Genomic DNA, 143,935 nt, shown 5'->3' on the forward strand with positions numbered 1-143,935 from the left:
ATTCATCAACAGTGATACTCACAGTCTAAAAAAAAAAAAAAAAAAAAGAAAAGAAATAGAAACCTCTGAGGCAAGATCAAGCAACACAATAAACAGTTCTCACGTCCAGTGAGCAGGTGTGCCGTATGTCGCGTGCGCAAAGACCCGAAAAAACGACTAAGCCACGAAATTCAATCATGGTCGACTTCGGTAGCGTCAGGGTCATGGAAAGGATCGTCGAAGGTTAGAGGTTAGGATTAAGGTTTGGGGTTGATCACGACATGGAGACAGAAAAAAACCAGTTTGCGCATGTGTGGGCCATCTGGGTAGGAAAAATTAATTCGGAGCCATTTCTCAGAGAATGTGCATGTAGATGGTCGACCTCCTCCCGAACCATCCATTACCTGAGGAAACGATTTTTATGTTTAAAATCTTTTATTTAACCGGAGGCTTGATATTATGGTCAAATGTCGTCAGACCAAGTGGGTTTATACCTTTTTTCAAGCCAGAAAATAGTATTCCAATTTTTGGGCGCGGGGGAAAATATCTTAATCTGCAACGTTCTCCATTACAGCACGATTCCTGACAGCCTTAACGATGTTTTTTTCTCCCCACACGAATCCACTCAGATAATGTCAGCAATCTCCATCCGCCTTGTTGTGATGCCTAGTCGTGAATGCAACAGTCATAAAATGTACAACGTGGCTTAGTTACATAGAAGCATCTCAGTGACATCTTGTCCACAGCCCATTCAGGAACTGTAAGCCTGGGCAGGTGACATCCGTTTGCCTGTGAGGGTATCTGGGAGTCGTCAATCTGTGTGCACTTGATATTTTTTTAAAATCTAGGGAAAGTCACTAGTATACTAGCCTCCCATCTCTTCCATGATCACTGACTAAAACCCATTATTGCCACCTGCCGATGTACAAAAAACAAATTGGGTTTACAACAAAGATTTAGAAGGATCAGTACCTGAGCTAAGCCACGAAGATTGTTACACAGACCCATTTTGTTTCCCTAATAAAAGTTACTCGGTAACCCTGTCGACTGTCAGTTTTATTAACTGAATATAAACCTATTTTGTATTTATTTGCTCGCTTGTTCAATCAGTCATCGTTAGTTCGTTGCTTTGTTCCTCCACACAAGTTGTCTATCTGCTATGCTTCAATAAGTGCAGCGCGTTCTGGACTGTTACAAAGCGGCTAAGATAATGATAGAAACGGGTAAAAAAAATACTCCTCACATATATAGGATTGTTTGACAGTCACGTACATCCTGTGACGTGCAAACCCCCGAAAATAACGGCCCACAAACATCGCCTTTCGTCTCCAGCACAGCTTTACCATTCAAACCCAATCTTTGCAATCTGCAGGTTTCCGATTTTTACGCTGCTAACCTGCCGCCGCCACAGGAGACAGTGGCTTCATTATTTCGCACGCAGACGGCGGCGAATATTTAAACACTTTATTGTTTCCGGAAAGAGAAGACTTACCTTCCTTGTTGATGTTGGGGAAGCTGCGCACAATGTCGGCACTGAGATCGTCCTCGGCGATATCGTCTTCCGGCGCGGCAGACGTTGTCTTCAGGCCTGCAGGCGCGGCGTGGGCCCTCGAGAATCGGTCGTAGAGATCGAGCATGTACTCTGGTGGATGGCGGCGTGGCCGTCTTATCAACTTGAGTTTGGCGATTTTGTTGGTCTCTGATGATGGATGTCTCCTTGTCGTGTGGTTATCCGGCGATGCACCCGTATCTGCGTACCCGTAATCCATCTCTTGGTAGTAGTAGTAATCAACGTAATCGTCGGACATGGGGGCTGGGAAAGCCTCTGGGGTAGCTGGAGTCCTGGCTGCAAGAGGCGGAGGGTGGTCACTTGCCGCTTGTGACAGAGAAGCGGCAGTGGTAGACAGCGGAGCAGACGTCTGGTGGTCCAGTAGAAGCGGATGTCTGTTGACCGAGTCGTCCAGAAGGTCCACGGACTGTCCGTGGACAGAGGCGTTGAGGTTGGGGTGCACGTCCACCGGGTCACCCAGTTCCACTTCCTGCCTCTGACCTTCCAGGCTGGTGGCGATGGTGGTGGTGACGAGGTCGATGATGGTGGCGGTGGTAGTGGAGTTGCAACAGATGTCGCCGGTGACCAGGACCGTCTCCTCGGCAGGCCGCGAGGAGGAGAGGCGAGCCATGATCCAGGCCAGGAGCAGAACAACAAGTGCAGGGGTCGAAGGCAGACGACACTTCATTGCACTCGAACTTTGAAGTAAAAAAATGGCGACTTTCCCGTGCAGCTTCAAAAAAAAAATTTCGCGCGCCCCCTACTGAGTTACGCGTGCCGCCCCATGTCGGGGGGACCTTGATGCGTAAAAAAAGTCCTCCTCCCTTTCCTCTCCAAGCGCTATCGGTCTAAATCCAGGCGAGGGTCACTGATTATCTGCCCCTTCCTCTTGAAATTCCGTGAACATCCGAGAACGGGGTAGAGGGGGGGAGCCAACGTTTCGCCGGCTATCGTGTAGGTTTTTCGTTTCACACTACTGAAGACAGCGCCTGCCCTGTGTGGAATCTGTACATATCTCCACGCAGGAGGAAGAAGAGAGAGAGAGAGAGTGAAAAAATGAAAACACAGCCTCAGTTTTTTCAAATTGTTTATAACCTCAGTGTTTCACTCGCGTGTTGGCAGTGGGTAGAAAAAAGTCAATCATGTTTACAGCATTCCTGCCGAATCTGACACTGGTTTCCTCTCCGTCTGATGACGCAACTACGATGGCAAGGCACTATCGCAAGACAAGCGTCTGTAAGAAGACACACATGATGGCCAGAGATCGCAAGCTTTGACCTTCGACCCCGCGCATGTCTTCCTTCTTCCACCTCCTCTCTCGAGCGCCTAAGGTTGCAGCTTTCAAAGAGCCACAGCAGCTGGCATCCGCGAGGAAGACGGATATTCCTGGTTGGCGAAATGCTTGTCGTGGCGTTGGCTCTTCCCCATCGCCATCCAACCAAGGGCAACAAAATCGTCTTGCAATGGCGGTTTCCTCTGTTTTTCACTTCCAAACAATCGTGACGAGAAGCAGCAAGAAACAGCAGACACTCTGTTTCAGAAACAGTACATCATGTCATTAAAACGTGAAAAGGGGGACAAAAATGCTCCTTCCACATAGTCTTCTCCTCCAGAAATAGGATATCTATCTCCAGAGCTGGCTTTTCAGTGCTGGCAGCGGCTGTTCTCGTCTTCGATGATAAGGGGAGATAATCCTTTGTACTCGCTCTCGCTCATGGCTGAGGAAAGCTGGTTTGGCAAGGGACGTGCACCACTTGTCTAGATCTGCCGCTCATCTGATCGGAAGACTTGAATGGGCGCGTGCTTGGGTGGCGAGCTTCTCTCGCGCTCCTCCTGTCCCTGCGAGTTGATTGGCTGACCACGCTCGCACGTGCTGCTGGTCCGTAGTTTGATACCGCGCCACTCTACCTTCTTTACCTCACCGGCAAGGAAGTGTCACGCATGGCTGTTGGTCAGCGATGCCAAGTTCTTACTGGGGGGCCCTGGAGCTGTTGCTAGGACTGTTACAACTTACACGTTCGTGACGTCAAACACTCTTCTCCTCCTCCACTTTTCTTATTTCTCACCTGTTAGCTTCGGCAAGTGACAGTTTTGGTTCATACCCCGTGAATCGACCACAGACCAACTGATATAATTCCTTTGATGAATTTGTTTTTTGGTTTTGTAGCGATTGGGAAACAAATTCTTCCAGAAAAACTAGACTGTGTGATCGATGACTGAATGTGCGCAACCAACCGTAGTCGTCGGTAACCGGAACCCGTGGTATGCGCGTGGTTCGTCTTACTCTCTTGTGTTGCTCCGCGCTGAACCGGCACACACCAGGTGGCGCTCCAAACGTTACCTTAGACTCCTGGCTAACTTATCGCTGACTGTTCTGGCCTTCGCTAAATGAAACCTGAACAAGTTTGCACGGGCTTAGCATTCACAGTAGCTGACTACCATAGTTGTGCAGACAACAAAAGCAACAATTTGCTGTCGCAACATTCAGGACTACGAGTCCTGAAACACGGAACAGAAGAATTCTTTTTTGCTAAAACACTTTGATAAAGATGTAGACTTTTGCGAGTTTCTCGTTTTTCCTTCTTTTTTGAAATCTTTTTTTCTTCCTTTTTTTAGAATGATATTTTTTTCCTGCTTGTTTAATGTCACTTCGGTAAACACGAACTTTGACACCTGAACAGCTTCAGGCTGAGAGCATTGTTCTAGCTGTATACACACCTGGAAAAACGCAGGTAAAGGTGAGTCCTCCTTCCTTTGAGCGTACTACGGAATGTACGAAGGCTATCAAACACTTGTTCTTTCCATCAAGGACTAGCAAGCAAAGGCGTTGTTGCCTGCAGGTAGAGCCGTAGCACCGTGATACCAGGCCAGGCTGGGTCACGTGGCAAAGCCCGCAATGTCACGTTCGATAAGCCGGCAGGAATCCCGGTATGGGTTGTCTCATCTTGCGCGGACGGCACCTCGATACAGAACAGTTCTCCCTGGCATTTATAATACTGGGCCAGGTGTATCGGGAATGTAATATTTTTCTTCCTTGCTACTTCGTTTCTGGCATCAGAATAACGCAGATTTCTGCCTCTGCGACTGAAATATTAGGAAGTCAGATGAGGAGAAACAAACACCTGCACAGCAAGTTCTAGATGAGAGCTTTATCGGGAGACTGTTCCCTACGATCAACGTGAACGGTTTGATACTAACCAGGTAATTTATACCTTCTAAGGTCCTACTTCTTTCTCAGTCACTTCTCAAAAATGTTGTAGGCGCGAAACAATGCAAATTATTTCTAAGAATACTTCGAAGAATTTGTTTGAAGGGGGAAGGGTAGTGAGAAGAGGGCATGGCAAGGACTTCCGCACGGCGTGTCATTAGACAGGTGTGTCATCTTTTTTAAACACTCCCGAAAATTGATCTTGTTGACTGAGAAGGTGAAGGTTGAAATCCTGACTGTGCAGAAGGAAAAACTAAACTTTCCTGGCAAGATTACTTGTGTAGTGTAATGTACGCAAGACAGTTTTTCAAAAAACAAAATTACTTGGACAGTTGGAGACAAGCATACCTGCGCTCCTCACGTGACTTCGGCTACATTAAAAGGTCGTAAAGACAGGCACGCTCGCACGCACACACACACACGTTATCTCCCTCTCTCACACAAACAAAGAGGAAGCAAGAGAGGGAGAGAGGAGGGGAGAGAAAAAAATTCGGCGTGGGCGTGGGAAGTGAACAAGGGGTTGCAAAACATTGATAGGTGTGCGGGACAAATTCAGTGTCTCGTAGAAAGACAGTGACTGAAGTCTGACTCAGGTTCTTACTCATCAATTTAATTGCCGTGGATTTACCAGAATCTTAAGCTATCAACATCATGTAGGTGGCTGACTCACATCCAGCTATAAAAATAATCATTCAATAATACAATCATTTTAGGACAGAAACAACTATTGACATGACAATCTAAGATGTCGTTAAACAACAACGTAAATAAGAGCGGCAAAGAAGCCTTTCTTTACCCCCGTAAAATAAAGGCTATGTTGACAATGTCGCCTCCCTTCACAGTCACAAGAGATCAAAAAAGAACTCAGGTGAGAGCATTGACACGAGCTGATGAGGACACGGCGCAAATCGTGTCGAGTAAGGTCACGAATTTTGTTGACAGTAGTATCGGTTGTTTGAGCACACATCCTGTTGTGTCTCCACTGGGTCAAGTCTGTGTGTGTGAGAGAGAGAGAAAGAGAAAAGGGAGGGTGTCGCGGTTGGACAGAATGGAAGCTCTCCGTGTGAATGTGTATTGCGCTACTGGGTACAACGAACTTCGAAAACTAGATGAATATTTCTTGTTCTTTTCTTTTTGTGGGGATGAAGTAAGAAGGACCAGACTGTAATACAGATACAGGTGATGGAGGTAAGAAGGACCAGACTGTAATACAGATACAGGTGATGGAGGTAAGAAGGACCCAGACTGTAATACAGATACAAGTGATGGAGGTAAGAAGGACTCCAGACTGTAATACAGATACAGGTGATGGAGGTAAGAAGGACTCCAGACTGTAATACAGATACAGGTGATGGAGGTAAGAAGGACTCAGACTGTAATACAGATACAAGCGACAGCAGACACATTAACCCTTACTGTACGCCTACTTTTATCGCCTGACTTGAGTGATGATTGTCGCTAATGTACAAGCACGATATATCTAGACGACTACCACCAGCACCTGCCTGTGAAGTTCAGGTATTATCATTCGGATACGGAGACTTCAGCCACGTGCGTCGGTCAGTGGAACCTGTGTAGTTAGGTCCCTCAGAGGTAATTACCGTAAGAAGTCAAGCAGAGGTTTGAAGTAGATAGTTTTTTTTCTAGATTGTTATAAAGTGTTGTCACGTGTGTTTTACGGCTCCACGTTGGAATCTGAGGAATTTGAAACACTATCAGATCCGTCTTGAAACTCAGTATGATTCATTTCTGTGATACAAGTGGACACTAAAAGTAAGTTTAAGACCTTCTTAACGGAAGTCAACAAATGTATATCCGGTAAAAGCTGGGACTGATTTATTTTAAAAAGCATGTTTTGTATATGCGTTTTACACAGACTAGAAAGTCGTATTTCAGATATGCCGTAGTAAATTCAATGGTGGCACAAGGTGTACAATCCTGGATGGCTCCCAACAACAGGAAATCGAATAAGAATAATCAAATGAATTAAAGTTTAGAAATAAACAGCGCAGAGCTTGCTTGCTTTTGTTAGTCATTCTACTATCGTCGCATCACATTTTAAAAAGTTTTTCACACTTGAAATAAACTACAATTATCACAAAGCAATTATAACTTGCAGAATGTAATTAATTGCACAATAAAATCATACACTAGTAGATTGCATTTATACAGATTTTTACTTTTTTTAAAAATAGAAATGTTTTGGTGCAGTCCTGAATTGTAAAAAATGTAAAGCTAAGGTTTGAAGTAACTTCTTTCTACATTGTTATAAACTGTCGTGAAGTGTTTTGTACTGCCCCCCGTTGGAATCTGATGAATTTGAAACAGTGAAAGTTCCGCCTTGAAACCCCTTGTGATTCATTCCTATGATACACGTGGACACTAAAAGTAAGTTTATTTTTCGTTTGGAATGTGTTGCACAAACCACCGGTAGTTTCAGTCAAAAAAACAAGTGTATTCAAACTTGGCCGGAGTATTACCTACTAAATACTAACCTACTAAGTTTCTTCCTCCGTTTAAGCATTTCTTCCAGCTATCAGCCAAAGTACAGAAAAAGTCACTACAACAGTTCGGTTAAAATCACCTTTTAGGGTAACAACACCAGCCAATGGCTTGCACATACCTGTACCAGTTCTCTTTTCATCTCTAATTGTTTAGAGGTGTGTTTTCGAGCGAGGAGCGGCTGAGACTCACTAATGATGTTTTAAAGTAAAAGAGAGCATTTCATTAAAGTTTATGAAGCCTAACAGGATGTACATTTCAGGTATTTTAAAAAAGTTCGTATCAAGTCACGACACAGATGGCAGGTGTAAGCGAAACTACCTGTTGATTGCTTGAGAAGGTGCAATGTTCCTGAAGGTGAGCAGTGGAGTGCTGTGACAAAACAAACCTGTCACCTTTTGTTTCAGAAGGGTAATCAGAGCCTGTAAGGATATCCCTACCAGTTTCGAATGTGGGTCTCTTTGGCAGTAACCGGAGTGTAGACGACACAGGTGCGTTGTTTTATTGTATTCTCGTTCAAAAGAGATATGTAGCGTCATTTCCGGGACTTTGGCTAAATTTAGACCACTTTATCTCCCCAGAATCACAAACGCAACATATTAATTGAAGACGACACTTTCTCTGTTCCATTTCATCGCGGCTGAACTAAGGTGAGAATAAAAAAAAGATAATGTTAATAGAAAGAAGGAAGAATAAAAAAAAATAGAGCAGGAGGACAACTAGAAAGAAAAGACAGAAGACGGAGAGAGCAGTAAAGGGAAAGAAGCGATAAGCCAGAAGATGGTAGTAAGAAAGGGTGAGACGCAGCTGGAGAAGGGAAGGTGCGCAGAAGAAGAAGATGCTATAGATGACAATGAGGATGATTACGACGACGACGATGTTGACGATGAAAGTGGTTGCTGACGATGTCAAGGAAGGCAATGACAACAAAAATTCCAGAAAAACAGTTTTTGTACATTTTCATTCCTGCAATATCGCCTTATCCCCATCAAGTTTTTCTTCTCTTTCAAGTGTTTATATCGCGTTGCATTGTAATCTCCACCAACAGGTAGGTTGGTCCTGCATCAAGCATATATCCGCCGCAACTCGACTGACACTTATTGCCCCTGCTTTGTCTTGTTGGCTCGCCGAGTCTCATACACACTTTTCATCCTCCCACAGCCACTCGTGTCCCTGGCGATCTCCCAGCGCTATATGGCGACCGATAAGTAACGATCTAAGCCACATTTAATAGTGCCACATTGCTGAGTTATCTTTCCTGGCCTACCGCGTGGCGGCGATGTTTCTCTCAACGTGTGGGAAAACGCGCATAAACAGGGGGAGCACTCCTGTAAGTGGAGGGAGACAACTCGCATCTCGCGCAAAGACAAACATGGGCAGCCGGACTGACATCTTGCGAGTGCTCTGATGTCTTCCACAAACACTCGCGGAATGTCAATGCTCTCCGATATTTCCATATCTCCTCTTCCTGTCGCGATATTCGTTTGTGGTTTCAAAATAACCGTATTGCTGTGATACGCCAAATCTTAGCAATTTTTGCTTTCATTTCCTGCAGAGTTACCGACAGCAATTTGTGCAATAAAGTGCGGTTTATGGCTTGGGTCTGCTAACCTCCGACTGTAGGGGCTTCCATTATTATAAGCAAACGCGTCTGTCGAATGTCTCGCAGGGAAGAGAAAAACTTTTGAAAGAAGTGGCTGCTGCATTTTCTCTGTCAAGTGGAGACTTATACGCTAAAAAAATAAATCCGTTCTAAAAAGAATCGTTTCCAGAACAGTACCGGATGTTAGCAAGAGTTTTTAGCTAAAAATTCTTAGTCAGATCTATTCAGAATATACTGAACTAGACTACCTATATCTACTGAAGAGTATTTTTACTGGTCTCACTCTTTAATAAGCACAGGTTCTTCAAGATCTGAAACAAATTAAAACTTGATTTTTTAAGTAACACAAGATAACTAAAATCAAAACCAAACTCAAATAACAAAAACAAAAACAAAAAACCAAACAAAAACAAACAAAAACAACAACCAAAAAACCCCACAAAAAACAACAACAACAAACAAAACAAAAACAAAAAACAAACAAACAAACAAAAAAAAACACACACACGAAAAAACCACAACTGCTCACCAAAGTATGATTATTTTTTCCTTACATTCTGTTTTTCTGTCAATGAGAAAAGCGAATGGTAGCATAAGAATATAATCGAAAAGTAATTTTATTATTTTAACATACAAGTCTGTACGTGTTTCAACGCTCTCTTCTTCACATTAAAAAAACTTCCTAAGAATGCCTCTTTATCGTGGCATTAGCTGCACAACTGTGATCAGAAATAGAGCGAAGACCGCCACACCCGCACAGCAACAGCTATTTTCCCGGAAATATCATCTTCACGATATCCTCCCCTTCTTGAATCTTTGCACCTTCTGCTCCCGGAAGAGGTAATTGAGATATGACGTGTGCTTTCTATCTTTAGCCTCCGAGAATACTCTATTATCACCTGAAATATCGGTTGCCTTATCGTAATTCATCCCAGCGGAAGCAGTATTGAATAAATTTGACCGCGGTGCGGGGGTACAGCTCGCGGTCTGGAACTCAACTCAGCAAGCCGGTGCCAGATGAATGGCGTCCAAGGGGAGGACAGGGAGGGAGGGGCAGGTTGAGGAGGCTGTGGCGCCGGGACATCCAGAGTGGCGCCACTCCTGTGGAGATCGTTTGATCATTCGTGCCACAAGCGTGGGAAGGGGAAGGAGGAGCTTGTTTTCAGCAAGCTGTCCCATAACTCCCTGCTGCACTGTCGGCGATGACGTCTGAGTGGTGTTTCCTGTCAAGAAGAGTAAGACGACTACCAGTGCACGCACGTGGAGAACCCATTTCTATTTTTAGTGCTCATGAACTTTCTAAAGAACTGATTATTCTGACTTTTAAATGTTTTTAAATGTGAGTGTCATGCGACATGTCATATTTAAACATGTCTTTCTGTACTCATAGCATCGATAATGGATGTTGAAGTCTCTAAACGTGGACATTCTCACGATATTGTGAGGAAGTGGTGAGTTCTATCGCTCAAAACACAGGTCAGGGCTCAAAACACGTGCTCAATAAAAGACAGAGCTGTTCTTAACATGGTAGTCTCTCCTCTTGTACCTATCTAATCTGTTCTCTCTTTTATCCATTTACCCTTGACCTTTTATCATAAATCTTTATTCAATGCAAAATCTAACTTACTCCTCTTAGCATAAACAACAACTCAGCTTGATTGGCTGTTTCAAACCACTGCTCGGGTTTAAAAAAAATTACATCCGTGTCCCTTATATCTCCACTGTAATCCGTATTTTGCTTTTGTATCTGTGAATTTCATTTAAAAAAACTCCAATGCAAATGAAATATCTTGCTTTTATAAGTGCTACAGCTTAATAAGGCACGAGAAAACAGGAAAATTGACCAAAAAAATCACATAGTCAAGTTTGTGAGGATGCCTATGTATTTAACATGTTTCATTATCTTAACACAGAAGACCAACTCTCAAAGTTCAATTTGTTTGTTTGTGCGTGTGTGTGGGGCGAGTTAGAGCAAATTCGAAACAAGAAAAACTGGGGCGTCAAACTGACGTTGATGATTAATAAAAGACTGCCACATCTTGTAATAAATCAGCGGAAAAAAACAAAACTTGATAAAAACGGAGACATCTGCTCCCCAGCACGTACTGCCGGTCTTAAACAAGGGAGATAGCCAATTCCAGACACTGTTACGAAAGGGAGAAAACCTGGCAGGCTGGCAGGTAGCTGCGTCGTCACGAAGCGAGTAGGATGCGCTTCCATGGCAACACCCACGTGCATGTTGATGAAAGATTTAGGCCAGATAGCGTTATGTATGTACAAACGGTAATGTAAGATCGTACACACCCAGCATGTCTTCCCTATTTGGGCGCAGCCCACAAGGCCCATTATTTCCCCGTAATTTGACGGTTTATCTTTCCTCTATCCATCATCATTTCTAACTGCAGATCTCGCTGTAAGCAGACCTGGGGTTTCTTCGGGAGGTATCAACAATGACGAAGAGCTTGTCCAGCTCCGTTTCCATAAATTTTACTGAACACATCTTACACGCATAAACAGAACCCCGCAGGGCGAGTAATGTATGGGGTTGAATGATGACGTTCTTTCCTTGGGAGGACGAGTCACCCCATAAAGTCTCAGACTGCCATGATTAAGTTCCTCCCCAAATCATCACACCTATTAAAATAACAGTATTTCTTCTTTGCCGGATGTGGAAGATTTCTTCCTGCTATTTGAGATATTGTACTGACTACGCAGTCTTTATATCTCGGGGAAGAGGTCCGTAACATGTCACATTATTGGCATACTTCGCATATAATTAGAAAGGTACCCGGCTGTCAGCATTCAATGCGCCCTCGGACCAGATCAAAAACAGCGATGGGACGCCGCCAACTGTTTCTAGTTAACTGCCGTTATGCGGAGGACATCTGCGGAACGTAAAATGTATTTCTTCTTACCCAATGATACTTCTCAAGAAAATACTAGACTACAAAAGTAGTAACTTGTTTTCTTTCGGAACCAAAATGATCATAGAAAAGATACAATGGAGCGCAGACGAGATAAACACGCCAATGGGACCTGTCTTGCGCCAGCGAGAGAAAGTCCTACCCTCTCCTTCCCCAGTGAACAGCCAGTCCACTCCTTCACGCTTGTCCATCAATGTCGAAGCAAAGAGGAAGCTACTGAGTGATCCCCCATCCGCGATCGACACGGAGGCCTGATGGCCCTAGAGTGTATCGAGCATGATTTTCTCTAGGGGTAATCCGTATTTCGGTGTAGAGGTAAAATTCTTGAATCATCGCAAGATGAAGAACTGCGAAAGCATTTGTCAAGGTATTGTTTTGACAACTCAAAATCAAAATCAAAATCAAATCAAAACAGACTTTATTGTCTGCCCAGGAGGACAGAAATTTGTCTTTGCTCACATACCCATACAGACATTTAACAAACAGTTAGGAGTAAAAGTGAGGAGTAAATAAGTGTTGATTGCACCAGTCCATCAAGGCAGTGTATGTTTATCCTAACAACAAACCTTGGGTGACCAAGGGCCTAAAGCACTGCTGAACAAAAAGAAACATTTGTTCATCACGGGCAGAAGCCCACGACAGAAGATTAGTACATAGAGAGGACCATGATGCTATCCGTTGGGTGGGCAGAGGCTCTACGAGCATACTAGTTAGTCCGCTTTCAGTAGTTTGCCGGTGGACCAACGAGTGTCGACGAGATTGAAACAGAGGTCGAGTTAGCTCTCGCCATAAACCCGATGTGTCAGAATGCGGCTCGTGGTTACATCTTGAGCTCGCTGGAGGGACCTGCCAGACGTCGAGTTATGATGCTTCCGCATGACGCAAGAGATACGCCGAGAAAGATCTTGGGTGTCCTAGTGGAGGCGTACGGCGAACGGAAAGACGTACGGCGAACGGAAAGAAAAACAGTGCCACAGCAACGTGAGGAGGTGGTCGACGAATACGCCGCGAAGCTCCAGAATTTAAGCAGGCGAGGTAGAAGGCGGCGCAGAGCGTCGAAGTGGCGGCGATTGACACCATCTCGAGGACTGCTCAGGGAAAGTGACTGCCCCCGTCGTCCGTACAGGATGACAGGGAAATAAAGTGTAGCTGGCCTGACTGGAAAGTGTCCGGCGGCGGAGGGTTGTCATTTATGGCAGTTGTGGGCTTGATGGTCAAGGACCTGTGGTGGCAGATGGTCGTCCGACATAATGTCGTGTTCATGCCATGGCAATATGAATACGGCATGGATATTTTTTAGTGCGTGATCGGTGACACGTAGATGACACGTTCAGTTGTTTATTTTGCTATAGAAAATGTCGTGATCAGCACTCACTCTTCTTCAGTCTCTGTTTGATTTCCTCCTGAGTCCCTTGTCTGCCCTTTATTTAGGATGGTGATGGCTGCTGGCACGAAGGACCTAGGCAGCTTTCCTTACGTGTACCTTATAGCTGCCTGAGGGCATAAGCTAGTGTGGAGAGGGTGTTTCAGGTCGAAATATGTGCCCATGTGCAATGAAGGTACAAGTCAGAAAGTGGGCAGTGTGCTTGACCAATAATTTTAATTTTGCTGTGGATGATTCTGGCCAGCTTGCCTTTTTACCTAGTAAGTGACCAGGCAGCGATGTTGAATGAGAGGATGCTGAACCTGTACACAGTCTCCAGCACCCCAGAGCTGACGTCGAAGCTGCGAAGTCTCCTCATCAGCCTCTGCTGGGCCTTTTTGTACACTTGGTTCACGTGATCATGAGAGCCTCCCGTCGATCACTGTACCAAGGTACCTAAACACAGCAGCCCTCTGCACCTGCTGTCCTTGAAGAGAGGGGTTGTGCCATCTCTTCCTTCGCTCTTCCAAAGGCCATCTCCTCCGTTTTGTCAACGTTCAGATCAGAAAGCTGCGGTCAAACACTCCTCCAGCTCCCCCACACAGGCCAGGTACTGTGACAGGGACTGCTCGTCTTTCAGGCAGCCCACAAGTGTCATCTGCATATTTAACAAGTTGAGAATAGCACTGTTAATACTAATCCATTTGTATATACAGAGAACAGGATGGGGGAAAGCACACATCCCTGAGGGGTACCCGTGTTGAGATCTGCTCATCTGACAGAATCATTCCATCCACTGACAAATAAACTCCGTCAGACGAGCTGCTGGACCCTATAGTACCTGTCGGTGGAACTCTGAAACCCACCCTCTTGGTCGGTCCTTCAGGAATGATCTGATCCATAGAACTAGGCCAGTGTTACATCCAGGTAGTAGGCGCTGTACAAGAAGGTGTGGCTGGACCGTGTTGAAGGCGCTGGAAAAGTCCATGAACAGGACCCGAACATAGGTGCCAGAAGTGTCCAAGTGTTGTAGGATAGTTGTGGGAAGCTTCCTGGAAACCGGGTTCCGGGGAAAGTAGAAGACTGCAAAGTTCAAATTTAAAGGAAGTGACGGAAGGGCACCACCAGGAGGGGAACCTGCGGCTTAATTTAACTCAACAAGGGAAAAGTCATCCTCTCCAGACACTGTAAAGATTGACATATCTTTCTTGATTCGGTGGGTGGTGGTACATGTCGGTGGAGCGACTTGTCTGGTTGATTTTCATAACGAACGAGACTATACCCTCTAATATCTTAATAACAACTGCTTCATATCAAATACTAAATATAGACTGCTAAATAGCAGGTGCTGAAACACAAAAGTCTTAATATCTTTTGCTAAATATCAAGTGTAAATATCAGATGGAGACCCGGAGGTTCAAAAGGCCAATCTATTTACAGAAGCAGTTTCAGACTGAATCCCTTGTCTCATACCAAGTGTTCAGAAACTTCGAAACCGGAAATTAGGTACATCCCTAATTTCCCATGTTGAACACGCTGCACAACGATTGGCACGGGAAAAGTTGGAGAAAAAGGGGAGGTAAGCATTGACTGCAAGGGAGGGAACTCTGAGGGATGGCGGATGAGAAGGAGGCAGCATGAGGCTCATTGTGGTTCTCAGTCGCCAGAAAAGCACAAGAGCTGATAGCCTTTGACTGGTGCAGCAGTGATGTGAATCTGCAAGCCAAGAGAGTATTTGTAGCTGGTGAAGGAGTGCATTTAGCGCCTGCTGCCACACAAGGCCTCATGGCGGCGAAACTGTTGCTAATTTTAATCACATTTTAGTGCGCGCTTGCGTGAGCACGCCTTTATCTTTTTTTTCAGAAGTTTTTTTTTCTGCCTGGTTCTTAAACAAGGCCATTATATTATTGTTTTTTTTTTTTAAACGGAGCAGACTCTTCCGCCTAGTAAAGAGGTAAATGACGTTAATTGGGGAAGAAATCCCTGTTTGTCAAGCGGCTGGTCAAAGAAAACAATGTGTAAGTGGCTTCATAACGGACGGAAAGAGGGAGTGTGGGTGTATACCGATGGTTGTCAGCGACTTTATGGCGACAGGATGGAACATCAGTTGCATAACGACCTTAGCTTTCAGGCTCCCTTTTCCATCAGAGAGAGAGAGAGGGAGACGGAGAAACAATCTTATATCTCGTCTCGACGTCCGGTCGCGCGCAGGCTGGAACTCGCTACGAGGGCCCACCTGTCTATGTGCTAACACACTGGGGTGTTCTCTTAAATTCGCCTTTAAAAAAATGTTCGTTTAACAAACGGGCGATTTGCTGTGTGATTATGACCATTATTACTTTAATGGACAGTGATCAAAGGTCCGACGACTAGAGCCATCTTAGCATCCTTCCACACAACAGTATAAACCACACCAAGACTGTTTATTTATTGTTGTTGCACTCGCAGACTCTGCTGACATGGAGATTGGGGTCGTTCGCTAAACCAGAAGCTGTTCTAGGAGTTAATTGAAAAAAAAAATCGTCTTCGAGCCATCCATGATTTACAGATTCATGGTGTGTATGAACAGTGTATGTATTCTTCCTTATGTTACTGGATGATGCTGTGTGTTGTTTGGGTTTGTTACATGTGGGAGGTGTTTTGTGGATATTTTGTGAGACTTTCAAGCCTATTTCGTTAGTTGAAGTGCTTGGTTCGTTACACCCATCTTCATAACTTTATTATTGTATTGTCTGTAACCTGTTCATAAAGAGTCTTTTAATTTAATGGCGCTAAAAAAGAAACGTGTTACAAAAGATGATAAACGAATTAATCGGACGTATTAAGGCTAATCAGAAAACTTCTAGGAAGCCCACTGACATATCTGTGTTTTATTAAACAAAAAAGCACGTGCTGTCGAAGGCACGTGTCTAAGGGTAACATGAGGTTGAGATATTTATATGGCTTTTATTAATGCCGAGTTCTGGTGGTGTACAATTTCCACTAGGATAAATGCAATATTGTCACTTCAAGAAATTGTAAGGAGGGCGATATCTCAGGTAATCATACAGACAAATACACATTCAGGTACCTTCAACCACTTCCTTTAAGGAACAGAAAGGAGAGACCGGGGGCGCAGAGAAAACTCTCAAGGGAGCTGACCCCGATGATGACATCGCTTGAAAGATTATTTATAAAGTGACAAATAAAACACTGAAATTTACCATGAAAGAATAAAGGACACCTATCTTCTTCCTGTTTTTTTTTTCCATTGTCGTCTGTATCTTTCTCTTGTATTTTGTCTTTTGTCCATCTCCTACATCTTTGTCTTTATCGTTTAGACATTTGCCAACATCATATGGGAGGTAATAAACATTATTTACAGATATACAAACACATATTAATATAAATAATGTTATCATATGCCATCCCATACAGTTACTATCTATGAAACATTTTAAAGTAAATGCCGCCTAGTGCAGTGCAAGCTATTTGCAGCAAATAAAAGATAGATGAGTCTTAAAATTTCGTTGATGTATATTTTTCTCTTGATAATTAGCGTATATGTAGATGATAAATATAAAGAGAAGATTTGTTTCATCCACGAGCAAAATGGACGGCGGATGTCAAATAGTGACGTTTTATGTATGAACGTTGCATTATGACGTGCAGAAAGATAAAGGGAAGTAACTGTATATTTTTGCATTAAGATCCGATGCATAGTTAGGTCCCTTGAACCTCCAAGCCTGCTGCTCCTTTCGTTTAGCCAAACGTGTACTTAGATTGACCTGAGCAAGTATTATCTGTCTCAAGGTTTGCCTGAGCAAAAATGACAACACCAACAGAAGAAAAGTAACAGGTTTATGGCAAAACAATAAAATTCAGTATTGGTAATGTTAAGTACACAAATGCACATACAAAAGTACAATTATAAAAGTTAATTTTCCTTCATTATAAAGTACATTATTTGTGTAATCTCTGTAAGCAAAAGGTCACTTTAAAGGCACCGAGTAATTACTAAAATGAAAGCACAAAAGGCGTTTTCTAATAACGATATATGCCACAAATAAAGATTCTCTCTTTTTACTTCTCTTTCCCATCTTCCGTTACATGCAGAAAAACACATAGACATACCCTCGACTATCATATACCACACCACAACCACACCATCGTCGAACCACAATACAATTCAGAAAAGCGGTGGGATCTGAAACACAAACCTAAAATGATTGTTTTTGGATTAATTAAGATCAGTACAACTCTGTTTGTAACGAAACAATTGTTAGGATGCTACAGCAGTCAAGTCATCGGGACTTCAACTATAGACATCTGCTGTCCATGATCAAATCACATACATCTTCAGAGAGAAATAGCTATCGTCTACGAACATTATCTACTTAGCACCTGTAAATTAAGACACTCATAGACTGAACACCACGAGAGCGCTTTCTGGATCCACAAGGAGGAGTGGGAGATGGGTAGGGTCACTTCATCTCTCATTCCCAACTCCCCACTTGGCGGCAGACGGTCTTGTCTAAAGTAGAGTCATCTGCAACACAGTGTTTCTCAAAGGTTTCTCAACTGTTTACATTTACGTCTCCTTGGTGTCATACAGCTAGACGATGACCACGTGATTAAGCCTGGGCTTCGTCATCCGATTCAGAGCTCTCTGGTCCGAACATGAGCTCCATGGTGAAGGATGTTCGGCGGGGCGGGGCCCACAAAATGTCTCGCACGTCTGGCTTGACCTCCTGGCGGCTTTGCTGTGACACGATGGACATGAGAGCTTCGTTCTCCTCGCTGTCGTCGCTGTCCTCGTCACTTATGTCCGTCCCCAGGTACGTGTCTGTCACACTCCGACGGTGGCGGTACAGGTTTAGAGCGTCGCCGAAAGACAGCGGTCGCTGGAACTTGCCGTGCTTCCATGGCGAACGGCGGGGCAAGTACTCCGCCCTTTTAGACACGGTGGGGCTGTCTTTCTCTTCTTCCTTTTCCATCGCCCACAACAGGTTCGCTGCTGACAGAGGTGATGTCGACGCGGGGCCTACGTCGTCTTCGCAAGTCTCTGCAGGCATAAAGACGTCGTCGTTGTCGTCGTCTCCGCCCTCGTCTCCGCCGTCATCTCCGTCGTCGTTGTCTTTGCTGTCGACGTCTTCATCCTCCAGATCGGGAGCACCAAACAGCTCGCGGTTCTGCAACTCCTGGGCACTGCAGGATGGCATGCAGGTAGGTGTCATGTCGTGAAAGTGCGTGAAGTCGACCACGTAACCATCGGTCTTGGAATCGTTGTGCCTGACCTCCAGACGATGGAACTTCTGGCCCCACATGATTTCCCACGAGTAGTACGACTTCCGGGCCTGCATAAAGCACCCAAAATTCTCACATAATACTTTGTTATCTATATGTACGTACAAAAATTGAGAAAGACAAAGTGTTTCATCACCTTGTTTCGTGAGTTATAAGCTTCCTTGTGTGTAAGATACGAAAGCCGTAGCCTTATCCACACACCGCTTTTCTTATGTTACCTTATAAGGACAGGTAGAGATTGGTAGTCCTGTTCAGGCATATCTCGAACCAGCGACTTTCTTGTTTGTTTCTCTTTCTTTTTTCTTTCTTTCTTTCGTTTTTTTAAAATCTTTCTTGTTCTATTTTTGCTTTGATTCACTCTTTCTTTTTCTTTTTTATGTTCCCTGTCACCGGCAAAAACATTCCCTTCTCCACAAATAAAAGCCATTCACTTAATTTATGATTTATTTGGTGAAATCCACGCATTCGAAGTATATATTTTATAATGTTACGATTTCCTTTTTACTGTTAAAAAAGCCAAGGATTATGGAACAGGTCAACTCCAGATTCAAAAGACCTATGATGACACATTTTCATCAAGATCATAAACATAAAGAAGGAAACACAAACACAAAGACGACCTGAAATAGCTTGCTGGTAGTGGCCGAGACCCCGCTGAGGACCACAAGAAGTTCGTATTGTCCTAGGAGAAGCTGGTCACGTGACAAGCTCCAGAACGGCGAATTTTCATCCACAACATGGATCAGCAGAGATGGCCAGTACAAAAATAAGTTCTGATGACTTCCTTCTCCCTCCAAACTCACCGTGAACATTCTGGAACACACGAAAAACAAACGGATAATGATGGCTGCTGGCTTGGTGGAATGTATTAACAAAATATTTAAGCGTATCTTCTGTACGTTCTGTATCTTCGTCTGTTTGCACACTGAAATATAACGAGGACTAGCTTCACTTTTTTCGCTAAGCTCAAAGTCCTAACTGGCGAAGTTGAAAAGCGTACCTGACAGGTACTTTATGCCCTTGTCTTGCTGTTGTCTTCTTTATCAACATGGCCGTTGCGTGTGCGCCAATGACGACGTCTTTGCGCAGGTCCGCAACGCGCACTCCCAGCTTCCGGTGACCGTCCTCCCAAAATATCACAGCCTGTTTACCATCAGCAGTCAGCCAGCCAGCATCCCAGATCCATCCGTAAGCACGGACCCATATACAGAAAGCGAGAAAAACAAGTTTTAGTTCTTTGTGAGCTCTGTATTTTTTCCGACAGACTAGAAAACGTTTTGAGGGTTTCGAATTTATCGGAAAGATTAGTGAAACATTTTTGTAGGAGGTATTGCCATTATAAAAGCGTAAACAGCTTTCGGTTTCTTCAGTTTTTAGGCTTCAGCCTGGGAGGCTGATCCACACTCGCTCAAGCATCCAGGGACTAGTCACTTTAGCACACACAACATATAATAATTCACTCATCCATCCTACACAACTAACCGTGTTGCTGAAGAGGATGGTCTGGGAATGACTTTTAGCGCGTCGCATTTTGGAGACAACGAGCGAGGCCAGAGCGAACTGGACACCCGTACCGACCACTAACTGTATCATAACGAGGATGTAAACCCCCGGACACTCCTCTGTCTCATACCTGGTCCCGTAACCTGATGACCATATGTGAAGGTCCTAAGATTACGAGATTTTGTTGCGCATATATTCTACCACAAATTCAGCAAATATTAAAGAAGCACAGACTTGAGGAAGAAAAAAAAACACTCAGAGGTTTTTCTTAAACATTAACTCAGAAACCATTGTCTGTAGATTGTGCCTAAGATTGGTAAAATTTAAGTTTCTTCTGTAAGTTTAGTAGCAGCGTAGTGAAATACTTAAATACCATCACATTTGATTGTATATTACTAATTAGTCTAACAATCCAACAGCTTGATTTTATTTTCGTTAGGGATGAGAAGAAGGCTCGAGCATTAGTCACTGTCATCATTTCATCGGTCGTGTCACCTATGTTTCGACTAGCACACATAGCAAACCAGTGGTAACCACTACTTTGTATTCCTCACCTGTCTCACCTGCCTCGAGATCCACTCGCACCGGATGTTCGACTTACCTATGGCAGACATGGTCTCGATGGAGAAGAGGAAGGCGCCGGTGAAAGTGGAGACGCCGACAAGGCAAGGTGCCCAGTTCGTGTTATTGAGGTTCCTCGGCTCCAGGTCGCCGTGCACCACCATCATGAAGTAGTACAAGCAGGCGAAGCCAAGCCACCCCAGCACCACGCCCACCGTGAAGAAGAGCAGGTTCCAGCGCCACTCGATGTCGATGAGCGTGGTGTAGAAGTCGGACAGGTAGCGCCTCACACGGTCAGGTACGCCTGTCACCGCTACGTTCTTGCTGCTGTTCCACACCAACCGGTCCACCTTAGGTCTGCGCCGTTTGATTGGCACTCTCATTGTTCCTCTTATTGTTGATACCAGTGACGATGTACTTGGCTCTAGTGCCTTTGGGGTTGATGCTGGTTTTTATTTATTTCATTTTTTTTGGCGGAAGTGGAAACTGTCATAACTGGACTAGTAGACGCTTGCTGGCAATTCAGCATCGATGCTTCCACCTCATCTTCACTTTCATCGTCGGTAGCTGATGATCACGCCAAACACAGTTAGGAGCTGAAAGACACGCAGCGTACAGGATGGAGAAATCGTCAGGACACGTGACTCTTTACAGGAAAAAGCAACAAATGATAAGTTGGACTTAGATGATGACACCTGACCTTCTGAATCATGTCTCGCACGAGACCTCAGTGACGACACTCGACAACACAAGATGGCCTACTCTAACCGTATCAGACCCGTGTTTTAGACGTAACTGTAAGTAAACGATTATTTTTGTTTGTTTGACAACTTTTAATTTGGATTGGACGTGATTCAAACGTAATATCTATTTTTTAAGCTCATCTTACCATTTGAGATACTTTTTCTTTAAGGTCCCATATGTAGATATATCACTTTCTGATCATCTGTTCTGAAAAAAAATTAATATTTTTTTAAATCGAAAAGAAGATTTATGATTTTAGATGGGAAAGAACAAGCGAATTTGAATGTTTACTTTAACTTAAATTACAAAATCCCCATCACTGAAAAACTAAAAGAAATACATTTAAAATTACGCAAAGCAAGAAAAAAAAACCAACAACAACAAACAAACAAAACAAAACAAAACACAAAAAGCGCAAAACGACCGTAACACACCAAAATATTTCTATTATATCAAACATATCAAACGCACTGAATTTTATACTAATCGAGGCTTTTTCTCAAAAAGTTGAGCTCAGTTCACTAGCAGCTCACACTGAAAAACTGCCTGCAATAAAACTTCAGTGACAGTCCTCTCTTCCGGCGGTGAAGGATGTAGATAGTTCTTTACAGAGGAGGTGGATGCACTAGCTGTCGCTAACAGCCTTCAGAAACCAGTATTAGTCGAGGAGTCACGACTTTTAGCGGACTGGTGACCTCTGCTGGGGTCACGTCCTGTAAACCTTGTTTATAGATGGAAATCAGTCAAGCAGGCGGCGCAGGGATTTACACGCCCCCGAAGCGGTAAAACGTCTCCCTATACTGACGACAAGGGCACACAGTGAAACCAGCGGAGATTGAAGATAACAGCAAAGTGGAGAACAAAAAACAGGAAGAGGGGTGTTGCGGGGTGATTGGGTGGTGGTAGAGGTTGTAAGAACGAAGAGCTGAGAGATTTTAAAGAGAAACTTACGTCAGTGAATTTTTCAGAATCGGGATTTGAATGTCTATTGGCGGATGCAAAATCGTGAGTGAGAGAGAGAGAAAGAAAGAGATTCTGTGAGTGAGTGCATGTTTGCGTCTGTGTGTGTGTGTGCACGCATGCATGCCTTAGATCAAGTGTGAAGAAGACCGAGAATGAGTCACGTGGCTCCATTTTCCAAATATTTTCCCACACCCTGGAGCAGCACAGCTTGGTGTAATGGCGGCAAGGACCTTTCCCACCAAAGTCACAGCCGACGGCAAAGACCATTTTTAGACACCACGACATCTGTTAACCTTACAGAGCTCGACCTCAGCTCTAGAATATCTATACAGCAAGTCCCTCTTTGTAATTAAAGAAATCCGTTTCAAGAGGAAAAGAGGAATTGTTTTTTAAAAAAAATAACCGTAATTGATAGGCGTGAGAGGAGCTCCGTGCTTCAGTTGCTGTAGTCACCTTTGTCCATCCATTAACACCGTGGAGAGTTAATCAGTAAACTATCGTGGATGAGGGAGCGACGGGGATTAGAAGTGGTCTCAGTGAACCCAGTATCAGTGTTTGAACCATTGTTTAAACTGTTCTTACTGAGTATTTTACTGCGAACTAAAGTAGGGGACTGTCAGTGTTTCAGTGATCTACCTTTCCTTGGGGATGGGTAAGGTGCAGATAAAAATGAATCATGATATCTGAAAATAATAAGGAAGCAGGAGACCCTTTTACGACCTCATAAAGGGTCAGGGATGCCGCTACTGAGCATCTGATGTCAAGTCTCTAGCTTGTTGTAGTGTTAAAATAGCTACTTTTAATGCATGGACTGCTAATAGATATTGCTGTTGACCTGTTACATACTTTCTACTCTCAGTTTCAACTGATTCTCCCTACCCCCATATAAAGACTATAGATTTTAACAACAACACCACCAACAGCAACAATAATAATTCTTACCCTTGCCTATATAACAAGTATAAAAATTTAGATACGAACGGAACATAAAATTAATCTTACAAATTTAAATGAAGGTTTTCTGTTCGGAAAACATTTCTGAAGAAATTAATGTACTTTGAAAATGTGCGACGGCAATATATATATAAGTGCTCTGAGTTTTGTTCTTAAATGTTTGTAGGTAAAACTCTAGCTGTAACGTCACCAGCCACCTGCACTTGATGGTTCCGATATACTTCATGAAATTATGTTTTGGAAGTGCACGGAGTGCGTCCGCCCCACAGGATCCTTGCCGATATCGTCGACAGACAAGTCCTTTCTTTCCGTGAAGGCACCGGAAGCTGAACTAGGGGCGGGACCAGATCGCCACAACCTCAGCTTTGGTCTCAGTGTCTCACGATCTTCTGGTGTCCAACTTCTAACTTGTCTAAGGTCCTGGGAGCTACGCATGGTTTGACTGTGAAGCATAACCGTGAAATGAAAGTCTTCCAACAATTTTCTGTCAGTTATATAGTCGACTCCTAAAAGAAGAAATCGCTCTGCGATGTTTTTCTCCCCCTTGCTGTGTGAGGACAACACCAGTCTTTGTTACAGATGGCGCCACTCTGTCTCCATGTTGTCCAATTTAGATAGCAAAATTAGAACGACCATAAGATGTTAAATTAGATATTGAATGTTTATCAATGAAAGTCATAGGCGTTTTAGCTGAATATATTTTCTATGCTGTAAAAGTCAAACTACAAATAAATCCGATTGTTGATGTTACTGGTGTAATAAATTAAATCAAGAAATAATATCAACCAAGCACATTTCTAATTGGTTTTTCATTTACTTACAGTTTCTGTATTTCGGATGGAAGGTTGTATATATACAAGGATAAAATGTTCTACTTTAAAAAATGTTTTTTGCCACAGAGTTCACCTTTAAATAGGGGTGGAAAACCTCCTCCTCGCGAAAGCATGTGATCCGGCACGCTAATGCAGCTGGAGATTTAAGTAAATCTATATGATTTTTTTATATGAACATCAATGTATATTAAGTAAATAATAATAATAATAATAATGACGATATAAATTTTGAGGGACAAGCAAGGAACGAGATAAGACACATACGAGTACATGACGAGACTGATAGTATACTTCTCACCGGCTTCCTGCGGCCTACATGGATGTATTTGAAGAATTGTGCATCTACGTCACCTTCATTAGAAGACCAGGGTGGACCACTTCCGGTTTAAAATCGGCCGTTGGGACACGTAGCGTTCTTCGACTACGTCGATTCAAACAATTAAAAAAAACAAAAGTTCGTCGACATTGCTGTACAGTGTACAGTTTAGGCCTGCAAGCGTCCAAACTAATCCCTAAATGGATTTCCAAAGGATGAGCATAATTATGGCTGGCAAACAAATTTATTTGGCTTTATGAGCTTATTTCTGCACGTGCAAGTATGTCTGAGTGTGTAGCACGTGTGTAAAAAATGTGTCAAAGCTATGAACTTCTCCATCAGGAGGAGGTATGTGTACACTAGTCATTATAATTATTTTCACTGCACAACCACCACAAATAGAGAATTGGGCATTAAGAAGAATATTTATGGTACTATATAATGTCTCGTCTAGGAACTTTTAAACTTGAAAACACACATTTTACTGACACCAAATATAGCAGGTTAAGTTTTAAGTAGGAAAATTGATATGTCTTGCAAATGATGTTATCAATATCAAAATGGCCCCTTGAGGGAAAAAGGTTCCCTACCCCTGGAGTAGAACATTTAGCAGAAAATATCTCTGCCTAAAAAAGTACTATTAACTAAAACCCTGCGATATGTGATTCCTTTCCATGCGACAACCTCTAAACAGCGCAAAACATAAAGCTTATATTGATCACATGCTTCGTCAAACATAACTTGCTCAATGTTATTTGCAAAAAAAAAAAAATGTGAATGGCATCTTCAAGTAGAGTACTTCAGCCCATGAATTTCTTAACTGCTTTCATATTTACCTTTCTTTTTATTGCTTTTCCTCAAAACTTGTCTCCTTCGTGATATTGCTTTCATTATGCTTCGTTTAATAACTAGGACATCAAAGGGATAAAAGGAAGTTATTCAGTAGGCTTCCCGAGTCCCTTTTAAGTGCACCGGCTCCTCTCTGTCTATTGTTGTTTATTGTCTCAGTCGCAAACCCAAGTAAATAGAAGTCATACTTACAGGAGGGCATACAAGCAAATGAATAAAAGTTTCTCTCTCGCACAACACACACGGGCGCACATATCTGCTCCGTCACACACACATACACACGTTCTCACTAACACACGGTCACCTGTGCGATCTGTCAACAGCAGGTACACAGGTGCGTACACAGTGCACCTGCGGCAACTCAGTCAAACCACTCACCTGACTGCAGCGCGGAGAAACTTAAAAGAGTCCGCTTGATTTCCGCGCTCTCTCTCTCCCCCAAAGTTGAAAGAGTGCGCGACACGCCGCCTTCACTTCACACAGCATCACACGGGGTCAAACAGTCTTGACCTTACAGCAACTCCCTCACCATCCTAACGACGGACCTCACAAAACGTGGGACTTGATTTCGCTCATCTTCTTGTCTTGATGGCGAAAGAGTGTCCCTCGCCATCTCACCTTGCCCTCCACCTTCCCTACCCTGCGGGCGAGGCAGGCGATTGGTTGTCTGTCGGCGTAATTCAACATGGTGTCCCCGGGTTTGACACGAACCGGTTGGATGACAGACTCGCGTACTCCCAACACGTCGTCTCCCCCGGTACCCCTGTGGTATATTTAGCTCCACCGGGGCCTGGCTTCCTCCCCAGCATGTTACTGCGCAGCAGAGCCGCAGTCCCGTACAATTTGCAGAAAAAGATCCTCCCTCCCCTCCAACACCTCATCCCACGTCTCACCCGCTTTTACGCAGTCAAGGAAGTCAAGAACGACCATTTACAGCCCCTTAGTCCACACCGACGATATCATCTTCTGCTCGGTGTAAATGTTAGAGGGAGTGCAGCAATGAACTTGTAATAATAATAAAATTGTAATAATAGCGCCCATGCCTTTATAGATGCAATTAGTCAAGAGCTTGATGAAAAGGGAGAAGATGTACAGTCGCCCAAAGAGAGAGAGAGAAAAAAAAGGGCGGGAGAATACCACCCGTGTCACAAAGTTCGCGATACATTGCTGACACGAGTGGTTAAGCGGATTTTTTTTCTGGATGACGTCAGTAACAAGTTTCTCAAATTTCATACCCTTTCATGTCTACTCCTGGCTTTGGCCTGGGTGGACATAAATTCGCCGATTTGCGGGTTGATTACCAAGAGGACGGCTGCTATTAGCGGCATTTGTTCAGTGTGTAATGAGCATACATTGTGCAGATGTTGCAACCTGCTTCAGCTGTGCAACCTGATAATGTTCATGGAAGTTGAATTCCAAGAATATTCGGTGGTTTTTGTTGTTGTTTTGTTTTTTAAGACTAAAGTTCTCTGCATGGGAGACACACCTGGAAGAAGCTGAATGGGATTCATATTTCGCTGATACCCGACTCCGTCAGCAGGAATCTCATCTAATCTCGTTTTTCAAGTCCTTTCTCTCCCCACAAAAGAACTAAGTCAATAAAGAAAATAACCTAAATAAACAGGAAGACCATTATTTCCTTTAATTGTCGGAGAAGACACTTTCTTTCACCCCAGGCCAAGTTTGTAAAGGGGGCGTCAATAAACTAGGATATGGAGGCTTTGGTAACAACAATAATGCCGGGCTTCGCCTGTAGCTTGACCCTTAACCTCAACACCAGGAGGCAAACAAAAGTTTCCTTTTGGTGGGTGGCCGACACCCTGCACGAGATATTTCCTTTAGATCGGGGGAAAAAACTGCATGGAGGCATTCAATGGGAATTTTTCGGGTGCATGCAAACTAAACAAACTTACGAATATAAATCAGACAGATGACTTCAATACACTTCCGAGGGTTTTCGTCCTGAAAAGATGAAAGGTTTCAGCTCCTTTGTTTTATCCTCAGAGAAATTACAAGAGGAAGAAGAAAAAAGTCTCATACATCCTACTTTCTGTAGACTACTAGACCTATGTTCAACAAACAAGGTTGAAGGCCAAAACACGCATGAGAATTATCAGTTGATGATGAGGGGACTACTCGTCACCGAGAAAGCTGCTAGAGTTACCCAACCTGAGACATGGCGGACTACTGAAGGGATGCAGTCAAGCGTGCAATGAGCAGGTCAGACATCACACGCTGAATGTCTGCTTTAATTGACATACGAAAAGAATATTTTTTTTCTCTCGCACATTTTTCTGTGAGTTGCAAGCTCATTTATTCAGCCAGGAATATTGGGTCTGGTAGCAAGTGTCTGACATCTGTTGTCCCATAAACAGTCCATGGCCTCATTTCTCGCCTTGATGTAGTGATACAGCGCGTGAGCAGACGATCAGTTACGTGGCTCTGGTGTCGCTTACAGAAGCGATAAATAATGATGAGCTGAGAGGAATGCATGGTCAGATTTGGACATACACTGCGTATGGGGCCATTCTTTACAAACATCATTCAGACACAGAAACCGTAGTTGATGTAATATACAACTGGATGCTACAACACTAGTCTTGAGTGAGTGAAAGCCAAGAGCAAATCTCTTGCTACCATGAAAATAAACAAGACATTTTGGAAGTCGTTAATGGATTGATACTTCGAATCAACTACTGACAGTAAAGCGTTTATTTTTTTTTTCTTCTTCTATTTTAACGTGCGACTGTCCAGCTTTGCGTGCGACCTCAGGTTTGAATTTTAAAGAACTCCATGACTTAAAAGGTAAAAATAAAAATGCTGGCATTATCTTCCCCTAGGAATAGTTGTCATGACATAAGCATCACTGTTTTGATGAAGGTTGTCAGACGTAGAACAAATACTTCAGGACTGATTGCTAGAGATTTTTACACCCACTTGCAGGCTCTTCAGATGCGAGGAATCCTGCTCCGACATGCAAGTCTAAGAGCGGACAAGAAAAGGGAAGCTATGCAAATGAAGACGACTCTGGAATCTCAGCCTCTGCTGCTGCAGTTGTTGCTTCCCTTCCGCCATAGATGCTGCACTGGGACTTATTCTTTTGTGTGTGTGTGTGCGCGAACGCGCGTGTGTGTGTGTGTTATGCTAAACAGCTCTTGCTTCCCTGATGCCATTCGTCGTATTTATTACTCGTCATTAATTCATGTGTAACCTCTCAGAAAGTCGATACCCTTGTGGCGAGGAACCATTTCGTGGTGTGAGAGAGATTTTTCAGAATACAAGCCACAGTCTAAAATTGCACACTCTACTCCATGCGCATTTTGTGACCGTCTGTAAAGGCATTCAGTGGGTGGTGATCGTCCAGTGATAAAAATAACACAATAAAATGTGCAGAAACGTCGATATTTATTGTATCCCCTATACCACTGCAGCATATATATAAAACAATAAACGAAACACAACAACAGCGGCACTGAGATAATAAAAAAACCACCATAACAAAAAGAACATCCAAAACTGCGATGGCGATGGCGATAATGATGACGACGACAATGAGAATGAGGACGATATTGATAGTGCTCTTTATTAATCTACTACACTAGCTACAAAGTGCAGGCTGCTCGTGATGCTTGTAATAATAATTCATTGGCACTAGGATGCAATGCAGGCTCATCAATATGCATGCAGACACGGCGGCGACACGTAAGCCACACGTAGCTAAGGCAGACCTAGAAATAAAGACTTGTAGCCGCTGTCATCAGGTCTTCAAGTCTTGCCAGGCTGCTCAGCAGATCCTGTCCAGTAACCCCGCTGATGTTCATTTAACATTGTATAGTGATGTAGCATGCTTCACCTTCAAGTCTTTGGTGGTGGTGTTGTTGTTGTTGTTGTTGTTGTTGTTGTTGTTGTTGCAAAGTATACAGCTCTGGAATCTTCGAGAAACAAAACACTCAGACAGATGACGTTAAATAGTCTGAGGAGAGAGTAAATAATGGCACGACCTTTCAACTCCATAAACTTGTCATTCTCATCCCTCGGCAGGTCTGCCGACAAACCCCTGACCTTTGCCCTCTTGTAGCATTCGACCTTCTTTTGTCGGCAGCCGCTGGTCCTGGGCGGACGTCCCATTCGATTTCGCCTTGGATTTCAAGTTTGGCTGGTGATTCGCGGGTCGATACATCCGTATTGATTCGGTGCAGGGTTAGTTTGCCCTTTCCGTCGCTTGTTTCCGCAGATGCAGCTAGCCATGCTGGGCCCCACACATCAGCAGCTTTTTTCACATTTCGTGTTTATGACAAGAACGGCAGGAGCATTATTGTGTTTCAAAAATCTGGCACTGGCAAATGTTAGCATCTTCATAGCGGCAGCTCGGTTGCGATGATAGGATCATATCGAAAGAATTGAAGAGGGTGGACGCCATGAAATCCTTCTGGGATCTTGATCTGGATGTTAGCGAAATATACATTGTTATTTAAGTATTTAGTGACAAGGTTTTAGAAAGCTGCATGCAGGGTTTTTTAGGTGATGTTTCATCAAGCCTTTACTTGAACGGTTAATTTCTTGTCGTGGTGGCAGTGATCCTTTGACGTCATGATTACCTCGTCTTCCGGGTTGGTTACAAAATGGCCTCCGTCTCTCCAGCTTTTTGGTTAGGTGGTATTTGTTTCAGGACATTGACCCTAAATGTCAAAGCCAGAGGCAAACCGTGTCCTTGGAAGCTAAAGATCCATTGATAGCAGAACAGAGGCGAGCGCGCCTTGTGAGCTTTTCCGACTTGTTTGAAAAATGTCTGACATTCATGTCATGGTTGTTAATGTAAAACCTTACTTTTGTCGTTTTTTGACGCATTTTAAACTTGTGTGACATACAACATACTATTGACATTTGTGACATATAACAGTCCATTTGTGACAGTGTGTGTGACATGACAATTGTATTCCTGACGTTTCTTGACTTGCAGCTCCACCTCAGACTCGGTTCCTTCAATAGTCTGGCGCCGGGAACTTGCTTCAAACATGACTGGGGGAAGACCGCACCGTACTGAAAGGAAATTGGTCGGTCATAAATGGGTTACATCCCTACTTTTCACCAGGATTACCAGGATCTGACTACATGGTAGGGGACTAGAGGAGTTAGACCATCGTTAATCAGAAGAGGACTCGCCCGGAAACTCTTCAACCTTGTCACGACAAACTCACCTGAATCCCTCTTGCCAGCATCGAGCTGGACTTACCTCATGAAGACAAATAATTGCTGAGAAATGTAATGAACCATACTGTTTGCACGGACAAATATTACCTGCAAATATGGCTATATCTTGTAGACACACACATGTCCACACCTAATGATGTCCATCAACACTTGTTTGTCCTGGTTTTTTTTCCCCTTATCTCCCTACCCGCCCAGCATCCTTAACCCTTCCTCTCTTCCCTCTGCAGATGAGTTCACAGCTAGGTTTACTCATCAAAGGCGAACCTTCTTTCGGTGTCTTTGTCGCCAGTATAAGTGCTACTTTCCCGACCAGAGGAGACATTGATTGATGCTAAATACATCTCACGTGTTTGACAAAGGTCAGGAAAAGAGAGTTTTCTGTAAACTTCAAAATAAACAGGATTCACATGAAACAGGATTGCAGTTTCTTTCATCAACAGTAATTGCACTCGTTTGACACACGAAGGAAATTAAACAGGCATTTGAATGGCTTCACCGGCTGGACTCACCCATCAAGAGCATGCAGGTAAGCACCTGACGCCATCGTTTGAACGGTTATCTCGTCTAACGTCATAGGTCAGAGGTAGAGGTCTTCGTGACATGAACACATTCCTTGCTTGCATCCCGAAAAAAATTAAATTCGTTTCACGAAAACAGGAGCTAGGAGGTAAATGCAATAAACAGAGACATTTGTTAGCATGAATCGAGACTTCAAACATACGTGGTGACGTCATATCCGGTCTTGGCAAACAACCTGTTGCCTGTCTTAGTCTGCGATTCCAGCGAAGTGCGACATTTTAGTAATAGCAGGAGTGTTCAAGGCTAGCCAAAATGTATTTTCTCCCAAATAACAAGCTATAAAAATTTATCAGAAATATTTTTTATTTAAAATATTTTATTTAAAAATTTCTGAGACCGAGCAACTAACTCCGTTCAGTTCATAAGATACGACTTATTTCACATTCTCACCTGCCTAGGGAAGGTTAAGCCTGTTGCATCATCGCTGAACTCGACGATCGGGTGTACGTTGCCAGAACCACAACCAATGGGAATAGCAAAAGCTTATGATGTCGTATAAATATACTACGCTGACGTCAGATTACATCCCGGCACCGACTGCCCAAGACAATGGGAAGAGTGCAGCATAAAGATATAGCAAGCAGCACATGCGCATCCAAGTGTGCTCTCACTCACTCTCACACCTTTTTGTGCTCTCACTCACTCTCACACTTTTGTACTCTCATTCACTCTCACACCTTTTTGACACAAAGGAGAGTAAAAACAAGCACACGTGCACTAGACACTTTTGCACAAACGTGTGATATTTTGATTGAAAACGATTTTCTAAGATTTCAATTACCAGCCTCTATTTGCACAGCTCCACCAAAGTTTGTTTAAGTTCAATTGTCTATAGACACTATTAAAACATAAAAGCTAGAAATGTGGGCTAGAAGGTGTTTACGAGAGAGAGAGAGGGTGTGCGTGCATGCGTGCGTGTGTGTATGTGTCGGGGGAGGGGGATAGTGAGAAAGAGGATAAATACATAAACCACAGGACCATAAACAAGTAGTCTGTGTACCTTTCGAAAAAAAAAATGTCTTGTCTAGTCATCTCAATGAGGCCACTTTGCTCCTGCTTCCCAGCATCCACGGAGCAAACACGATCCCTTCTCCTCAGCGCCCTCACAAGCCCAGGCGTGAACACGTTGCAACCTTTTTTTGACCCCCAACTTCTGGTAAGCACATCCACCCTGCTGACGTCAGATGATCGGTAAATTGGAGTGAAGGCCCTTTGGTGGGAACCGAAAATTCCGATAAACAAATGAGGGGAAGTGATTCACCAAAAGAGCAGGAGTTCCTGTCTACTCATTGCAGTGCAGCCAAACAAACTCTGATTAAACATTTGAACTTCAAAATGATTTAATTTCCCCTGAAAAGATAGAAGATGACGTGGATACTTAGAGACAGGTTGTCTCCTTACTGGAAATAAAAAATAGTTCTATTGAGTTGGTAGAATTGATGCTTTTTTCACCTGGAAATCAAAATATTTCGGTTTGTTGAGTCCGGAAACAAGTAAAGGCTTTCTTTATAAACAGAAGAACTCTGTACCTGATCCAGACATAAATACGTTCACGAAGCATCCTGTTAAAAATAAATAGCAAAAACCATGAAGGTTGTTGGGTTCAGTCTCCAATGTTTGAGGGATGGATGTTGTCACGCGCGTGCGTGTGCATGCCTATGCGGTTTTTGTTTGTGTGCACGAGTGCGTGTTTTGTGTTTTTGCTCATACTGTGATTGTTCGGTAGGAGACATTTTCCAGGGTGAGAATGTGTGCGGATCCTTATGCTTTCCAAATTTTATCGGTCGAAATTCATTGAAACAAAGCGCATAATCAGCCATCTCTAATCATCGATGGGTCCTTTGTTTCTGTTAGTGTTAATAAATAATTCCTCGCGGACTTTGCTCCATTTCCTGCCGTCCACGCACACCTCAGTTAGCAGATTGGTAGTGGCGACCTGTCCAAGAGACACCTAGTGCAGGAGGGTTAACTATTCACCCTGTTGTCGGAGGGATGGAGCGGTGAACATCACGTGCACGAAACGCACGCCAGCAAACCACTTCCATTTTTTCCTTTGTCTTGTGACAGGAGGTAGAAGAGACTGGGGTCTGTTCGATTCATTTCCCAGCGACCCACACACAGACTTGCCAAACACACGAGATGTTACACGTGAAGGTAAAAAAGGTTTCGTGGAATCTTCTGTTAGCAATCTTTAAAAACGGAACATACATTTAATATTCTTATATTTTTACACTTTTTTGCACATGGTGCGCAAATTATCCAGTTCCATTCAGTATTAAAGGCAAACTAGAGTAGGATTTTTCTTAAGATACAGAGGCCTTAGTTATAAAGCGAGAGTAAGTCTGGATGTAAACAAAAATGGACAGAATAAGCTCGGTTCCTTCATGCCTTTCAACAATTTCCAGAGCACATTAATCTCTTAATGTGGACACAAAGTGTAGATGGCAATTAGTGTACCCGAGACTTCATTTGAAAAGGACGACTGCAGTCTGGTGACTGAATGTAGCAGTGATGGAACTTGGAGAAAATTCAGTTCGCCATCAGAAACGTTAGCTATGAGTTCCACAGCAGTTAGTAGAGTAGTCTCTGTCAACATTCGTTTCTCATAATGAGAGAAAAACATTTGCAGAGCCGGGGAGCGTAGGTGTAGGGAGGATAATCGACCTGCTACTTCCGCATTTTGCGCACTTCTTTAGGGTTTGGTCACGACAACACCAATGGACATACCACCCGCATGACAAGCAGGACCGAGAGGAAGAGAGGAACAACTCATCCTGGCGCATAATTGTTGGTCTGTTTGTACTTTCGAAGAACCCACGTGTGTGGATGTGTTCGCTCGTGTGTACACGTGCTAGCTACAGTCAAGAGAAGCGCCTTGAAGAAGCAGTAAAATTCCCATCGCACTTGTTCAAACGAAGAAAGCACAACCAACAAAAATTGCGGAGTACAATTGTAAAGCTGTCATGTTTATAAATATGTAGATATAACATGATCCAGAATAATATTGTATAACATATAAAAGGATGGACTAAAGCAAGCTGATAGACCACTGACGGATGGCATAAGTTCTTGCCGACGGGATGGTGAAATGTTTGTCCGTTGTTTCAGAGCTTTGTCTTCTTTCCTCGCTCCTCACTTTTTAATTTTCTATTTCGGCTCTGCAAAAATTTCTTTTTGACCGCTTTCCCGAGAGACACTTTTGGAAACTCTTTCGCTCTTTTTTCTCCAAAGTGCGCAGGTGTGTGCGTGAAATCGATGTAAAGGAGAGGCTTTTAGCATACTTGTCTCGGCGATTCATCTCCAGGTAAACTAAGAGCAATCCTCACACTTTTAGCACAGACCCAACCACTGAGCACAAAACGTTTAGGAGCAGACTGTACCGCGGTTTGGTTTCTAATTCAATTAAAAGGTTTCTTGGCTAGAGAGTTTATGTGAGCACTGGAAAAACCGCCACGTTTGGGAGACACTGAAGAGACAGAAAGGCTAGCGAAGGAAAAAAGACAGTGAGAAAGAGCGAGGGCGAAAAAAAAAAAAAAAAAAGAAAGAAAAGAGTGATAAAAGAGAAAAACAATGCGAAAGAAGTCGTTTTGTCTTTCGGGTAATACAAATTAAAATGAAGTTTTAGTGCAGCACGTGTTATAAATTTGATAAAATACTGTCATGCTCTCACGGCTTACTAAGTGTAATTTTTATTGTAATCATTCGTATTATAATCATTCAGCCCACTGAAAATATGGTAGCATGGTGTAGAAGGGAAACCGTCTACCGTGAAAACATTCGTCTGATTGTCTAAGAGAATCTTCAACGCATGCGCAGTGGTTGATAACGAAATCAATGATTTGAACCGAGTTCTGGGACACAAGAGCACTCCCCAAACTCTTCCTACACAAAACAACAGAGATGGCTTAAAAATAACCTGAAAAATATCTAAAGCCACACACTTCCGCAAGAATTCCAGGCTTTTTATTTTGTTTCAGCCTTTTCTATTGGCAAAACTGCTCAGAAGTAGATAACAAGATAAAAGTCAGAGAAATGCGAACTATTGTGCTGTAAGGGTACAATGACTTAATAAAAACAATTTACATAAGAACTTATTCCGTTTCTAGCAAAAACAAAAAACAAAAACAAAAACAAAAAAAAAAAACCAACAAAAAAAACCCAAGAACAAAAAGGATCAAAGTGATTTTATTTGATAATTGTAGTATCTGTCTCTTGCTTCTAAAACTTAAAACATCCGCCACCTGACAGTTCACAATAGTTTTACAAAAATAGATGTCACGCAATTAATTGATCAAATAATTTTGTTTTCTTAATCTACCATTTTACTCAATTACAGTAATAGTATTGCAAGTCAGTTTCCTTTACTTCTGTGATAATCCCTTTTCAAATGATAATAATAATGATTTAACAATATCTATAATCAAACAGCAAAACTTCACATTGTAGTCTTGAGCATCAATGTTTCTATGTTTAAAAAACAGCAAAACAAAACGCAAACGTCTTACATACCAAACAAAAAACAACATCAACAACAAAGCAACCTGTTTCTAAACCATTCACCATTAATTAATCGCCAATTACCAGTGATTGTTCTTCGACAAACAGCTGTGAATGAAGCGTATTGTGAAAGAGGTTTGTTGCGGAAATGGTGCGAACACCTTTGGAAATCCATTATCCCGGGTGGCATTTGCTGGTTAATGATGCAATTCAGACAAATCGCCAGGCACGAAAAGTGTGGACCTCCAACAGATGATAACCCAGACATGCTCCACAGTGCTTGCGCATCGATAATAGTATTGATTTCATGAGCAAGTTGATGAGAGGTAATTTATCAAACCCGCAGGAAATATTGCTTATTAGTTGATATAAAAGTGAATGTCGTCTTAAACCATCCCGTTTAATAGGACATGGAAATATTGTTTGTTCATTTTTTTTTGTAGAAAACCTTTAGAAAAAGACTTGCATGACGCAGACACTGAAAATAAACCTTTTAATATTAAACATTATTCCTAACATCCTTTCCCATAATGCTCGTCCTGCATCATACCCTGCCTTTAGCAATATCACGTGACTCTCAGCATTCTTGTTGTGGTTATTTGGTCCCTCTTTATGTGTTTTCTGCATTTGATTTTCTTCTTCTTTTAATACGGTTTTTTATTCTTTATAGTTCATATGTTATTTGTTTGTCTTTCTGTCCCTCGTATGCTGTCCATGCTTCGTTCTTGTTCTTAAGCGCTAAGAGCATCCTCCTTGAACTGCTTGAGGAGTTAGAGTAACTGAACTGTCAAGGGTTTAAATCTTGTTTCTGAAGATTGATTGACAGCTGTAACATTACAATCGTCTTCCTACCTTTCCACAAAGTGAAGAAATAGGACAGTTTCTGATATAAATAATGCAGCCTTGCTAGACCGCTCTCAGTCTGAGAACTACATGGACATGAAATGCTTTAAAAAAAGTTTACAGTCTTTGACATTTTAGCAGCTTTGTGACATTTCCGCTTCAGAAAATAGGTCTTTACCTTCAGATGTACCAAGGTCGAGTAAACATAGCAGACTATTAGGCCAGCATTAGAACGATGGAGATGTCAGATGAAAGAAAACTATTGCTGACATTAAATTGCTTAACATCTTTAACTTCTTGCCATAGCAGTAAGTAAAACTAAGTCTTGGACTGAAAAAAAATCCATCTTGAATAGAAACATCTTCTTGCTGTGTTCTTCTTGCTCTTCGGAACACAAAGCAAACCCTGAAGAATTAGCTCGTGTGATCAGTATCGAGACTATCAGACTTGGTGTTACCAGGCCACACCCGACAACCGGCGGGTAGTAATCAGAAACACTTGCGTCATCAACCAACAAGAGGACACGTTGAACTTAAACTAGTTCCGTGTATGCAAAGTAGCAAGATTCGATCCAGCATTTTTCGGCCAGGAAGCGACATGCGTTCAACGAAGCAAGATCGGTAGTGCAGTCCCCTGAGAGGAGACAACTCTCCAAGCTTCCAGCGATTCTCAGCCGAGATTAAAGCCACCATAGACTCGGCGAGCCAGAAAATGTGAACGATTTGCCGCCGGCAGGCTTAATGGCAGCAGAGAGGATTTTAAAGAAGATAGCAGGCAGAACCGACACTATCGAGGCTGAGCAAAATAGCAGTGTTTTCAGAATTTCAGAAACGAATTGGCAGCCCAGAGTTGTCCAGATCATGAGCCAGCGGGGTGTGTGGATCGGTTTATGGTAACAGTTACGACAGGACGGCATGAGCACGATCGCACTGGTTCAACGATGTTTTGACTTTCGCGCTAGAGCATAACTAATGATGCAAACTCATTTTTGCAGTAATACAGATAAAAATAGTTGCATGGTTTTATTAATAAAAATTTTGTCTGTTCTTTTCACACTGCTTCGTCCTACGGACAGTATTGGAACTCGTGCCTGAATACTTCGATGAAACCTTTGTCTTGTTGCAGCCAAGATCACCCCACCCCAAAAAAAAAAAAAAAAAAAAAAACCCTACAAAACAACCCAACAACAACCGAATAATACAAGTTAGCCTAACATCAGTTTCAATTATTAATGTGTTTTTAAAATAATTTTTGTTTAAATGGTAACTCTTGTTAGAAAGTGACAGACGACAATTGCCCATTGCTCTGGAAAGGCGGTCCAATCTCTAAAGTGAATATCATTAAAGATACGGATTCTTCTCAATTCTCAAGACCCCATTTTTCATTCTGATGAGCTTTAAAATAGATGAAACTAAAGGACAGGGCGAAGTGCTAATTCAGAGCTTGGAGGCTGATGACGTAGTTACAGCAACCCACGTGACCTGCCTGTAGAATTAACTCTGTTTGCCGACTGTCCTCTTGCACTCCTTTGCATAATCAGCCAGGTCTGCCAGAGATAATTTAATCACGGGATTGGCTGGCTAGTTTTTTTTAAAACAGTGACAGTAAAAAAAAATAACCATTGGCGATTTTTCAAGCAGTTTATTTTGTTCCTCCGTTCACTCATTTACCCACTTTCCCTTCCATGTTCTCCTTCTCTTCTTCACTCCCTTGCTTACTGTTATGTGTACCCACATTCCATAGTCGTACTATAAATACTTGAGAGAATGACAACAGGAGTGTTTCTAAACCATACACCCACGCCTACACCCACACAGGAAGAAAAAGAAAGGCTGAGATAGAAGAATAATAAAAGAAACATCCGTTATATTAAGGTACTATTGTCTCCTCAGTCAGTCTGCAGACACCATAGATATTGTGACCAACTCAACCTTCGCGAAATTGTGAGCCGGCGTTTCCCACCCTTACTCCTTCCGTCCTGCGATGTCTTGACTCCGCCATCAAGCTGTGCCCACCATGCGACCGCCTGTCCACCCACGATGGACAAGGATGCGAGGCCTGCTAGCCGAACTGCAGGGATGCTAACTCCTAAGCTGGACACTGATTAGTGGTTTGGCTGACGGAAATTTCCTTAAAATTACGAAAGTGGGTGGATGGGCACGCACACGTTTGGGCAGATCAGAAAAACGTCCGCGCAAACATTTCAGCGGACCGTCTGCTCGTGCGGATCACGTGCGCCACGCATGCGCAGTGCAAAGTTGGGCATCTCGTCTGTCAAGGAAGGAGCTGCCTGGATTTATTTTTGGACGAGACAAGATTTTGTTTTCCTTTGAGTCCTGTCCTGTGCTTTGCCCGGGAAGACACGGAGACAGCCTGCAGGAAGCCCAACATGGTTTGGGACCGCCGCTGGTCTGGCATCCACACGAAAGGCAAACGATGGTGAGAGCGGACCGAGAATGACAAGTCTGGGCATCTTCCCCCCTGGTCTTACCCCTCCTGTCCGCCCTCAACCTCGAGTCAGAGACTTGTTTGTATTGCCGGTCAGTGGAAGTGTTCAGCCTCTGAAGTCATTGCCACAGACTGTGGCCATCAGAGAAAAGTTACTGGCCGCCTCCTCCGTCCCGTGCTGTGTGACGGTGGTCGCACCCGGCATAATGTCCAGCATCTCAATCAGCTAGAATTTGTGGGTGTACCTCCCTCCTGTCTCTCTGCCTGTCTGAATGCATACATATTTTTCTGAAGATAGATTACTTGGAGAGTCACGTTTACTTTTCTTTCACTCCTTCGTCTTCTACTTCTCATTCTCGTTCACTCATCCTCTTTTAGTTCTCCTCTTTTTTTCCCTCCCTGCTCTTAATCTCAGTCTTCTACTTCTCACCTTACTATTTACCGACTTCTCCTTTCCTTTTTCATTTTTTCGACTTCTTATCCTCTTTCTTCGCCACTATCTTCTACTCCTCGTCAGTCTTCAACTACACAATCTTGAAATTAATGAGGCAAAACACAGGACCTATGTATCAACTTCAGTATGTTCTATGGTTAAACAGCTATCGCCAAACTTGGTTTGACTCTGCACCAGACCCATCGTTGCCCACCAGGCGTGGGCTCTGCCGAATGATGGAAGAGTACTTCTCTTTTATTAAAACCCATAAATAGCAGCGGGAACGGAACTTCATGACCGCTTCGTATTTTCTGGGATATTTTTGTGCCTTTGTCAGGCCAGTTGTTATCCACACACCAGCAAAGTTTTCTTGTGTTGCTGAATGAGCGGTGCAGTGTGGGAATTGAAAATTGTGGTTCACCCTCGCCATACTTGTGACGACACACTTCCGGTTGACACTGTTTACACCACCACGATGTCCACCATGACCACGATGACGACCTCCGCCTCCGCTGCACTCGAATCGCCAAGTTTGCCGCTGGAACTCGGACAGCACCTGTGAAACAACGAGTAAAAAAATTATTATCGATAACAAACCTTTCACTCTACCTCCTTCAGTCGTTCAGCCATCCAGATCGATTGCTCAACAAACAGACAAACAGTCTGACAGAAAGAGTACTCGATCGACAGAGCAACAGATTATTCAGTTGCACTCCAGTTTGGGAGCGTGGGCGCACTAACATCTGCCCAATAATTGAACAAACAAAAATATTTGGCAGCAATGCCACCTCAATCGATATTCTTTCACTTAATTTGCTTCATTTAGAGAAGAAAATGTTTGAAAGCGAGGCTTTTACACAGGAGCAAGGAAAGGTCAGTCGGTTGATGAATGGTTTGTGACTCGATGCCAACCAGGGGGACTGCAGCTCATCAGAAGGCCAAGGAAACCAGTTGAAACCTTTCTTGTTTAACTGTTCCAGGACCGGAGTGTGTATGCCGACATCCCTGCTAAGATGGACAGTACCTGTGAACTAATCAACAATACCCCTGTTTGTAGATGTCCATGTACAGAAATGTTGCTGCAGAGTCTAGTAAACCAATAAACCAACGAAAACTCAAATTTCGTGAAATCCAGTCACATTTGAAAACAATTAAAAAAACTTCTTAATTTTTCCAGTATTGAAGTCCTAGATTATGAACCACTCCTTGTTGCTGTAATGAAAGGCCATAGTACTCTCGACACGAGTCTTGTAAAACCCGAAAAATAAAATCCTGGATTACTGTTCTGTTATCGTGTTGTGAAGTTGTAAAAGAATTTATAACTGTTCTGGCACCACTGCTACCGAGGTCACATGTGTAATAAATATAATGCTGTGGGTAACAGCTGTTATAATCATGCAAATTGTCCTCTGGCATTTTCTTCAAGGTAGTTCAGACAGCGCCAATAATAAAGAACATCATTCTGCTCTGAGTTGATTCCAGGACAAGTGCACACCAGTCTCTTTCTGTATATTAAGTCATTGAGACCTTTTAATGCGTTTGTTTATTTGAGCATCAGGCCTTTGAAAGTATTTGCTCACTTGACCATTCAACCACTTGGCGTTTATTTTAATATAGAGAAATTTTTAGGTGCTTATTTGAAATTAGGGATATTGAAACTGAGGAATTCTTGCACATTCTTATTTACGGGGTAGAAAAAGCTGGAATATTCTGCAGAATTTGTGTGCATTGATATGCTGGAGTTTAGTGCCATGCTTCACGAAAAAGAATCATCTCAGAAACTGTAAGAACATGAGTTACAAACAATTTACAATTTATTGCATCCGCTCTTCAGTGATGTTGTTTAGACGGCATTTATGGCAGTCATTCCGTGTTAACGAGGCGTTGTTTAAGGCATTTAAGACATAACGATTCAGACAGCATCAACGACTGTGTGCTCTTCGGTGTTAACGATGTTGCTATAAATAGGTACATCAGGCACTCGAGGGAGACACACATTCTCTACAACATCCGCACCCCGGGTGGGCAATGCGCCGGTAAAGGTCATCGAGTGGAGGAAGTCTACGTGCACGAGGGAGGGAAAGCTACATGCAGGGACAATGCCACATCATCATCATCATCATCATCATCATCGATTAGCTGCAACATTACTTGACGACCACTGCCCTTGCCATCTCTCTCGGTTCGCTGCACCACCCTCTCATTCCATCTTTAGAAGCCCCAAAAGTAATAACATTAGAAACAATGACAATAGCGGAAGACGAAGTTTCAGCCGAGGTAGTTCGTTAAGATCACACACTTACCAAGTGGGTTCACAAACCTCGTCTTCAAGTACCCAGACATTACCTCGGCATAGCGTCTTCCCTTCAAGCTTTGACGAGGGCCCACCTGTCGTCGGTAGGGCACTGGGAGAGCGAGCGCGTTTCTCCTCATCTGTGGGAGTCTGTGGTCCAGGAGTGTGAGCAGCGTGCAGTGTGTCGAGCTTGTTTTCTTATTTTCTGTTGTGAAACAAGAAAGAGAAAAACTCTTCCTGAAAACAAAACTGGAAGATCGTTAACAAACGATGCTTGTGGGCCGAGGGCTTCATACTCAACGTGATGTTTGTGATGCACGTCCATGTGTCATTATGTCATGTTTGTTGCAGTAGTCCAAGTGTTCGAAAGTTTTAGAAGAGCTGGCACAAAGGGAACAAGCGCTACACGTGACACATCACACGTGATCAGCAAATGACGTCAGGAAATAAGCAGGAGCTCCCAGTGAAGATATATATCTATATTTATATATGACGTTTGCAAAAGCGCAGATGCTGAAAAAATACTCACATGATTACAATGAAAATGAGCAATAATTAATGTTTGTGGCTTTACATTATTTACGATCAATTCCACCAATTAAGATTCATTATTATTTCAGTTATTTCAATTAAAAGTTTTAAATGGCGTAATTGAGCATGAAAGCCTTTTTAATAAAGCATGGATGTGCAGTCCTCGTGCAATGCAATAATAAATTATGCTCAATTAAAACAAATGTCAATTTGAGGGAGATGTTAAGTAGTATCAAAGTACACCAAAAATAACCCAGCCTAACTAGAGTTACGAAAAAGAAATTACGAGATTGAAGTATATAAAAATAAATAGAATAAAATTCAGAACGGTTTCTCAAAATAAACCATTACGAGCATACGTCTAAATCACATTTACCATACTTAAGAGCTACAAGGTTTCAGTCCTACAAAATGGAATACAAATACAATGAAAATAATGCTGGCTGCGAATTTGTTCACTGGCGACTCCCATGACCTCTCGGGTCACGGATTGTCTAAGGATCAGAGACAACACAGCCAAGATCATCACCCGCTCCCATTCCTCGCCATCAGTCCCTAATCTTCAAAACAACACTCGAGAACCAAGGCAAACGAGCAAGGGCTCGGAGAAAAACTCATGAAAGGGATCACGGTCACTCACTTGTGTGTGAGTGAGAGAGAGAGAAGGAGGGAGAATATATCGAAAACAACATTTGTTCAGGTTTAATCATTGAGGCTTTTCGTTCACAATGTTTAGGGGGCATTGCGATCTAAACCTTTTTTTTTCTATGGTCAAGTCTTTTCTTCCAGTTACCTAGGAAACTCCAGCGCGCGACACGGTATGGAGGCGCCTCGATGGCAAGGGAGAGCATAAAAGAGCGTCGGAAATGAGGGGAGGCAACCCTAGATATCTTTTGTATGGCATTACCATTTTCTTCAATTTCCGCCGAGTGGAATCAATCGTACACTGTTTCTTTTAGAAAAGGACGAGGAGGAAAAGAAAAAAAAGAAGAATAAATAACAACCTTTAAAATTATGTCTCCACTGACAACGGCCTTGCCCCTATCTAAAGTTTTGCATCTTGAGACATGCAAACCACGGGGATATTCTAGAATCGTCGGTTAATTTCGTGTGCACAGAGGAGACATCGGGCAACTCAATTTCTACACATTGTGAGGAAACAGACTGTGAATAGAGTTCTTTGGACTGAGGACTTCATCTCGCTTCTACGAGTGCTCCACTAGCAAGAGGTCTTGTGTATGTGTGTATTGGGTGGGGGAGTGGGAGGGCAATGGTAGGTGTGTGTGTGTGTGTGTGAATGAGTGAAAGAGGGAGTGAGATTTCACATAGTATTATGTGTTATATGTATTGCTCTATCTACATGCACAGCTTATACATATATACCTGAGATAAGTGATTATTCGCATCTGAATCCGTATTGTTTTCAAGTTTATTCCACCATATTGCAATATCATCATCATCATCATCATCATCATTTTTGTGCAAAAGTGCAACGAGTGTAAATTGTGTGGAGTGATTGACAACGAATTTTGGTGGCGTTTAGTTTCATCAAGAATGAGAAAAAGTATTGTCATTGTCATTGTCATCGTTGCCATCGTTACCATCACCATGTTCATCACCAACATCACTGGCCCTCCCAACGCCATAATAAGCACACCCTCCCAATGACCCTCCCAACGCCATAATAAGCACACCCCAGAAATTTCCTGTCTAGGATGGAGACCTGTCAGAACCACAGCAAAGTTTATTTTGAGACTTTTTTATTATTTTGGAGAGCAATTCATGTTTTTGGCAAATAGTTTTTCTTTCCTTGCGTCTGAAGTTACAAATGTTTTAACCTGAAAAAAAGGCAAACAGTTGCTGACAGTTACTGTTTTCACATCCTTCTACATCATCGACCCAGATTTTCTAGCCTGACATTTGACGATTTTCCCGTCTGCTGAAAAGTGACCCGACTTTTCAAAAAAGGGAACATTTTCCTAATCTCGCAGAGTTGAAAGTTTTGGCCTCAAAAGCACGATAAATCTTTTGTGAAAATGATTCTGCCAGTTTCAGTGCAGCTGGTGCCAACTTTGCAGGTTTCTGGCAAAGCAAGGCGAGTTTTGAGTCCTAAAAAGACTTGCTGAGCGAAATTGAAAATCGACTGTTAGGCGGGCTAATGATGCTCCTTTTGCCCTCTGGAAGACTCTTTTTTGGTTTTTCCGATTTCTTTTAGAAAAGTCCGGAACTGACAGCTGATCTCTTCTTACTCCTATGGTAGAGGACTGTTTGGAAGGCTTTCCCCTTCCTTTTGTGTCCCCCGATTGGTCCCCCGTGTTTGCCTCCGTTGAAGAGCAGCGTTGGACAGGAAGACCTTTACCTTGGAGTTGCAAGTATGGATCTTACACGAGATTGGGCAAAAACATTTTTATCCTCCAGTTTATGATTTAATTTGATCAGCATGGTCAAACATGTGCTTGCATTGCTTAAGCCTAAACGAATTCCGAAAACAAATATTGGTGTTAGCAGTAGTAATTAGGTTTTCAAAATATGTTAATCTTTTAATGTGTTTTCTTTCATGTTTATTAATTTGTTCTTGTATGCACCGTAACTTGGTTATTTGCTTATCAATTTATCAATGTAAGTTACTTTTTAAGTAGTTAACTTGTTTCTGTTACTTTGTTCATTCCTCTGGTCTGCTTGTCCCTGGGTTTTATTTCTCTCTGCACCTTTATTTTCATAGCAGTGACCACAGTGAAAAGTGCTTTAGTGTGTTGATAAAAAGATGCATATGTAAAAAACTTAATTCATCATCATCATCATCATCATCATCATCCCCCCCCCCCCCCCTCCTCATCATCATGATGTCTCTCAGCCACGATCTACTATGGTTGAACTCATACCAACACGAAGTTTTGACGAAATGTTTCATATTTTCTTCGATGAACTCCAACTGTAACATTTCTCTTTCTGTAGTGTTATCGAACAAGATATCTTCTCCCCTCACTTCATACGATGGCGAAACACAAACGACAGGAACAGACGACTGAGGTGAGCCTGACCTTTCCACACCTGACTGACATGAGCACTAAGGGATGACACTTTAGCAAGTTTTTTCCCAGGAAATATCTAGAAAGGGTCACAGTAACTGGTTTATGCGGGCTGGAGAAGTGGAGGGGCAGGTGAGGATGTCTAACAATACTGCTCAACTTTCACAAGGACATCTTTTTTTACTGTTTCCTAGCAACCAGCACTTGCTTGCTCGTAGTAAATGAATTTCCTGACAACCAGTAGAGAGGACTGTCTTTTGTGTCAGCCTCTTTCATCTCTTGTTTGCTCGCTGAAAATGGTTTTTTACGGCCAGTAATCCTTATTAATTAAGCTTCGAGTCTCTATTGAGTAAAATCCTTTCTTCAAATGTTAAATATTACTTATAATTTTGATTGTTTAAAATGCATTACCTCTTAAGAAACACTCTGTAGGTGTCGTTTCCCCAAATGTAAGTCAATATAGCCACACTTTCTCCTTCAAACATTTCTATGAAGAAAGAGATTAATATCCATATTCAGCCAAAGAAATGAGTAAACAGCTTGTAAAAAATAAATAAGTAGAAGGATACTCAAATAAACTCAGACCAGCACTACGAAAAAAGAGCTTGACACTTGCTCGTTATTAGACATGGAAAGAGAACATATCCCTGAAAACAAACCATTTATTTTGATGGGTGTCAGACTACATCGACAGGTAAACAGCCAATTCAAAAATAACAAAGAAATTTTTTTTAAAAATCAGAAAGGATTGCTTTCTCGCTTATGGCCTCATCGGAAAAACACCAACAGTAATATGAGGACACTTCTGGATTCTTCTCGAACACTTTACTATCAGAAATCTGATGACCTCCTGGATTGTTCACCAGATGTTAAACAATTTTTGTGCCAGTATTTAGAAGGAAATCAGCTCCTAGAAACACGAATCATATCAAAGCTCACTTGCTGTTTGTTCTTCCGGGTCTTGTACACCTTAATATGTTTCTAAAATAATCTCACCGTTCTTTTGAAGAAGTGATCGCCAAAGTTAGTGACATAAAAGTGTATCTTGCAACAGGAATCTCACAGCAACATTACACGCAGGACGTATTATCGTTATTGCCGTTAATGATAAAAGGATAATTGTCAAAATGAAAAGCGGAACCAAAAATTAAAAAAAAAAATCTTTAGAAAGACGGTATCTGTGATCCGGATTATTAATGTAAAAAATTTACACTTGATTGAACACTTATGTCCTCAGATGAATAAATAAGGACACTTGATGTATATTTGAATAAACTCACACGTATACATTTAAATTTGGACCACTGTTTATCTTTTCAGGCCATCCTTCAACACTCTAGTTCCCAGACTGCGTAGTTGCAACTAGAAACTAATGGAAAGTGACGGGTGCATTACTCGTGTGGCGATAACAGGTAACCGGCAACTAGAAATACAAGGAGAATAAAATAAACTTAATGTAATAAACGCTCCATTGATTTGCATGTGTAATGCGGGTTTTGCACTTCATCTCATCTGTCTTTCGGACCGCTGCCTGTCGATACAGGACCGACAGTGTGCTGCCCTACAAAGCACCGTGAATTATTTATTGAGATGTGCTCACCCTCACGTGAATAAATGTGAAACAAATTCCAGCTTCCGTGAAACAATTCCATAAAAGACTCAAGACAATTACATCAAAGGTGTAACAAAAATACTCAAAGTCTAGAATTACTAATCAGAATTACAATACTGAGTATGAGAAATACATTTTTTTCGAAATTCTACCCTTCTCGAGAAAGGAATTTGATTTGGGGCTGGAAAGTCACCACAGTGCAGAACAACCCAGCTTCTGGACAAATGTAATAATATTTCCCCAGGTTACCTGAATATTGTTTCCTCTTTTTTTATTCATCCCCGTAAAGACACTGTATGGAGATTTTGTCTGGTGAAAGCACTTAAGCACATTAAAACTGCGATGAGATAGTGAGAGATAGCACAAGCCAGGCCAGGGTGAGTCATATTCTCCTGCGATTAAACTTCGGAGCTTGTTGCCAAGCACTTTTTTTTAAATATTGCACTTCATTCTTCACAAACATCGCTCATTTCAGTTTTCGTCGACACGGTTTTCTCTTTTCGTTAAAATTATTTTAGAGGTAAATGAGAGTTTACAATGAGCAAAACGATAAGAGTATTTGATTTTATTGATCCCGAAACAAAGCATGGTTTAACAGGTCATTAAACCTAAATAGAATTAATGTTCTTCCTCCTCGTTAAAGGAGGATTTTTTCCCCTTTAAATCTCTGGAACATGCATGAAAGTTCTTTGTAAGAATATTTTTCTTGTAAGACATGTATAAGATCACAATCATCCGCAAGGAAAATATACAAAGCAAACCATGTGTCCAAATATTCCACGAAGGTTGCCTGCCCTCAGAAAACTCGTAAGTACGAGTGTCTCCCCCTTGTTCCCCACCCCACCACGCGGCGACTATCTGATCCTCCACGATGATCGATCGAGCTTCGATTAGACTCCGCTGCACGTGAGGTCTGGATCAATAGGCACTGCGCAAGTAATGGCAGACCGTGCACATTCCTAGAACAACCGCCCATCTCTACCCCACTCCACCCGACCCCACCACCGTCGCGCGCGCGCCACCCGTTCGCTGTAATTAAGCCTCGACGTTAACCGCGGCTCGCGAGGAATTGTGCTCGGAGAGGTGGTGCGAGGGGTTGGAGCAATTTACTTGATTGCTTGATTACTCGTGCCTGGCCGTCCGCTGAAAACAGTTTGGAGCTTAAAATCGCACCTCAGCTTTCGGTATCGACCTCGGGCTTCGACCCGCGGACCCTAGCCGCTAAGTGACAAAGCTTGCGGGTCACTGATTAGCCCCGCGCCTGCGCGTCTACAATTAGAAGCTGGGAGAGACAGAGAGGCTTGCCACTAATGGCGACATTCATTCGACCTTGTCTCCTGCTTGCAGAGGTGGCACAATTGTTTTCTTTTTTTTTCTTCTCTAAGGACGTTGATGCTGCTGAATGGAGGGTATCAATATTTACAAAATTATTTGTGCTTAAACAAAACTCATTGGTCTTAAGTAGTCATTGAACTCCAATCTGAATTTTTGTAACGAATTATTTATTTATTTTTGTTTACCATTGGCTTTCTGTGTCATTGGGTCGACAGACTAGAAAAATAGTAAACGCTGGCAAAACAGGAATACATCACACATCCAGGGAGGCAAAGCAGGTAAATATAGAGGTTTGAGGACAAACGCACCATCCACTGTTTATATCGTTCTGGGGCATTAGGGCATGCACTGAAGAACCTATATAGAGAGGTCATGAGGAACACGGACAGGGGCGATAAAGATGATGTTTTACAATGACCTGCACTTGCATTTCTGCTTGTTTAGGTACATTGCTTGAATGATGCCTAAAATATATCTCTTAACTGCTTGGCAAACAAATGTTGTTCGCTGTGTTGATTTTTGATTCCTAATGGGGCGATAACTAGGTACCAACAAACGCAGTGAACAAAATGATCATACAATCTCTTTGCTTTTATCATATTACATCCTTGTTTGTCTTGCATCTCGTCAGTAAATTAATTTGTTTTCTAAAATTTGTACTTTTCGCAAATAAAGACACTTTCATTTATAAAGTGACTTTCTCTCCTGAACTGTAAGGCTGTACAGTAGAAAAAATCTGATTGGAAATCAATGTGGTAGGCTATATTCTCTTGTATGAACGAGTTTTTTTCCCCAATTGCTTGAAAACATTCAGGTGATTATTTTGGAGGTTACTGCTGGGGTCCCCGGAATAAGAGAAAGAACTCTTAGCAATCAGACAGATAGAGTTCTGTTGACGGCCGCTAATACGCAGTAAACATCATTGAACTCTACGACCCAAGTAAAACGGATAAAATTTGAGAACAGAAGAGTATTATATAAGGTAGCTCACTCAATCATTCACTCACTCTACTGAGTAACATTCACAAATATGACGGTTACAACGTGGTCCACATATTATCGCCACTCCACTGCACTTGTTTGCCCTCAAGACGCTGACAGAAAAATTCAAAGTACTTATTTCGGCTTGGCTGGATGAAATTGGTCAAAAAATAAATAACTAAAAATAAAAATAAAATAAAAATAAAATAAAATCCTCTTTCTGGTGTGCAGTATAAAGTTTGCACTTTAAAGTTCGTTTTAGGCCAAAAAGTACCCCTTAGGATCATTAAATTGTATTCTTGAATTTCATACTGTTTCGGCTCTGTCTGTCAGTTTGTCTGTCTTTCTCTCTCTCACACACAAAAGCACGTATACATGTAGAAGCACTCATATAGAACATAAGCACATACATAAATGTAGAACACAGCTAATTGTAAACTATGCTATCATCCAGTTCCTAAAATACACCAGCTAATGATGTCTGATGAAAGCGTTTTAACCGAACTTCGGAACGTTTGAAAGCTCCTACAAATAAGTAGAAAAAGAAAGTATCTCATTCCAAAGCAATAAATTTAAAGGACGTGTCATTAAACTATTGCTCGCCTGTACCGGAAGCTAGACATCTGCGCATGCTCGCAGAAGCAACACGTATTTTGAAGCGAGGCTGCTTGCAACACCGGCGATGTCCCTTCCTTTAAGTGACGACTGTGCATTTAAATGTCACTCCTCGCCTCTGAGGCGATCGTCTACCGTTTGTGAGATGCCTCGGAGGTGGAAGTAAATAAATCAGATTCTACTGACGCAAGTCGGCCCCCGGGTAACTCCGACCTTCACTATTCGCGATTTGCGCAGTAACCGCACGGCACACATGCGGTTGGCAAGATTAAATAAACAGTTAGGTTGCGTCTTAACAAACTCGTGCGTCTAGGATGAGAAATAAATTTCTGATTCCTGGGAATCGCAGATGAAACGATTTAGCATCTGCTTGTAAAACGTTAACTCCAGCGACCTTCTGGGGAAATGTTTGTACAAGAAAAACTTAGATCAACATTATCTTAGTCTTGCTTTGTAACAGACTTCTTGTTTTGCTGTCAGCGTTGAATGGTTTTCAGGAAAATGAAAATAGGGAACAAATTTGTATTTGTTGGAGTGGATAGAAGGATCTTTGTACCAGAGAAATAACACCTAACGACATGCAGAATAACGAAAAAAGAAATTATTATAATTTATTTCCTTTACTCTATATGACCATCATTACCCATCTCCACCTTAAAAATATTTTCTTAATTGGACAACAGGAATCTGAAGGTGTACGTGGTTTAGGGGTTCATTATTGGGACAGCTTCGTCTTGAAGCTCCTCAAGGAGTTTAAGAAAAGCAAGATCGTTGCAGGACACTGGGGAAGGGCCTGGTGCTGGCGGAAGTGTGTACGTCACTGGGGGTTAACACGTCATCGGGGAGCGGAGATAAGATATACCACTTGAGACATTGCCCGAATCACCACGTTGCGCACTCGCCTGACGGTCGAGGGAGAAGTGATGGGTAGATGGTGAAAAGGAGAGATAAAACCCAGAAACTCGTTGTCTGCACGGTGGAGCACGTGATGTAGATGTTGGGGAAAGTCTGGTTGAGTGTCTAGACGGGAGTTTGGCTGGAAGTTTGGCCGGGAATCTAGTCTGGGTCCAGCCTGGAGTTTGGCTGGGTGCATGCTTTGGAAGAAGTATCTACAATTTCACATTTCAAAACTTTGAAAACAAGAATGGAAGATTTCCGGATGAAAAAAAAAAAACCCCAGGAAAAGCGAACAGCAGAGATTCCTTTGTAATAACTATTTACCCGATTCAAACTCTTTCACGCACATAGTTTTAAGTTGGATTTTTAAAAATATTTGCGTTTGATGCTTGCTTTACGATCAACCAGCACGAAAGGTTTATACATTATCTGAACAAGAAGCAGAACGAAACGTCAGTGATGGGAAAGAGAATTGTTTTAGCAAGTTCTTTTCCTAGCCTATCAAAGATTTATTTCCAAGAAAAAGCGTAGTTCTAATCCTTCTGGCATGCCCAGTTTGATTAAAAAGCCCGGCAAATAGCCTGCCTACTTCCTCCCTTAACGATTTTCTTCCCAACAGGATGCGAGTGTTCAGCTAAAGAATCGTGGGCATGCTGTCGTCATAGTAACAGACGTCAACCGTCTCGTTTGGAAAAAGAAAAAAAAACAATTAGGAGAAATCAGTGGGAAGCCTCAATTTCTGGAAGGCTGGGTCACATGTGCCTAAACTGGAGAAAAGGGATGAAACAAAAGACGAGATTTTCAAGGACATTAAAATGCTTTGAAAAAATAGACAACAAAAACTTCTACTTCTACTTCGCAGAGCCGACTTGGACAATTACCAAAGGCAGAGACAAGGAGGAAGGGAGAGGGTGAGCGAGCGAGTCGGGTGTCGGATGGCACCACCACTCTCACCTCCTTCCCTCCTTTGATCTGCTCCGCATTTTGCGCCGACAGTCTGTTAGGAGACGAGACATCCTCCGGGGTACACCGGGTAACCCAGCTAGAACGCAATGAAACAAGCATTTGTGAAACATATATTGAAAACCGACTACAAAATTTTGTATCAATTTCAGATTCATTTCCTACCCGTCAATTGTTGATACAATAACAGGATAAGGATTCAGGTCTGTAGGTGATGAATGTCACAAATCAGCGAGTATGATGCATGCTGGGTCTCATCACGAGACATACCAAAAACAAGGTGTGAGTCATGTTCGTCGAATTGGACGGAGAAGATACATGCCTCAAGAAGTCATGTGACCTCACAATCAGAAGTTTGTGTGATGAGGGAGACAAAGAGAGAAAGTTCATCAGCTTCCAAATTTCCCTGTCTGTCGACTTACAAGTCTAGAGGATGAAGTAGAATCCACACTAGCCTCGGCGAGCCTAAACAAAGAATGTGACTAAATGTGAATAAACCGGAAGTTTGTTGTAGCATGCCTCGTTTTAGTAATTAACTGGAAAAAAATCGTCTGTGAGCAGTCCAGTAATACAAGTTAGACCAACATGCCCTCCTTCTCCACTTGTGAACGCATGCCTGGAACTGTCCATGAACTTTACGCACTCGCAAGATGTGGAGGCCAGTCTCTTTCCGTTTGTGTGTGTGTGACAGAGAGAGATAGTGAGTCCCACGGCATGATGCCTTTTCATCTGATGGATGAAGTGGTAACCGGAACTGAGTTCCGAAGTCCATCAAGCCACCGCAAAGATCCTTTTTTCCTCTTTTCAGACTTTGGATGCCAATGGTCCTGCGGAAGACATATTCAGCAATCGATACTTGCTTTATCAGCATAAACCATCACAAGATGTGGCATAAAAAACTGCCCTCCTTTTTCCCTCCTCAGTTTAGGTCAAGGCCAATGTAGATGAGGAATGTAAATGCACAATTTTTTCTTTTTCTCTCTGTGGGTGTCTTCGAGCGTGAATATGGCTGTGTGTTTGAATGTCGTTTACAGACAGACCAGCTGATGGACAGGCAGGAAAAGGTAGGTGGACAAGCAGATACTCTTTCTTTAGAGATCCAGGCAGCAGTAAAGACAGACAGAGACAAAGAAAAGAAGATACAAAACTCTGCAGCTCTGCAGGTGTCTTCGTTCAAAAACAAAAAGTTCTCTGCACTTACCAGCAGTGGCTTCGGAAAAAAAAACCCACGCCAACCTTAGGAGCGCCAGCTCAATGCTTTAATGATTATCCTTCACCCTCCACCTACTCTCCCAGTTCACAAAGCAGCAGGCTGAACAGAAGAAGCCAAGAGGGACCAGACCACCCATCCATCTTTGACAGCAAGCCAAGAGATCGATAACCGGAACACCAAACTCAAACCTAAAAAACACAAACAAGAATTGAACAATCAATAATGGGATAACTGTCCTGTGAAGACTTCCCAGTTTGGATGCTGATATTTTTAACTCACTTCTGTTTTGTTATACAATATGACTATTATCCTAGGCTGATTTCCCCAATTGTTTTTTCTATTTACGATACTTATTCAGAGATATTCATAATGACTTAAAAGAGAAAATATTAAAATTAACGACTAATAATTAATTATTTTTTTATGCAAGATTCGTTTGCGTAAAGGGATATCTATCAGCGCAAAAAATAAAATAAAATAAAATAAAATAAAAATAGGATGCTTGAAGAAGTTATTTGCGTGACAACCAGTGAGTAGCATTGTTGGTCGACCAGCAAACTAGTTCCATATCACAGCTGACAAAAAATAAAGAAAGTTAATTAACTCATTTTCCATACCTACATTTCAAAATCCTTTCTTTTTTTCGTTCACTTGCAATAAGTGATTATTGTAATAAGAGAGGATTGGTGCATATTTACAGATCTGAATAACAATCGCAGAAGGACGGCAAATGCAGCAAACAACATTTTTATGTTATCAAGGAAAGATACAGAAGATTTGCGTCTGCTTCGCCATTAGAAAGCTTCAGCCATACGTCTCCTCGCCACCGCCTCGACGCCTTGGGGTAGTCGCCATGCTTACCTTATCTCGGTGCTCCGTGACCAGGGAGTAAGTTGTCGTCTTACGCAGCAACAAATGCACGAAGAGTGAAGGTCAGTGGATCGAACCCCTTTCTCACGATTTCTCGCTGGTGTAATGTGTAGACGGTCCTCGTACCAGTGGGTGGTCCGTCTGGTGGAGTTACAGCTGTCTGGGCATCAGCACCACACTTTCCCCTGTCTCCTCCTTAAGCTTGCCGACTGGGGGCGCCGTGGTCGTTAATTCGGACCACAACCGATCCAGTATGATGTTTCTTCTGAGTCCATAGTCCAAAGTCCTTTCTATTGGCTTATACACTTAGTGGCGCCCATCTCCCTCGCCTCACAGAGGTGAACTTCACGGATTCTCCGAAACTTGGAAACTAGACACACTGAATAGACATCGGGAATTCTTGAAGAGTTTTATATTTGTGTTACCACATGTCGTATATTATGGTGTATTGGGAAGGGAGTTACCAAGAATTTAATGAGTTTTAATCGGGTGATTCGTGCTTTTAGTTTACGAGTAAGCACTGCATGTAAACTAACATCTAACTTTGATTGTCGAATATTGAAACTGGAGGTTCTAGACTATATTTGGCGGTCCCGAGGATAGAGACCAGTAACCGATGCCCTGATCATACTGGAACCATTCTTACTAAAGGCTCAGGTAGGGAGCTGTCCAGCCTTTGTCGTTGTCAGTCAGATGTATGGATGATGTACCTGTTTAGACAGTTTAATGTCCTGGCCGCTGTGGGGCGCTGTGTGTGGACTGATGCTGAAATTGGGCCGGGCATTGTGATGGGTGTAGGGGTGGTGGATGCAAGCGAGGAGGGGTGGAAAATTGACCATGATGAGAAATTGTCTACTCTACTTAGCCGACTAATAACTTCCAACAGAGTCAAGTTAATTACTTCTGACTTCTGACTTATTCCTCAGCGCGGGAAGGTGAACTCCTGGCTGACCCCCAGTTTGCTGTGTCGCTCTGTGTCGTTGCCAGGCCAAGAGAAACATATGGCGACTTGTCCAAAGGTCGACCAAATGTTTGTGACATACATAATACGCTCAAAATCTTGGAGGCATTCGTTTTTTTCTCTGTTCTCTGTTTGTTCTCTAAATAACAAACTCATGACCTCCTGACATTGGCAGAAAGATGAAATTCAAGAACCTACTCATGTATCCAAAACCACTATACATTCTTCCCGTCTATAAACAACGGGAGTCAGATTCTGTCTCTGTTTACCTTCCTCCGACTGTTTGTCACTTTCTCTTTCAATCCCTTGCCACTTGTCTTTTCTTGTTTTTCACACACGCGTCTCTTCCTCCTTCCTTTCAAACTTATTTTGTTGGAATACCATCGTCGCCATAACCGCTGACACTGAAGATCGATGATGGTACTCCCCGTATTATGGGCGGAGGCACTCCAGGCTAGATGTCCAGCCAGGCAGATAGAGAACAACAACGGTTTTGCAATAGAAGAACCTACTTACCGACGACTGCCAATTTGAGAGGAACATGAGTGTGAATGCGGGGACTTTATTTTTAATAAACTTTCCTCCGCGAGAACGTGTCGAACGGTCGCCAGTGTTTATTGTCAAAGTTAGCCTTGCACTAAAAAAAAACAAAACAACCACCGGACAATCCATAAAATGCCTGTGCATTCAAGGCTAAGCCTTTGGCCTCCAAGACGTGCAACGTCTCGTCTGTTGGGTTATCTCCTCCCCGCGCTTTACGCAGCGGCCGCCAGATGGCGTAATCGATGGAGACATGATCAGGAGGGACTGTAGACTCGTCGCAAGAGTTACACAGGATCACACGACTTCTAGCCACGAGAAGCAATGTTTCCTCTTCTGTCTTCAGGTGTCTGATGTGCACAGACATGCAAGACGGCTGCACGCACTTTGAGCACTCTTCGACATTTCGAGCACGCGGATTGGTCTGTACAACGGTTGAGGACTGGTCCAAATATATTGAAGCTCCGGACTCCTTTTTCTTGTCTAGCACTCTCTTGTTTCTCCTCACGTGATTACAGGGCTGGCTGCTTTGTCGTGATGTAGCCTTGCTTGCTGATTTAGTCTGAAGCATCAATCCCGTCTCTCTCCTCCGTCTGGTGCTTAGAGCCAGGAAAAGGTATAAAGTCACTCGAACCTTCGTTTTCTCGCATTCAGTAAAAGCTGTCCATGCTGTGTTTTAATTTCTGTACAGGCTCCTACCCTGATTATTTATCCGAACTTCTTTCCACCTACGTCCATCTAGACCAACTCCACTCTTCGTCTTATGATCGTATCCTATTTCTCTCACCAGAACAACAACATACGGTCACAAGGGTTTTAGTTACTGTGAAGCAAAACATTGGAACTCTCTTACTTTCCATACCCGTAACCTATCTAATAATGAAAACGTAACTCTTCTTTCAGCATTTCTCCTATTATATTAATACTGACCATATTACTCCTGTACTTCGTGACCTACATTGGCTTCCTGTGGAGAAGCGAATTGAGCATCTCTTCACGACCTTGCGCCTGCCTATCGCAAGAACTCATTCGCTGTTACACACTTCGTTCAGCAGCACACTTCAGACTCAGTAGATCCTTCTCCAATGTAGCCCCGCTTTTGGGAACTCGCTTCTCCTCTCGACCAAGGAGTCTGATAGTATTGGATCTTTCAAGAAAATCTGAAAGACTCACTTGTTTAAACGAAGTTTTCATTTGTGTTTGTGGCTGCTGGATCTGCGGTTCCTGTCATCCGATTCCTCTTTGCGTTTTCCATACTTATCTTTTATTAGTTATCAGTTCTGTTATTTATCCTTCTGTCATTTGTATATTGTCCATGTCCTGTTCTTGTCTCAAGCGCCTTACAAATCACTCGTTATTATTATTACTAGATGACAAGATACCTGCCCTATACCATATAAAATGTCTGTTTTTTTTCTGGGCTATGAAACTGTCCTAGTGTCAGAATTCAAGCTGGTGTGTGAAGAGAGTATTTTTTTCTTTGTTTAGCTTCTCGCTGGCACAATAAGTCTGATGGAGCTGATCCTACACTGAAAATGTTTACCCCGCAAAGCAAAAATCTTAAATATTAAGTACAGCTGGTTTTTAAATCCCTTTCAAAGATGGTTATGCAAGGTTCAAAAGAAGATGCAAATTACATCCTCATTCGGCAGTGGCAAGGAGAAGAGTCACCATTTTTTACTGTTTTATGCAAATCAATTTGTTCGTAAAAATGATAACAATTTTTTTTTACTCCTTGAAGAAATAACGGTTCAAAAATACAAAACAACAGGTGTCAACTGCTAGCCTAATACAGACTAGACATGTGACATTAGCAAAGTATAATAAACATTTATTGCGATGTCAAAATGAACCACAGTTAGTATACAAAAGATAGTGGTCACAGGAGAGATTAAACGGAAAGAATCAGCAGATAAGAGAAGTAAGGGAAGGAACAAAAAAAAAAAAAAAAAAAAAAATCAACGAAAAAGATGAGAAAATGTTTTACCCAGAGAACGGTAATTTTAATTACACTGTATACTCACGCTTCTTGTCTTATCGGTTGTTCATTCATTATCATGTCAAAGAAGATGAAGACCTTTTTTGAACTTTTTTGTACACATTATTAAAATCACTGAACGGGGTATGAGCTCATCAAAACGTAATGGAAACAATTTTTTTTTCGTTTTTGTGCTTCTTTACTGGGCCATGAAATAGTTTACTTGTCTTTAGAATATAAACCTACGAACCTACTTGTGTGATCCATGGTGAAAGCACACGAAGAACGTCCTTTATTTTTTATAAAGCCTCATTGAATAAGTCTTTGTGTAAATGAAAATGAGTTTTGAGAGCAAAGGTTTAAGACCTGAACAAAAATGTTTGTTCCACAAACAAGTTACCATCGCCACAAAAAAAAGATGGCAAAGAATTATTTTGTCCTACAATGTTGAAATGTCCATTTCCTGTTTTCCTGTCTGATGATTAATGTCTTGTGTATTCTGAGAATGCAGCTCATAAATTACATTGAAGTCGTTAGAAGTCGAACTAGCCGTGACAAATATTTTTGTTCTATCTTGAAAACAAAAATTAATTTTGAGGTGAATGTTTTCCTAACTGAAGGTGAACGCCCCAAGAAGGTTGATTTTATACGTGGAAATATGAAATGTATTTAAAACAGAAAGAAAAAAAAAAGAAAAGAAAAGAAAATCTGTTGCAGACACATTCGCTCGACAGATACTCAAGTCCGTAATCAGTTCAGACAAATATCTTTAAACAATATTGCTATGTACACAGTACAGCATTTATCACAATTGTGTGATCGACACTTTAGTTGTGGCAGACACTGCTTGGTACAAATCGTGAGAAACGATTTATGAAAGACTAGTAGGGGAATCAACGCTGCACATTCAGTCTACACCTACTGATTCCTCAGAAGGGATGAACAAATGTCTGTGAAACGGAGTACAGGTGCAGCCGAAAAGAAAATTAAAAAAAAAAGGGCAAGAAAACAAGAGCACAAAATCAGGAGAAGTGCATTTTGGCATCGACTGCAAGCACACCTTCAAAAAATGACTTCTTACAAGAAATCTGTCGAGTTGGAGACACCGAGGAGCGAAGCCCAGCCATCGGCGAGTCACGATTTCACCTTTTTTTAATCTTTTACCAAACCTAGAGGCAACGAGGGCAGTCTGAAGAAACATCTGAAGCGTGTTTTGCGAGCGGGTGGAGGATGAGGGGTGTGGGGTGTGGGGTGGAAACGCTCTACAAACATCACGGCGTTAGTCATAACTGCAGCGCGTGGCACGTTGCCATAGCACACCGGGTAGCTTTGCCAATTAAGATGAAGAGAGAGCTCCTCGGAACGAAGGGAGGGGAGGGGAAAGAGAGGAGGAAATCCATTTAAACTGCTTATTGTCTTCTAGGCAGCGTACAGTAGGCGGCGCAGGTCTCGTCCCATAGACACCTGTCTTGAAACATTTGGACTGACCATGACAGGTTTTGAAATCTTTGCGATCAAATACACAGTACAACTATAGTTTTGAAGATAATGACAGAAAAAAGCCAGGTTCGAGTTTAAGGTTTGGAGACCGCTATATCCATTTTGCTAGTAAAATTATTTTGTCACCTTAACCTATAGTGACATGTTCCAAGAGCTGGTGACAGTGCCTCGGGATGAGTTTGGTCAGATGAATGGGTCAGCGATCTCCATCACACTTCAGTGCAGTGTAACGTTTTGCCGATGTGGTCAGTCGAAACATTTTTTTTTCTTGAAGACAAGCCTACAAACATCACCTTTCACAGAAAGATGTCAAGCTCATGACCGCTTAGTAACATATGATCCTAGCTCTTACAAAAAGTTTTCATGTACAATCCTTGTTTGTCTTGTTGACCTCCTTTTAGGTGATATTTGTACTCGTGGGGCTCGAGAATGGTAGATGGGTTTTCATCCCGATTTGCTGAAAACATTTTCTTGCACCGAGCTTTATCATACGTTTTCTCTTCTTGAAGAAAGGCAGCAAGTACGACATAGCTTTTAAATCCGAACTATGGGCGTGGGGCGCAAAGCACAAAGGTCTCCATTCTGGACAAGAATGCAGTCACCTTTACCAGACTGGCTTTAACTGTCGACTATAACTGTCATGCGATTTCTGTTCACTGCCTGTTTAAGTCCAGTTATTTACCGGACAATTTTATCAAAGATTGAACCTAGGTGGGCAAAGCTGTTTTGTGAAGGCCACGAGGAAACCAATGGTTTTGAGGCTGAATGGTCGGGGCATTGGAAGTTTGGTCAGCATGTTGAACTATGGTTCGATTCGCTTGTCAATATACTGTCAATATATTTGTCAATACCATGACACTTTGAAACACTTTAGTGGTTTGGTGTTTTGGTACTTTTCCCGGTTAGGAAATGATTTTCAAATAACAGCTGTCAGAAAGACGCTGCAATGTCCTGTTTCGAGAGGTCCTTTTACATCTTACTAATTGTCATCACTAACATCACAATGTAGCCAATACGAGTTTTTAAAGAATGATTTTGTTTTGTTCTTTTCCATGTATAAAAATGGTTACATACTCTAATAAAGGAATTTTATTGGTCCATGCATTTCCAGCGTGATTAATTAAAATTTCTTGGCATAGCCTATGCGACAAGTAAATGCTGTTAAATGATATCTATATATGATTTTCTTTATTTTAAAAGCAAGACTTTTTAATCTCCATCAAAGGTCTACAAGTGTGCAAAAATGTCTTTTTTTTAATGTTTCCGCAGATGTGAGCACACACCATTCCTTCCTCTCGAGCGAAAAATCCCGATGATGATGAAATCGTGCGTCGTTAGGTCTAACCACTAGATCGCCTAGGACTAATTGGACAAGCAGCGAGGGGGAATAATTATATACCCTTCTTTGAGTGTTTAATGCGGCTTCTAATTACAATAATTGCATACATGCTGACACCACCGGCGTGTGTAATGTGCATGGGACATAAAATCTCATTGCCTGGCAACAGGACACAGTAAAAAAATCAAGGCAAGCCATAGTTCTTCAGTTTACGACTGTGCTAAGACTGACGTGGATTTAATTTTTTGTTTTGTTTCACCTTTTTCGGTGTTACATTAAAGTTGATAACACCTTTTAATCAATCAAATTCCGCGATACTGTGATTACCCAGGCGTCCAATGTTACCCGATCTCGTTTACCTTTGGAAAAAAACCAAAACTTCCAGAAAAAGCATGCATTTCCTGGGAGAACTGTGCTTTTGTCTGCTTAATCAGCTGGAGAAAAAAAAAACAAGAAAAATGATTTTGCCGTAATTCCTGCAATTTTGAGAATTTTCCGGAAGGGTAAATACGTGGCGTATTATAACGTGGAGTAATTTTTGAGACAAGAAAAAAACCCTGATTTGTGGACTCTTGCGAGACCTGACCTTGCCTTCACGGCCTAATTGAACTTTGAGAGACAGAAGCCACGACGCCTCCTCACCTCCGATACTCCAGTAGCTTGCGAAATATGTCAGGGCTGTTCACGCGCTACCTGACAGGTAAAAAACCCACGCAGGTTCTTTTAAAACTAAACTCTACTGACGTCAGTCCTGCTCCTTGCCTACGTTGGTTACTATCGCAACCAAATAATTGTTCGTCTGGGCGTTCACATGACTGCGGTAATAAATGGCAGATAGCAAACTGGAGTCGGTTGCGATTCGTCTGTAATCTTTCTTTTCTTTTTTTTTTTTCCAAGTCCAGGACGCATTTGCACATCGCTCGTAAGCGTGAATCAAAGACAAGTTAGCCTGAGATGAAATATGTTTCACCATTCAAATGTCCATGAATCATTCGCATACAACTATTTTGGCTTTGAGATACAAATATAAAATCTGATTAATTTTTTTTCTCGCACAAAGTACCTGTGTTTATATATTGCAAATATTGTGTAGACAAAAATACAAATATTTTCCCCAAATCAGATACCTTTTAAAAATGGACAAAGGAAAAACAAACTAAACCGAAACAAAATCGTATAACAACTGATCAGTGGATAAACAAACAATAAAAAAGTAGCTTGTCCTTGGTCGAACTGACGCAGCAGCAACACACGACAGGCTAGATTGGTAACAAAATAGAGCACCCACACGGTCTTCCCCCTCCGCTCAAAGTAAACAAGCGCTTGCATTCAAACCGTTCTTCAGGGTAAACAACAACACTCGAGACGTAACCACACCCAGTGCAGTATTCCCCCTCCAAAAAATCCCCACTCCAACCAGCCCAAACAAAGTTACAAACTGCAGGTGAACATAATTTACTTGCCATGTCGACACGAAAACTGAATTAGTTTGGGGCCTGCAGTCTGCTCGATGTCTTTGCCCACCACATTGTTCAGTAACAAAACAGCCATCTCGCCTTCTGTTGTCCTTCGGTCCAAGTCACTCTTATACAAACTCCTTCCAGGTCAAGGGGCATACGGCACATTGTAGAGAGCTCAGAACGGGCTACTCACACAACTGCCGCCTCTCATCTCAACAAACATCTCCAGATGTTCCTCGTTCACCTCAAGAATGCAACAAAAGTTCATCGCGCCTTGCCAGAGGACATACTACGATGATGTCATCAATCTGCAACTTACCTTGCGAAAGTTTAAGTTTCCACGTTCACATAAACTCACTTTTTGTTTTTACAAAGAATGCTAATCATCAATCATTCTTCCACATTATTGAAAAAACAAACAGAGTTTCGATTAACGAGATTTTTGTTGCCGGTGTCATGTAAGATGACCCGCCCTCCTAGTACAATGGTCATTCACAGTTACTACTTAGATATGTCTTCAAAAACTTTTTCAAACCACAAGAATAACCCATCGTCTTTCCAACGCCTTATCTCAGAAAGCGAGGAAAATTCTAAAAATGGTTTCAAGTCATATTTTAGAAAAAGAAAGGGACATTGCTATGATATACTTTAAATCTCTTCTCTCAGATTATCTCTACCGTCCCCAGTTGGATTTCCAGTTTGGGATGTCCCTTTGCTGAAAAAAATAACACCATCCAGAAACAGTTCAATTTGTGTGTAGATGGATAATGTTCATTTGATGTTGGTTTACAGTTCACTTAGCAACTCTTTTGTGAATGGCATGATTTCACGTGATGTGTAGGTATCTGACAACCAAGCCACAGAGCAATGTCAGCTAGACTTATTATATAAGCACATTTTGTCAAATTTATTATTAGTGTTGATTTTCTTCTCTTTCATCACGTGACGTTGAAGATTGCACAATGACTAGTGGTGTATGACTGGCAACCGAACATTTCATTTGTGTCCCCAAGAAATACAATAATGATGAGTGGTCCTTTTTTTAAATAGACTTCAAACTAAGAGTACTTCTCCCGACTGGGAATGCACTCCAAAATATAGGCCAACTCTGTGTGTTTGTTCGTATTCAAACAAACAAAACAAAATCCCCTTCTTGTGTTGGTGACGGGGAAAGAAGGATGAGGTCGGTTATGTAATATTTATACTACGTGGCTGGTTCCCGCTACGATGTTCAGTGGAATCAAGGAAACGATTGCCAACGCAAATAAATAACGCTTTCAATCACTATCCACTGAATACGCACGTGGTCAAACCAATCGCAATACAATTATGCCTTAACATCAGAGGGGCGGTAACTCTCTTGACGTGACGTCAGTCGTATTCCTCCACGTGAAAGAAGTCCCTCCACTGCGTGCCCACGCTCGCCTTACGGGCGTCCTTCACCGGCCGCTCCAGATCCTCATCTTCGTCAAAGTCGTTGTCGGATTCACAAATCGATCTGAAAAAAAATAAATGAAATAATAAGTATGAGCAAAAATTAAAAAAATAATGAAACACGGGAAAAGTGTTTACTCATTCATGAAAGAGCAATGTGAAATAATACTGACGGCGATTGCTTAATTCTCAATTTCCCTCTGTTTACCACGGTTTCAATAAATAATATTAGTAAAGTCTATGGGACTTGGTAATTTATTGGATAAGACGTTGGAACAAAAAAACAAACAAAAACCAACAAACAACAACATTTGACAAAATCTCGGACTTCAAAGCGAGGTCAGTGAAATGTTTCAAGCATATTCACAATACATTCACACTTTGTTATATACTCTGAATTTGCATACAGTCAGCTGATCATAAGCATACACTTTGAAATTTTAGTCCAACTGATTTTCATTTAAATAATTGCTGCTTTAGTATTACGGATTCTTCAACCCGTAGCTGAATGTTTCTGAACACCTTACCCATCGTTAACTTTCCAGACTACACCACTGCCAATGTCGTTAAGAAAGAATTTGAAACATAAAGATGCAGGGAGGCAGACAGTGGGGACATTCAATACGGTTCAACGCAAATCTTGGGGGAGGAGTATTGCCACTAATGTTCTTCAGAAAAAGTCACTAAACTGAAAACAAACACTTGAAGGCGATCACAAAAAACTAAAAGTAAGAACCCTAACAACATTACCATACAATTAACTCATCTGCATAAACAACAACCAAGAGAAGTGTTCTGTTGCTACACTTAGAAATGAGGTCTACGTAGATAAATATACACACTTGTCAGGCAAAGGGGGCGAGTAGTTGTCAGGGGGGATAAGAGATTTGCATCGAGACAATCCCCTCTATTGTAAGCAATTACCACCTGTCATGAGCCCATGAATACTGCGGCCTGTTCGCGATTGTCACACACTTGAAGGTACTACTTGTTTATGTGCCGCGACTGTCACGCTACACGCGTGAGAAGGTTCCGTCCGTGACGCCGCATAAACGGTTGCTCGCCTTCTCCCTTTCTCATCTCCACAGTCCACAGGCCGTTGTTAAGAACCAGAGGTAAATACATATCCTTGGGGATTACTTTCAGCCCTCTACAGACAGCTGGGGTCATGTCGTATGCATAATGGAGACATAAAGATTATTAGCCGACCTTCTAGTCCCGACTTCTTTCTAATTACGGGGCTTCAAGTAATAACTATCCCGTAGGTAAACATTACCTCCGCTTTGTGACTTCGGCCACAGAAAGTTCTCGACGTGAGACACAACAGATGTTGATATGATGTCGAATAAGTGCACTGAGTGCAGAAAGAAGGGAGGCTATGCGTGCGACAGTTCCCACGAACTCGTGATCAGCGCTCTTTCGAGAGTGAGTGGTGGAAGAAGGAAAGTATATTTTAGTGGACCCTGGATGAGACCTGCTTTGGGCCATGAAAGGATATCTTTGTTGAGTTTGGAAAGTGTGTCGATGCAATCCTCATCATCATCCAACAACAACAGCAGCTGCAAGGTCCTAATTTTTCAAAAAACATCTTTTACCAAATCTCCACCATCGCCTTACACCAGCCGAGACGAGTATTGGAAATTGTTATTACTCTCCGCCACAGGGGTGAGTGCAGGATGCGGGGTTCACAAGATCCAGCTAGTGCAGACACGCCATAAAGAGACTCTCAAAAGAAAACTTTCAATGACCTTCACCCAAACCCCTTCCCCTCAAACCCCTACCCCCTTTAAAAAATAAACCCAACTAAACCGGTTCCTTCTCAATGCCTTCGCTTGTGTCACCATCAATTTCCAGACACAACGCTCGCCACTCATCAAGCCCTACTACAAGATTGCAGTCAGCGTCCTTCACCCACAGCCCCAACCGAGTCCCGCCTCATCGGCCAAGATCATCTGCACTAGGAGGTCAACTGGTTTGAAAGCGAGGCGGTGTCAGACAGGGTGCAGAGTCGCTGGAGGGGAGAAAAATAATCTGATGATGCAATCCTCAGACCGGGGAAATTACAAGTCGCCATAAATGCTAAACGAAAGGCCGAGCACTCCACAACCCTAGGGATACCTTGCCGCACAGAATCCCCCGTCCTCGCGCCTTGCCCGCCAAAAGTGTAGTCGGTCAAGAAGTACATGTTTATGTAAATATTCTCAGCCCTGTCTCCCTTCCTGAACCATTCATTTCCAAGTGTCCATCTCGCTTATCGTCTGCTCCAAACCACCGTAGGAGTGCCTTTCTATGTTTTCATCAATGGTTAGCTGTGAGTGGAGGAATATTGTCTGGTTACCGACAAGGATAAGAAGGGCTTTTACTGCTCTAATGTTAACAAGCCTTTTTTTGATTGGTTTTATCAATGTGTTTAAGTTTCAGGGAAAAGCGAAGTTATTGAAACGCATCAAGAGATCTTTCGAAAAGAAACAGAAGGACATGCTTTTGACATTTTCGCGTTTTACATGATAAAGCCTCAAGTGTATTTCGAGGCACCTAACATTCCTGATTAGTGCGTGGTATGTGAATCGAAAGAATGCTGGTGTTAAGTATGGACAAAGGTGCTTGCAAGCTAAGTTTTCGCATGAAAAGGGTTCAATCAGTACGAGCCAATACGACAAGAGGGATATTATTTGTGAGAGGCTCACCCTGCCACCACATGGCTCTCGCCGCCCTGGAGTCCTAAACCTTTTTACCAAAGTAAGAGTGCGCCATTTTATACTGCTGGATAGAAGATGTAGCCGTGTACACTACAAGTGTGATTACCAACAGGCACCAGCAAACACGCGCTGTCAGGTGATACAAGATGGCGGGCAGACAGATGGACAGTGGGACGGAGATGTGGACACAACGGAAACAACCTCGGGTATTGCGTAAATCATGGCGGCTGCGCAGCAAGGCGTGCTTGATGGACAACAGCGTCGTCTAGCGGCAGGTAGGGCGACGAAGGCAGACAACTCTCTCATCAAACAAGCATGAAGAAATCGATTTCCACATAGCCCCTATAAACGCAGGGAGAAAAAAAAAAAAAAAAAAAAAAGAAAACCCCGAGGCCATCACTCTTTGAGGCTGCAACTATTTCGTGCCAGCGTGCTCCAGGGAGCGAAGGGAGAGAATTCCCAGTAAATGTGCGAGCACTCTACGGTCCACACACTGCTGTTGTTGCAAAGGGGAGCTAATCTCATGCGCAATGCAGCTGATGAGACGACCTTAATCTGGAAAGGTAAAAGGTGAAGTACGCCATACAGGCCAAAGGGCAGTGAATGTAGGTTTACGGTTTATTGAGTCCATGGCATGGCTTGAGGAGGAGAAACCCCAAACCTCTTCTTTCGCTGCCGTTACCTTCCCTGATAAATTTGACACCAAATCTTTCCGCCTGGGTGAGCAGAGACAGTTTTTTCCATCTACAAACCCGATCAGGCCTCGTACCAGCGACTTTCGGCTTCACACATACTAGCTCCGAGGTCGGAGCCTCCCTAACGATAATGAATTATCATTGGAAAACAGTTACAAAATTTATTGCGACAGAAAGGTGCCCCTACCCCCGAGAAAAACAAAAGGTTATGTAAGACAAGTTCACTGCTTTTCCGCTTTTTTGACGGACGAGAAATTTACAAGGGAAAACCAGACTACAAAGATTCTCAATATTTTCTTTCTTTAAGTCAGATGGAATTTGGAAGAAAAAAATTTACATGTTTTAGAATTTTAGATAATATGTATCTGTCTTAACACAAGGTGTGAAGAAATCCCTACCTTGTCTGAAAATTTGGCAATATCCCGCTTGCACAGAACTAACACTTGTGTGAGTTTGTGTATGTATATATATGATGAAGATGCATCGTATTGTAATAACATTCGCCACTAATCGGCTATTAGACAGAAAGACAGTTGTGAGTTTGGAATCTCTTTAAACAATTTTGCAGTGTCTCTATCTTGACTGGACAAAGAATCCCTGATGAAACGCGGCTCTCACTCTCATGATCTCTCTGGTGTGTAGTGGTAGTGGTGGTGGTTGCGGGAGTAGATGTGGGTTGGAGTGAGGTTGGAGGATGTGGGAGATGGGGGTCAAAGTTATGCGTGGGCTATGGGAGGGAGAGAAATGGGTAAAGCAGGAGAAGAAGGAACATCCTGTAAACAAGTAAACAACCACGTGCTTTCCTTAACTACGATAGCATCGCAGGTTACTTGCACGCTATTATCAGGTTGAATCGGCGGCTGCATATGTATGAATGAATGGTCGTATCATCTCCAACACGGTTAATAAGGATGGTGAAAGGCTTCAACTCTCTCTCTCTCTCTCGCACACACAGGCACGCACACACCCACACATATATGCTTTATCGACTAAGCAAGCGACAAGAGGGCGGCGAGAGCGTCTTCACGTGCTTTGGATCCGATCCCTCGATCCCAAGTACGCCTTGCTCACAAGGAGGTGGGCAAGGTTGCAACTACGTGTTCTCCTTCTCTGGTCTTCTGCTGAAAGGACCTCGATGGTGCAATAAGACTTGGGATCAGACTCTCTCTCTCCAACTGCAAGTGTTCACTGTCATGTCTTCATGGAAGTAAAGTAAGACAGCTCGCTTAGCTCTGAAAAGCCTGCCATTCGGCGTCTTGATCCGCCATCAAAGCAAGTCCGAAATTCAAGCTCGGAATTTTATGGCGTAAAAAGTGGCGACGAAACCGTATTGCCTTCTCCATCGCCCACGTCCCTGCAAATAGTCCGGCATGCAAGCACTGGCGCGTGAATTCTGTCGATATCGCCATGGATACGAAGCCTGTGTCCAGGACATCTCCCACTGTTCTTTTTCTAGGTCCCCTTATCGTTTTCATCTTCCTCTCCACTTTGCTGCACGCAGTTGTCTGGACCCCACCAAGAAACATCACCAGAATGATAACATTACTTTATTTCTTACATAATGAAACTCAGAATCTTGCCATCTTATTGTTATTGCAAAGCCTATGTGGACTATGATTATCAGCTATCCAATTTTTCCTTCATTTTATAGCACATGTGTGTGTGTGTGTGAGAGAGTATGTTAAGAGAGAGAGAGAACAGAGTTCTTCAGATTTCTCACTTTGGTAAACATAAATAAAATACAATTTTGTCACATACACTAAGCTGTGGCTAACCTGGATCAGTGACTATTGCTGAAACGATAATTTTTGCCAATATCGAGATCGGAACTCATCTTCTCCCTACTCCAGTAGCCAACAAATATTAAACAAACTTATCCGATAAGCTAAAAATTCATTCTTCCTTTTGGTATTCTACTCCACAGATTGCACAGATTACAGATTTCAAAACAATTGCCAAATTTGGGAAAGGCGGGGACACCCTCGTGCATTCTTACTTCACGAATCTTTTTTTGTGACAAAAGGAGTATAAAGGGGATAAATAAAGGGAGGAGGGAAACAAACTCTGGGTGGAGACATAAAATGCCTCAGCAATTGTTGGCTAAAAAAGCGCCATTTTACGGGATACCCGTGGGTGTTTATGTGTGCACCCTGCCTACACGTCACACCACAAGTGCATCTAAGAGTGCGCATGCAGGAATGTGCGTGTGTGTGTACGTGGCGTGCGTGCGTGGACGTGCTGCTTGCGTCAATGCGTTCCAGGACGTGCAACGATACCCGGAACCTTTCTGAGACTCAGTTCAGAAACAAGGGACGTGTGCATACCTTCTGTAACATCTGGCCTCAACTCCTGGCCTTGTGGCATCTCTGATAAATACTGTCACTCATCTCGTGCGAGGGAAAAAAGTTCTCTATAAATAAGCTGTGTTCTTTATGAACGATAGAAACATTTATTTCCCATCCTCGGTCCTGACTGCACCTTGCAAGACGTCATAGTCTTCACCTTTGCGGTCAAGCTTCCTAGCGATGCCTCCACTAAAATTAGACTTTTGTTTCTTTAAATTGTCAAGACACACAGCGGGCAGTGCTGGAAGGGAAAAATATTCTTTGAGCATTTGCCAGACGATCTTAAACCGAAAGAAAATTCAAGCGCAATGTAAAAAAGTCCAAGCAACACAATCGTAAAATATTCTAGTTTCTTGATATACATCTGTGGCTCGCTGTGGGGGAAAAACCCACATAGAGAGAATGTCGATTTTCTCTCCTCGATAGAAACCATTAAATGTTTTTTTTTAACCAATCAGTAAGGTCCTTGAAAGATAAGAATTTCCCTGTTTATTTTTTTGCACTTTATTGTTCCCACTTAGTTTTTCTTCTCTTCTGGCGTCTTAGGTTGCAAGATGACTCTACCACCCACTCTGCCACCCAAAAAAAACCCACTCAGACCATTGTGCCCAGAATGATTTTAGCTATAAAACGTTTTGGCTTTAAAAAAATCGCTTAAAATAGCGAATGTTTTAATATTCTGGGAATGTGTGAATATCAACCTTTAAGCACAGCACTGGCTGTTCTATTCTCAATCAGTAAATATTTTCAATATTTCATTACAAAAAATGATCACTGATCATATTCAAAACATTTTCCTGTTTTCACCTTCATAGACCAGTGTTTCAGCTTATCCTTAGATGCATTTAATACATTTTAAATACTGTTGACCCACTCACAAGAAATCAGTTCTTTACGTCGCTGGCTCCGCCAACAAGAGTTGGTTAGTAATCAATGATCTCCATGTTCGAGTTCTCTGTTCGTGCTCTTGCTTTTAATTTTTTCTGCTTTATTCAGGGTTATCTGCCCTTTAACGTCTCTTCACGACGGTTGTTAAGTGATATAGATTATACATTCGATCTTCTACTCTGTGACAAATCACTTTCTTTGTGCATGCGAATTATTCACGACGAAACGCTACACCGACAAGGTATTTCAAAAAAAAAAAATTGCAATACTTCACATGCCAAACATTTCTGTCTGTCTAATGAATTCTCTTGTCCCCAAAAGCAAATGGCATGTGTATATTTAGGAGCACTAGCTCATACACACCTGACTATTCCTGTTTACGAACACGTCACCACACTTCTCATCATCTACAGCACTTCCCTCCATTCTCCGACTTCTGAAAGAATGCAGCTTGAGTTGGAAAAAAATATTCATCCATCTACCAATCCATTAATCTGAATCTGTATTACAAGCCAAATGCAACAGTGTATTTATGCCTTTAGCACTTAGAATGACGAAGTTTCTTATCTTCGTTTCGTTGAAACATACTGAATAGTTTTATTATCAAATGAGATAATGTTGTTTAGTTCAGGCCATCAATCACAGACACCCTCCCTACCCTAAGGAAACCTTCTTTCCTAAGACTAGCGGCAGGAAGACGGTTACAAAGATGAAGTTCTGACAAGATGAGCATAAGACAGATTATGACAACATCAAAGACTTACCAATGTGTTTATACATCCCTTGTCCTCTATTTACTGTTCAGGTAACGAGCGGTTTCATGATAAATATTGTTGCGCCCTCAAAGCAAATGAAAGAGCCAATACAAACCTTGAGTAATCGCTTTCTTTAACACAGTCCTTTCTTTGAAGTATTTCTTTGCCCCTGAACGACTCAAAGATGAACAGATGTACGCACGGACTAAGCACGCACAGATGAGGAGGGAGGGTGAAAGAGAAAGAATCATAAATAACAGTTATATCAGCGTGAACACCCGTATCTTCATGCTCTTTCCAACGTAAAGTCTGTATTTTTAATGCCATCACAGCCAAAAATAATCGCTTAACTTGAGATGCATTTGGTTGGAGGGAACTGACATCTTAAAACGATCAACACCACCTTTGTGTCTGACAAGATGGCAGCTATTTTCTTTTTAACCTCGTTCAAACCTAAACATATTTCGCATTGGTATTTTGACAACAATGTCAAACCTTATCTAAATGGATTAAAACTTCTTCACTGGTCTATAAAATCCGTTCAAACCCGATAAATGAATTACTCTCGACAACGGGATTTTAGATAATTAAAGAAAAATTAAGTTGAGGAGCAGAAAAGGGATATAAATCACTGAATTAAAAAAATTAAAGCAAGAAAACTACCGTATTTCATGAAAATTGATGACGCAAAGACAGAAGTTATAAATAGGATTAAACCGCAAGAAACTAGGCAGTGATTAACTCTCCTGATTAGTAACTTGGCGAACACTTAGCAAAGATAATAAACCTAAAAAAATATTTGCAAACTGGGGCTTGGATTTCTCAAATCGAAAGACAATGGCGCAATAAGAGTGATGCAAATTACTGATATTATAGGTCATTAGACGGTAAAGGCTCTTTCGAGAAGCTGAGAGAGCATGACACAAGAGTCTACCTCATGTGTGACATCCACTCCCCAAAGTTACCAATACAGATAATAACAAGGAAAAAAGATGCTTTATCATCTTTGTATATTGTTCCAGTTTAGGCCTGGATCGGATTAAATTAAATTTACATGTGCAGGGTAATTAACCGCCATTACTGCAAGTGTTAACAAATTTGCTACCAGTTTAACCACTGACAGACTATCTATAAAGGTGTGAGCACTGATTGTTTCGAACAGGAAGGAGAAAGGTTTAAACTTATCTATTGTAGGGAACTTGAAAAAAGCTAATTTGCTTCTTTGACCGATATATTAAGGATGAATAAATGTCAGAAAATCAGAAATATGAAAAAAATGTGATAAGTTGGTTCTAGCTATTTTAGTCACGGAAGATGTAAGTCATTCAGTATCAGTGACATCAATAACTCCCATTGTAGCAGGACTGAAACGACACGCCCAGTCTTGTTTGGCCCACGAAAATAAAGGTTCAAACAAAAGCTAAGGCTTTTCTGAAGAATTGAACATTATTACTAAAGGCTGCTTACTTGTTGACCGAATTAGCAGAGCTTGAACAAATTTGATAAAGGAAGAATTAAATGTGGCCAGAAATTAATTTCCACAACGAGTTCGCAAATCTGACAAGTCAAAATCAGGGACAACAGTTCTCTGCACCACATTAGGGTCAAAGGCCATGGGAAGGGGGGAAGGAGTAGAAGAGGAATATTGTGACAGGTCTACTGCCCCGAGGTGTCCCTCCTGCTCGATATAGTCACAAAGATGAATGACACCTAATCAGGGTTCAATCGTCCAGTTTCTTCCTTTCTTGCATTCTGAGTTCTCACCTATTATCTTCTTAATCTCATTGTTTACGTTAAGCCTATCCCTCGAGATTCAATAGAAGAGTATTAAATTGTCAAATATATTATAAAACGTCCTATACTATTTTTCTTTTTATGTTATATCTTAGGTTATTGTCTGTATGGCCTGCCTTTTCCAGTCTTACCAATACCACTGAGCGCTCAAATCTGCGACAATGAAGTTCGGAAAACAAAGTAAATAAAGCCTCACCAGTCTGACAGCAACAGCTGCTGGTGTGTCTAAAATTATCTTTGCCATAGCAGACAGAAATGTACAAAATAATATAAATATAATATAGTATCACGTGACTGTTTCTCTGGTCTATTTCCGTGTTTTTTTTCTGTGATGCGAGCATCCAGTCGATATGGCAGTCTGTCAGATGTGTCATCCTCTAATAAAAGAGGCTGACGTCGCTCTGTCCAAACAAAAGACAAGCAAGATCTGAAGGAAACAAAACTGGTGAAGACATGCTGTATCCTAAGAATCGATTTTTACCAGAAGTTACTGGTTAAATAATAATTTTGACTGCGACAGAGAGAGAAAAATAAAACCATGTAAAGCGGTACCTTGTCCAGAAGCTGCTACGACCGGATCTGGTCAAAACTCTAAAACAACAAGATAGTGAAAAAAGAGACGAATGGAACATGGAATGGAAAAAAAAGGATAAAATCATTGCGCTAATTGGGTTGAGGGTTTATCTGATGAACAACTGACATTTCAGCCGCTGGCGAGAGAGAAAGAGACTGATTATGACTGCCCGTACGCGTGGAACAAATCAGCTACAAGGAGGCCATCACTCAAGCATATATTATTAAATGATGAGTACAGCTCAGGGGGAGGGAGAGAGAAAACTGTGATATAAGCTTAATACCTTACTACAATTCGAGAAGGTCTTTCTTTTAGGATTTAATAAATACCTTGATACTGAAAATCCCTCAAAATAATTTTTTCTGGTAATGCTTCTACATGCTAGCAGAACATCCCTTCCCCATTCCTTTCGATCCGTCTTCAAAGTGTAATCCTTGAAACTGGAATTTTAAATTGCTGTTTCCTCAGGAGGAAGCAAACAAAGGGCAATGGGTCAGACGTCTGGCGCGCAGTCCTGGTCCTCTTCCAGTGGCTTGATAACATCGGCATGGGCTCTCAGTCGCCACACAGAAATTAAGACGCAGACATGTCAAACAGGATTTAGTCTGCACGTCTTCACCAGAAACACCAGGAAGATCAATTAAAGATTTCCTTCAAAGAACCGGAAGAAAAGAAAATTGAGGGAAAAGTGAGTGGAGGCTTGATCCTCGTCACTAATAGTATCAAAGTCGGGTTAGTTATCACATCAGATCGATGATAACATAAGATTCGTATCACTAAAACAATCACAACCGTGTTACTGAAAAATATATTTCAATAATGTCCGAACTCTTGTCAGTAATAACGCCGTTTATAACACTAAAGCCATGTTAATTATAATAATAACAGCATATCCATGTCACTTATATCAGCAGAGCCACGTCATTAACAACACCGGGAATTTGTCATTAATTTCGCCATGATAATGCCAATATAATACCAGGCTCCTGTCACTAATAACACCAGGGCTCTGTCACTAATATTAATAGGCCACTGTCAGTTACGGCACCAGACCCCTGTCGCTGACAACATGCATCGGACCTGGTTGACATCACGCGAGACGCCATCCGTGACCGTTAGGCGTCACCCATCCACGCGTGTCAGGTCCACGTCTCAGTGGCCGACAACCGTCCGCATTAGCTGAGCAGTGTTCAATACACGCTAAAAGAAAACCTGACACAAAATAAAGCACAAAAAATAAAAACAACCATACAAACCCAAAACAAAACATACAACCTAGGCTAACAAGTGGCGACAGCGGTTCCTCGGGATGTCTGGAACACTCAAAGGCTGCAGCAAGAGACTTTTAAACAGACGGTTCTGGCATCCGTTACCCCAACCACCACCACCACCACCACCACCACCACCACAGTCCCAGAGTCCGCAAAGTCATGAATTTTCCTCTTTTTTTCCTCTTTCCCATTTTGTCATCTGCAAAGACCATTCCATTCGGCGCTTGTTGAAGTAACCCCCAGCAACCACCCTCCTCCCCCCCCCCAACCCACCACAATCATCGACCAGCTGATCCTCGACCTATGCCTTGAAGAATGCACAGTCTGCAAGAACGGATGACGGGTGCAAGCAAGGGACGACGGTGGAACCCGACAGACATGGCTCTGGGTAGATGACTCGAGACGCCTACCGTCGTCTCGCGAAGAAAAAAAAAACAAAAAGCAAAAAAAGAAAAAAAATATAGCAAAAACAACCAATACACGAAATACGTACACTTTTGATCAGCAGCGGCAGGAAGTTCATACAAAGTTACATGTAGGCACATCCTCCCATCTTTACCCGAAGACCACAGCCTCAGTGCCGATTGAGACGGCTAATCGAGCCTTGCAATTTTCCATCCTAGGTCACGAGTGGCTCGCCTTCAGAGGCAGTAGCCGAAATTCACAACTAGCTCGGAGCGCCAGTAGAAACCGATTTGGTCGCGAAACTCACGTCAATGATGGCCTCAGCGTGGGAACTCCAAGGGCGCGGGAGCATGGGCAACGGTAAAATGGCGAGAATGATTATGGGTTGCTGCCCGCCACCCGCTTGGAAGGAAACTGCAGAGGGCGCTCGTCCTCGGACCGCTCGCAGGATTGGATGAACAACAGTGCTGCGGCGTGGCAGTGTCACATGCATATGGACTCGCTAGGAGAGCGCACTCATACATAATGACTCATAATGAGCGCCAGTGAAGTCAACACGCACAGAAAGACAGAGAGATGCAGACGTTAGGCAGCGAGAAGGGGGCAGAAAAAAACCAAGATGGTAAATACTGTTCAATTAACGAAATATAAGATGGCGTCTTTTAAAATATGAAAGAGTAATTAAAAGAGGATGTATAAATTCAAGTTGGTCCTGGGGTGGTTGGCACAAACAAATCTTGATCAAAGTTTCATAATGTTTTGGCTCCTGTATAGGTACATACATGAACACAATAAAAGCTCTCGCAACTTTCTACAGACGAGCGACAAGAGTTTAGCACCGCATAACTTTATCGTTTGTGCTGGTATTAGGCAGGCGGTCTCCCACGAACTGTACACACTGGGTCTGGAACTGGTGCGTACTGCTTGCTTTGAGGAAAGAATTCCCCTTGACCCCCACAGCTAAAATGATTGATGGTTGTGTCTGTGGGCTTGTCTGCATCACTACCTCTCTCTATCTATGCTAGAGGCTGGGACGGAAATCCTGGATTTTATAGAACCTCCTTTACATGCATGAGTGTATGAACGAGAGAGACAGAGAGTGCGCATTGTGTGCGCGAAAGAGAGAAGTGGTGTGAGAGACCGAGAAGAGCTGTATCTATTTGAGAGAGAGATAAAGGTGCTCGTGTGTGCAGCGAGAGTGTAGAGGAAAATCCAAACACAAAGAGATGTGAGCTCCCTCTCTCTATACGTCGTCCAGATCGTACGCAGCGCTACGGAGTGCACGATGACAAGCGCCGCCCCACCAACGAGCTTCAGAACATGAAAGTCAAGACCGTGGTGACCTGCTGAAGAATCTGCACGCCACCATGCCCATCACACACATCAAACACACAATCATGCAAATTCACGAGTGCTGCGGAGTGAATATGCTAGGTCATTTTCCATCGGGTGATTGACCTTAGAGGTTAGCTCTCCTCGGCAGAAAAACCTCGATGCTAGAAGATGGAGAGGAAGACTTAAAGTTTACGAGGCACCACATCAATGTCTGACACATCTTATTCTATCCTTAGGTTGGGGTGGAAAAAAGAAGTTAGCACGGGCGAGCTAAACGATTCCTCGATAGTAGTGGTGTTCAAAGCAACGTCGCTGTTGTGTCTGCCCTGCATGTGGGCGAGACTTCGCGGACTGTGGCGCGACATTTGATGTAGCTTCACTAGCTGAACAGCTTAGTTCTGGCACGATTATTTTTTTCTGAAGACCGCAAAAGGAAAAAAATCAAAATGATGGCGGTGATCACTGAAGAGCTAAGATCATATGTTAATTAGGCGTAAGTGTGGACAAGCATGACGTCACGATTTTAGAGACTCTTGTGAATGATTGAAATTTTGGGAGATTTTTTCAGTCACAACAACAATCACACACAACAATACCTGTCCGCGAGCCCGTAAAATCTGTCTCTTGCCCGACGGAGGAAAAGAGAACTGAAAAAGGTTATATACGAGAGAAAGCAGTACTGTGGAGCTAAACGGATATAAATGCTTTTTTAGCTTACAAAAATAAGGAGAGTAAACCATGAAATTCCCTGGGCTAAGAGACAGGAAGACACGTGGTTTGAAATTGCCAGCGGTCACGAGGGACAGACTGTGGAGGTCTCTTAAGTAAAATAGCATCGGTCACGACATTAGTCGTCCATTTGCGGCAAAAAGCTGTCTCCCGCATCCATCAGCGCGTCCAGCACGACATCTGTGTGTCTGTGCCACACGTTTTAGCTGTCCGGTTTTGTGGTCGTTCACTAGCTGACAGGCATGGTCCTTCTCCTACTACCTCTCTCTCTCCTCTTTTCTTTGGCTGCACGCGAAAATTAATTTTTGTTAAACTTTTCAGCTCGTCGCGTGGGCAGATGTTGTTCACACGTGCAGACAAAGATGAGGAAGAAGGCAGGAGTCCATGGCTGTTAGTCCTAAAGAGATTGGCATTTTGAATTTTTAAAGCACACTGAGGTCGACAGATAAAAAAAAAAAAACTTCTTCTATAAAACAAGAGCTCGCCACTCTATCTTCGTACACGTGTGCACGGGTTAGCTCTGCTCTCAAGGGAGATAAAACTGACCAAGTCTCTTAATGATTTTTTTCTCGAAACGAGTGGAGGAGGACGAAGAACCAAGAGACTTCTTCATTTTCCTTAGGGGTCAAGCAACAATAACGACTAGGCATTCAAGTCTGTACTTCTTCAGTAGAAGATCTTTTCCACCCACACATATAAAAATATATTGTCTGGCAATTTTATTTTAGGTAATTTAAATGATATATATTTTTTTCACATATTCCACAAGTTGTGCCCAATAATTAAAAAAACTCTAGCTGACTCGTATGTGAACTGTGTGAAACTACAGCACAAATACCGGATACATTGCCAAATCTCGTGAACCTCTCGCGTTGTAAACCGTCAACTGTAGATGAAAATCCGCAGGTTGCTAGAATGAGTGGTCAAGAAGTATGTAGTCTGGGAAATTATTTCTCTATTTTCTCATCATCATAAAGCTGCAGAATCGCCAGTGTTAGTTGCCGGTTATAAGAGCAGCAGAAAATAAAGTAGGGTAATTGTTAAGCCTTCTTATATGACAACTCTCATAGTTTATCTGAAGGGTCTGAAATAAAAATAGTCAACTAATGATTCAACAATCTAGGGTATGAATGAAAGATTTTAAACATATAAATCTAGATTCAAGATATCGTATAAAACCCTGTGCTTGATAATCAGACCAGCAGGATTGAAGTACCTCTGCGGTCTGGGAATCACACCCGTTGTGTCCGACCCAACAACTCCTAGTATTTTATAGTTCAGTCAAGGCGTGGTGGATTCAAGGCTACTTTGCTTGGGAACAAGTTTTTTTTTCCATTCTGTGATGGCTCCATATTATTACTCAGAAGAAATTGCGACGAAGCCATCTATCAACGCAGAGGCAAGACGTTCGACAGCATGATTTTGACGGGTGATACCTAGAGGTCGGTATCCTTTGTGCCACTGGCACTATACTTCTGCATCCCGACCAACAGAGGAGTAATGAAAGCCTCCTTACTAGCATATCCAGAGGTCACGTGACTGGCCTGGTGGTGAGGGTAACGGAAGCCACGTAGAAAGGGTCTCATAATGCTTTAGTGTTCTGTAAATAATGTTTACAACATCTTACTCGATCATTTACCGATTAATTTAGAAAGCTTTGACGATGAATTAAAATAAGATTATAAGGACCTATCTGAGCAGGCTGTAAGCAACATGATGAGGACAAAACATCGAAACTCGCAACTCGTCATCATCGCAAGAATTTTCATGCGAACAAACACTCGGCTGTTATGTTTTCAATAAACAGGGGCAGCTCGAAACACTGTCATCTTAACACTTCAGAAATACTGTCAATATATTAACTTCATAAACCAGAATTTGTTTACTCAAAACATCTAATTACTTTTTATAACGATGCAAAAAGAAAATATATATTTAACAAGCGTGGGGAAAAACATATTTTTACAGTGTGGAAATAATGCTGACCAGATGATGCTCTCATAATCATGAATCTTTTGTAACAATCAATTTAATTAAATTAGAAGATTTAATGTCCCATAATCTCAAAGAATGAAACAGATCAATAAAAGTCTATTGACACTCAAGATACAGACAGGCAGACAAACACGTAGACATGAAAGATATATAGGAGAGAAAGAGAAGAACGTGCAATAAAAGGAAGAAAAAGAAAAGATATGAGAAGCTGATTGTTAATACGTAGGAGTGGTGAATGCGTAGGAGTAGAGAATGATTAGGTGGGGCTGGAGGGAGCGGGTGGGGAAAACGAGAACAATAGCTGGCGGCAAAAGTTGCTGGGAAAATGGAAGAGGAGGGATGAGCAATCAATATGAGCACAGCAACAGAAGATTGGATGAAGGTTCAGGTTACACGCCTAAAAATAGATACAGGAAGCAATAAAATACACAAAGCGGACATCATACGCACCCAGAACTCTCTTCGAGAACTACGGTTTCCATTTTTTGCATGTTCAAATAAAAGAAATTCGAGATTAATTAGTGATCGTTAATATTTAAGCTGCGCACTGAATTATTAATGAATTATGAATTATATATAACATCATTAGGAGTGCAGGCGATTCAGTGCATCAACTGAACTGTTTCAGTAGCCATCAGGTCCAAACGCTCTTTGGAAGTGAAAGGGTGAGACTGTACGTGTGTTTGTGTGGGCGTAGGTGAATGAGTGGGAGGATGTGGAGGTGACTTTAGGGATGTCTGGTGTAGAGGAAGGAATGTTAATGGCTATCGTTTGGTTTGCTATGAGTATCCAAGCTCTAGTCTACTTCTAACAGGCCAGAAGTATTCCATTTCTGAACACTTTTCTGTTACCAAAAGCAGCACATTATTTACATGCTTGAATGTATTTGTTCTAGATGAAATGTTAAAATCGTTCTAAGATAAGGACATTAAGTAGTTACCCGGATTTAAAGTCACTTTTTAAATGTACATTGATATTGGGACCTAGGTTTGACAGGCACAAACGCATTCAAGCATGGAAAAGGGTTTGCCATTTTGGTACTTTAAAAAAAGTTCACAGAAATGGAACACCTTTAGCTGAGTGAAAGCACTTAGGTGATCGCTATCACTATACTGCAAAACCACATTTAGAGGCATTCTTAATGATAAATTTGCATCCATCCACCGCAACATCAGTTCTACAACCGTGCTGACGTCATGCTTGTACGCAGACTAACAAACAGGGAAACAACCCTTCCGACACGTGATCAACAACGATGGCCTTGGTGGGTTGCCAGGGGAACCCCCCCCCCCCCACTACGGAAGCAGCAGACATTGCGGAGGGCTCACTGCTGTGTGTGAGCAACCAGGACGACAGTTCAGATTACTGGGAGGCAAGGCGTCGAGTCTACATTCGATCTGGCTTCTTGGCTGGATGCGATTTGACCTCGCAGGGACCTAACAGCACCGGATCGTAAAGTTCGCTCTGATGACGTTGATGAACGGCAACCACCTTGCTGATCTTTGTTGCAAAATCGGTACCGGGCATGCGCGCGTAGGTGTCAGTGAATGTCAGCGTGTGTGTTCTGTGGTGTGAAGATAAGACGAAGAAAAGTAAGGAAAGATAACGTGTCGTCACAAGTGAAAGGTCACAGGGGTTAATTAATTGAAGGGCAGGTTGAATTTGCACTGGCTAGAACTATAGACAACATGTTAAAACAATGGGTAGGTAACCTGTCAGAGGCTTCCTATATATATAGGGTATCTCCATCTTCCTATCAAGCTCCGCTTACTCACCCCTGTGCTGGGGGCAGAGAAAGGGTACTCGGGGGGGAGTGGGGAAGCTATGATCACCAAGAAGGACGTATTGCGCGAGGTGTCGGTCCATGAAGTTTTTTGAAATGCAAAACTGCAAAGGAGGAGTGTCGAGCACAGCGCATGTGACATCAACTGAATAGAGCTTTCACATCAAACAGGTGGGCTTTAACATCTCGTGTAGGACACATCAACCGCTAGAGTAATTGCTGTCCGGTTTTGGAATCTTTTTTTTATTATTAGTAAATGATAAAATTATGTGCGGTTACAAAGGACATTCAGTACAAATTTAGCCACTACAACATCAAACAGCTGACGAGCACATCAAAGATTGTCCCAAGGCTGTACAATAAAATGCTTGCTAATTAATGCGTTGATGTATAAGGAAGGGGAAACATGGTTCAAAAACATCACGTTCAAGAATTAAAAAAAAATTATTTCAACCTCCATGATTCATATCAAGTTGTGCTGGCAGTGAGATTGGAACGATGCTAGGCTGGCCAGTGTGATGTAGTACATAATTCACTTCTAGTACAACAAATTTGAAAATGACCATTGTTATAGGGGAAACCTAAATAGCTGAAAGACGCGATATTCTCCTTTTACAAGTCATTGTAAAACATACCAAACTGAAAAATGGGATTTGGTTAGGAGTGGTGTGTTATTCCATGACGTCACAAAACGATGGCACGCACACAATCTGTCATGTTGAACAACTGTCTGTCATGTCGTCCTCGAAGAAACAGATTTATTCCGTTCCATTAGTCAATGTAACGAGTTGGGTGGAAAGCCTCCGACATTCGACGTCCACGCCACCCTTGCCGCCTGCACACTCAGCTCGAGAGAAAATCACTTGCATCGACGCGAATCCGCCATGACGTATTCGATATTTATGGTGCGAATGTGGGACGCGCGGGCAAAATAGTCGCAAGTCAGATCATGCTTTTCAATTTTTGATACCCATGATGATTAGAATACGAGAGAACTGATCGTTTTCGTTCTAGTCATGTTGTCAGCAAATAATCTGCTGGTATACAACCTCACCATCGTCTAAGTTGGATCTTCTGCTGCTGCTGCAACCATTTCTTCTACACCACCACTGCTGCATCGGTAATGGAGTTATTGTTGGAGTCTGCTCCTTGAAAATGGCCGCCAGTCTCCTCTGGTTTACGTTTAAGATGTAATATCCGTCCATTAGTGTCCTAGGACAGGAGTCCTTCAGTTCCCTTTGACTTTGGTCGTTCGGGAAGGAGGGAAGGAAAGAAGAGGACGTAGCAGTTCCCAACGATTCTATTTTCTGCAACACTTGTCAGGCCGTTGTCTTGATGAAAATGTCACAAAAGCTGAATCGTGTCTTACTGGGATTTTTCCACACTGTAGTACAGCTCACTGAGTTGACTTTCAGGTCAAACCGTCTACAGTGTGATGACAGTTATTCTGCTTTTACATTCAGGTCAATCTGATTACAGACAGGATGACAGCTGTGTCCCATTTTATCCAGCCGGTCATCAGGTCAAAGTAACGACAAATAAAAGCTTGGGCGAAGCTTACTACAGTGTCATGGCAAGTGTATTTCGCTTCATCAGCACCTTGCTTCATCCACGAAGATAGACCAAAATACAGTTCTTCAATTAAAAAAATTATGTGTTTATGGAAAAACGATGCAACACCATGCCTCCTCTCCATATATTATGCGCGGTATTGAAGTCCTCAAACGATTCTTGAACACGTGGACATAGGGTACAATGTTCTCAATAAGTGGTCTGTGAGAAGACAGACTAGTCTCGTGTACTTAGGAACTGATGTTTGAACACCTGCTTCAGTAACAAGACTATTCTAGAAATATACACGATAGAAGTGAACTATTATCCCATTTGACTCTCCCCTTCCAACTCCCACACAGAAATTTTTGTCTCTTTCTTCCTCTCTCTTCAACTTCAATGACCGTGCCGACAACACGATTAATTCCTGGGATTCCCGTGCCCTAGCCGATAAACACGATTCCTAGCTTTTCTTCTGTGAAAAGAATAATCAGCAGTCAGCGATACGGGTGTCGAAACAAGTGAGCTGTGTCGGTCCAGGCACAAGGAGGTCAAAATCGTGACCCCACCTTTGTGCACATATACCCCGAATTAACATGCGGTTCTTGTTCTCTCATTGGCTGAATCTCACCTACCGTAAGTTTATCCATAAACAATCCAGACCATTTGTTGCTGACCTATTTCAATATACAGTGATGTTTGTAAACGCATATCACAAGAACGGAACAGGGGACTTAACCAGATTTTGTAGAAATTGTAACCTGCACTTTGCTTTACTCGCCCTCCCCTACCCACACCTCCAAACAAAAATACACCCCTTTCAACAGATGGTGATTGTGCTGTTTACGAAAACAGGATAAAGTTTTCCTTTTATAAAAACACGAAAACAAGTTTCAAGTTAACACAGCAAACCTGGGTTAAAAAAAGTATAATAAAAATTCTTCTAGTGAATATTTAGGGAGGAGTTGCGACTGTCCTCACCTGCCATAGACCGGAAGTCTTTAATATACCCGACATTCGTCTCGTGCGTGAGAACTATCTAGCACGACAACCACTTTATGGCGCCGTCTTCCTGTCGGGAGGGAAAAGAAAGGTTTAGCATTGGTTTCAGATTGATATCGGGGGAGCAAAGGGGAACAGGTAAGACGACACTAGACATTGCTGATGGACGGTAGGTTCCTTTTGTACGCCAGTCACGTTTATCTCAGCAGCCACACACACACCACCACATGTAGACAATCCAACCACCTGCGGTCAAACAGGTGCAACTGCTAAGGATATGGAATGACAGACTGTAATGTGTTAATCGGTCAGACCGTCTAAATTATCCGCAACACCTCCGTTTTATGGTTTATAAGGACAGACCCACCCGGTACCAAAACAGCTGTTAAATTTAAGCACACACTTGATTAGGCCAAAGCACACAGAATCCAAGATAACAAAACATAATGACTGTAATTATTACCGGCGTGGTTTTTTTGAAAGTTTGAGGATTATTGGGTTCGCTAATAGGAAATTTAAAAAATCTGTTAAAAAGTTCTTCCCCCACCCCCCAACGTGCATTTCTACAAACTCGGAAGTGGAAAACAAAAACCCCAAAAAACAAAAAGTGAAGCTTAGTGCATTAAATTTTTACACGAGTCTTAAACGGGTAGCTCCGCTTGGTTTATCAGCTGGCCCCTTGCCCAGTCCTGCTTACGTCATCTTCCGGTTATCGACCCCGCCATTGGACCCGCCGACTCTTGATACGAGCGCCAGCATCAACGGCCAGCTCTCCCCCTCCTCCTCCTCCTCCTCTCCCTCAGCCACCACCACCACCACCATGGCTGGCCTCAAAACTCGGCTCCACGTCCTCAGGCTGTAAGCTCGCCACTTACTTTCATTCTGGGATGTCTGGCCGGCCTTTGGGGGAAGCTTTGACGACGACTTAATTGAGGAGAAGACTTGAGACATGGACGAGCAATGTTGTGATGGCTCCGGGTTAAATCCTCAAACTCAAATGACTTCTACTACCATACATGATTTCTTTTTCCTACTCTGCTTTCACCCCCACACCCTTCCCCACCACCACCACAGACGAATATACCTCCGTCTTTCTCCTCCATGAGGATATGAACTTTGACATGAAGCCCTTCGAGGTGGGAAGATAACCAGGATGTGGTAAATGGCGATCATCATGTTGATACCACGTCAGCTCTTTAATCAGATAATAACCGCCGCGGTTGGTTTTCCTATCTTTCTCGCTGATGTTCACTCGTTTGAACTTTTTATTTACAAGCAAGAAGTCAATTCTTAGCCTCATGCACCTACATACATATCTGATTATATATCCGCCTGAGAAGCTTGTGTACACTTACACAACATAATCACTGGGTAGTCCACCCAGACCTTATCGCAGGTGATTATACAAACTTCTCAGGAAAGTATAGTTTCCATTTACTCTCACCGATCTCCTTTCCAAATACTTGTCGTGTTCTCTGCAATTCCTCCAGCCTCTCATTCTTTTTAACATTAAATAAACAAAAATTTATAACATATAAAAGATAGGAATAAAGATAAAAAAAACCTGCTTTACCGAATGACCATGAAAGCACATAATACTTAAAATATATTCACGGATGTCGACTTTCAAACTGTGAAATGCTGAAAAGCTAATGATGAGCATGAACTCTGGCACAGTTCTCTGATTAATCAAGGTGAAAATAAATAAATATTAAACAAAAGGGATAACAAACAATGAATGTGACAGGTGTGCATTAGCAAGAGTGCCATCTAATTCACGAACAAACAGCTAATGGTCTTGTAGAACTCATCATACTACATTCATTAGGATTATAAGACATTCACAGACAAATATTGAAATAACACAAAAACACTCAGTTCAACATGCAAGCACTCAACACGAAAAGAAAGCATGCACCAAACTACTTCATTCTCTAAAACAAAATCTCATGCAACTTGTTTGTATTAACGCTTTTGTTTCTTTTCGTATAAAATTTATTTTCCTTCTCTGTTATGTAAAACGTAAAATGCTCGTATTGCAACTTCAACAAAGCCAGTCATTGTGTAATATTCTTCAGTACTAACTCTTGAGTAATTATGTCGAGCGGAAACAATCGGTTACACTTTTTATTTTATTTTGCTTTGAGCATGTTTCCTGTCAAATAAAAACTTCGAACAACAAAGCTTGCTTTCAAGATAAACGCCGTTAACAGTGGTCTCGTCAACAGTAAAATACGAGTGAAACAAATATACAACTGGAAGGAAGTCTAGATGAATGAAATCTTCAGGGAAATAAAATTGAAAAGGGGTTGAGGGACATATAAAACACGTGCAGAATTTTTTTTTTAATATGCTGGAGAGAACATAATAGTAAAAAAACAAATAAATTTCTTCAAGGCAAAACTGAAGAACGAACACACAAAGCCAGAAAGAGAGAGAGAGAAAAAAAAATCCCACCCAGCAAACGAACGAGGAATGCCATGATGATACACAACTGATTCTGGCTTTTTTTTTTCTTTCTTTCTTTCTTGTCTGATTAAATGCGCGATATCTGTGTGCAATCCGAAACGAATGATAAACTATTTTTGAGGCTTTTTCTCTCTATCCCGTGGACAAAAAGCCTTTCAATCGATCAGCGCACAGCAGTCACTGAATTTCTGTTAATAAGTAAAGCACGCCTGCTCACACTTAGGAATGACTGGCTGCCAACAGGTCTCAGTGAAACATCTTTAGATGAGATGTCTGATCAAAGCGACAATTAAAAATGGAAACAAAAACAAAGCCATTAAAAAATACGAGCGGCGACGAGCGAATGACCGTCAATGCTGTGCATATCGTATGTACAATGGACTGGTAGAACATCCCCTGAAATCACTCTCATATCCATAGAGAGCTGGCTAGTTTTAGCTTCGCATTAGGAAAACATGGCGGAGGCGAAGTGCGTTGGCGGCACACACTCGAAAAAAAAAAAATTCAAAACCATTTATGGCAGTGTCAGTGCTAACCGGGCACTTACCTGACACTGTCAAAGGAGTGTCTCAGATTCTTCCCGCGAACCTAAGTCTGTGCTAGTGCTTTGCTTGCTTCGCAACGAATCAAAATCATCATCATCATCAAAATCAGTTTGTGCAGCACCATGACGCTTGACAACATAGGGGCTCGGATACCTTTCAGACTTGGATGCAATGGAGGTGTTTTCGTCATCGTCAACAAACCCCCCCGTTGACTCAGGCATCCTCCCGGCAGCTGTCATTTCAGCCAACTCCTTAGCGCTACAGTTTGGAGTATCCACTGGAATGGTGTTGTGGAACCGCGAGAAATCTATCTGGTACTGGCCGTTTTCCTTCTGGAAGGTGACCAGGCGCTCAAAGCGGTGGCCCCAAAGGACCTCCCCGGGCAGGTAGGAGCTCCGCGCTTGCGTGGTCATGCCGGTACTCTCGACGATGCCCTCGAGGACCACGATAAGCTCGAACTGCTCGCGGTGGAGGTCCTCCGGCGTCAGTTCCCAGAAAGGACTGGCTTGATCTATCTTGTGCACGATTATCACAGGCCAAACCAAAAACAAACGGTCCCTGCCCTCGTTGAAGCCCAGGTCCACGTCGAACTGGTACAGGGGCAGGACGTCCCCCTCCTTCGTCACCTTCTTCTTGATCAGGACGGCGCGGATGTGGGCCTCGACGATCTGCGACTTGCGCATGTCTCCCACGCGCAAGAGCAGACACAGGTCGCCATCCTGCTTGCAGATGCAGGCGCTCTTGCTAAACATGAGCGTCTCTGCGCGCTTCTTGGGGCGGGACAGCTTGGCGAACACGATGCCGGTCATGAGGGCCTGGCAGATGACCCCGAAGCAGGACTGGAACATCATCAGCACGATGGCCTCCGGGCACTCCTCCGTGGTGTGCCGGTAGCCGTAGCCGATGGTGTGCTGCGTCTCGATCGAGAAGAGGAGGGCGGATGTGAAAGAGCGGATCTCCATCACGCACGGCTTCCAGTTCTGGTCGTTGAGGTGGTCCAAGTCGCCGTGCGAGAAGCAGACGAGCCACCAGATGAGGGCGAAGATGACCCAGCTGACGATGAAGGCCAGGGCGAAGAGCATGAGATTGTAGCGCCATTTGATGTCCACCAGCGTGGTGAAGATATCGGCCAGGTAACGCCGACGCCGCTTCCGGATGTTGGTCTGCGTGATGTTGACCTCGCCGTTCTTGTACACCAGGCGACGGCGCATGCGCTTAGAGTAGTGGCGGTCGGCGCGGCGGTTGAAGGCCGGGTGCACGTTCTGGCGGGCCGCACGCGCCGCGTATTCGGCGAAGGAGTCCTGGGAGTTGCGGCGGCCCAAGCTCTCCGTGGGCACGATGGCCACCTTGCCATTTTCAAGCAGGTCCTGCTCTGTCATGGGAAGGCTGCCTGCCGGCCCGTTGATTGGCCCGTAGCTGGTTTCCATGACCACCGTCTGCATGGGGGGCATACACATCCGCTTTGCACACAGACCACTAACACCCGCAAAAGGAGTGGAGGTGGTGGGTAGAGGGGGTGGTTGGGTGGGTGGGTTGGTGGCTGACGTTAGCAGAAACACGTGCGTGTGCGCGTCAGATGACGTACATGGGGAGGGCGTGGCCTCCAGACCCGTCACCAGCACCGCGACGCGCACGATTCAGTCCCGCCGGGTGTGACGGTGCCTCCTCCTCCGCCAGTCCGCAGTTGCATGGAGGAGCACACAGCAGCACCGTCCTATTCACAAGCTGCAAAACCACTGCATTTTTGTTTGTATTTTGCTGAACAGCGCAGGCGCAGACGAGGATTTTTTTGCCCGTTTCCGCGCAGGACTGTCTCAAGGCGGCAAAAGGCAGCGAGGGTTGTCCGAAGAACGGACAGCTCAAGGCAGGACTGACAAACTCCAGGAATCTTTCATTCTCTCTTTCTTCTCTGTTACGCCTGCAATCAGAAAGTAAAGCATTAAGAATGACTTCATCTCTCTCTCTTACACTTTCTGTGTGAGGAATTTCGTTTCTCCCTCGTCTGCTTTGTGGGTTTACCACAACTTTAAGCTCTCGCACTTTTGCTGCCAAGATTTTTTTACCTGAAAATTTATGGCTACTCGATAATTATTGGATAATTTATGGTCACCCGCTGTAAAGAAACAGGATACAAATACATTGTCAGGAGCTATTAGCCGTTTGTTCGGCAGTAACGAGAAGTAAACAGACACATTTCATACAGTAAACAACCCCAACCAGTGTTTGGTTTTCTAGTCTATGTGCTGTAACGGACACAATGGTGGCATGCTAATTATCATCATTATCATAGCTTTACAAAGCGACAAATTTTAGCACATTATTGCCTAAACTCTCATCATTTTCACAGTTTTTAATGTACAAACATTTAGCACAGGGTGACAAAATCGACAGTTTTCCGACCCAAAAGGTGAGCTCGGTGCGCTGAACATAAAACTGAATTAATGAATCGCAAGTAAAACAGAGAGAACAGAGGTGTCAACCTCAGTCAATTAAGCAAAGGAACAACACTCTACTTTAAGTACAGGTAAAGCGTAAAAACGACAGGTTTATTGCGTTACCCTGGCAACCAAAGCGCAGGATTTGCTAACGACACAAGCACATCGCCTTTTGTTGACAAGTGCCTCATGAATCTGTTGTCTTTCGACGAGCCCAGCCCACCCACGCCATCTTCTCTGCCATGCAACTAGTGGTGAGATAGTCGGCAAAACAGTTGATGACCACTAACAATCAACAACAGCGTCCACACCTTGCGGATAATTCAAGACTCTGCATATCGGATAATTCAATAAAAAAAAATAACAATACAAGACGAACAGAGACACGGTTGATGTAGACGATACAGACAGGTCTATAATAATTTGCATCAATATGTGGTAAAGAAGAGAAATTCCCGCAATCTTCGCCCACGTTGGCTGGAAACCTCTGGCCTACTACTAAACCCACATGGCATTTCAAATTTTTCAATTTGTGAGATGTAGCAACAATATCAATGTTTTAGGTTAAACAGGATCTCGAAGTGATAACCTTTCAACTGTCCAATATCATTACAAAAGTCAAACAAATGAAGTTAGTTTACCGTGCAATACAGACGAGGCGAGTTTCATCAACAGTTACTTTCACTGCACACGGTTCCTTATTCACACTTCTCTCTTCACACAATCCCTTAATCCTGTGGCAAGTGTCGCATTAGTCATCTGGATAAGAATTGTCTCACCTACACCGGTGGAGCTGTCGCTGATGGTAATATCGCTAGCCTCTCCGGCATTTCCCTCGTCAAACACCTGCGAGGAGAAGGCAATAGCGACTCAGCCCACGTAATTCGTCTTCTCACACCTACACTCACAGTCCGCCTTTTCAAGGCGGCAGCAGACTAGCCTTTCCTTTCCTTTTTTTTTCTTCATTTTTCTAGAACCAGTGCCGGAAGAGATCATTGTTTTAACGCCACATACCGATTCAAAAAAAAAAAAAAAAAAAAGTGGATGGGAATTTAAAAAAACGAGCTGGAATTTTAGGAGGAGGGATAGACTGGTAAGTCACATTTTCAGCCATTCCCACAGCCACACCTGTGTCATAATGACACACGGCCATGAGCAATATTGAACTCAACCGTAGTGCACGGTGTTGTGACAGGAGGGAACCGAACCTGACTCAGAGCATCCTCTGTGAGGCTGGCGATTGGCATGGCGGCTGGCAAATTAGATCAACTGGCTGGAGGGACAAAGGGGTTAGAGGGGAATTGAAATGCAGTTTGCGAACTTTTGGCTTTTTCACCCACTGGCCTTCCCTCCCATTGCCCATGCGCAGAATTCCTAACGAGCAGCACTTTGTACTGGAAGAAGAAAAGTGTTCACCTCTGCGTCCAGCGAAGTTGGATTTTCTGTAGCAAAACATCCGTTAGTATCTTGCGTATCTTGTTGAAAGAAAAAGAAATACCAAACTCTTGCACTTCCGGGTCTTCGGTCATGTGACCTCGACCTGAAGGCGTCCTTGACCTATGAAGATCATTCAACCCGAGCCGACAGCTTGCATCTTTTCCAAGCCAGGGTCCAACAAATCGCATCTTTTGACAGAAGCGACCGACAAGAGTGATCGCTGCCAGTAAATAAACACTAAGTGTCCCGTCTTGAGCTGGTCTTTGAAGTTCTTTCAAGATAATATGAAAGGCTATTTTAACTGCATTAGGCTTGAGCTTTCTTCTCCCTCCCCACGAAAAACCCAACTAGAGTTAAACATAATTTATGCTATTCACCCCATTAGTTCTCATCTGTAAACACGATATGCGAAAGAACTAATGTTAGACCTACCAACGGGAAGTGTAGTCTTTATATTCAGGTATGAATTATTAAGTGAGCTCTTCGCTAAACACCAACAGTGATAGTTATTAGCTATATCCATGAAATTCACTTAGCTTCTTTGTATGAGGAGATAAAGTGGTAATAACATTCACCATGAACTCGATTAAGCTATCCGAATGTAAACAGTCAACAAAATAATGAAGATATAAGCAAGCAACCGTTTTAGAAACTAAGATTGGAGACCAGCGAAATATGAACAAGATGCACTTTAGACACAGGCACGGACACACAAACACATCGTGACAAAAACTTGCGAGCGTGGAAGTGGAGGTATAAAAGAAGACTCTCAAGCGGGGGTTGGGAGGGAGGGAGGGAGATTGAGATTTTGTTTCTCTTTTACTGGCTACCTCGCCTCTCCAGCTGGGTTCAGATGGGGGCAAACGGTCACAAGCAGCCACACTATCCCCGCCAAGCCCGCGGAGCTTTGTGGATGTCTAAGAGGCAGCAGCTTCCTTCTACGCGTGCGGTTCCTCCGACTTCAAGGAGGGGCGGGGGCGGGGTGGCGGGGTGGCGGGGCACGCAGCCAAAGGTGAGGCAGGAAAGTGTTTGGTTCTATTCTTAGCATTTCCCCCTTCACCCCTTTTCTTTTCTAGTGACTCATGCTTTCCGAAGATACACGACGCACTCGCTGCCTTGGGTAGTAATGAGCCTCGCAACCTTTTCTCTCTTTTTTTTTCTACCTGGGCTGTTTCCACCAGCTTTTCCCACTTGCTCCGTAGGCCTTGTCTGCAAACCGCCGGGAATCATCACTTACTCCGTATCAGATAACAACATGGCGTCTTCCGACTTTCCGTTTCGCTTCAATACTTGTTTATTTTTCTTCCGGTCACTTTTCCCCTCCCTCACTCTCTCTCTATCTCTTCTTCTTCCCTCTTCGGAACACCAGCGTTGTCTGTGAAGGTACTTTTTGTTAAAGTGGTGCTTCTGACTGCGAGGAGGAGTGAGAGAAGAAAAAAAAGTGGCTCCTAAAAATAGAAAACTCACGCGAACCAGTGAGCAAAGATGAGAAATCAACGAGGGACACAACTCTCGAGCACTACGCCAGAAGCTCATCTGTGTTTCTCGTCGAGACCTTATCGGTCACGTACAACATCTTGTTACGATGTTCCTCACAATCAACACGATTGGCTGATTTTATAACAGACAAGTACAGACCGTCCTGCCAAGCAAGTCTTTTTCTGGTCCAACCTCTCTGCAAGAAGGTTAGCTTAGAGATTACATCATCACGTGTCAGCTTAGTGCATTATAACAACATAACGGTTTACATGAAAACTAATCTTGATTTAAAAAAAACAAAAACAAACTTAGATGCATTAAATTTAAAAAAGCAAATGTATACTGGTAAAGTGCGCAGGTCACAAAACAAGTCCTGCAGCGACCTTGTTAAGTAATTAAGTTGCACTGAACGAAATTGTTGAACCATAAAAACAGAGCTATTTAAAGAACTATAAAATGCCACTAAAAGGTTGTCAAGGTGAAAAGGAACCAAGACACTGCCAGTGAACATTTCCCTGCACTAGCCTGGCAGCAGCAAAGTGTTAATGTGAACTTTTAGTGCTGGTATTTTTTTCCCCAAGGCCGGAGCTAGAGGTGCAAATGTGGGTATACCAATCAGATAGCACTTTATAATGACCTGGACAACACTTATATAGACCTAGGTATATATTTTACAATGGTCTCCTCGTTAAGGCAGCCGTAAATGTTCATTTAGATGTTCGGAGTTGGGTGTACATAAAAGAAGGCACACTTTTAAAGCATATTTCAGCAGGTGACTAGACAGCGCATAAATTAATTCGCAAATGCACACGCTACCTGGACATCTACCCAGCGACCCTACCACGCTCGAGCGGACGCTAGAATACACAGATCTTTCTAAATGTAAGAAAGAATTAATTAACAAAAGAAACAAAAATTTAAAAAATGAAGAAAGAACCTTTAGCAAGAATGACGACGGAAAAAGCGCTTCAAGATCAGGACGTACTTTACCATCAGACAACATTTCTCCCGGTGGGCTTTCAGAACCTTAACGGTGCTGCCTGCTGGTTAGCTACCTGCTAGCATCCTTCGTAAACAAGCCTGCCGTGTCAATGATGGTGATGTTGCTGCTGTGCGACGTCGATGGCTGCCAGCGCCAAGGCCGTAGTGGAACGTAAGGTAACGTGACACCACGTACATCACAGACTGGACGCAGTCGCCGCAAGCTCCCAGCAGTTGGTCGGACGAGAAGACAGGACGACTTGACAGGGCGAGTTGGTGCCCGATCTCTGCGCCAGTAGGTTCTGGGCAGGGTGTAGAGAGCTGTAGGGTGTAGTTATAGGCGAGACCAGGCGGCTCCCTCCTTCCCACCCTTAAATGACACCTTCAATGTAAGGAGTAGTGAAGGGGTTAGGGGGATGAATGATCACGTGATAGGGTCCCCCTTCAAGGAAGCCCAGCCAGTCAAACTTCACGGAGCCACATAGAGTGCAAAAGCCAGGACAGGTGGGTGTCACTTGAATGCGCGCAACTGCAGCGCGATGGCCCGTGACCTCCAGTGTAGTGTGAGGACGAGGGTGATGATCTGGTCCGGAGCGGTTAGTGTATCATCCATCGCGCGTCGAGAGGCCGATCTGTCCCTTCTTGATCCACCACAGAACTAGGCCTTTCATTTAATACCCTGAAGTTAGTGTAGTTCTTTCTGGGAGGTCCGGTGGCTCGAAGGTTAAGCGCTTGTCACAAATACAATGAGAAACAGCTGTTAAGGGTTCGGATCTCTTCAGCTCCTGCATGTGGCACCTGTTCCCGAGGCCGACTGCGGTGGAACCTTAATTGCCGGTTCGGCATAAAACAGGGATTCCCTCCCTCTCCTTCCCCAAAACCCTCTCCTCTTCCTCTCTCTTTTTCCTCCCCTTTCCCTCCTATCATTGTGTATTTCATGTGCTATATGACTGCTTCCTTTTGTGTTTGCACAACTTCTTACGCAAATGCAAATAGAAAAAAAAAATCGGAAACACCCGGAATGCTGCGTACAAGTATGTGCAAACGACACACACGTGCGTGCATGCTCTTACGCAATTCCGCAAGCTCATGCATATATATATAGACACATGACAACACGTGTACAGACATACAACAATCCGATGCAAAGTGAGAAGTGTGGTTGGGTGAGTGGTTTGAGGGATGCGACACGACAGTTTCACCAGCGGTGTTCAAATTCCATGTCACGTCACGACAACATGATTCTGTCAAAACAACCAACGACTCCAACCGTAAGTCCTCCTCCATCCAAGCCAATAGTGGACCTTTTTTTTTTTTACTTGCGGCAGCATCTTCATCAACCAGCTTCTACAGTTACATAACATTTACAGCTATACAACATCACAATGCGTGGTCTACACCTGTGTGGAGCTGTCTATGTTAATCTGACTTGGCACGTGACGTCTACGTCTTCCAGTGTTGACAGCTGCCTCACAGACAGGAATGTGCTTCGACTACAAGACCCTGCATAGCTCGCGTGGATGTGCGTTGTTTACCCCTCCATCAACGAGCTGTGTAGTAACACAACCTGACATCGTGGTATTTGATGCTTCCTTTCTGAAAGGTGCAGCACGACCGCCTGTCCTCATCACTAATACTATGTGTGCGACCGAGAAAAGAGAAGATAATTTATGGGCAAAGGGAGGTAAAGCACGTCACAGACATGACGCACCTCCCCTTGCCGTTAGTGTGTACTGACGTCACGTAATTGGGGGTTGCCGCCACCCTTTGGAAAAAAAGACATTTTTAATTGGGAGCGGATATGGGGTATGAATCAGGGGAACATCACCACGCGGGCCATGAAACAATCAGGAACACACACACACAAACGCACACACATAAGGGAGATAAGAGAGAAAGAGAGTGTGAGTGCTGCAGCCATTCCTCAGTGAGTTCTTCGCAGAATTTTGCAAAGTACTAACAAATATTTCTTCTCTCTCTCCCTCTCCACCCCCCGACACACACTTTCAATTTCTGTAATATTTGCAATATATTCGTATATACGAATATTTATATTTTATTCAGTACTTGTCTGTTAGACTACTTGTTTACATATGCCAAGCCAGTTCTATTTATTTACACCTGCATACAAATGACTTTCCAGGTGTGTTCTGTCCTTGAATGTTGTTTGATTTCCTACCGTCAGTAACGGGCGCGAACCTTGAGACAAGTCCAAGTCACGTGTCTCATTCACGGCTGCTTTGCTTTCTGCAAGAAGGTAAGCACTCAGTTCCGGTTGTCTGGCGCCAGGTCAAGAAATCTGAAGACACTTCCTAGTAGGTTCTTAGTACTTTGTGACGTCAGAGAGTACCGGCTGCAAAAGGTGTTGAGGTAGTGGGAGGGAGAACCGAACCGGCACGACGGGCGCGACCTGAGAGCGTTGGCACGTCACACGGTGCAGGGGGGTGGGGTAGGGGAGGGGTGGAAAAGAAAAGAGACTCCAGAATGATGGCATGGCTTGGCAAACAAACGGTGCGCACGGCTCTACAGAAACAATGTCAGAACAACAAGTCGTCTCCTCGCTTCTCCTTTGTGACATTCGAGAATCCTTCGCGGCCAAGGCGATCGGCCAACGCTTCCGTCATCTGGCAGTTCGAGTATTGCACTCAATATTGATTTCAAAGATACCTGATCCTCGCCGCGAGTTTGAACATGCACACATCTACATCGGGAATTATGTCGGCTTGCTGAGAGTTTAAAGAGTTCAAGCCAGTTATCTCTAGTACCCAGTTAGTCAAAGACTGTTTCATCCAGACGCACGGTACCCGTCCAGAAACAATCTGTTGTATTCCTAACATCGTTACGGCCACACAGAAAAGACCGTTGTTGCCACCGTCTGATCGTCTGCAGTGGAGGAGGCGAAGACAAAATGACAAAAGAGGCGACGAATAATAAATGTCAAACGATAAATAAAACAGCGATAACAATAAAATAAGACTTGCGGACTAAACTACATCCTGACATTGAGCCCACAGTCTGTAATTTCCTCATACTCAGGCTCCATCAAGTGCGTGTCCGCACACACACACACACGCACGCATCCCAAGTACACACGTACACACATACCTACACACACGCGTACGTACGTACTGTATAGAACTTTGTGAACCCTGGCAGACCCAGACCAAGCCGTTTCCTAGAAAGCAGATGGTTCCTGAACAAGTCGTTTAAACGGTGTTTATCTCTGGCATGGTTACACCTTGCATCAGTCTGACATCTAGCATATTGACTAGTCCCTTATTGGAGTAAAATCAACATCTTTACAAGTAAACACTTATCTCTTTCTTTTTCTGTCAACATCCAGCACCGGATCTACGTTTCCTCCTAAAATTTCCTTATTTTCATTTTTTCTTTCTCCTTATCAAGTAAAATTTTGTGAAAAGGAAACTACGCATTTATAACAGAACCCGGACACTTGAAATTTTTTTTTTATTCTTTTGTCGAGCGTGACATGGAGAGCAACCGGTAAAACTGGAAGTGAACGTGAACACTTGACACTTTGCATAATAAGCCTCGTGCTCATGAATGAAGCGTACTTTTAACACAAAGACTTCTCGAATAAAACAAAGCAACTTCCTGAACTTGCGCCTCTCTCTCCTTTACAAAGACTCGGAAAAAGACTTCAGAATCCAGGTTGATTTGTTGGTTTGGTAGAAAAGTGTTTCTAAGTAGAGGGGATATCACACTACTTGGTGGGAGGGGGGGAATGAGGAGTAAGGAAACCGTAGTACCCCGAGACTACCCCCCACACCGATGGCAAGCCCTGGAAACAGGTGTGACAGCGTTCCGGGATGAGACCTGAACCAAAGCCCTCTCACTGCAATGGTGATAAGTGTTTTAACCACTTTACTATCGGACACCCGAACTCAGACCACATCCAATGACATATGGCGACGGCTACCAGTCTGTCTATTGTCCGTTACATCCATTTCCACACCTGGCTCCCTCCTATGACATATGGCGACAGCTACCTATCTCTAAGGTCCGTTACATCCCTCTCCACACCTGTCTCCCTCCCTACAAGCGGGTTGTGCAATGTCGATATCGATCTCGACATCGTGTTTATGGCCGACTGTATTGGGTGTCATCAGATCGTTTGACACTTTCTGTCTCTCCACGGACCAGGCATATCATTGGTCCTAAGTGTCATTTCACTGGATGATCACTTGATTAAAAAAACAAAACAAAACAAAAAATCTCGCGGAGTCTTTGAACTGACAGAAAGGAGACCGCGCCTGCGAGTCAATCATGAATGCTCAAAGGAAACAAACTAAACGTCCACTTACAACAACGAAAATGAGACTGTTACTTATTGTCCTTCCTTCTTCAACATAGCATCACAATGATTATGTGAAGGAGAAAAGCAGCAAAGTATTATTCACTCCGACCAGGTATCTAACACCTCGCAAGATAGAGGCGGCAAGACTGCATCAGAGTTCACCACAAGCAGGTCTTGTAAGCTCCTTACCTGGAAAATCCTTACCTGGCGGTGTAAAGCTGCTTACATTTTCACTAATCTAATGAGAATTATATGTCATAACACTACTTATGCGCCAGGAGTATCAAGTGTGTAACATCAGCATCAAAGTTCTTACAAAAGGTAAAACAAGATGAGGATGGCGGAATGGTGGCTAGCGTGGGAGGCTGAGGATGGTCAGTGGTCATTGTGAAACAGATGCTACCTATATTTAAAAAAATGCGCTGAGCAATAATGTAAATATTTGCACATCTTGTCATTGTCTCGAATTTCCGTTGCGAAACGAAAACAGATTAAAGATCGAGCAAATCCAATACAACTACTAAAACCTTTCTGACTGATTGTAGTAATGTACATCGGAGTTACATTGATGTGAGTTCTTCTCTTCTTATCAGGCGGCGAACGAATGACATTTTTAAATCGAATTGAGAGTAATCATCTTCAAGCCATTTTTTTTCGTCCTGCAAAATGTCATCGATCAGACAATGGCACTGTAATTAATTTTAACTTCTTCTGCCATCGAGCGACGATTAAACGAGCGCTGCGAAACGTTTAGCCCTCGTTTACAGGCCAGGTTAATCGTAAAGCAAACAGATCATTCAGTTGGCATGAATTTATTAATAAAATGTATTGAGGATAGTTAATTAATGTGTACAGAAGAGCTCGTACGTGGACTGACCTCAATTCGTATTTCTATCATCACAGGCCAGACCAATGGGAGACAATCGAACGTATGACAAATCGGATTAATCACAAGCCGACTTTTGTAACGTCGCAGGAAATAAAGTTTTGGCCTCTGACCCCGTAGACTTACCTAGAAGTCTGTGTGTGACCCCTTTCTGAAAGCAAGAAGAGACTTGCGATGTTCAAAGGCTTAAAAATTTCTCGCGAGTGGCTTCCTTTAGACATTTATTCAATGCATCCATCCGGGCACTTGAAAATAAATTGTGCTCTGGTTGGCTTTAACATTAAAAGTTGTACTTTAGTTGACTTCAATGTAAACCTCACTCCATGGTGATGCAAATAAGTGGTCTAGGGATATATTTGTTGTCCTATCACTATTACAGATTCACATGACGGTAGAGACACTGTACTCACAAATCATTACCAATTATGTAACAATTACGATCGAATGAGTATAGGAAGGTTTTCTCAAGTGACATAAAGATCTCAGTATTGTTTATTACTGTTTCATATTTTTGTCTTACCCACCCACCCACCCAACCCCAATTCACTACCGTCATCGTAGATGCCTGAAGATTGCATCAATCAGCATTGTTACCAAAAGGTTTTTGGAGCGAAGATGTCAGCGCCTAAACAAAAAAATGCCGCAAGTTTCTTTATGAATGTCAACAAACACGTCACTAACAGGAATCTACGAGCTCGTGCAGAAGGTCAGGAGGAGTTTATCGCTCACAATCGCACGCCCTGTGTTAACGGATTGGGAAAGTGGATAGCGCACTGGTTCGAAACCCCTATGGAGAGGTAATGGTGGGAATGCGTACCCGGCTATGTATAAAGATAGAGGAAGGTAAGGCAGCGACAGGAAATGATTCCCCCTCTCACATAAAACTGTCACCAGATAAGTGCTATTTCTACCACCTCACTCACATCTACCGAAAGAATAGAGGTAGGATTTACTTTAATGATTTTATTCAAACCAGTGAAAACGCCTGATTACATCAAAGTTTTAGATTGACAGTTGTTTCGTCTCGGTCCAAGTCACCAACTGTTCACAATACCTGTGTCCCGGATGTGAACAGGGTTTCAAGGGTCTGAAGTCGTCTTCTCCTCCACCTTATCCCGTTACTCTCCCTTCTCTTCTTAATTCTGTTTTTTCGCTTAGAATATAAGCACAGGTTTACAGACGCCTGGTAATATTTCGCTCGTAATTTGCCTAAAAGTTGTCCTTCCTAAACATCTGTACTTTCTGGCAAAGCTTATCGGAACACTTAGATAACGTAAAACAAAATGGTTTTTCCTTGCCTGGGAGGATGCAAGCCGTTGCTCATTCCGTCTTCCATCTCTAACCCACCAGCTGTTTGTTTGCTTCAAGATGGAAATGTTTCAGGACACTTTGGCGCATTCAGCATGTAAACAAAACGCTCAGCTTCACCGGTGCAGTTTTATTTTTTTACACATGATTGCACCTTTTGCCAGGTCACGTGAAGTTCACGTTGAATTACGAGCTACGACGTAGACGTAAGTAAGAAATTTGCGTGTATCATGTGCGGCGTGTTAATGTTTTAGCCTGGCAACAAAAAAAAAAAAAAAAAAAAAAAAAAAGTTTCTTCAGGTTTTCGACAATCAACAAGAATAACGTTCCTTCATGAACTCTATGTGAGGTCATGGTCATGAAGAAAAAAAAATTTCTTTTTGAATATTTACGCCAACTACATCCCCTTCTTGTGACCTTCTCTCAATAATTACATCTCCGCCACACCAACAACTTTCTAGAACGGAAATTACAAAAAAATATTAAATTATGTGCTGTTATATGAAGAAGAGCTATCATGCTTCAGTTTCGTAAAAAAAACAAAACAAATATAAAACAAAAAAAAAACCCCAAAAAACCCAAAACAACAACACAGAAAAAAAAAATCAAAAAAAGAAAACCACCCACGAACCAAAAGCGTTCTCTAACCCACTCGCAAATATATATATATAGTGGAGTTGTTATGAAATTTGCTTTGCTAGGACAACCCCGAACGTGTAAGTCTACTTACCCTCCAACATGCGACTTTGAACTGAAGCCATTTTTGCGGCCGTCAACAGAAGATTGGTCACCAACACAAAGTTACCTCCCTTGGTTACAACGGCCAGCCATCTACACCACTGACAGCTACCACAGGTCTAAACATTTCATCGCTGATGTCAGCACGAGAGATTCCGACCTCAGCGTCTAAGGACCAGCATCTACATCTGCTGCTTCCATATTCTCCAACTTCCCAGCATCAACCTCTGACCTCTCACAAGGTGTCCAGACGCTAGATGTAGAACATCCGGGGGTTGCTTTCGATGTTACGCTAACATTTAACAATGACAGTCACGCCAAGAGATGACACTGCCGACCTTGACATTCAACACGACCTTTTGATGGCCCCGAAACTTCGATGCTCGGGCGGAAGGTTTGGTCTTGTGTTCAGTATGCAGCTTCTCAAAGCAATAGTAGAGCGAGATTTATAGAGCGCCAAAGTAGCCTCCACGCCCATGGGCCACGGTCGTGAGACTGAAATCCTCGACTCACAGTCGCCACAAAAAATAATTTACAAAATCCTGGTTCCTTTTTCTCCTGTAGGCCTTTCTTCCTTTTTAGCAAGGACAAATATCATTGCTACAGACGTGTGCGTACACGTGCACTAAACACAAATCAGTGTTAAAAAATACATTGAGAAACACCTAGATGCAATCAAACTTCACTGACTGCTTAGAAAATTAAAAAATGATCCTGAACTGTTGGAGACAGCATCGGTAAATCCGAAGCAAAGTATTGTTTCTAGTGTAATATGCAAACAATTTTTTTCCGTTATTTTTTTTTTCAGTCCACATTTGAAATCCGCGAGAGCTTCTAACTAGCTTGGAATGAATGAACACGGTTTTTGGTGGTACGTGTAACGAGAAGTATATAATCAGGAGCATGCCTACAGAACAGGAAATAAACAACAATCACTCTGGATCCATTAATATGAGAAATACTAGTTGGGTCGAGGTGCACACCACTTAGCTGTTAATAGCCGGATGGTAACCATCCACAGTCAACTAAAATCTTTATGAACTATTAGTACCTTACCATTAACCATTTAGGTCCTATAGACGTCCTGTGTACCCAGTCTCTCAAACGAAACGGTGTCGCACTCACCTCCCTCCAGAACCATTTTCTCTATTTCGCAAACGTCTACAAATTTATTGCTCTTGACTAAGCTTTCATTTCAAAACTTAATTAACTTACAGCACTTCAGCAAAAGTCACGTCTCATGAAAGCTGATGAAAATTGCACGACCTCCGCATCTGCCTCATCCCCAAACCATCCCTTTCCCTTTTTTGCCCCTGCAGCAACCTGTTCTCTCGCAACGCTGCGCCAGCGAATATACAAGCTCACCTCTGACCCCGACCCTCGACTGCCTCCGAAGCCAGAAACGTTGTGATGAACATCCGGTCTGCAGCAGACAGACATCACGGCTGACTACTGGAACCATTAGGGTCCAACCCCTTGGCATTTTAGAACGTACCTGAAACCACTCACATGTGAAGCAGCACTGACATTTCAACCTCGAAAATCTTTGCCTGACACACTTTCCATCCGAAGACATGCAACAAATTCCCGGCTCGCGCGGCCGCGACAAGCAGCAAAGCCTCTCTTGTGCTCAAGATGTTTGGGGAATGCATGAAGCCTCAGAAACATTTAAAGGTTACAGGCCAGTATTCGGTGGCTTACACGACAACCCAAGAATGATGCATCACATCAGAATGAAGAAAGAACTAAAAAAAAAAAGAAAGGAAGATAAGAAAAAAAAGAAAAAGTGTGAGAAAATAATGATAAGGAAAGTATTAAAAAAAGCGTATTAAAGAAAGTAATTAAAAATGAAAAAAAAAAAAAAAAAAAAAAAAAGCGAACGGAAAAGAACGAACGAACAAATAAAAAAAGAAGCGAATAAAAAAAAGGAACAAGAGGGAAAAAATCTATAAATAAAAAAAACTGAAAATAAGAACGAACGGACATTAAAAAAAGCAAAAAAAAAGAAACCAAACAAAAACAAACAAAACAAACAAACAAAAAAAAAAAAAAAACAAAACAAACAAACAAAAAACAAACAAACAAACAAACAAACAAAAAAAACAACAACAACAACAAAAAAAAAAGGATGAACATCTGGGGGAAAAGAAACGAACACAAAGTAAGACAGAAAGAAAGGGTTTGGGCAAAGGAGAGAGAAGAAAAGCGCGGAGGAGCAAAAGATAGAATACACCAAATTGATCATGTAAGCCAACAGCTGTTTGCATGTCAGATCAGGGAAGCCTCCATTGCAATGCTCCTCCTTACTGTCGGTTTAATCCATAAGAGGATCGATTATAGGCTGCGCTGGTGAGTGACGCCATCGATGTCAGACTTGCTGTTACTGCTGGATGTCCTCTGAGACAAAATGACTGGTGTCACAGTGAACACCAGCATGCACAAGATGAAAGAACATCCACCAACCTCACACACCACCACCATCATCACTCAATTCACAAACGGAAAACCAATCTGCCTGTTACAGAAAGACATGTAGACAAATGGTTTGTAAAACGGAAAATATGAATGTTGTTATTTTGAAAGTTTAGGATGATCGTTTCCCACGCGGTAGGTTCAAGACCCAGGATATTTTTGCGAAGAAAATTATGGTCTTTTGTTTGCATCAGGAATATTCTGCTATCGGCACGCAATCCAAAGCTGACTGCTTCCCTTGATGATAGACTCAATCGAAACGCGACATGGCGGAAGAATACTCAAACCACAAATGAAAACATGCTTCAGCTCGCTTAACTCCGTGAAACAAAGATTAATTACAGGAAAGGTCAATAACTAATCGAAACGTCTGCCTCGACAGGCAGAAAAAGCAACAAATCGAAAGAGGATCGAATCTTTTTTTGCTGAGGGTCGAAACAGCCATTACCACTTGTTGCACTGTGTGAGTCTGGCTTTATATCGACAGAGTCGCACAGTGTAAGTCTGGCTTTAGGTAAACATTTGGATGTGAACACAGCAAGCATTTGTGACAGCAGTAATGGTGGGTCTTGCGTGGTTATATCTTTCAAGCAATAAGAGATCACATAGAAGAGTGAGTGAGAAGATAATAGGTAAAAATAAGTACACGCGTGCAGTGATAGAGAGAAAGAAAGAATTTGAATAAAAATTTATTGTAAAGAAATGCAGTAAATTACAAGAATGTTTCCATTGGCATTATGGCTAGAAAGAGAGGTTCTGTGTGTGTGTGAGGGAAAAAGAAATCGTGTGAGGCGACAGGGCTGCGGACCAGAAATTGCTGCTTGTCGCACGCGGCTAAAATGTCGTTATCAAGGGAGGCAGCAACTTTACGGCACCGGGGGGTCTATAATTCAAAGATTACTCGCCACGAATGAAACGAAATACGGCCGTACCATTCTGGTCGTCTGGAGTGTGCCCTCTGAGCTCAGAATTAGGTGTCTAAATCAAACAGCCAGTCCCCACAGAGATAAAAATATCAAAATTAATCATTAATTCAAGCTTTCCCGTTCCCTGAAAACCCTGTTCATTAAATATGGTCTTGTTTAAAGCAGATATAAAAGTGCGTGGGTGGAAGGAAATTGTATAAAAGTCTTCCCCCCTCCCTTTGTCCCAACTCCTCCAAATTCGGCAGAAAGTTTAGTTTACTGGAAGTTCGAAGATACATTGCTTTGAAGTGTTTTTACTTTCAATATTAATCTGTATTCTTTTATAGTTGAATAACGATGTTTTTCCAGTACAATAATATTTCATCACATCTGCCGCTTGCTGTTACCAAGAAAACCCAATAAGTGTTTTTTTCAGATGACATAGATAGGCTAACCACTTTCTCCCCTTTGCTTGTTTACCTAAGCATTTTACCCGACATTTAACTATTACGAACAAACGAGAAAATGATATCAGTAACTGTCTGACCGATGACAGTAAGTGCTTTGAAAAAGCTTTAACTGTTAACGATAACTCAAGAAACTGCCCAAACCAAAGTCATCTAAGCCTTTTATGCCACTAGGAAGAATTGGGGAAGAGTGGAAAAAAGCATAAAAGTACTGAATCGATTTATGTGCTGCAGTAAAATTCACATACATTGAGGATGTCAGAGACTTAACATTAAGATTTAACAGCGGAAGATGCTTGAGAAGAAAGCAGTAAATATTTAAAGCATATTTAGAGCATCCCAAGACAGGCAGAATTCTTCCAAAGGCATTCAAGTCGACGCCCACGCAAAGATGTAGGTAGCAGGGAGCAGGTACAGTCATCATTCCACGCTTCATGAACTTTATTCTGCCATCTTTAGTCACGTGAGCGTTAGAGCGTGTCGTGACCATAACATGTCTTTATTTCGAGTGTTAGCTCGTACAAACCTGCTCACCAATGTTCCAGTATACATCGTATTCACATTGTGTACTAACTGCAAATTTGCCTGTATTAGTTCTATTAACATCGTTTATTTGGGATTGTTGATTAAATATTAATTATTAATACTTATGCCACTCTAAACATATTTGTTTATGTTTTTAAATTGTATCGTGCATTAATTATCTTGGCTGCCAATATTGGCAGTCTGTTGTGTATTAGGTGGGCCAAAACGTATTGGCACCGTCTTGGATGTATGTCATGGTGTGCTTAGGTTAGTTTGCACTTCAGTTTCGTCTAGCCAGGTTAAAAAAAAAACCGTTCCGGCACCAATCAAGCTCCGACTGCTTCGGCCGATTGCCACCCAACCTGGCACGCGGACCGCACGAGACTGAATTCTTTATTTCAGGGCCTTCCCGTCCACACCCTCGTCTGACGTCACTCGCCTTCCCTCCACTACCCCACCCCACCAATGGAGGGAAACAAGAGAAAAGTGGGGTGGAGGAATGAATTAGAATAATTTAGTTGAAGGATGTATCGCGCGTCAGAGAATGAGAGAGAAAAGAAATGTTTCAGAATATAAATGTTGCGCTTCCTTACTAGCCAGAAACACGAATGTTTAAAAAAAATTCTGTGAGCAAGTTTGTTTTTCTAACCTCGAGGTATTTACACACCATTACGGGTAGTTTGAGAAAATGGCGATGGGGAGATGTAGAGAAGGATTACGGTGCAATTAAAATGAACTAATTTCCATTTGGAGAAAAACAGTTTTTGTGACAAAAATGATGATTAGTTGAAACCGGAAGTGTCGTCTTCAGTATAAACGTGCGCACATACTGAACCAGAGCTGTCATGTCCAGTCCAGCATTGTGCCAACAGAGAACACGCTGAATCAGAGCTGTCGTCCTCAGTCCAGAACTCTATTAGTCGACAAGGTGGTCTTTATCCCATTCCACATTTCACAATTTCACAAAGGTAGGTAGAGTGGCACCTGTGATGTGCACAGCGATCAAAGGGCGAGCAGCACACTGGTATGTGACGGAGCTACAATGGTCTTGCTGCCCTCTCTAATGAAGGAGCCGAGAAGAGGTCGGCGTCGTCTGGTCATTAAATATGGTGGCCCTGCAGTGCAGTGGCTGAAAGCTTGTCACAGCAGCAAAAATTTCATCCTTGGACTCCGGGGAAGTTCTCCCTGCACGCTTGACTTGTTTACCCGGCTGACTGTTGTCCGGGTACTCTGGGTTCCAAGTCCTCCATGAGTCCTCCTCTCCTAGATCGTGCGACATCACCGTTAGGTAGGAAACACTTCTCCTATCAATTCAACGATGTAGTTGAAGAGAATGGTGAGGACAGTAATTTTTAATAAATCCACGATAATGAAATATTGACCATTGGCTGAAATTAAAATCAACAAATTAATGGGTGTTTGTATGTAAATAAATCTGAAGCGGCTAATTCCATTTCAAACACAAGTTATAAGAAACGTAAACAGGGATATGCATCATTTGAAGGAAAGTGTTCATCACCATGGCAGATACATGCTGTTCCCCGAAACGAGACACAAACTCCATTCTCGTCTGTGGAAATTCGATTTCTATCTCCGTAGCTTGGGGTCTGGCACAGTGAGCAACGGGAGACTGTGGGAGAAAAAAAAATCGAGAAAGACAAAAACTGATGAACAAAACACGATGGAGAACAAGTGGCTTATTTCTGACGCCTCTACCCGACACCCACCCATCGATAGACACAACATAATCATATACATCGTCTTTTATATTCCAGTCCTGTAGAAAAATAGACGAATCATTGGCACTAACTGCATGTAGAGAGACACCAGAGAGACTCCTTTGGACATTCAGTGCCCTTTCGCGGGTCCTTCGGGATTTTGTGGACAACCCTTCGATTGGCTTTGTATCGTGTTGCATTTTAGTATGTTTCCCGCATTTTCTCTCTCCACACAGATATTGATGCTCTCACAATTTGCATGAAGGATAAAGAGCCTCATTCCATCTGCAAAAGGGGAGATGCGGTATATACGATACATAAAATAATCATTATTATTATTATTGTTATTAAGCCAGCCTGATACAACCTCACTCACTTCTGCTTTTCATGACCCACTAGCCCACATTCAAAGTATCTACTTTTCAATTCAGCTGAAGTTCATTTTCAATGACTGTAATAGAACCATCTTTATTTCTTTGTTAATCCCTCACCTTTTACCTTATTATCACAGGAAATGCATCCCAGCTGACGAGGTAATGGTGTCTGATATCCATCCCTGCTATTAACCTTAATCCACATGTTTAACACTCGTGGTCGTGACAAGTTGAGGAAAGAGAGAGATCAAGATGGATCATCCTTTACGAGGTAAATTGAATCCGCGGACTGCTGTTCTAATCCATGGTGCTCTGGATGTTTGACTACCACATGGACGTGTGTATGTGGACTGCTGTCTGTCTACCGAGACCAACGCTTAGCCTCTTGCGAAGTTCTCCGCTTTTAGTCTCGGCGAGCCTAAACAATGTGACTAAACCGGAAGCTTTGTAGTCTCCTGCTTCGTTTTAGTAGTTAACGGGGAAAAATCGTCTGCCAGCAGTCCAGTAATAAAGTCTGTGACTACCATGGTAGCATGAGAAACGTTTGATATGCACGTGCGGAAACTTTCTCTCCCCTCCCACCGGACAACCATGTCTGCCTCTAACCCGACAACAGGTGCAGCATGCCTAGTACGCGCGCATGCGTGGACATCCCACCCTATACACGCGCACACAAACACTTTTTTCCTACAGGAAGATAGAGTCAGGATGATAAGTTGTTGTCCAGCGGCAAAATAGGGACATCAAGGGTAAGCGTCTTGTCTCCATGGTTACCAAACGGTGTCCAGACGGACGTCTAAGTAACTTTACCTCCAGAACATCTTTACCACTGCGCAATAACTACACACCGCCTTTAACTACAAAGACAAGAAGCTTGTCCTGGATGTTCCAACATTGCCCATGGGACAACGAAGTACCCTTGCTTCATAACGATGGTCCAAAGTTGTTGAGAGTGACAAACATTTCCTCCCCCCACCTCACCAACCCTCAAAAAATGAGGGTGACTGCTAGGCGACAGCTGTGTGTTTGACGAGTTTTACGATCAAAGCGGTGCAAACAGGCCGTTACACTCTCATCTGATCAGTTTTGCGACAGGTGATGCGCGAATACTTCAGGTAGAAAAAGTCGCAAAACAATGTCGATTACCGGAACAGACAAAACCGATGGCAGGCAGTGTCAGGTGTCCTTGCACAAGGTTATAAGATGGCGCACGGAAGCTGGCATTGACTCCAAGCTGTCACGTGGTCTAAGTGCAGCTGTTCTTTTACTGGAGCTACACATGCCGTTGTGTTACCGCATGATGCAAGATATACAGTATTAAAACATGTTAGCGCAACAGGCACATTTTTTGGCATACATTTATACTTGAAACGATACTTATTTTTTTTAGATTGCTAAGGTCTTTTGCCATCCATCAACCATTTTTTCCTGAAAGTGTTCCCATAGAGACATGTAGATATATTGGTGTTACGTCACACAGACATGTTACTTCACAGCGTGCGCGTGAGTGCGTGCCAAGCATTTATTTCTCCATTACAAGTTTAGTAACTGCGTTAGCATGCTGGATACAAGACTGATACACATTTTATCTGATTTCGTCTTAAACTGACGACAGACACACCAAAAATCTTTTTGGCCAAGAACATTTGTGAAGTTCAAAAATAAAAATAACAGCTTTGTCACACAGTTGAACTTGTGAGGTTTTTCCCCGCTCAAGTGTCTGCATCTCTGCACTGCAGACGAAAGGCAGATGACTTGACAGAAAAAAGTACAGGTATGCACTAATCGGATTAATTTTTTTTCCTTTACCCTCCGCAGTAAAAATAAAACAAAACAAAACAACAAAACCACGCAAACAACTATACCTGTTCGCGGTGGATTTTTAGGGCCCACGGCGGCCAAATCAAATAAATTTCGATTGTCTGGCTCCTCTCACTTCAAAAATGTACCGTTGCTGGCTGTTGATGTATGTTAGAGGTTCGTGAACAGACAAACGACGACAACCACAAAAAAGAAAAAAGAAATGCAAAAAAAGAAATCCGAAAGACTACGACTGAATACGACACAGGAAACCACACACAACCGCTACTTATGCACAATATTTTATATGTTTCCAGATTTAGCTCCAGCTCCTGTCTGAATTTTTTTTCAGAAAACACATTCTTCTACCGTCAGGAAATATCGGATTCGATTAAAGAGACTTTATTCACGGTGTATCGGCGATTACAGAGATTAGAGAACAGAATACCAATTTTTGTCATTATCATTTTATAAAGCTGAAACATTATCGTAGATGTGCAGAGATAACCGTTTTTGTTGTTTAGAAACAATATTTCGAGACAAACATGTGCGCAAATAACATCCGGAAGCTTGATAGCTCAAGAAGGACATGAAACGGATAAGACAGAGATGTATTGGCATAAACTAACTCAAGCTTTCCTAATCACTTCCCTAGCCATAGAATGCAAGTAGTTTTCGTATTGCAGATTTTTATACACTAGATGTAAACTTCCGGGTTTTATCTTATTTATTTAATATTTTTTCTTTAGACCACTATAGAAACATGTTTGTAACAGGTGAAGAACGATTATCAACCTTTCTCTGAAAAAGTACAGGTCAAAGTACACATGTAAGCTCATTGTGATCATTAACTCTAATGTCAAGAAAATTTTATTTAATTAAGAGTGACATGGTCTGCATGTACATCTTGATTATTGAGCATAATTAATGACGAACGATTACCATGTATATATTTTCTTTAGTACACGAAGTTTTATATATATGAGCGATCCGAAATCATCCTCATTATCTTTGCCGTCCTTTTTATCTGTTCATCTAATGTGAACAGTTAAAATTCTTTTAATTCTTCAGCTTCCATCGTTTACAACTGGATTCTCGCTGGCAAACAGTCTTTATCACTCGTTAGGAACCAACCAAGCTTTACACAAAATATTTTTCTTTACTTCTTTATCTGTAGATTTTTTTTCAAACAAACCTATTGTTTTTAAGATTTTTTTTCTATCCCTGGTCTCTCTTCCTACTTCCTAAGAAGTTCCTGTCTGTCTGGCTGGCTGTCTGCCACTTGTTTTATATGCCAGTGAAACATAGAGCTCACTGTAAATAGCAGATGCTCTTCACTGGTCCTCAGTGCGCATGTTTCTCTTGGGTGGCTCCTCCCACAGTTACATCATCAAACGCAGGTTAAAGCTTTAGAAAAAATAATGGTTCGTATATGGGCAGGTACAGGAATGTGGATGTGGTTTTGTTGTGATTCTTGGCATACTCAGGTGACACGTGATCTTGCGGTTTGCACATCACACAACTTAGTTTCGGACAAAAGAGAGAAAGCACAGGTCCTGTGGAATTAAATTCTGTGCACGACCTCTAGGTCACACACTTGACCCCAGACCCTTCTTCAAAGAGCAAAACGCGGCGAGGCTCAGCCCCACACGAAGGACCATCGCCATCTTCATTTTATCAAACGGTATTTCGCGAAGTCAGCCTCTCGCAATTATGTAATTATATTTGTCTTCCCGAACAGCACTGCAGCTTTAAACATATTTAAACACAAAACACTCTGCTTACATTCTATTTTCCTTTCAATTACTGCCTGAGCTGCCGACACGGTGTTAAACATCAACAACCAGCCTTTAACGACTGCCTAGTTGCAGTAGGGGAAAAGCAACACTTTTTCAAAATATTTCTTTTGGACGTTTACCAATCCTCGTACCACCTGGAAGTAATACCCGGATTCTGCATTTTAAACAATTGCAGTGGTTGGGGATAAAGGCAAAAGAACACTGCTAACCACTTCGAAATGTCCTCGACCAATGTAAACAACATTAAAAGTTCCAAATTATTGAACACTTACAGACTAGAGAACAGACTGATAAGCACACTTTAGTCTTTCTTGCCCCCATCATGCACTGGGCCAAAACTTCTCTTTTTTTTCAAGCTGATTCCTCATATAAGCCACTAAATATCAACCCCTGAGCTAACAATTTATTATTTCACTCGAGATACATCTTTCTGATCATCAAAATTCTGACTTGCTTTTCGGAAGGAGGTCAAAAATTTATTTTTCAAAACGCCTTTAATCAAGATGTAGTTTGCCGCAAAAATATCAAACAAGAACTCATTGGTGAAAAAAAAGTGACAGTTATTTTCTATTAACAACATGTCAGCAGCTCAACTGAAGTTTATTTTTGACTCTCGTCAACAGTTCATACTGTCAGAACGCAGGCAGGATGAACTCTCCAACGGAAGAAGGAAATAAAAAGCCTGCACTAAGACTTGAGAGGCTAAAGTAATTTACTCGGCGGCCAAAAAGGTCATAAGCCATTGAGCTGATCACAGGTTCTAGGTTCTTTTTTTCAGCTTCTTAACGAGGACATGAAAAGACGGTTGCAGACATTCTTCAGATCGTTGGCGGGGACTTGGGTTACGATAGTAGAAGCAGTGAACGTAAACTGAAAAAAAAAAAAAAATAACCTGACGACGAACAACAGAAAGAAATCAATGACCACGAAATGGAAAAGTTCGATCTGACCGCATGCACTCAGTGTACATACACAAGAAGTGAGAATTACCGAGCGTCCAGCGACACAACAAGACGACGATGTTGTAAGTCAAGCTGTGATTGCCACATGTCTGGAAACAAGGCGATCGTGTACCACTGGGACATTTTATTCGTTTTTTTCGCTTATAACCTGTTTTTCCTTGGTCTGGTATTCTTGCTTGCATGTCCATCGCTCACGCTAGCTGCTGCCACGTGACTGACGCACGTAATCTTCAACGAACTGAAGTGTCTGACGTTTTTCAAAATTGGAAAATAATTATCCTAACTTAATTTTTTTTTTCAATGTTTTAATCCAATTTTTTTTTAATATGAACATGATTTATTAAAGTGCTATTGAATACATTTTACAGGAAGTGCAATGTTGTTCATTTAAGGGTTTAAAAAAACTCTTTGCGACTATGACGTATAGTAGAAGACGTAAAGAAGACGTAACGAAGACGTAAAGAATACGTGGTAGAATACGTGAAGAATACTCATAGAAGATGTAAAGAATCCGTAGACAGAAGTAAAAATATTAAACTCAAGTACAGTGTACGTGCCCGCAGCAGAAGCACCACCACGGGTGATGGAGTGTAAAAAGCTAGAGAGCCAACAGGTAGTGCCTGGCATTGCTTTCCCTCACGCGTTCATCTATTTCGGCCTTGACAAATAGCAAGGTGCAGTGAAAGCCGCCTGCTGTAGGAGAGACCAAGAGAGAAGAGGCAGTGAGGGAAGAATATAATTTTTTTTTCTTACAGGCCCTGCGGGAGCCATCGCCTGACTTCGCCTGCCCTCTGTCTAGACGGCTCTGCAACACCAGCTAGGGCGGGTGTGTCGGGACATCGGTAGTTTATCCATGGGTTAAATTATCCAAACTGGGGTAGGGAACCGGCTGGATAAGTTAACCGACAGACTAACTAGCTCCTGATTCATGAGTCTCCGAGTACATAAAGTTACTTTACCGACCGCCATGGACTCCCGAACAAAAACAGAACCCCTAGAGTTAAAACGAGTAACATTTTAAAACAAATATTCAAAATACAAGCAAAAAGCTTCAGTCAGTCAAATCCTTATTACGACCAAATGATATTCTTCGACTATGTATGTTAAGACAGCAAAAACTAAATGATCAAAGAAAAAAAACTGCGCTATTATTGCGACATTCAGCTTTTTCAAAACGTGTTCTACTCACAGATTATTCATTCAATAAAATTAATAAATATATATATATCAAACAGTTTGACGCCATTTTATATGCCCTGTTTACTAATAAGTAAACCTTTGTAAGCGATTTGTTAAAGTCAACATAGCACGCTCTCCGCCATATTTGTCCCAGTTGTGGGAGGAGGAGGGAGGAGAATTGATATTTTACGTCGAGCCAGCAACTAAGGCTATATCACGCCATGTAAACAAATGTCACATACAGAGAAAAAACAGCGTGCCCGAGACGAGAGCTGAACCCAGGACACCCAACCCTCACAGTCTTGGTGACGGGCGCTAACCGTTGCGCCACCGGACCGCCAGGTGTGGGAGGAAAGCTACACCTCCGATAAAAGGCCGATAAAACGATTTGGGTAATACTACCCAGAATTCATGACTAGAGCAGTTAGCCGCGAAATCAGGTTAGCTGATCTACTCAGCTCGAGTATGCTAACACCTGAGTTAATGCGCTCCGTGAATATGAGCCCTGACCACCAAGTCGTGCAACAAAGGATCGTTTTTTTTCTGTTCACGACTACCCTCCACCCACCTACTCGAATCCCCACAAACCGTTTCTGACATGCATCACTGAGGATAGAGCAGAAGCTAGTAGCACAACAGTATTTTGAACCCCGAAACAATTATTTTAATCGCTTCTATGCCATTTCCCGTGCGTTATACAAGCGTCTACGAAAACTGAGCTGGCAGGAACGAAAATCTGGCTTAAACCGTTTTATTTTATTTCGAACAATTTTTATGTGGGTGATAGATCAAAGGTTAAAAGTATTTAAAATTAGAAATATGTTGTGCAAGTAGCCTCAGAAAATGCAGAACAACTTACGTACACCGCCTCTTGTAATCATAGTCTCACTCTAACCTGCTGTCACACCCACCAGCGGGACTGTCAACCTGGCCCCAGCCATCGAGTCCCAGCACAACACGTGGAACGGAAAGAGATGGCGGGTGAGGGGATGGGAGGAGTAGTTGCACGGCGGGGTGCACGTACGAGCGCAACGCGTGCACGCATGCACGCACAGTCATGCATGAGCACAGGCACGCACCAGCACCTGCTCTTCTACACATTCCAGGAATTTATTTTTTCCTTCTTTCTCATTGACACGTGTGAGTGCACCAGCCAACTGCTGACGCTTTAGATCAATGGCACGGGCTGCACGCGCACACAAACACAGAAATAAACCAGTCTGTAAGTATTCACTCATCAAGGCATCAATCGTTCTAACTTTTGGCTGTTACAATTTTTAAAATTATTTTATCACTGTATTTTCTTCATTCTATAATTCTCGAGTAAAAAGGACTGTGTCCTGAAGCGCAACAACACTGAGTAGATGTCAGCGACCGCTGGGAGGGGTTGTGATCTGAAAACGACAGTTACCATCTCTAATAAAAGTATAAAGAAGGGTCAAAGCTACATCCGGTACATAGAAACTCCGTTGAATAGCATAACCCAATTTATACCTGGGAACAGGTGTGTTGCTCCAGAATCTGGACAGAGTTCCTTAAAAATGCTGACAAATCATCGCAGTAAACTTTCATTTGCGGACACAAGCCACCTGATACTCTAATCAATGATGTAAGACTGAGATCAAGTAAAAATCAACAGACTATTCGGATGTTTTGTTTATTTTTTCCAAAAAATGTTGTGCGATGATTAATTTCTTTATACTAAGGCAGATATAAACAAACCTCGTATTTGATGAAACCACAGCCGTCCTGACAACAACCACTAGCATTTTCTTTTTTTTTTTTTTTTTATAGCTAGTGTCATCAATCTAAAGAGCTTTGGGTGAGCTGGAGGTTAAAATTTCGTCCCTGCCCTCCTCTTCTCCGTCATGCCTAATCCTCCGCCCGCTCCCCCCGTGAAGCCAAGTGGTTGGACCTGATGGCGTCGCCCTTTTGTGACTCGCACACAAAACCTCGGCGAGGACCGCTGCACTCAATGGCGAGTGAGAACAGCTCACTCCCATTGCACCCACGTCTGCTGGCACAGCTTGCGCAACACTGACAGATGCAATGTCATTAATGATCAAAGTTTCCATTTGGGGTTTTCTCAGTTTTCTTCCGCGGCACTCATTCACCGCTCCCCAATGTATTACTATTATTTATATCTTTTTTCTTCGCGTTAGTGCCAAACTTTCCTGCACTAAGCAAATACGAATATGTCAGCTGATTCGATGTCCTGGTGCTCTAGTTTTCTCCTAGACCGATGTGGATGAACTTTTACTGTTTTGTTAAACTGTCGACAAATTTCGGCTCGGTCGACCAATTAGGACGAATTAACCTTTGCTTTCTGCTACTGTATAATCGGGGCTTCGTCGTTTGGCAGTGGTGTGTGCCATCAGGCCGCTCCTTGCTCGTAAAGCTTTTATGTTTGTTGATTTTTATTTATTTATTTATTTATTTTTTATTTATTTATTTATTTTTTTTATCAAAAGGGTGCGAATGACGTTTATGGGGACTCAAATGTTTGACATTTTCTCGTGTTCACTCGTGCGTAGCTGAAATCATCCAATGGGTCCAGGCCCTTCATATTACTCTGACAAAGCTCGTGCTTTCCGTCAAGCTACAAGCAGTCCACCTCAGCCTTACAATATACAGGAAGCAAACCTTTGCCTATAGTCGGGGCGGGGATGTGACGAGGTGACAAGATAACAATTTTGAAAAAAATCGTGACGTCATAAGACGCCATCTTGGTAGCCAATGTATGTGCTGGGCATGCTGATCGAACCTGATTGAGATAGTTCTCATTAAGTATGCAAATGTCTACTGAATAAAATTATTGGAAATCAATGTATGGCGCGGCAGGACGCCCAATTAGTATAGAATAGCTAGCTGCTGAAACTGTCAGCTACCAAAGGTGGCATCTGACGCTCTCTCGGCCATGTGCAGGACCTGTAGTCTCGGAAAACCATTATTAGACTGAACTCTGACCTGTCTAGACAAGGCTAACAAGTGCAAGGGACGAACGTTTCCTACACAACGACGACAAGGTGAGGGCGCTTTGTTCTCTGAATCGCACAGTGTCGAGTGCTGGCGACACCTCCATCTATTATTGCTGGGCCAAGCGATAATTTTCAACGAGCGCTCGTTGTCGTATGCCCCGTGGGAGAGTGGGGCACAGGCACGGGGCACGGCTGGTGCCTCCTACGCCCGTTCGATGAGTGCCAGCTGTGGTCATAAGGTAATGAAAATGTGTTCTGTACCACGTACACTGGACAGCTGTGTGCCAGCTTACCTGTCCAGGTGGGGGTGGAGCGTGGGAGTGGATAGGGGGTGGAGTGTGTGTGTGTGTGGGGGTGGTGGTGGTGGTGGTGACCGTGACAGTGTGCGCGTGTGTTGTCCGATCTCAGTTGAAATTTCCTAGACTGGGAGATAAATGATGCGATGAGCACAAAATATAACCGTCGCGTTATTTCATAAGTGAGTCATCTGATTGTAATACAAAAGCTATTTTACAAATTTTAATACCAATCAACTTAAAACATTTTGTTTCACCACCAGCGCGAGGATGATGATGATGATGATGGTGGTGGTGGTGATGGAAGCAGCAAAGCAGCGGGTATCAGAAGAAAATAAAGGGTAAGTGTACAGAAGAATTTGTCGAGATATCCCTTATTCTCTTTCTTGCCTGCCTTATCTCATCCTCTTCCTGGCGAGACATCGTTTTCTCCCCAATCCGCGTGGGAACCGCTGACGTAGGCAACACGCCATTATCACAGCAGTGCTGCTGCTGCTGCTGCTGCTGCAAGTGTCTGCGAGGGCTCACACACCGCTCCATGCACGGTTGCATCGGACAAAGTGCTGAATCCTCAATTCTCCCCTCCTCCACCCTTTCCCACCCACATCATCGCGCGAGCTCTCTCCCCCTCGTGAAGCGCGTGCATCAGGGTGACTTTCCAGCTACATCCACACGCGCACTCGAGATATGTTTTTGTCCACGAGTTTACTCCCAGATATGTTAATCACAAGCTTCCACTAGAGGTCTGTTATGACACAAGGCGGTCCACATATTATGGGATTAGAAAACACAAAGGAAATTTTCTCCCATAACTGTGAAAAAAAATGGACAAGAGTAAAAATAGCTATACATGATTTAAATGCCAGAGATGTAACCGCTTCTGTTTGGAAAGACAACAGCTCAACAAAGCCTAAACACTTTTATTTTCAAAGAATTTGTTTACATCAGTTAACCTAAAAATATAACACCAGCGACTATTTATGGAAATGTGTCATTAAGAAAAGTCAGAAAAAAGGTTAAAATATTTTTAAGAGCTTTCTTTAGTTGAGGTTTTACACCTGTAAACATGTGTACTTATATTTGTATACGTGTAAGCGTGTTGCAACGTCTGTTGTCCTAATAGTATGTGAGTGAGAGAGGATAGATGTCTGGTTGTCATCTTGAGTTTGTGTGCAGGCACGACTGTACCAGTAAGAGTTTGCTTTTCGCCTGTTGTAACCATGTGCAAAAGTTTTGAAATAAAATTCTTGCGATGTTTCTGTGCACATTGCGAGGTCGTAATGTTCAAAACTGCACTTACCTAATGTCAACAAGATAGGAGCGGGAATCGCCATTCACCCAACCACCCTGCAACACACACACAAACACAGAGGGACTGAATGAGAGAGTGGGTGAGTGAGTGAAAGACAGGATAAGCGCAGTAAACAGTCAACCTCCATCCACCCTCGCTCCCCACCCTCTCCGCCGCTCACCCACCCCAGCACCCTGTCGTGTGTACGCGAGAACCGATCGGGCGCCACTGCATTCCTCGTCAGGACTACCTGCAACAACAGCGTTGTGGGCGATCATTTTTACACCTGGCAGGAGAACATGTTTCTGGCACTGTCAAAACATTCGCCGCCAACACCCGCCCTGCTGACAGTTCTGGGTACGTTGGTGTCGCACGAAACAACACGATTATGTCTGCGAAAACATCCTGAGGGCGGACCAGGCAAGATGCCAGTTGAGGGAAAGAAAAATGAAAAAAAAAAACCAGAAAATTTGGAAAACTGCGGCGAAGTGCAAATAAGACAATCTGCGTCAGGTGGTTCCAGACGATCTTCACCGCCAGGAACATCAGAAAGTACTAGAACATCGCAGGTTAACCCGCTCCGCCAGAAACTTAAGGAAGTTCAAAGAGATCACAGGTCATCCCGCACAGGCATCTTGGAAAGTACTATAAACATATTTACATACCCCTCGTCTAACAGGTTAAGTGGTGTGGGTTTCTTTTCAGTTTTATCTACCATCTGTATTGGATTTATCGTCGTTAGCTTGTTGCTACGACCTCCTTAAGTTCCTCTGTTTGCTGGATTGTGTGAGGTTTTCTTTTTCCTTTTTGAATGGACAGAGAAGATCGACGATTTCGTGGACAATGGTTTCCATGTCCTGTAAAGTTTGTGGTCAGTTTTTGTAACATTAACCTCCACAACTGTTGTTCCTCCATTACCCTCGCATTGACCTTTTAGATGGCGTCCTCGGCGTTGTGTTGTGGTTTTTCATTTTTGATTTCAACTTTCTTTGGTCAGTCTTCTTGAACTGACGACAAGGCGTAGTAGTCTCTAGTGCGATGGACTTTATATATTTTTCTCTCTTGTATTCTTCGTAAAGTGCCATGAGCTTGCCTATAAGGCTTGGACATGGTGCTGTATAAGTTTATTATTAGAATAACGCCAGGCACGTTAAAATGTTCTCTGAGATCACAGGTCAACCGGCACCGCCAAGACCGTTGGAATGTTCCAAGAAATCCCAGGTTAACACCAAGGCTGGGTACAACATGGCGAAAAATATCGTCAGCACTAAGAGCAGCGACAACGGCGTATTATGGACGTGTTTGCTGGAAGCACAGAGAGAATAAAAGAGGCGAACTCGCGACGGTTGGTGTCGTCGAACAGCGCAACCCGACGTCGCACCTGATCGACTTGGCGACGTCATGTTCCTGTTGACTGGTGCCGCAACCACCTGGCAGGTGAATTAGTCCAATCCGCCGGGAGTCATTGTTATCGTTTATTGTCACACGTACGCGCTCGACTGAGCACACACACACACACACGCGGGATGCACACGTACTGTGCAGTCATGCGTATAATGTTCATGCAAGTTAAAAAATATTAACAGTAATAATTAAATGCTCGTGAGGTGAAACACCTGGGTTTTGACAGTCAACATGCGAAATTTTCTTGCAAATCAAAATGGAAGTAGCAGCAACAAATAAGAACCTCGGGTGGTTCATGGTCTTGAGCAGAATAAAGAGCACGACGACGGCCAGTAGCCTCCCTTTGCAACAGGTCAGCCTCCAGCTTCTGCCAGATGACATTTTTCAACAGAACTGTTGTCAACAAGATGCCGGCTACAGTCCAAGGAGAATGAGCCACGCGCGCGGGTGGATGGAGCAAAGGGTGGGGTGAGGGAGAGAAGGGGGAGAAGTTGTTAGCAGGAAGTAACGAGACAGGTGCCAGAGATCCTTCTGGGGGGGAATCGATGGCGCCGATAGCCACACAGGGCGCGCGCGCATTTACTCAGGTAAACAGCAGCGAACTACGCTATGCGTGCTGTTACAAACGAGAAAGTAGCGACACCATCGAAATTATACCCGACGCCATTGACATTACTTCAACCAGGCAAACATTTCAAGGAGGAATGATGATTTATCAAGCAAAGTTGTTGACAATATCAAGTTGCTGTGTCACTAAGAGGATGAACAGTGTGAAAATTCTTCTTACAAATGCAAGGTACATATGGTGAATGGGATAAGGTGACCCCATCATTAAAAGCTCGAAAAAGAGAATGAAGCCATCCTACACTCCAAAAAAAAAAAAAAATAAATAAAATAAATAAAAAATAAAAACTCAAATTTACACTTATTGGTGTAAATACACTTTTTCTTAGTCCAAAGTCACGAGCACTTTCACAAACCGGGTATGACAAACATTGTGCAGAATCAGCACAGAAATTACCTACCAAATGGATGTTAAGCGTTAAAAAAAATTAATGCACGTTTTTACACATCCTTTCCGTTCGGTGTGCAAACCGTGATGTAGTCAGCGCGTGGTGCGAACGCTCCCCGTTGTATGGCACCGGTTTTCAGGACACCAACCTGATTGGAGCAGTAAAAGGTTTGATTCAAACCCAGACAAGACGTGAATGGCGCGCAATGCCGGATGACTCACGAATGCTACATGGCTTGCGAGGGCTGAAGTGGTGTCTGCTAGATCGTACATGTACACTTGGGGGCCGGCATTCGTGCTGCATGCCTCCCAACTCACCATCATGCAAATTGCGCAACTCCAAGACAAACATTCACACAGATAGCGCACCACAGCCCACGGCGAATATACTCAGTGTTAGAGAGGAAAGATGGAGGAAAGGAGAGATTCTGGTGGACAGAGGCCATCCAGGAAGGGGTGACAAGACTCTCGCCTCGCCTCGTCGTGCCACTGCCACACCCTATACCGCAAGCAAACAGACTGATGTCACAAGAGCTCTTGAGACCGTACTGTAACGGCCTTGTCCACAGCACGGTGTCAGCGACACCAACTTCTCTCCAGTCGTGCCACACACTGATCAATGGAGGAGTGACAGCCATGACAGCCACACAGAAAGAGAGATCACGCTCAGGCCACCGACAGTAACCTGAGTCAATTCAGTCTTGGTGAAAGTGCAAGTGCTGGGAACTCCGGTCGCCTGCACCAAGTTTCTCAAAAAAGAAAGAAAGAAAAAAAGAAATAAACAACAAAAAGAGCCTCGCGTCGTTTACTGAATTTACAGCCTCCTCCCCTAACCGCACCATCCCTCCCTCCAGTGCACTATTGTGGAAGCGATGGCCACAAAGTTATTCATTCCATTCTACTGAAAGTTATCAAGCCTCTCCAATTCTAAGAAATCGGTTTTGGTGCGAATGTGTATCTTGATGGGATTGAAAAGACAAGTGGGGTCAAGGGGTTACAGACTAATTAACACGGGAGGGTACTCACGAAATGCAAGCTCCGAACGAAGAGTTTGAATGAGGCTGAGTGGAGCGGGTGGATGGTTGATGTCGCCACTGATTGATGATCGAAGCAGTAGTGGTTGAGACCGGCTGTGCTGACTTCCGCTGCCAAATTTTCCGATCAATAGCATGTTGTTGTTGACGTTGTTGTTGTTTGTAAGTCTTGGTTCATCCATGCAAACACTGCATGCACTTGGTAACAACAACTGTCAAGCTCAAGACATGGCGGTGACTGTGGCGTGGTCTGAATAAATCTCACAAAAACATACGATGGGGGAATCCATTCGATCTCCACATTTCCAATTATGTTTAGCTCTGACCGGTCGGCACTTCAGCAGGACAAAAGTCTGTACACGATTCTTGCACAACGCGTGTCAAACGAAACTAGAGCAGACGACGATGACAATTATGTCAGTGACCTCTGACACGCGACAGTGGCTACATGCACCAATCAGTTCAACCGGCACGACAGGATTATTTCGTACAACGGGTACTGCCAGGGTGCTAGAATACATGTGTGTACCGTTATATCAACGACACTGACATCATGACACATACGTATATATACACACATACACCCCTCGCCCCCCAAAGACCGGGGGTTAACATGCAGCGACGGGTTGGTTGGCACTCACCTCTCTGGTCACGCATTGGTGCGTGTAGTCTGGGACCGGTGCTCGGCGGAGTGTAACTGTCCCAGCAGTGTACTCCCCACTTGTGACGACGTTGCGGTAGGTGGTCCAACGTATCCAGTCTGTCCGAGCCAAATCCTTCGCGGAGCAGACACTGCACGCTGTCCGCCTTCGCGGAGTCAAGACCGTTCTCCGTCTACCGAACATCCGCTGAGATGTACACGTGTAACACCCAACGTGCACGCTCGTCCCTTCTTTTATCACGAGCACCACAGTTCTGTCAGCCGAGCGACGATGATGACGATGCGGATGGCGAGTGACACTTATCACAAGATCTTGTCACGACGCGACGTGGCCGAGAGAAAGGAAGGAAATGACAATCTCCAGGCTGCTGCCGGGTCGCTTCAGACAAAGGCTGACATCTTGCGCGTGCACGCACCACGTTTGAACGTGCCCTGAGTGTGTGTATATGTATGTGTAGGTTGAAAAGGGGGGTTACTCGCTGTTAGTTCGTTTGCGTGCGTGTTTACGTCTTTCCACATGCAGGTCTGCACAAAAATCAACACCAGCACAGCACAGCAGTTCTCGCAGCCCCACCACCGACCGCCAGAAGTCTTAACGGCTTTTTTCGCGGCGAAGTCACGACACGGGAATAGCCGCGGCGAGTTCAAACTGCTGCCTGCCCGCGCCGATTTGTGGGGGAAATGTGCTCCCGCGCTCCCCGTGCTGGTACTCGCGTCACGTAGTGCGCGTCGAGGCGGCGAGGAAGTGACTGCAGTCAACCCCAGGGTTCGGGGGGGTCTGTGAGCCTGGTGTGTGTGTGGTGCGAGCCTTGTTGGCGGCTGTGTGTGTGTGCAGCTGGCTTGCTTCAGCGCTGCATCGCCTCGCCTTCACCGCTGACCCTGCGTTGAGCAGCTCTGCAGCTGGCTGTTGTTGCTGTCGTAGCTGGACGCTGATGGTGGTGGTGGTGGTTGCTGACTGGTCCGATACAGAATCAAAGGATAGCGTGACCTGGTAAAGGTCACATCGCACTGCGCCTTATCTTACCCCCACCATCTCTACCTCTCCTCCCTCTCTCACGCACCTCCTTTGTCTGCGGCAGTACCCCCGGTATCCAGCATCAAAACATTTCTCACGTTCGCACTTGTTGCAAATGTAATAGAAGCGATTGAAGACTTCAGGTTCCTGGTGTTACTTGGCGTGACACTGTAACACTGTAAGGAACGTTCTTTGTCCTTCTGTGTCTCTGTGATGGAAGAAGAGAGAGGTTGTCAGGCTGAACCTGCCGGCTGATGGCACAGCGCGGGAACAATGGTGGCACCGGAAAGCCGCGGCTGGCACTGCGTGACGTTCGCTCAGTCGACAGTCGGACGGCCGCTGGGGAATACGTAACATGCTTGGGGCCCCAGCCACGCGGCCCTGTGACGTGACGTGACGCCACGCACCTGCTTGCAGCGCCAGGCTAGCTGCTGAGAGTAACTCGATGACACGGCACTCTTGGGGAGATTGGGGGAAAGAGGAAAGGGAGGGCAAGCATCGTCTTTATCTTCCTTTTTTTCTGTTTCATTTTCATTGACGCACAGGCATGCATGCAGATGAAGACGGGAGGATAGGGAGATTATTTGTATTATATTTTCACGAATGTCAGTAACATTGAACGGTTTACCTACACCTATGTTTGTAAACTGTCAGAGTGTTATAGATGTTTGCTTTCTAAACACCATCACCACTGACAGCAGTCTTTCTTTCCATTGCTTGATCGTCGCTGGATGACTTCATCAGGAACTTGTTGAATGCTGAAGGTAGTTGAAAGGAGATGCGCGTGTGAAATTGTATTTTGATGCGTGCGTTTGTGCATGCGTGTGCGTTGACTTGTGTCCCTTGCTGGTTTATTTGTCCATTTTTCTCCTCTCCATTATAATCCGCCTCAATCATTAACACTCAAACCATGTCACAGACTATACCCACCAAAGTGAATTGAAGAAGGAGAATAGATAAGGTACAGTGAACCAACAAAAAAAAAAAAGTCGTTATTAAATCGACAAAAAGAACAGAAAAGGGGAAATAATTGTGAACCCCAATAAAAACTCAATGTTGACTGTTTGACTTTCACTTGATGCAAGATATCCAAAAAGTGGGACAAAAATAATAACAACCCTAGTGAGATCATGAATGTGTTTACGCGGGACACGCAGCTTGCGGCCGGTGTGACCACGAGAACAATTTGGCGAGAAATAATAATGTTTGAAATGTTTAAAATGTTCAAATTGCGAAGCCTGCGATCTTGCGCCATCAGATGTCTGATGTCAACGCCCACGCTGGTCCACTACCTTTCTGACGCCCACGTAGGCCTGGCAAGAAATTTAATGTCGATGCAATTTATTTTTTAGAACATTAGAAAAGAATTGTTGAGGTACGTGAGACTTAGCACACTCAAAAACAATGGACAGCAGTCACAGACCACAGTCAAAACAACCGAAATCGCCTCTAGATGGTATATTGTTCGTAGCTAATCACCCAACTACAAACCCAGAGTGCAGAGTGACCGACATACTTGTCCCTTTTTATCTACTTTTCGTAGAACCCTTCATCTCAGTCTGGGCTTAACTTCCGGTTTTTATGTGTGTAGGTGTGCAGTATCTGAGCCATGCTCATGCTTACTACAAAAAAGGCAAAATGCTTGCAAAATGAACCTACCCGGAATTATTTTCAAATGTCACAATTTTTCCTTGAATGTTCTTTGAAACGAGCAAAGGAAAATATTGTGAATTGAGTAAAGTTGGAGTAGACCACCTGCACCTCTTGAGAGTAATTATACTTCGCTGGCATCAAGTATTATTTATCATTTACATTCGAAATGTTATTTGTCTTACAAAGTACCCGCTACGATTGTTGATTATTCTGTTGTTGTTCATACATTAAAATGGCTTAGTCTGCACTGTTTTTGTTTTCATTTAATGTCTTTATTGCTACTCCCATCAGAATGCCTGATGTGTGTGTTGCTTATTTATAGGACAGAACAAAAAAATGAGTTAATAGGATTTTAACACAACACGAACACTTCCTCCGAAAACAGAAGAACCTCATCTTCGTTGTGCTTTCTAGCGTGTGACACATTTTGCCTGCAGCTTGTTGGCAGTTTTAATGTCATTGCACATGCCATGGAGAGGAAATATCATTACTGGTGTTTCCAAAAATCAAACCAAAACAAAAAACTCCAAGAAAAGGTAAAAAAACACAAAAAACCAAAACCTTCGATCGTGTATCGTCTGGTGAAGACAGGTTTGTCATGATTCAGCTGGAGAGGAATTTTAATAATTGATGACCTATATTTTTAAGAGTGCAAGGACTTTTGATGACAGATATCATCGTTGAGGACAAAAAGCATCGTGCTTCGTGTTTTTTCAGTGACTACATCGATTCATTCTACTGCTTGATTCAAGGACAAAAGGAATTGTGTTTTGTCTCCGAGGAAGAGAACCTGGAAGAAAGAGACAGAGAATGCAGACAGTAGTAATCCTATGAACGGCACGTAAGGGAATAAACATCATACGATGATGAAAACATTGTATGAGCCTTCGATTGGTTGTCAGAAATGAAGAACAAGTAAAGGAATCAACGGTCGCCTTCATCTGTGTCTGTAGTCATTTGAGTGCCAAGGGAACAGTTGCGATTTATATCAAATGCTAAATAAAACTTTTGTCGCTTTAAAAGAGAACTGATTGAGCAGTAAAATAGTTAATAGCATCCCTCATAGAGAAAATATGTATGAAGAAATTAGAACTCAGGAGAAACAGTTTTGCGATTTCCAAATTCATTACCTTCGTCCAGTTGACAAAGTAAGCATATCTATGTACAGTCCTGATGTCATCTCTTTTTATACAAGCTGATATCCATGGATAGGTATTTAGAGAAGGTCAGAATAATATTCATCCAGATAAAAAAAAAATCTTGGCCTGAGTTTTTACCTGATGATTTAAAACCAACTGCAGCCCACTACACTTTGAACTGTTACTTAACACTCATCATGTAGTTTAGAAGAAGTTGACGAATAACAGTAATTAAGCAAAATCCTTAAGTCAAATGCATCTTGATATATGATATATCATATATGAGATATATAAGATTGTTTACTGTTATTGACTTCATCCAAGCATATGAAACGCAGTCCTGGTATACTTGATAAACTTTGACAATACGTTTTTATTTCTCCTCATTCAGCTGACAGAATCAATATGGCGACAGGGTCAGGACACTAGGAATGCCCAATGAGACAAAAAAAAAATTGTTCCTAGTGTGTACCGTTTCCATAGCAATTGCAAAAACCTCTTTTTATGTGCGCGCTGCCGATCACGAAACGAAATCAAATTTTACCTGCCTGAAATATTACCTTCTGCTTCTGACGGAAGTGACAGAAAACGGTTGATTAAAAATGGTTCTGTATAAGATATCAGAAAATCAATTTCCTTGACATGTCTGACACATAGACTTTGCATGGAAATGCACAGCTTCCGTTTGTGTAAGAATCTTTTTGTTGTAAAACATAATTTCATTTCCGTGATCTTGGAAACAAAAAAAGTATACACGGCTGGAAACTAAATATGGAATCCTTTTTACATATTCACATTTGCTCAGGGACACAGTTTCGATTTCATTTCAACTGGGTTTTTCTAAATGTATGGTATTTCGTAGAACATTTAACGCCCACTGGTGGCTTATCTTTCAATTCCAGGAAATTAACCGGGTTAGTCAGGTGCTGTGATTCCGAAAACGGTTAATTTGAAATGCCATGATTACCTAGGAAAAAATTATATTTGACGACCCTGATCCACACTTTTATCGCCTCCATTAACGATTGATTTCTCATTTAACTAAATTTTACTCTTTAATCTTAAAACTACAGAAATATTTATGTGTTTAGACAGTTAGTCATATCTGAAATACAACATTTGCCACATTTCCACCACTAGCAAACCTATGATCTGGTTCGACATTGAGCTTGTACAAAAGAATTATTGCTATTCTTCTTGGGTGCGTCAGCATTGTATAAACAGAAGTTAACAAATATTATCTTTGTACATGTTGTAGCCTCCTGGCTCTGTGTTTATACCACATCTTTTATTATTATAGTCGTCTAGCAACTTAATGTACTCTTTCCCTCTTTATGGTGGGGGCTGGATGTTGAAAAAAAAAAGGTTTCTTCTGATCCAACCACCCTCGCAAATAAATAATTGTTACTGTCATTTCCTTTTCCATCCCTTTCTCCCTCCCGCTGCTTGCAAGCAGACTCCCACTGCCACAGCATCGACAATTGTTGTCCACTCCTCCTCTTCCAGCATCTGAATGCTGCGTGAGTCATCGTCAAACGATCAGCGGTGTTATCGACTCTCGCCAGGCGCTGGTCAGAGCTGTTTCTGGCTATGAAAATATTTGCAGAGAGAAGTGCAGACGTTTGCTTGTATCTGTCTTGTAGGGCATTGTTTGGCCTCAGTCAGATGTCCCCGCTTGTAGTAATCTGCGCTGATTCCAGGAGGTGGGTGACCGGTCGTTGGCGAGGGTGAATACGAGCAGTGCATGAGTTCCACGGTGCTGCGTCACGGATGCGGGAGGAGCTGTACATGGCTGTGTGATGGAGGGTCGAGCTGTACAGCGCTGTGCCAAGGGAGGGGCAGTGCCGTGCATCGCTGTGTCACAGAAGAAAAAATTGGAGGCTGGTGCGTTGACGTGCGAAAACAAGAAATGCAAAACATCAGCATCGATGGTGCGTGAATTAAACTAATAAAAACAAACGTGGGAACAGACAACTCCATGTATCCTATTGCTGAACAAGACTACGCTCAAACAGATGGCCGTGAAGTCGGGAAATGGGTTAGTGGGAGGGGAAATGTACAGGAATATTCAATGCTAAAAAAAGTACAAAAAAGTATTGCAGAGATTCTAGTGCATTTTCCAGCTGAACTGTAAGAGCTCATAACAGACTGTTGTCACTCTCAGAGGCCAAAAAGTCACAGACCACAGAGATATACGTTAATACACAGATGAAAAACAAACAGTATATATAATATGAAACTCACGACTATATTTGACAAACAAAATCACCAACACCCTTTCAAAATTTAATGTTGTAAGGGTAGAGAACAGCGTTCCACAATGGTCTTTGCTGCTAGATAAATGGAAAAAAATGTCTAATGAATTCGATGTATTGCTCCACCTGCTGGACATTATACGAGGTCTGTCTAAAATTAACGGGATTGGTGTCAAACAATCTATTTCAATTTCCAAATAACAAGCTGCATTGTTCCCCTTCAAAGTAATCCCCCTATATGCACTTTTCCCTCCTTCTCTGTCATGCTTCTGTGCACTGCTTGGAAGGATGCTTCTGGGATGTCCCTCAGCTCCGTCATCACGGCCTTCAAAAGGGTTCCCTTGATGATCTCCTTGAGGAAAAGAAATATCACGTGGAGCAAGATCGTGTGAATAAGGAGGTTGCCCCATGTTCTTCTCCTCTCACTCAGCACGCGAATGGCAGCGAGGTTTTGCAGATACTGATGACTATAGGTGCGAATTGCTAGATTATTGCGAATTGCTAGGGTAGGTCTTGAAGGACTGCAACAGCAGGTCATGTGTGAAAAGCGGGAAATTTATGACATGACGGACAACTACCACAACAGGGAAAAATGTATGCAATCAAAAAAGATAGTTATTTAAAGAACTCCATCAAAAATGGATGGTGAAGGCAAAAAAGATTGAATGAGATGCGAACTTTGTACTCGGAACTCTCTCGCTAGCTGGTTCTTCAAAAACAACAACAAGTACAAGGGGTCCAGGTTTCGGTGCAGCAAACACTCCTGTCGATGGGCTCTAACCTGCCCGAAAGAGAGTCGCTCTTCAAGAGCAGACAGGACAGGAGCACCAGGGAGGTGGCCAACCCGCAACCAAGGCTTTTCGATTTCCTCTGCGCCTTTTATCAAAATCATCTGTTGAAAATTCGATTACGAGGAGTGGCTTTTGCCAAGAAAACAAAGTAAGCACATTAAATAAATTGAAAGCCCAACTTTCCAAGCTTCGTGTTATTACCTACACCGAGTGACTCCGAGCCCAGGCTAGTGACTCCACGCGCTGCAGGTTGTTCTGCCGCTCCTTGCGCTTAACTGCCGAGTTGGTGACGTCAGTAACATTGCCTAACGTTGGAGAAAGGGCCAAGTTCTCAGCAAGTAGCATAGATACCCGTATACACAGCCAGAAGAACGTGCCAATTTATTTTTTTAAAGTCAGTTTGAGGGTGTCCAGAGTTTATCTTTCTGTATATATTTCTTTGAGCTTCACAGTTTATCTGGATTTCATGTCGGGGCAGAGTTTTGACGTTAGAGTGTTTTGAAATATCAGACACGGGACACAATGTTGTAAACATAACATGTTTTGTAATATTACTAATAATAACTGGGCAGATTTGTATTGCACAATTTCATTAACTATGCTAATTGAACTTTAAACGCTTAGAAAGAATTTTAAAATCAAACATACGAAGAGACTTACAGATGGTCGTTGCTGCAGAAGAAAACGAAGAAGCTCCTCAGAGGATTTAGCGCTAATGCATGGAACAACAACAACAGTTAAATCATTTGCAGAAGAGAGAAGTGTTCTTACCAGGACATGGTGATGAACCAACATGTTACCGCTCTTAGTGAACTGCAAACAAACATGGAAGCAAAAGGGGCGCAAAATGTAGACTAAAACTAAATTAAACCGTTCTTAGCTGGACTGAGATGAAGTATAATTAAAGAAACTGGTGACACTGTATGTTGTCCCACCCCTCCCTTGCCCCTCTACATACACGCGTGCAATGCTGTTCTCGCCAAAGGGCAAAGTTAACCCGGAGGACAAACAATATCCAGATACACTGAGAAAGTGAAGTTAATAAACTGACTGACATGGAAATATTTTACGAAAAAGTGTAAGATTGCGCATGCTGAAGATGTTCCTTTAAAGAAAACACGAAAATCAAACCAAAAGAATGATACTGGAGAAATGTCACTTTATTCACTGTAACCAAATGGTGCACGTCCTACAAATATTAGACAAAAAACCTCATTCATTTCTTTTCTTTTATTCGGAAAAAAACTCCTCCATTAAAGAAAAACTAAAGACACGGGGTTCCAATTGGAAGGGAAAAAACTCGATGGAAAACATGTCAGCTGAGATGCTTATTTTTGTTGTGTGGTGCCTGTTAGTCTCAGATTGTGAATTAAATTAAAACGGCATTTATTAAACAATTCTGTGTTATATTTGACCAGTTTATTTATTTTCGCCTAGTCAATTCTGTGCAATTCTTTTTTTTTAATTCGACTCAAAATTATTTTCACCGTTTTTACCAGACTAGACCCTTTTCTATCAGCTGGAGCCCTTCCGATAAATTACTTGCTAAGAATGAGGTTTGTGTGCGCCTACTCAAAGGCCACGAATATTGAATTTCAACTACGGGTGGCCCATTTACCCACTGGGTAGGTTAACAGGGTGAATACATGTACTTCAAGAATACGAGCTTTGTACTTTAGGCCAACTTCCCTGTTAAACTGCTCTTGCTGCAAGTCAGTGACATGAAGGCAGTCATCCGTGACACTCTTGTGTCTGTTGAGATAGTGTGTTGGTGTTTGAAACTCTGCATCGTTGACACAACCATCACCATCGTTACCAACAACAACACTCTCATCATTCTAAGCGCCATCTTCACTATCTACACAGCCCAGAGACAGTGCAGCAGCTCACGACTAGCTTAAATTCTGCAAATTCTGTGGACTGCGAAGAAACCTCATTTGGAGCTTGTGTTGGAACTGTAGCTATCGTCGGACAAGTCCTCGTGTCGTCCTCCCTTCACCTGGCTTCTCTCAGGGACGTGTTAGATGTCTTTCAGATGTGGTTTTAGAACATGGCCAGTTGTACACCAGATTCTTTGTTCTGCAGCTTTTACGTTCGCTGACAAAAATGTTGTTATCTTTGTAAAAAAATTTATGGAAAGGTAGGTGGCAGCATTTCTGCAGTTCAACATTCTTTACGCACCTGCGAGTCTGAGCAGGAGGCGTGAGCACAGCGTGACCCCACGTGCTTTCTGCTTCCTTCTGCTCCTCCCCCTTTGTTGCTTCATGAATATTTTATTGTCAGAGGAGGGATGATGTTATTACATCTACCGGTCTAATATTCGAGGTGCTAAACCTGGTGAAGGGCGACGAGCCATGATGGAACAAGGTGCGTGAACTTTTTTACTGCCTTGACCCCCACTTCCTGTGTGTGGGAGAGAAGAGTGACGAAATGTGCTGTGGAAAGAAGAAACCTTAGCTCTACTGACATACTGTTACAAAAGTAGTCGAATAATTCAGGGAGACGTTTTCAAATCAGTATACCCAGATTTTTAAAAAAAATAGTTTACTTTAGCAGAGATATGCACTCGAACGGGAACACAAACAAATTTTAAAATAGTTCCGTTTTTTTCATGTATCTCCGTCCGCATTAGTGTTGTTTGATTGTGTCTTTGGCTTCGCTTGAAACCAAAACAAAATCTTACAGTTCCATCTACTGTATAAAGCGATATAATAATAATAGCAATAATAATAAATAAGAGAAATGTTTACTTCCTCAGAACTTAACGAACAGATCCTCTGTGACCTTCGAATCCTCTCGACGAGAAAAGCTGGAATAAGACAAAGTCTGGCAAAACTTTTTAACAATTGATTATTCCCTCGGTTCTTCATGCGCCACTGACAAAGTACAGCATTCCTTGCCTTGTGATGCTCATGCAGGAAGGAGACAAAACACACAGCAGACGCGTTTGTTTGTTGACAGCGAGTGAAGGCGGCATTTTGGGAGGAGGCGTGTAAACGGCTGCACGTGATTTACCCCGGTGTGTGGTTTTTGTTCAGTTTCTAGCTTAGTCATTTGTGACAAAAAAAAAAAAATTCTTCGCCATCTATAGCCCGAGCATGTGAGTCAAACATCTGCTGACTCATGCCAATTACAACCTCAACATGTTTATACCACAGTTCGTGGCAGACACAACACAAACATAAGATTTTCAAACCAAACGGGAACAGGTAAATAATCAAGAAATAAAATTTGAAAATACAGCATAAAGCGGAGTGTATACAAAAAAGAGAAGAGGGGGGGGGGGGGGGGGTGGGAAATGATGGAGCCTGGAAGGAAGGGCGTAAGAGAAAGAGAGTAGAAGAGGGGTAGAAAGGGTCGAGAAAGAATAAAGTACTGGTGTGAATGTCCATCCCAAAATATCCCACGCTTGTCTAAAGGTGTATATACATATCTAAAGCTTGGTAATTCTTGTACTAGAGTTTGCAACAAAGATGGAGCAAACTTATTTATACAATGACTACGTCGACAGAGTGGTTCAAAGGAACTAAAGGATTCCAAGCTGCACCCTAAGTGATTAACTGTTCAATCTCTCCTTACAACTGTAACTTTTTGGTTTATATTATGAACAAAGATGAGAGAAGAAAGAAATTATTTCACTGGAAAGTTTGGCTTTACTCAGAAGAAAGAATAAAAACAATTTCATCAGATGGAATGCACTGGAACTTCTCACTACAGCTTTCAGAAGATGAGAGGACGATGTTCGTGTAGTCTGGAGGAGAACACGCGAGCGCTTGAGGCGTTCCACAGGTGGCTGCAGTCGCCTTCGGCGCACACAGGCCACGCAGCGCATGCGCAGAGAGATCAAGAAGAGCCACTCTGTTTGAGTAGTCTGTTCTTGCTTAAGAGTTACCGTTGGCTGGAATAGAGGACAGCCTGGTACTATCAAAGCATTATTGATTGGACAATTTGCAACCAAATTACTTTCTGCAGTTTTTTTTTTCCTTTGGTTCAGTTAACGGATCTTTTAGTCAAGGATGGTGGCTGTTTCCGATAAGTTACGCAAAACAACAAAATCGCGAAAGAATTACCAAAAAATCCGAGCCTCTTTATCACATTATGTACAAGCATGACACCAAATCGTCCTAAACTACTGTGTCACGAAAATGCTCAATCACATCACCTAGAAATCTCATTTGGAGTTGAACAAGACTCTCGATGAAAACAAGGCAATGTTTTGAAAAAAATTAATAAACCTTGTAATTATCACTGTAAGTAGTTAGTAAGATAGTTTAGAGTATTGACATGAACTACTGACCCTCGTAAAGCGACATGATTTATGAGAGAGACAGAGAGGAAAACACAATGTTTTAAAATTATAAATTAAAAACAAAACTTTCATAGACTCTTTTCTCACTCTTTTGTCGGGTATTGGTGTAGAATACGTGGTGGTTATATAGAAGTATATACAAACATACTTGCATACTTCATTAATACTGAATAGTTATAATACAAGTATACATGCATAGACTGCAAGTACAAATATAACTACATTCACACGCACATACGTATTTACTACTTAAGTATGGATCTTGACACTAACATATGCGTGAGCGCGCTCGCACACACACACACAATTCAGCACTCGGCAATCGATGTACTGCGACTGCCATCTGTACATCTGTCGCAGTGCTGACGATTCCTGCAATTCAGGGTAAACACTCAGTTGATGAGTAAAGGACTTTGTGAATGTTAAGCTATGTGTTTACATTCTCTGTCACGTGAATAGGTCTGTACGTCAGCTTGCGAAACCTAATTTAGTGTGTGTGTGTGTATGTGAAATGGGGCTGAACTACAAATGTGACCACAAATAAGATGTAACAGATTGACAGCTTTGCTGAAATTCGAGTGCTGCGAACTAAAAGAACTCAGATATAATGAACAAGTTGGTGCAGAACACACATGGTCGAAAAGGGAATCACACAGGGACACACAGAGCACTCCACACATTTTAGCAAGCAAAGACAGATTTACTCCCTCACACTCATCTTCCCCTCCTTCTCCACCCACACTCACCACCCCTACACAGAAGGGTAAAGATTTAAAGATATACATAACTGGTTTAAACAATTAAGCTATAAATTGTCAAATAATAACAATATGTTAAATGTGTATAATGCTTGTCTCCCACCATTAAACTCGAGCTCAAAGCACTTTGCTAAACAGAAAAAAACATATTAGAACGGATGCTGGTCTCAAAGAAAGTTGTAGAATCAACATGGCGAACCGTCCCCCTTGCGAAATGTTCTGAAACCGAGATTTTTCTATTAACTTCAAGTTTTTTGTACTCGTTCCACTTCGGAAACGAGTTGGTGTAGTTTGTAACATTTGTTTTTTATTTCTTCGCAACTCACTCTTCACATTCACTACATCTAAAGCCGCTCATGTAACACAAAGTCTTGCTGGAATGTCTGTACATGCTACAAGACAGACTGATGCATCAGCCCCAGTCTTCTAAAGACAAGTTTACAAGGTTTATTTGATTATTGAAAACATTGCCTCGTTTTTACTGAGAGTCTTGTTTACTCCTACCTCTTATTTTTGTCCCGTCTTCTCTCGTCTAGTCAGTGGTGGCGGAAGTGCTGTTGGCGGTAGTGATGATTGACGATGGTGAGGACTGACGAACTCTTATCGCGAGAAGCAGCAACTGCAGGAAAAGAAAGAAAGACTTGATTTTTGTTCTGTGCAGACAGTAGGTCCATGACTACCGACAGAATAAACAGACGGGAAGATAAACATTCATGCAAGCAGACAGACAAAAACAAAGACACATACAATGTTAATAAGTCTGTATAAGATGCTGTATTTCATAACAAAATGTATGACACTACCTCATTATCCTTTCCACTAAATTAAAAAAATACCTGTTTTAAAAGTACTGCTGGTAAATGAGACACCACCTTTGATGTTTTGATTGAAGGAGCATGAAATGATTGTCATGGCTTGTTGCGTTTTATGAATGAGTTTGCATGACTGAACACCTGTTTCTAGTATCTACTTCACATGCTCCCGATAAGTGCTGGTAAATAACAATAATAGCTGTACCCGAGTAGTGCAACCACCACCACCCCTTTCCTCCACTCAACCCAGCTGTTTACGTTCCACTTGTGTTACTCTCCCTCTGTCGGCAGCTGGGTTACCGTTCTTGCGTCTAACTTCTCTCCCCTTGTCCTTTCCCCCCACCACCTCGGTCATGACAAAAACTGCGGCGAAAAATCGTTATTACTCTGGCAAAATTATCGCACGTCTCACCAGCTTCGGCCTCGTCGGCAGTTCACCTTCCTCGAGCGTCTGTCACATGCACACAGAGGCACGCGCATGCATCTGAAGGCTGGAAGATGGAGAAGGAGAGAGACAGAGCGGGTGAGCAATAAATTAGCAGTGTCCTCTGTCCTCCACAGTACGAGGGCTGGAATGCCAGACGGCGCAGTCGGATGTAGTGCACTCTGTCCTACAAGGCGCAGTGCCAACAGTGTGACAGGCAAGTCGCTGGCCTTGGCCCCGTTTCTGATCACAAAAATCTAGGACACGGCGTGGTGACAAGAAAGTACGAGAAGTTCAGTGTTATACAAGGAAATGCCGATGAGATGAATGCATTTCTAGATGTCGCTCTCTTGTTGTCTGTTTACCTGGCTGGCTTGCCGTGATATAGCCATAGTTGCTGGCTCGGCGTAAAACACCTATCTCCCCCATCCTCACCCCCTCGATTGTTGTTGTTTGTCATCATCTCATGTCTCTTGTAAACTCCTGAGAACTAGAAACTGGACTTACGCTCATGCAAACTCCTCCTTTTCTCCTCTCACCCTTCTTTGTGTGGGGGGGGGGAATTTTTTTTTTGTTTAAAGCGCGTGCGTGAATGCATGTGTACTAGAGTAAAAATGTGTTTGTAGGACAGTGAAGGATATAACATTGCACAACTGTGTATGCTTATGTATCAAGTATTATTTCTTTATATGTACATGTCTACACAGGTTTTAGACATACAGTGTGCAAACTGCTGGAAATAATACTAATGATATTAATTGAAAAAATTCTATGCGCTGTGAAAAAAGCAGTATAAATGAGATCGACAGCTTCGCCTACAGCAAAGAAACTCCGGTTAACATGAAGGAAGATGGAGAAATTGAGCAGTGACCGTAACAAAAATTGCTAAATTATGAAAGGCAGTTCAGAAAGAGTTATTCTTGGAGACAGGACTTGAATACTTGGCACTAAGACATGGTTGAAGGAGCAGGAGACAGAGAAATAAAAATGGTTAAACCAGAGGATTCTGTGATTCAAAATTTTCTTTTTTTTTTTTACCAAATATCAAACCGTCAGGACGCCATGTCAGGCTGTGTAAACTCGCTGCAGTGGGTTTCAGCAAATTCTCTCTAGAAGCAATCAAAATGGGATTTGATGCTGTCTCTCTCTCATGTTGTGACAAGACGCACTGCTAGGACAAAACCAAACATGCAAGGCTGATTTTTTTTTTTTTTGTTCCCTGATCCGCGTGAATGAATGAGTGCGAGAATGTGGACCACGGCCAGGTCTCGTGACATGCGCGTGCTGACAGCTGGTTCCTCGGATTTTGATTTGTTTAGAGCGTCGTACTTTTTTTTTTCTCACCTCCTTGTCTACCTACCGCCTACACGCTACTCACCTCTCCCTCCCAACACACCTTACCCATCCCAACCCTAGCTGTCTGGAGGTCAACTCTCCTCATCCTCCCCATCCCCATCTCTTCCCTCATCCCATCCTCTCACCCAAACGCGGAGCTCTCGCAGCTGTCCTCGGGCAAATGACAAGCACGTCAGCTGAAATTAAGCGGAGCTCTCATTACAGATGATAACAGATGAGAGTGGCTAGGCTTGGCTGATTGCGGTATGGAAGTAACTCTCAAATGTCGTCCGCGGAGATGAACCTGTTTCCTTTCATTGTACGATAGTTTATGAGAGAGAGAGAGCCAGATACCAAAAAGGACAAGGGCAGACAACAACGACAAGATAAGAAAATCGTGACCCGTTTTTTTTTTTTTTTTAACATAAAGATGCCAGCTCGGTGGAAGAACAGGATAAAAATCTAAAACTAGACAAAATCAGGAAGTGGACAGGGTACAAATGTGTTTCTGAAGAGCGCGCGCGACGCGTATTATGGTGCTTGAACAGAGGACTCGAATATAAGTTATAGAACAGAGGTATTGGACACCAGGGTATAGAACAGAAGAATCGGATACTAGGCTCAGCCTGTCCGACTTTTAAAATGAGACTCTGAGAGGGCAAAGGTCAAAACCCCAGATGAGACAGCAGCGTCTGCGGAAGTTTTGTCTGAGGAGTGTTAACCTTCTCTCCTCCATCGCCAAATTCCACTTTCATTTCATCCAGAGCTAATCCTTAACCTGCTAGGTCCATGTCAATCCCCAGAATTGTGTGCAATGGGCGGAAGTTAAAGTCTGGAACAGAAACTCACCGTTGTTCACTGAGAACTGGCTACAGGTGAGACATGCCTTTCGGCACTGTTGACCTCTCTGACCTCGCCCCGACCTTACCTGACCTCCCCGTTATTGCTTCGAGAAGGAGATGATGGCACGGGGTGGCGGTGATGATAGATGCCTTCCGACTTCGTGTGAAGGGGTAACTATTTCATACCCCCCGTGACTAATTACCCGTTATCTGTACCCTCATCCCTACCCTGTACTGACGAGGTGTCAGACAAGACAGGAGTCGACTACAGAACCTGATGCCTTCCTCGACACAGTGGCTGCTCGATGTCCTCCAGCCCTGCAGGGAGATCTTCACACGACTTTAGGTGTCCCGGTACTGGATCCTTAGCCACTGGCTAGCTGGTAACAGAACTTCAACACTGCTTACTGTGGGAACAGAGATGACATTGTTCTAACAAAGTTTTAGAAATAAATATTCTTCTTGATTTTTTATTCGACTTCTTAACTTAAACCGGTAGTTTTCGAAAAAAGAAAGAGAAATTTCTGTCCTCCGTCCTTCCCAGGCAGAAAGTAAACATTAACTTAAGCAAAAATGGCACATATTTAACATATTAAAATAAGTGATGAATAAAAACGCAACAATGGGGTTTGACAGTCAATCAGCAGTCTTGGCTGTCAAAAAAAAAAAAAAATAAACTTATAAAACTCGGATGGTGACTACATTTTTTTTTAAAAAGTACAAACAATACTTAGTCCTTGAACTAATAAATCGCTGATAATGAAGAAAAAAACAAAGAAAGCAGCAAGACAGGCAGACGAATATAGATAATAAAAGTAACACAAATATTCAAAAGTTCATTGCAGCAGGAGGTAAGGTGTTGTGTAGCATGAAGTCTTTTGATGACAGGAAAGTGACATGAAATTGTTTGTTTATTTTAGAAGCAAGGCGGCGGTCAATGACTTGTACATAATTGGTATCGGTTTCAATCCTCTCCTGCTTGAAACTAAACTGCTGTCTTCCGTTTTCCCGTTGTCCCTTTCAAAACAAAAACAAAGCAAAAAAAAAAACAAAAAAAAAAAAAAAAAAAAGAAAAAAAAAAAAAAAGAGAGAAAAAACCCAAACAAGCAAAAAAATAACAAGGTGAATGTCAGGCTAATTACTAAATGTCTCATCGTGATAAATCATCGTCTGTACCGTTGGTGTCCTCATTTTTAAAACGTTGTCCCTGGCAGTTTGTGTATGTACACGGCTAACCTGGTTCTTTGCCCCCCAACCCCAATGTTTGCATGGTTGGTTGTGGTGTATATGTCTTGATGGGATTGTGATCATTGTGTGTGTGAGAGAGAGAGATGAGGTTGGGGCTGTGTTTATATTGGCATCGGGTATGAACCTCGCCCTGTGCGTGTCAATACACACGAAAAAGCAATCACAGCACATTGATTAGTTTGCTAAAAGGGACTCATGAAAGGAGCATTCATTTTCAGTGACAACAAGGTCTGCTGCGTTTGAGAAAATGGGAAAAAAAGAACAAGATACAAAAGAAAAAAAGACAGCGATGATGATTGACAAAAACATGCTGACTTATTCATTTGCCCTTTCCTTCACGCTTGCCCGTTGTTCTCTTGTTCTCCAGGACAACCCTTGGCCATTACTGAAATGGCCCTCATTATTCTCTGCTACAATCGTAGCACAATTATTCTGGGTTAGAGAGAGAGAGAGAGAAAAAAATAATATCTCACAAAGAACGACTTATAATTGCATGTATTATGTTGAAGGGAAGAAAGACTGAATAAATGAATAAAAGAATCGCGTGTGCCCAGATGGCAGTTCAACATCTGGTCTCGATATATAAATGGAACAGCCTTGAACCCTCACAGTTAACCCTGTGATAGACAATGTCCAGGCTAGCAGTCCTGCAGACATCCGAGACTTGCAGTAATGGCGTCCTGTCATCACATGGCGGCTGGTGGTTGATCGTTTCCGTTCTTTACAGGTGTCGGCAGGTTACTGATTGAAAAGTCCGGTAACTTCTGATGGGACTGCCTGCCACTCACCGTTCAAACTGCTGGAACTAATGAAATGAAGCCTTAACACGTTTTTAAATCGTAATCAGAAATCCATCTTTTCAAAAAAAGGATAAAACTGAATTCACTGAAGACAATGTCATCTTAAACAAATTTGGATGATGTCAGTGATCAAATGAAACATTTCTGACTCACTCATGTTCTGCGAATCAGATGAAATTTAAAATGACCATTTCAGAAAATATTGCTCTTATAAACATGAATAAGTCTTATTTGTTGAAGACTATTGTCTTGACTAACGATTCGCACGGATACGAGACGGAGTAACAGTTGATGGCAGCAGACACGTGACGCTTCGGAAATTGCGCAGGTATACAAAGCTGTCACATCTATGAACATCCCCATATAAGATGCCAGGAGAAAAACACGACACTATACTAATTAAGCACCTTCTTGCCGAAAAATTGCTATTTTCGATTCGCAAGCAACAACATCCGACGTCTATAATCTCAGTCTTTTTCATCGTTGGTGAAAGCCAACATAAATTTACACACCTGTACTTGATAATTTCTAATTTTACGAATAAATATAAACATTCATGCAGCCCAGTCTAAAACTGTCGTAAACTGTAGCTGACATAAATTATCAAAAAAGGGGAAACTTGCGGGTGGAGGAAGGACGGAACTGATGTAGCAGGATGTGCAACACCACCTTTACGCGCCATCTCCGGACTTTTTTAACCATCATGCCATTAAGCGACTCTTTTGTGAGAATATGCTAAACAGTTTGCACCCCTATTGCACGTGGCACACACCGAATGGTTCGTCCACCCTCTCCTCCTACCTCCCCACCCCGGCTGACACCTCCAGCACGTCCTCTAGCGACTACACTGATGTACGCAATCACTGTCATTGATCTCCGACCTAAGAATAGAACCGATGAGGTTTTACGTGGCAATAAGCAAGAAATTGTCAAGCTGCACACACAGCACGAGAAGATGAAGAAAAAAAAACAATAAGACATCGCCGAGGATGCCACTCCCTTGGTGAGTCATTAAAGCTTAGCGGGACGCTACCCATTGATCTTCATAAGTGTTCCCAGGTGACTTGGGGTGTCGCGGTTAGAACAAGACTCGTGAGCAGCATCACAGACCCAGGGCAGGTCGAAACCTCGTTTCTTGTAGCCTGAGACAGGTTTTTAAAGAAACTGGATTGTCTGCTTCGTCAAGATTATCATCACAAGGAGTCTGTCGGTCTGCTTGTTCATTTCAGTTGTGCAACTGTTTGGATCGTTCTTGTATGTGTGTTAACTCGCGCACGAACACGCAAATGAATTCTTCTAGTGCATAGCTGTTCAGTCAACCATGCCAATGTCGACTAATCTAATTGCTTACGAACAACGACAAGATTATTCCAGGAAGGGTGTTCATTTGAGTGCAGACTACGCAAGTCCGTTAACTGGAGCATTCAAAATGCCTTGGGTCAGAATTCTGACTTGAAGTGAATTGGCACAGACTCTCGTGGTTGGCACATAGCCTAGAGATAACTCGTCTAGCGGTTATCCGCGGTTATCCGTAGTTATCCGTGGTTATCGATTATAGACTGTGTCCGTTCGTGCCGAGGGACCTGGTGGTAACTACCCCAGGGGCAGTTGTCTGCGTTCAGTCCTTGAAACAACCCCTAAAGTTAAAGTTGTTGGAGAGGGGAGAGCACTCTTGTTTTTAATACCTCTCCCCTTCCCTTCAAATCGATGGCTGCTTAATTTCCTACTCCCCGCAATTTTCTAGCCGGGCTACAGTCGGGCTGCGACAGACTCACGGCAGCTCCAGCAAGTTGTCGGATAACTTTCTCTCGTCTGTGGACGGACCGCACGTGCAGTGTGAATGAAGGAAGAACGCTGGCCACAGGCTTCATGGGGGAGATGGGTGATGGACTGGGTGACGTCATTGTAATTACAGAAAAGTCCTTTTTTCGTCCCCAGCCGTTGTGGCTTCCGAGAAACATCTCATGAAACTTGCAGCAGTTGTAACTCAACGCTGCACGCATCAGGTATTGTCTGTTGCATGGCGACAATCATCCAACCCACCCGGCCTTTGGCTGTAGTGACCAAACAGTTCTCCTCCAAACAACCTTTGACCTTTTATTAACTTTTTTTTTCTGAAGTACACTCGGGTATGCCCAAACACGCACCGCGCATACGTTCGATAGCCAGAAGGACAGTCGCAGTTTAGCAAGCTCTGTACTCAAACTTCTTGTATATTCTTCTGGCAAAGACCAGATAATTGACCTAGCTAATTAAGCATACATTATTTAAGAGTTAGCTTTTATTATTATAAGATTTGTTTTCAGCCAAGAACTGAGATATTCATGCACGTCTGCACGTAGGCACTGCACACACACGTCCTACTTTTTTTCTGCCCTGCACTTCATTACAGCTGACATCATCCAAACTTTGCACAACTCGTGTACAACAGACGAACATCGTGTGGAGCTGTCGTCGTTGGCTGCCTGGCGGTATTGCTAGCCTCAGCAGCGGGGAGCAAAAGTCGTTCATTCATCGATCAAAGATTGCGAAAGATCTGGTCACCTGGCACGAACCGTTCGCTGACTGTTTGTTGACGAGCAGGAAGGTTTGGGAGATGAAGGGAAAAAAAAGGCGACAACTCGATAGAGCGCGGGAGTCCTGCCAATGGCCCCGGGTCGTGGTGTAGCCTCGCGCACGCGCAGACAGGTCAAAGGTCACGTAAGCTAGAATGGCACTTACCACTCGGAGACACATCCCCCCCAAACAATTTCAGTTCGATTGATCCTGGTATTGACTGTAGGAATCAAGGAGAAGAGGAGGTTGGGGGACCTGCAGAAAGTCTGTAGACAGCTGTTCGAGAACGACCAGGACCATGCACATGGCCATTGCCATCAGTTCCTAAAGTCAGGAATTTTTTATAAGTTTAATGTCAGCACACACTGACAGACAGAAGAACAGACACATCAACATAGATACACCTTCTCTCCCATGTACGCCCACCTACATAATTACGCCCGCACATAAGTTTCTATTTTTATTTAAATCCCTAATCTTTAAAGACAGCTGCCACAGTGTTCCATGTTTTGACCAGCTGAGTGATCGTGGGAATCGGACACCGGTGTCTGTGAACATTACTCTGGGTATTTTTTTTTTCCTAAATCCCCCATCAGCACCTGACGCATGCGCACTCAGCTATTTCACGCACGCGCTGCGGGGCTGCGGACAGCGTGTAAGTTGTTTAGAGATCAAGACGCTGGGCAAATGAAGGTAATGGATAGGGCGGTGAAAGGACTGCCAGAACGGGGGTAATAAGGGTGGGGAAAACCCTCCACAAACCTTCTTTTGTCGACCGTCTTGGCCAGAGACCAACGCCTAAACTGAAACACCTTGGTCTTCCATCATGTCTGCATTATCCATTGAGTTCACGATCCGGAAAAGACCTGGTCTTAGAGCCACCCTCTCTCTCTGCTCATTTACTCCATGTTACCGAGGTCATTAGTACCCTGCTTTACCATTCTAATACAACCTGGTGGGAACAGGAATTGGCTGGTGCAACTCGATCAAGTCTGTAAAAGCTCCCTTATTCGATGAACTTGGCATCGGAGTCTGCTGAAGGCCGTCTGGGTGCATGCATGCATGCCATCCTTGTGTTTATGTGTGAATACATTTACATTTACCAACAGAGGTATCAGCCAATACCAAGTTGAATGTATTTACACCTTTTCAAAGCTAGCGTATAATGAACTATATTTTCTTTACACTAGATTATCCGATCCTACCTATGTTGCGTTTGTCTTCCATCTAATGAAATGCTTTTACATCCTGTCCCAGTATCGAGAGAGTGTGTGTCATATTTTTGACACAGTTTCTTCCCTGGGAAGTCGTCGATCTCCATCGCCTGTCATCTACAGGTGCTAAACTCCAGGTAGCCTTACATCCAAGTGCTTTTTTCCAGCAATCGGATAGCGATGTCAAGGTGAGCGCCAGATGCCAGACCGCAGACGAGGGCAAGAGCCGTTGGCACAGCAGCAACCACCGTGCGTCTAGCTGCCAGTCAGCTCCTCGGATGGTTGGGTTGGAAGTGATTGGGGATGATTGAGGGTGGGTAGAGAGAAGACTGATCCCCTTTCTGGTCAAGATTAAGAAAAGCCGTGTTTCCACGAGTTTCAAGCTTTGAAATTAAAACAAAAACCCAACTTGGCCATGGTGACATCAATGAGAATCGACGTAAGGACAAACCGGCAAAAATATGGCAATATGCATAAAAATCGTTGTCTTTCGAATGCAACGCAGTTTAAATCTTAAAAAAAATAGATGCTGAATGTAAGGTCCGACGAAGTACTGCACTGGTTAAAGGACTGAACTGTAAACTCGCCTCGACAGCCAGGCTCGAGACCGGACTTCCAACAGCTGGGTCCAGCACCCTACCCTACCCTCCCTCCCACCCCGGTTCCCCCCGACCTTCCCCAGCCTTATCTGGACATGCGCACAAGGGCTGTTTGGAGCCGACGGCAGCCGTGACGTGAGGCGCGGTGATCGATAGCGGACGAGAAAGACCGAGATTTTCCTTCCCTCACCACCCTCAGCACCACCCCGTCTCCACCATCCACTCACCCACACCTCTGTTCACCATCCAGCCTGTTGTTCTCGTCAAACTAGAATGTGGTCAGACCGGTCAGGCGTCTCTCCCGGCTCGTGCTCGCTCTCTCGTGATCTGAGGCCGAGCGCGCGACCAGCAGACCAGCAGCAGCACGGAGCCTAATGCCGGAATAATTCACCGGGTTCTTTGATTCCCGACGACGGCATCAACACCATATTCCTAATCTGAAGTTACACGACGCCCTGATGGACGAGTCACGCCATCAAAGGGAGGACACTCGAGTTACCTGCATCTGCATCGCCTGGCATGAGGACGTCCTCATACGGAATAAAGTTCTGTTCTTCTGTCTATTTTAAGGTGTGAGTCAGAGAGTATCAAAGGCTTTTTTTTTTTGGGTGGGTCAGGGAATGGATGAAGAGGGTCGGGCATTGCTTAAACGAGAAGTATGAAAAATATTCGACATTTTGTTCTTTTAAGACACCTGTAGCTACGAAATAAACATTTTTCTTGACGATCGGCTTCTGGCGTTTGTTGCTAAGCGCCACGAATTAAAAAAAAAAAACAAATATCAACGGAATAAATAAGATTAATTTGATTGCTAATGAGAAGAGACAGAAAGGAAGGGGTGCTTTTGGAGGGGTAGGGCGAGGAGGAAATGTAGGTCCTTGGACTGGTGCTTATAAATCAAGTTTTTAACCCTTCCTTTGTTTAATTATTTCTCACTTCTTGCGACTCCTACACCAGTGCACGACCGTGAATCAGACTTCGGGTGGAATCGAAAATTGCATCCTGCACTTAGGACGTGCAACGTCACTCAGAAAACATCCTGGGCTAGTCTGCCCGAACCTTGCTTCTTTGCACTCAAAGATGTCCATAAATGTCGGAAGATGATCTGGCCCCTGCGGGAAGGGCATTATCAACGCTTCTGCAAGTGCATTATGAACCTTGTATTGAAGCGACGACAGACATCAAAAGCCACAGATCGACTGGTGATGCAGACGTGAATGCGGTAGAAATTAAAATGTCATGACTGTGGGAAGAAAGCAGAGAACAATCCATGCTAGACTCGAGAAGAGTCGCAAAATAAACATTGCGCGGTCGTAGGGAGTCGGGCACACTTCGTCCTGACCAGGTCAAGAAACTAGGTCAGCAGGAAGCAGGAAGGGTAGGTAGTCGATGGGATTGACGGAGACAGGAAGAAGGGAGAAAGTGCAATGGAAGGTAATGGGAAGAAAATGTTTGTCTGAAGAGAGAAAAAGCTACCCTTACTCACATCTGCCCTAATCGAAACTTAAAATCGTCTCCTTATCTAAATGTTTGTGGAGGGAGTTTTTCTTGTCCTTTTCACAGTTGATGTCATCGCAGTGGAGGTTGCTTGTGTACAGGTTTCGTTTTAAAATGAAATCTGGTTGCAGGTGACCTTGATCAGCTGTCATCGACATTCCACTTCCCGAATTCCATCCTCTCTGATATGGATATCGTTTCCCTTTCCAGTGGATGCACCCAGCTATCTTCTAGTTTCTGGTCGCAAAGGTCAATGCGCTTTGATACCCAGTTCAGTTTTATTTTTAGCTCTCCTTTGGGCTCGTTATTTCCATCTGACCACATTGGTTCGCTGAATAATCATGAAAGTGAGCACTGTTTCAGCTGTGGTTGCCTAGTCGGCTTGGATCGGACACTTTCAGGACTACAATATTCGATGTGACTGGTTTCCCTAAAGACAGTTACAGCTGTAATACGCATTTATATATCACTTTATTCCCACACACTTTTTCTGGATAGATATCATGTGTACCTTTACATAAACATAAACATGAACATGTACACCACAACACAAAGTACAAAGGACACACAATAGTCTTAGCTGGACTGAATAATCAACAGTCCCTATAAAGTTTAGTTTATTCCCTGATCTGTACTACGTGTCACATGCTGCTAGACTCACACTGGTTGTTACGAGACAGGAAGAATGTGGAGGG

General features: G+C 42.9%; 3 protein-coding genes across 17 annotated transcripts in view; all 3 read right to left on the minus strand.

Annotated features, from left to right (window-relative positions):
- LOC112571243 (bone morphogenetic protein 10-like) overlaps positions 1-4,739 on the minus strand; it is a 12,352-nt gene extending 7,613 nt beyond the window's left edge. Inside the window, 1 exon segment of the mRNA XM_025250120.1 lies at positions 1,472-4,739. The gene's annotated coding sequence lies outside the window, so the exon portion shown is untranslated.
- Positions 4,740-16,951: 12,212 nt separating this feature from the next.
- LOC112572266 (G protein-activated inward rectifier potassium channel 3-like) lies at positions 16,952-25,912 on the minus strand. 6 transcript variants are annotated; one of them, XM_025251868.1, is made up of 8 exons: positions 25,516-25,912; positions 24,271-24,393; positions 21,368-21,424; positions 20,519-21,074; positions 19,897-20,060; positions 19,415-19,557; positions 19,035-19,227; positions 16,952-18,464 (listed from the first exon to the last, which is right to left on the minus strand). In XM_025251868.1, the coding sequence occupies exons 4-8, from the start codon at positions 20,859-20,861 to the stop codon at positions 17,742-17,744; spliced, it is 1,566 nt and encodes a 521-aa protein (XP_025107653.1). In that variant the 5' UTR covers positions 20,862-21,074; positions 21,368-21,424; positions 24,271-24,393; positions 25,516-25,912; the 3' UTR covers positions 16,952-17,741. The 6 variants fall into 6 exon arrangements, with proteins under 6 accessions (XP_025107653.1, XP_025107645.1, XP_025107681.1 ...); XM_025251860.1 differs by having other exon boundaries at positions 21,368-21,429; XM_025251896.1 differs by lacking the exon at positions 24,271-24,393.
- Positions 25,913-57,715: 31,803 nt separating this feature from the next.
- Positions 57,716-121,272, minus strand: LOC112563146 (G protein-activated inward rectifier potassium channel 3-like). Of its 10 annotated transcripts, XM_025236982.1 has the most exons (4): positions 119,974-121,272; positions 115,892-115,938; positions 85,688-87,452; positions 57,716-62,763 (listed from the first exon to the last, which is right to left on the minus strand). In XM_025236982.1, the coding sequence occupies exons 3-4, from the start codon at positions 86,989-86,991 to the stop codon at positions 62,637-62,639; spliced, it is 1,431 nt and encodes a 476-aa protein (XP_025092767.1). In that variant the 5' UTR covers positions 86,992-87,452; positions 115,892-115,938; positions 119,974-121,272; the 3' UTR covers positions 57,716-62,636. The 10 variants fall into 10 exon arrangements, with proteins under 10 accessions (XP_025092767.1, XP_025092694.1, XP_025092709.1 ...); XM_025236909.1 differs by lacking the exon at positions 57,716-62,763 and having other exon boundaries at positions 84,498-87,452; positions 119,974-121,269; XM_025236924.1 differs by lacking the exons at positions 57,716-62,763; positions 119,974-121,272 and adding an exon at positions 119,325-119,933 and having other exon boundaries at positions 84,498-87,452.
- Positions 121,273-143,935: the final 22,663 nt, after the last annotated feature.

This window comes from Pomacea canaliculata, linkage group LG1 (genome assembly GCF_003073045.1).
Source record: "Pomacea canaliculata isolate SZHN2017 linkage group LG1, ASM307304v1, whole genome shotgun sequence".
Lineage (NCBI taxonomy): Eukaryota > Metazoa > Mollusca > Gastropoda > Architaenioglossa > Ampullariidae > Pomacea > Pomacea canaliculata.

Bases quoted from the DNA above. Each gene is read 5' to 3' on its own strand.
- LOC112572266 (XM_025251888.1), bottom strand. From the start codon at position 20,861: ATGAGAGTGCCAATCAAACGGCGCAGACCTAAGGTGGACCGGTTGGTG. The intron at 20,061-20,518 runs GTAAGTCGAACA...TATGGTCATCAG, and splicing joins CGAGACCATGTCTGCCATAG to GTTACGGGACCAGGTATGAG. The intron at 19,558-19,896 runs GTTAGTTGTGTA...GATGGTAAACAG, and splicing joins CCATCCTCTTCAGCAACACG to GCTGTGATATTTTGGGAGGA.
- LOC112563146 (XM_025236917.1), bottom strand. From the start codon at position 86,991: ATGTGTATGCCCCCCATGCAGACGGTGGTCATGGAAACCAGCTACGGG.